Here is a 106637-nt window from a genome sequence, read left to right on the forward strand (position 1 = left end):
GTCATAAATGGGAACTACATCATCAATAGTGAGACGATAATCAACTTCAAATAAACAGAATTGAGACAAAGCAAAGACTTTGAAGTTCCGAAACACAGACTGAGAAAATGCGACGCAAAACGTTGGACCCGGGCAACGATACTATATAATATAGTGATTAAAACGACTGACAAACCACTGAGCAAGAAGTTTCTGACGCAAGTGTACATGACCTTTATTCACAGACGACACAATGAACTTGACAGCTGCAGCTGGAGAGTCTTGTTCAATTATGGAAACTGTAATCCCCTCGAAGAATTTGTGCTAGATGATAAATGAAAGAGTTAAACACCCAAGGGCGAGACACTAAAATCTCTCCTACTACTACTACTACTACTACTACTACTACTACTACTACTACTACTACTACTACTACTACTACTACTACTACTACTACTACTACTACTACTACTACTACTACTACTACTACTACTACTACTACTACTACTACTACTACTACTACTACTACTACTACTACTACTACTACTACTACTACTGTTTCAACACTTTAATTCCAAATATGAAATAAAGGCACGGTTGGCAACAAATACAAACAAAACAAGAAGAGTTATTTGTTTGGTTATTCTGTGAAGTGCTGTACGACGAAATTGTTGAAGGCATTCTTTGACCCGGTTGCTGCTTTCTCCTGCAATCTGGTGAACGATACTTTGTTTCGTACACAGTCTCCTTCGATTTGACTCATCCACGTTTTCCGTTGCCCCCCAGGAGCGCGTCTAGCATGGACGTATTGATCGGGCGGGTCCCAATCGAACGCACTGCGGGCTAATCTTCCTGGTTCCATTCTCTGGATGTGTCCGTACCATTTTATCCGTTTGAGCATGATCATCGTGGATAGTTGGGGCATTCGTGATCTTGACATAATTTCTTCGTTCGTTGCTTTCTCCAGATATGACACACGTAGAATTCTCCGAAGACAACCACAGTGGAAACTCTCAAGTTTTCTCTCCATTAATTTCGAAAGAGTCCAAGTCTCTGAGCTGTACAGCACGGCTGATAAAACGAGTGCTTTGTACAAATTGCACTTGAGGTGCACGCTGAGCTGTTTGCTCCTCCAGAGATTTTGGAAGTTAGCAAACCGTTGTCTACCTTCTGCAAGTTTGCAATTGACTTCCTGCAGGTCTCCATGCTTGAGGCTGACATATGATCCGAGATATTTGAACGCTTCTATGTTTTCAAACTCGTTTCCGAGAACATCTTGTACTTTGCAGGAAAACACGCGTGTGGCAACTGCTTTAGGTTTGCCACAGTATCTCTACCACTACTACTACTACTACTACTACTACTACTACTACTACTACTACTACTACTACTACTACTACTACTACTACTACTACTACTACTACTACTACTACTACTACTACTACTACTACTACTACTACTACTACTACTACTACTACTACTACTACTACTACTACTACTACTACTACTACTACTACTACTACTACTACTACTACTACTACTACTACTACTACTACTACTACTACTACTACTACTACTACTACTACTACTACTACTACTACTACTACTACTACTACTACTACTACTACTACTACTACTACTTCTACTTCTACTACTACTACTACTACTACTACTACTACTACTACTACTACTACTACTACTACTACTACTTTTTTCTAGCAGCTGTTTGTTTCAGTTTCCGTAATTGCGAGATCAAATTTTTCGTTTTTTCGTTGAGCCTTTTTTGATAGTGAAGATAGAAAGCGGCCTGTCATAATGACTCTGTCTATTTTCTTGCTATTTGATTGAATTGTCGATATACACAAATGCATTTTTCAGATCTACCATCCACTCTCGTTGATTGCGGAGAGAGCATCCTGCCGTTGCTTCAATCTCTGGACTGTAAGTTGATGAGATGGACGCATCATCCTGTCGAGTAAAGTTGATTGCAGCTTTTATATCAATCTCCCCTGTACGGCTTTTTATAATGGGTCGGAAATTTAAAAAGATGGTCAGAAGGATGCTAATATAGATATTCATATCGACTAAAACTAAACCTTCGAGGATGCAAAGGGTTTTTTTGTACAATCCCCATACTTTTCGTTTATAGTATGACAGAAAATGACTCCGTAGGTTAATTTGTTGATTTTAATTCTCCTAATTTGAGGTAAATAAAATTTTGCTTGCAAATTGATAAATCACCTCGCAAGTGGTCTGAGGAAACCGATGAGCCTGATCAATCAATTCCTCTCAGTCGTGTGTCTCTTTGTTTGCGCTTGATCTATATTATTATTTTGTCTGCCTGTGTGACTCCCATCGCATCGCCTTAGAGAATTTTTTTAGGACTGTTTGATTCACTCAGAATCTCAGTAATAGTAAGAATTATGCTTCACAAGCCCTTTGCAGTACCTATAAAAAAGTAAAAAAAAAAAGAAAATAAATTTGAGTGATATGTCGGTAAACCTCTGAAGATCAAATGCTCGAGCTTCGTCTGTTTCATCTTCTTCAGATGTATCCAAGCAATGACGTTAAATGCAGCCAAAAGGGATTGATTTACTGCTGTCTTCTAAAAACATGCAGTCTCTATGTGTGCTCTCTTGAATAGTCTCTCGACAAAAACTCTGCTGGTTAATTTTTTGCAGGTACAAGACAACCATTACGTCTTCATTGTTATTGGCAGTGTGGCACCTGATTTTCTATCAGCAGTTGATTTCAGTTTCCACTATTGCAATATCAACGTTACTGTTCTTTGGTTTGGTCTTCATTACATCAAGTATTCAAAACGGCATGCCATTGTCTGGTTTCAAAATATTCACTCAAATTGTTGTGTACATTTCCGAAGGTTATATTCTATTCAGATCTACCGTCCAACCCCTGTGTTTGAGGAGAAAGAGTGTTGATGTTTTTTGTTCTCTTGATTGTTACTTGATGGGGTGGACCCTTCAGCTAGTAAGTGAATGGTTTTGGTATTAAGGAGTTGGTAGTCCTCTGAAAAACAAATTTGAGAGTTCTGTCTATTTTGTCTTCTTCAGATGTAGCCGTGCAATGACGGTAATTGCAGCCAATAAAGATTGATTTACTTCTGTTTTCACCATTCGCCATGTGTGCTCCCAAATATGGTTTATCTTCAAAAATTCGGCTGCTTCCTTTGCTCAGGTACATGTCCATTCGCTCTCCATTGTTGTCAAAATTGTGGCCATTGATTTGCTAGTTGCTGTTGATATCAGTTCCGCAATTGCAAGATCAGGTTTATTGCACTTCGGTTTAGCCACGATGACAGCGAAAAAGAAAGTGTCATATCATAAAGACTTTTTCTAATTGCAAGCGGTTTGATCTAAATGCCTACATTGGCGAAGGTGATTCTTAATTCTACCGTCCGCAATGGTTGTTTGAGGAGAGCACCTCCTGTCGGAGCTTAAGTCGCTGGCCTTTTAGTTGATGAGATCGACCCTTAAGCCAGTAGGGTGATTTTTTTACAGTTTCAACATCCTTCTCCCATGCTTAGCATTTTTTATGTTCTCAATCAGTTGGGTTTTGGATCCAATGCTAATATAGATTTTTCTTAAAAGCGGCAAAGCGACTTTTTTTTATTTTTTTTATTTCACCAAAAAAATTTTCCTACGACAATTTGATGTCACAATTACAACTTCAAGTGAGTGAAAGTGAGTTTTTTTCATTTGCAAGATTAAGTTTTTAGTCACAAGTGAGTTACCTTACTCTCAAAAATGACTTCCTCATCCTGAAGTTGACTTGTCGGATCTTTTGCGTCTGTGCCTCCAGCATAGTGGGCGCATATTTTTTGCAACCCCACCCTGAAAAAAGTGCCATGTTCTCACATAATGAAATACGAAGTAGCACCACGTGGTATGTAACGGGGGCACAAGCGCAAACAAAATCCGGCTGTTCTTTACTTTAATTCAGAGAGACAAGGTCAAATGAGTGTATGTCACTCCAACTGAGGACTTTAGAGAACCTTTTAGAAACAGCAATAAATCAAACATATTCTTATAAAAAAATATTCCAGGATCTTAAAATTTCTGTTTTGGGTATATTTTTTATGGTTTGGGACTGCTGGTTTGGAATGAGGCAATTCGCCAGATCCGTTGTGAATTAAAACAAAGTTTCAAGTATTCCAAGGGATATATTTGAAAGATTGCTGTCATTTTCGTTTATAGTGTGAGAGAAAGTGACTCTATTTGGGATTTCTTAATCGTAAATATTTCAGCTGCCTTATTTCGTGATTGCTATTTGACAAATTTTTTTTTTGCAAAAAGGCACGAAAATCCGATGGTTTCGATTCAAAATTTTCTCTGTCGTGATTCTTCATTTTTGTGCTTGAAAAAATTTTCTAATTCTTCCTGCCTTTTCTACTCAGATTACATCGGATAACATCAATTTTGGTTTTTATAGGATTGTTTACACCACGCGAATTTTTTGCCAGTGTAAGAATTTTGTTTTCCATACGAACTGAAAAAATTGAATATTCTTATTTATTATTATTTCGACTTCATGAAAAAAAAGGTGAGTTCTAGTTCCTTGAGTTAAGACATGAAATTAGCACAACATTTTTCACCCAGACATAGAAAAATCAATAGTCTGTGCTGAAAATATTTGTCTGTTTCTGCAGAACGTTGATCAGAGAGCCCGTTCGATATAAAAAATTTGTCTCGGCTCTTCATACCAAATAAATGGCACTTTGACCGTGGTTCAGGCACCATCACCCTTAATTTCAACAAAATTCTGTCGAATCAATTGAATAGTGAATGTTGATGATGTTGATGTAGGGAAATAGATCCCTGAATGTCAAGAAATACAGGGAAGGGAGAAACTTACAACGCGAAATGTCATTCTTCCAATCTTTACAGCCGGATGTCCACTTCAAGACACTGTTTTTGAAACTCTCAATGGACCTAATGTCATTTTTTGTAGATAACAGCATTCTGACGCATACATCAGGGCTGGACAACCTTCTGCACGATACAAATGGGTCAAGTTTTCTACTGGTAACGACAGCAGTGTTACGTTTAATTAGGTACCAGATTTTAAACAATTTGGATTAAGATACACTCGCACTCTCTTCCAAGTTCTTTTTGGGGTTTAAAACGGGACCTAGGTCATTTGCCTTGTTCTTAAAAGGGTTCCATAGCCAGATGTGTGAGAAAAAAACATTGTTTCCAATACCTACCGTACAAGAACTCCTTTATTGGAAAGATGAACAGTTTGGAACACTCCAATGATACAATTTATTCTGATCAGTCTGCAGTTTTGTAAGATGTTCTGTATTACTTCTGAAAAAATTACAAATCATCAGCAAATAAATGAGCCAAAGAGTAGAACATTGATATATATATATATATATATATATATATATATATATATATATATATAAATTAAGATTAGCCACAGAACGGATCCTTGGGGTATGCCTGGAGAAACTAGCCGCCTAAAAGAAACAGCAGAGTTTTTTTGTATACTTTGTGTTCTATTGATTAAGAAATTAGGAATGGCTGAAAGAGGGCTTTTGATAGATTAGATAGACCTAGTTGCAGGAACTTATAAAAAGCATAGAATTTTTAATCTTAACCAACGTCTATGTAAAATCAAATAAATCAAGAAAAGCAAAATAGTCAGGCAACCGAGGTTCTGGAAATGTGTAAAATACTGGGGGTAAGTTAGTGCAGAGCTGATAGGAGAGGCAAAAAGCCAAGCTGCTCGATGCAAACAAACAAATTATGGTCACGGAATTTAGTTTTTTCATCAAGTTTTCGAGCACTTAGGAAACAACATTCAAGAGGGACACTGGTCGATAGTTCGACACTTCAGTTCTGTTCCCATCTTCAATAATTACAGACGCCACTGCTTGTTTCAATGCACGTGGAAAAACTTTAAAGGCTTAAAATTGTCAAAGATAACTTCCAGGGATTGCGCCAGAGGTTTTGTAGTCTTCTAAAAAGCATTTGAGGGTGAAGAACTGGATCCTCTGCTCTTGGTAATGTAAAGGGTCGACAACTCCTGCTCTATGTCATCTAATGATATTTCAGGTTTTAAGGTCCCAAAATGATAGTCCCAGCTTCTATGGAGATCTTTGAAATTCGAGTCATTAACAACAGAAACAAAATAGCGATCCGTACTATATTTGTTTATAGCTTGACAGAAAATGACTCTGTGTATGGGTTTTCTCGGTCATAATTATCTTAGGGCAACAGTTGATGATTTTATTTCTCATTATTTGAGGTAATCCAAAATTTGAACAAAGACTGACAAATCATTTGGCAATTGGATTAATCAATTCCTCTGTAGTTTGTTTCTCCGTTTGCGCTGGATCTAACTTACAATTTTGCCAGCCTTTACGATTCCTATTGCTTTAGAGCATTTTCTGTATTTCAGGATTGTTGGCATCACTCTGCACCTTCGTGGTTGCATTGTAAAAATTGTGCTCTGCATGCCGTAAGAGCTCAGTAAAACAAAGAACAAAGAAATTTTGTATGCTGAGTCGGAAATTCTCTGAAGAACAAAACCCGTAGCTTTGTCTTCTTTATATATAGCCATGCATTGCTTGTAAGGGCAGCCGATAAGGATTGATTTGCTGTGGTTTTCTAAAAACATGCACATGCAGTCGACATGTGTGCTCCCGTCTCCTTTGTTGCGAAAAGTGTTGCAACTGATTGACTAGTAGCTGTCGCTTTCAGTTTCCGCAATTGCCAGATAAAATTTGCCCTTTTTGGTTAACCTTTTAAGATAGTGAAGACAGAAAGCGACTTGTCATAAAAACTCGCGACGTATCTAATTCCATGCAATTTTCGACATACAAGAATGCAGTTCGCAGATCTACCATCCATTTTTGTTGTTTATGGAGAGAACGTCCCGCCATTTCTTCACTCTTTGGAATTTTAGTTGGTGAGAGGGACCCCTAATCCAGTAAGGGCAATTTTTGCAGCTTCAAGAATCTTCTCCGTTGCTTGTCTTTTTACTATATTATCATTGAAGTGGGTTTTTGATCCAATACTAGTATAGATCTTTTTTGAAAGCGGCAAAGCGACATCTGAGGCTATTATTGGCCTCTTCTTGTTTCTTCATATAGACAAAAAAATTTTCGTTAAAACCACATGACGTCACGACTTCGATTTCAAATTTGTTTGTTCATTCGTTCAAGCAACTTTAACTGAATTGCGTGCGAAGATGTTCTGTAGCGGGGAACACAAACGGAAAAAGAATCTGACCTGACTCTTCTTTACATCAGTTCAGAGAGATGAAGTCAAATGAGTGCGTACCACTCTAACTGGAGTGTATTTATGGTAACCTAATAGAATCAGCAATAAATTTAAACTCTTCTTAAAGTACATTATTTCATCATTTTAAAAAAATTTTTACTATCTTTTTGAAACTGCAGATGTTAATTATACTGCGGCTATTTGCTGGCAAAATTCCAGCTATGTTAACGATTAAAAAATAATCTTGAGTACCCCTCAAAATTTTGTTGTAATATTCTTGTCGCTTTCGTTTATAGTGTGAGAGAAAGTCACTCTGTTTGGTTTTTCTTGATCGTAATTATCTTTGCAGACTCATTTTGTGACTGTAGGTTGACAATTTTTTTGCAATTACACAAAGGGATTTGAATACTATGATTCATCACTTAGTCTCAGCCCTGCTTCTTCCTGATTTGAGCTAAAAATAAATTACAGATAATTAGTAAGAGATATTAAACTCAATTAGAGATATTCGTCATTGTAAGAATTGTGCATTCCATAAGAAATGAAAAAAATTTATATTTTTAAGACGTCGTGACAAATAAATCAAAAAGGTTTTTGCTCCCAGAGTAAGGACATAGGATTGCAACAATATCGTTCAGACGGACATAGAAAAAACCGTGAACAGGGGTCGGTGTCTGACCAGTTTGTTAAAATTTTTATCACATGATGTTGACTAGTCTGTTTCTGCAGAATGTTTCTTAGGATTACCTCAAATCTATTGAAGAGTGATGTTGCTGTGGATCAATAGATCCTTGCATTTTTTTAAACTACTTCAAACTATCTTTTTTCGTTCAATCGTTTATGAATTTTTTTGTTCATTCGCTCATGCAAGTTTATGGATAGAACATCCGCCATTTCTTCACTATTTGGAATTTTAGATGAAGAGATAGAACCCTAATCCAGTACGGTGAATTTTTTTGCAGCTTCAAGAATCTTCTCCGCTGGTTGGCTTTTTATTATATTATCATTGAACTGGGTTTTTAATCCGATACTGGTATAGATCTTTTTTGAAAGCAAAGGCAAAGCGACATCTGAGGCTATTGTTGGCCTCTTCTTATTTTTTCATATAGACAAAACAATTTTCGTTAAAACCACATGACGTCACAACCACGACTTCAAATTTTTGTGTTCATTCGTTCATGCAACTTTAACTGCATTGCGTGCGAAGGTGCTCTGTAGCGGGGAACACAAACATAAAATGAATCTGACCTGACTCTTCTTTACTTCATTTCAGAGAGATGAAGTCGAATGAGTGCGTGTCACTCAAACTGAAGTGTTTTTAAGGTAAACTAATAGAATCAGCAATAAGTCAAAATTCTTCTTAAAATACATTATTGCATCATTTTAAAAAGTTTTTTTTCTGTCTTTTTGAATCTGCAGATCTTAAATCTACTGCGGTTGTTTGCTGGCATAATGCAAGCTATGTTAACGATTAAAAATTAATCTTGAGTACGCCTAAGGATTTTGTTGTAATATTCTTGTCGCTTTCGTTTATAGTGTGTGAGAGATTGATTTTGTTTGGGTTTTCTTGATCGTAATTATCTTTGCAGACTAATTATCTGACTGTAGGTTGACAATTTTTTTGCAATTACACAACGGGATTTGAATACTCTGATTCATCACTTAGTCTCAGTCCTGTTTCTTCCTGATTTGAGCTAAAAATAAATTACAGATAATTAGTAAGAGATATTAAATTAAATCAGAGATATTCGTCATTGTAATAATGGTGCTTTCCATAAGAAATGAGAGACAATCATATTTTAAATAGGTCGTGACAAATAAGTCAAAGGGGTTCTTGCTCCCTGAGTTAGGACATAGGATTGGAACAATATCGTTCAGACGGACATAGAAAAATCCGTGAACAGGGGTTGTGTACAAACGGAAAAAAAAGCCGACTGTTCTTTACATCAATTCAGAGAGATAAAGTGGAATGAGTGTGTGTAACTCAATCTGAAAAGTTTTTAGGTGAACTTGATAGAATCAGCAATAAGTAAAACATTTTCTTAAAATACATCAATTCAGGATCTTGAATGTAAGTCTTTACTGGGTCTGTTTCTTTTACAATTTTTTGGGACAGTGTTTATTCAAGCTACTCTGTTTATTCAAGGACAGTGTTTATTCAAGCTACACTGTTTATTCAAGCAATTTGCCAGCTATGTTTTCGATTAAAATAAAACTTTGAGTATGGCTAGGAATTTTGCAGTAAAATCGTTGTCGTTTTTGTTTTTAGGGTGAGAGAATTTGACTTCATTTGGGTTTTATATTAAATCTCTCTGCGGAATAATTTAGTGACTGAATTTCTACAAATCTTATTGAAAGCAAAACGAGGGATCCGATGACTTTGATTCAATACTCATTCTTAGTCGTGTTTCTTCTTTGTTTGCGCTTGAAAGTTACAATTTTTTCTGTCTTTGCTAACCAGATTTTATCGAATAACAGCAATTTTTGATTTTTTAGGATTGTTTACTTCACTCGATATATTGCCATTGTAAGAATTGTGCCTTTCATACGGACTGAAGATAATAATGGTTCTTATTAATTGTTATTAGAACCTGGTAACATATAAGTCAAGGGTTGTTTTGGTTCGTTGAATTAAGACATAAGATTGGCACGATATCTTCCACATATACATAGAAAAATCAATGAACAGGGTCCGATGTCTGTCCAGTATGTTAAAAAGTTTTTCCACATGATGTTGATTAGAGTGCTCTTCAATTTCATGCTGCAGAAAGATTTCGTTTGTTTCAGCAAAATACTTTTTCGAAAGGCCGTTTGATACAAGAAACTTTATCTTTAAGCTTTATAGCGAATTAAAGGCAGTTTGAATTTGATTCAACATCTTTATCTTTAATTTCAATAGACTTCCGTCAAATCAATTGAGACATTGTTGATGATGTTGCCGTAGAGCAGTAGATCCCGGAGTATCATGAATTTTAGGGTAGGGGGAAAATTAAAACGGGGAATGTCAGTCTTTTAGTCGTTACAGCGGGATGTCCACTTCAAGATTTTTTTGCTGAAGAAAGATTTCATTTGTTTCTTCAGAATAATTTTTCGAAAGCCCTTTTGATACAAGAAATTTTATCGTTAAGCTTTATAGCGGATTAAAGGCAGTTTGACTCTGTTTCAACACCTTTAACCTTAATTTCAATAGACCTCAGTCAAATCAATTGAAAGGACATTGTTGGTGATGTTGCCGTAGAGCAGTAGATGTTACGGCGGGATGTCCACTTCAAAATTTTTTTGTTGAAGTTCTCAATGAACCTAATGTCGCTCTTGTCTAGATCCCAGCATTTTGAAGCGCACATCAATTTTGGGCATTTTTCTGCACAGTAGAGTTGGATCCAGGTTTCTACCAGTAACGAGAGAGCAGTGTTACGTTTTATTTGGAACCACGCATTAAATAGATTGGATATAAGTGTACTCGTGTACTCGTAATAGAGTACCAGCTCAGTTTCTGGTCTAAAACCCGACCTAGATCGTTAGTCTTATTCTGAAAGCAATTCCTTTTTCAGAAGCGTGAGAACAAAGTCTTTTTTAAATATCTACCGAACAAGAACTCTGCGACAGAACACTTCTTTATTTGAAAAGCAAACAATCTGCAACGCTCCAATATTACAAGCTATCCAAATCAGTTTGCGGATTAGTAAACTCTTTTGTATTACTTCAATGAAGAGATTTCAAATCATCAGCAAAAAAACGCCATTGAGCAGAACACTGTCAACGGAAGATCGTTGATATATATCAAAAATATGATTGTATCCTTCGAATTGCCTGGAAAACTTAGCTGCGTCCCAGAAACAGTAGAGTTTACTCGTACACTTTGAGTTAATTCGATAACTGCAAAATGGCTGAAAGTGAGCTTCGGATAAAACTAGTTGCAGGAACTTTATTAAAAGAACAGAATATTTAATCTTATCAAACGACTTTGAAAAGTCAAATGAAACTAGAAAACTAGAATCATCAGCCACTCTAATAAACGTTTGAGAGACTGTAGATAAGTTGCAGTAAAACTGATCAGAGAGGCAAAAAGCCAAACATCTTGTTGTAAACAAACGGAATTACGGCCTCGGCAAAGCAATTGAACATCAACTTCTCAAACATTTTGGAAACGACATTCAGGAGGGCCACTGGCTGATAAATCGACTATTAAGAACTATTCCAATAATTTGGACACTAAATTTTGGACACTACTGCATGTTTCCAAGCACTCGGAGAGGCTTCCAAACGCTTAAAGTTGTCAATGAGAATTTTCGGCTATTGTGCCAGAGGTTTTTCAGTCTTCCCAAAAGATTTGAGGGCAGAGAAAAGGGCGCTCTGCTCTTTGTACTGTTCAGAAATGACATTTCACGCTCTATGTTTTTTAATGAAAACTCAAGTTTTAGGGTCCAAGCTATTATGGATATGATCGAAGTCCGGGACAGTAAAAAAGAATCGAATTAGCGGTTGAAATGTAAGCTCAACAGGTTTTCCGTCTGGTCCCGTTACACCCATTTGATTACAGTAGGAAATTTTTTGAAAATTTTGAGGTACTTAAAGATGCGATTTCTGTTGTGTGTAGAGTTAATCTCCGATTCGTATTCTGCTCGGTCTATTTCTTGCATCTCAGCATTCTTCTTTTCAAGCTCTGATACCCTTCTTACGTCAGATCATTGCTTTCGCTCCGATTTTTTTCTAACCGTGTTGAGTTATAGATTTATGCTTCTTGATGAGATCAGAAATCCAGTTACACCAGGTTTCCATGATTTTATCAATCTTGCTATAACAAAACTGCAAAAAAGTAATAAAACCAGATCTTCTTCAACGCGTCAAGGTCACAGTTACAATACCGCTAGCAGATTTCTTGCCCTTAACTTTGTTTACAGTTAGAGAAAGCAACTTCAACGAGGAGATGAAAGTGATCAGAAAAGCCAGATATACTGTAGTCATCCTCATCTCTGACGGAAGTTAAAAATAACACATCTCTGTTTGAGAAATTAAGATACAAGCAAGAGGAAGCCGTGGTTTGGTTATCCATCACTTGCTTCAGTTTGAGAATTGACGCATGTCCGATGAGATATTCTTCGTGATCAAACTGTGATGCGTATTTTTCCCACACAGCACTAGGCAAGTTTAAATCACAATTGAGCAAAAAGTTCTCACCACACTTTTCTTTCAAAAAACAGAATAAATCTGAAACCACTTCCATTGTTAAGTAATAACAGCTTGCAGTGGGACGTTAGTAGAGCAGCGCTAAAAACATTAGTAGGAATAGTTTGCATACGCAGAGCGTAATTTGTAGAGATTCGGTCAGCTCAAAACAGTCCAATTTGCTTTACGCCAAATTGTTCCGAAGAGCAATCAGCAACTTCCATATTTTGACTTACTTTGCGGTCGGTTTATTTGCCCTAAAAGTAATGTAAAAAAATAGGAAAGAGCCCATTGCTGTTGATATCATCTGTGAGCCAAGTTTTATCAGTTAGCAGAATGTCAAAGCTACGGCGCTGGACATAACAAACTTCATTCTTTTCTGAAGATTGAAAAGACTCTGCATATTTTATAAAAGACTTTTCCAAGATTGATCTAGTCATGAAATTCTAATTTCATTGCAATCTCTCACATGTTGTTTTCTTTTTTGTCGATGAATAACGAGCTGACTTACGCGACAGCTGACAAAGTAAACATGATCGTCTTTTTCACGTGCTCTTTAGGTCATCTGTATTATCAAATGGCGCGTTGGCTTCGAAAAATCATGAGACATGCTGACTGCTTTAAATTTTGGTTGGGCAATTTTGAGATTTTTCAGACAATTAGAGACTTCGGTTTTATAATTTTTTTCTGAAGAAGTTTAAGTGGTCTAGGTCCGGAAATATTATCCACTGGAGCGAGGTCAAGCATGATTGCACTGGCCACAACATTTTTCCAGCTTTTTTATTGATCAAACTAAATCTTTGAATATGCCTAGGACTTTTGAAGTAAAATCTTTGTCGTTTTTGTCTTTAGTGTGAGAGAATTTCACTTTGTTTGGGTTTTTTATCGTAATTCTGTTTGCTGACTAATTTAGGGATTGAATTTTTACAAATCTTATCGAAAGCACACCGAGAGATCCGATGACTTTGATTCATTACTCATTCTTAGTCGTGTTTCTTTTTTGTTTGCGCTTGAAAGAATTGCAATTTTTCCTGTCTTTGCTAACCAGATTGCATCGGATAATAGCAATTTTTGATTTTTTAGGATTGTATACTCCACTCGATATTTTGCCATTGTAAGAATTGTGCCTTCCATACGGACCGAAGATATTAATGCTTCTTTTTAATTATTATCAGGAGCTCATAACATAAAAGTCAATGGTAGTTTTGGTTCACTGAATTAAGACATAGGATTGGCACGACATCTTCCAGATAGACATAGAAAGATCAATGAAAAGGGTCCGATGTCTGTCCAATATGTTAAGAAGTTTTTCCACATGATGTTGATTAGAGTTCTCTACAATTTCATGCTGCAGAAAGATTTCGTTTGTTTCGGCAAAATACTTTTTCGCACGCCCGTTTGATACAAGAAACTTTATCTTTAAGCTTTATACCGGATTAAAGGCAGTTTAACTCTGGTTCAACACCTTTACCCTTAATTTCAATAAACTTCCGTTAAATCAATTGAACAGACATTGTTGATGATGTTGCTCTAGAGCAGTATGTTAAAAAGTTTTTCCACATGATGTTGATTAGAGTGCTCTTCAATTTCATGCTGCAGAAAGATTTCGTTTGTTTCGGCAAATTACTTTTTCGAACGCCCGTTTGATACTAGAAACTTTATCTTTAAGCTTTATACCGGATTAAAGGCAGTTTGACTCTGGTTACACAGCTTTATCCTTAATTTCAATAAAGTTCCGTCAAATCAATTTAACAGACTTTGACAGAAAGTATGTTAAGATGTTTTTCCAAATGATGTTGATTAGAGTGCTCTTCATTTTCATGCTGCAGAGAGATATCGTTTGTTTCGGCAAAATACTTTTTGGAACGACCGTTTGATACAAGAAACTTTATCTTTAAGATTTATACCGGATAAAAGATAGTTCAACTCTTGTTCAACATCTTTACACCTATTTTCCATAAAATTCCGTCAACTCAATTGAACAGACATTGTTGATGATGTTGCCGTAGAGCAGTAGATCCCGGAGTATCTTGAAATACCGGGTAGGGGGAAAAGTACAAAAAGTGAATGTCAGTCTTTTAGTTGATACAGCGGGATGTTCACTTCAAGATTTCTTTGCCGCAGAAAAATTTTGTTTGGTGTAATTTTTCGAAAGCCCGTTTGATACAAGAAATTTTATCGTTAAGCTTTATACCGGATTAAAGGCAGTTTGATTCTGGCTCAACACCTTTGCCCTTAATTTCAATAAACTTCCGTCAAATCAATTGAACAGAGATTGTTGATGATGTTTCCGTCGAACAGTATGTTAAGAAACTTTTTCCACATGATGTTGACTAGAGTGCTCTTCTATTTCATGCTGCAGAAAAAATTTGTTCGTTTCGGCAAAATACTTTGTCGAACGCCCGTTTGATACAGGAAATTTTATCTTTAAGCTTTATAATACCGGATAAAAGGCAGTTTGACTCTGGTTCAACACCTTTACCCTTAATTTCAATAAACTTCCGTCAAATCAATTGAACAGACATTGACAGCAATTATGCTAAGAAATTTTTCCACTTGATGTTGATTAGAGTGCTCTTCATTTTCATGCTGCCGAAAGATATGGGTTGTTTTGGCAAAATACTTTTTCGGACGCCCGTTTGATACAAGAAACTTAATCTTTAAAGTTTATACCGGATTAAAGATCGTTTGACTCTGGTTAAACAGCTTTATCCTTAATTTCAATAAACTTCCGTCAAATCAATTTAACAGACATTGACAGAAAGTATGTTAAGATGTTTTTCCAAATGATGTTGATTAGAGTGCTCTTCATTTTCATGCTGAAGAAAGATTTCGTTTGTTTCGGCAAATTACTTTTTAGAACACCCGTTTGATACTTTACCCTTCAACAGACTTCAGTCAAGTCAATTAAACAGACATTGTTGATGATGTTGCCGTAGAACAGTAGATCCCGGAGTATCTTCAATTAAAGGGTAGGGGAAAATTACAACGGGAAATGTCAGTCTTGTAGTCGTTACAACGGGATGTCCACTTAAAGATTTTTTTGTTGAAGTTCTCAATGGACCTAATGTCACTCTTGTCTAGATCCCAGCATTTTGAAGCAGACATCAGTTTTTGGCATATTTATGCACTGTAGATTTGGATCCAGGTTTCTACCAGTAACGAGAGAGCAGTATTACGTTTTATTTGGAACCACGCATTAAACAGATTGGAAATAAGAGTACTTGTAATAGAGTACCGGCTCAGTTTCTGGTTCAAGACCCGACCTAGATCGTTAGCCTTATTCTGAAAACGATTCCTTTTTCAGAAGCTTGAGAACAAAATCTTTTTTTCAATATCTGCCGAACAAGAATTCTGTGACAGAACACCTCTTTATTTGAATAGCAAAGAATTTGCAACGCTCCAATAATACAAGCTATCCGGATCAGTTTGCAGTTTAGTAAAGTCTTCTGTTTTACTTGTGTGAAGAAGTTTCAAATCATCAGCAAATAAAAGCGCCATTGAGCAAAACACTGTTGACGGAAAATCGTTGATATATATCCAAAATATGATTGTATCCCTCGAATTGCCTGGAAAACTTAGCTGCGTACCAGAAACAACAGTGTTTACTCGTACACTTTGAGTTCGATTAAATAGATAACTGCAAAATGGCTGAAAGTGAGTTTCGAATAAAACTAGTTGCAGTAACTTCTTTAGTTTGCAGTAACTTCTTTAACTTCTCAAACACTTTGGAAACGACATTCAGGAGGGCCACTGGCTGACAATTCGACTATTCAGTACTATTCCAATCTTTTGGACACTAAGTTTTCGACACTACTGCATGTTTGCAAGCACTCGGAAAGGTTTCCAAACTCTTAATGTTGTCAAAGAGAAAGTTTGGCTATTGCTCCAGAGGTTTTTCAGTCTTCGCAAAACATTTGAGGGCAGAGAAACGCGCGCTCTGCTCGTTGTACTGTTCAGAGTTGACATTTCACGCTCTATGTCTTCTATTGAACACTAAAGCTTTATGGTTCAATCTATTATGGATACAATCGAAGTCCGGGACAGTAAAAAAAGAATCGAAATAGCGGTTGAAATGTAAGCTCAACAGGTTTTCCGTCTGGGCCCGTTACACCCATTTGATTACAGCAGGAAAGTTTTTGAAAATTTTGAGGTACTTAAAGATGCGATTTCTGTTGTGTGTAGAGTACATCTCCGATTCGTATTCTGCTCGATCTATTTCTTGCATCTCAGCATTCTTCTTTTCAAGCTCTGATACCCTTCTTACGTCAGATCATTGCTTTCGCTCCGATTTTTTTCTAACCGTGTTGAGTTATAGATTTATGCTTCTTGATGAGATCAGAAATCCAGTTACACCAGGTTTCCATGATTTTATCAATCTTGCTATAACAAAACCGCAAAAAAGTAATAAAACCAGATCTTCTTCAACGCGTCAAAGTCACAGTTACAATACCGCTAGCAGATTTCTTGCCCTTAACTTTGTTTACAGTTAGAGAAAGCAACTTCAACGAGGAGATGAAATTGATAAGAAAAGCCAGATATACTGTAGTCATCCTCATCTCTGACGGAAGTTAAAAATAACACATCTCTGTTTGAGAAATTAAGATACAAGCAAGAGGAAGCCGTTTTTTGGTTATCCATCACTTGCTTCAGTTTGAGAATTGACGCATGTCCGATGAGATATTCTTCGTGATCAAACTGTGATGCGTATTTTTCCCCACACAGCACTAGGCAAGTTTAAATCACAAGCGAGCAAAAAGTTCTCACCACACTTTTTCAAAAAACAGAATAAATCTGAAACCACTTCCATTGTTAAGTAATAACAGCTTGCAGTGGGACGTTAGTAGAGCAGCGCTAAAAACATTAGTAGGAATAGTTTGCATACGCAGAGCGTAATTTGTAGAGATTCGGTCAGCTCAAAACAGTCCAATTTGCTTTACGCCAAATTGTTCCGAAGAGCAATCAGCAACTTCCATATTTTGACTTACTTTGCGGTCGGTTTATTTGCCCTAAAAGTAATGTAAAAAAATAGGAAAGAGCCCATTGCTGTTGATATCATCTGTGAGCCAAGTTTTATGGTAGGAATGGTTTGCAAGAGATTTGGTCAGCTCACAACAGTCAAATTTGCTGCACGCCAAATTGTTGTCAAGAGCAATTAGCAACTTCCATATTTTGACTTATTTTGTGGTCGGTTTATTTGCTGTAAAATTAATGAAATTAATAAGAAAGAGCTCATGCTGCTGATATCATCTGTGAGCCAAGTTTCAGCAATTAGCAGAATGTCAAAGCTACGGCGCTGGACATAACAAACTTGATTCGTTTCTGAAGATTGATAGGACTCTGGGTATTTTATAAAAGAACTTTCAAAGACTGATCTAGTCATGAAACTTTGATATCGTTGCAATCTCTCACATGTTGTTTTCTTTTTTGTCGATGAATAACGAGCTGACTTAAGCGACCCCTGGCAAAGTAATCATAATCGTCTTTTTCACGTGCTGTTTAGGTCCTCTGTATTATCAAATGGCGAGTTGGCTTCAAAAATTTGTGAGACATGCTGACTACTTTAAATATTGGTTGGGCAAACTTGAGATTTTTAAGACAATAGGAGACTTCGGATTTATGATCTTTTTTCAGAACAAATTTGAGTGGTCTAGGTCCGGAAATTTTATCCGCTGGAGCGAGGTCAAGCATGATTGCACTGGTCACAAAAACTTTTGAGCACTATATCCATCATAAGACAAGATTTTGAAAAAAAAATTGACGCCAACTCTATCACCTGCCTCCGCTTTGATGCTTTACGGAACACGGAAAAGAAATATATTGCTCTCAAACCTCTTTGTTTAATTGTTCTCTATATTTTTGTGATCAACAAGTGCACACAAGATTGCTTTTGTATCGGGTACTTGAATAGTGAGTAGCTTGTTGGAATCTTGATTGAGTTTGTCGGGGAAGTCTTCTTAAAGATTTTGTTAAGTTTATCGTCAAAAGCTTTTTGCAGGATTTTTTTTACTTGAGTCAATTTCTTATTGAAAATTTTTTGGCAGCTGGTCAAACGAATTGCGGTTTTTTGAAATCTTCATCTCAATTTTGCTCACTTTGGACTAGATCTCGTCGTCACAGCCAAGGTTTCCTTCTCTGAGATGCTGCTTATCAACCTCTTCACAATTATTACACAGCCACATAAGACCAGTCCCCTTTTTCGTCACGTTCAAAATAATACCAGGCACGCAGAGCAAGTTTCCAGATAAAACGAATTATCAAACAAAGACTAGAACCTTTATATTCCTTCTTGCGAGCAAAACTGGGAAAATTTTTGAACTGGTTTATAGTTTTACCAGATTGATCAAGAATTTATTTAATGCTTTAAACAAAGTACGTCCTCGCCAGTTGAAGACCTATTAGTTGCATTGTGTGAAACACTCACTTTGTTTGATGCTTGTTCTTTTGGCTTCTCTTTGTCCCGCTGCTCCTCAGATATTTTGTTTGCTTTTTTCCGAAGCCTTTTCTCTGCAAATTTTTGGTTCAAATTGATCAAGTTTGTTCTTTTTCTTCCACACAATCGGCAAAAGTTTAGATTCAAGTTTTGTCAAAGAAGGGGCATCACTGAGACCTCTCACAAGCTGGGGGTTCTTTTTGTTCCCATGAGATATTAGCTGGGTGAAGGCGTCAAAAGTAAAGATTTAAGTACTCCTCAGTTGATCCAAAACTTAAAGCGCAACCAATTGTTTGACGTACACGATGGCTCCAATCCGTTCTAGATTCTCTTGAGCAATATCCAGCAATTCAGTAAGGGTACAAAGACAATAAACGTTACATTGATGGTGATTGATTGACGGAATTACCTATAATATAGTACCAAACCACAATTCGTGTCCTTCTCTCCGGGTGCCTGGCAAACTCCCACTATATTTATCGGAACTAATGAAACGGAACACGATGATTACAATGTCTCACTATTTTTTACAAATTAATTGTTACTAAATTTTGCTCTAAATTTGAAAAACGTTCGTTCTTGCATCCCGTTGCTGTTGAGTGGAATAAAATGTTTTTTGTTAAATCTCATATCATCTGAAACTTTATTCGCTCGAAAAACCTTTTGTTTTTATTATCCTGCACAGTTGAGTTTTTAAATGGTGCTTAAACCAAAAAAAATTATCACACAAACTGTACAGAAACAATTTTAGGTTTGATGCATAATAACCCATCCTCCGATGAAATTGCCCTTTGTGTAAATCAAAGTTGTCTTTCCAATTATATGCTCCAAATCTAAATTATTGTCACTCCCCATTAAAGGTCAATTAAAAGAACCACTACACTGAAAGTGCATTTGGTCAACTTGGGGGCAGCAAGTCAACTCATATATACATTTATAAATTGATCACAGTACACAAAAAAAAGACATCAAAAGCGAGAGAGACGAACAGCAGAATTACGAACAACAAGAAATGAGAATCAGAAATCATTATATAAAATGTGATTTTGGATCAATATTTGAAGTAATTTTATAGACATCATATGTTGGCATTAACGCGGAAAATTGCCCTGCAAGCTCGGAAAACACTTGATAATCAGAAAGAGGAGAATTCCGAATACAAAAGCCGAAACGCGCGACATATATCTTCTTGGGGCGAATCAAGACTCTTTTCAACCTGCTGTCGAACGTATACGAACAATTCTGAATAGCACAGAACCAATCAACTCTTACAAAACTGAATTAGCACTTCCTTGAACTCAACTACAACCAAGAAAACAAATGCACATGCAGAATTCAATGCAGATGTGGAACTGTATTTCCATGAGTAAAATCGGTCAATCTTAAACTGGACCAACAAACTAGGTGGAAAACCATTGCAGCTTGTTTTAAATCCTTCGCAACTACTAAATCTAGGACACCAGCCGACCCTACTCTACGGTGGTTCCTATTGAGGCTTCTACTGTAGAGCACCGGCGCATGTAGCGTGCGCCGCGGAGGCAGTATGGAGCTACGCAAAAGCGCGAAACCTAATTTTGATCCGGCTTCTCAAGGAGATTGATCATCGAACATCGAGGACAATTTACTTGCACCCTAAATAGACAAAAAAACCGAGATCAACTCCTTCAGAGGTGCTACCCTAGCAGACCTGACCAGAACCCTTCCACAATATAGAAAAAAATACACACTTACAAACTGCTACATTTAAAGATCATAACGCCAACGCAATAGGCTGTTCAAATAACTCGAGACACCTAAAAAAGACAATTAATCAACTTATTAATCCAAGTTATGCTCTATATAAAATAATCCATAGTTTTATTCAATCAACCATTCAATTTGTGTCCACCTACTTTAATCTCCAAAATTAATCACCTTTGTAGAGTGGGTATACATTTATTTTTCAATGACAGCCATATGTTTGTTATTTGACCCTTATGTTTGAATTCATCACTCGTTATAAAATTTGTTTTGAGACTACAACCAATCTCCCCTTAGTTATACCCTAATGCCCGAGCAGTCAAACGGCTCAAAATGTACAAACTGTCTAAGAGGTGGAGGTGTCTGGCGTTGAAAATGCGCCACTTAACGGTATGTTGTCTGAAGCGGACTCCTAGGGAAACATCATGAGAACTTTCGCTGATAAACTGCGAAGAGAAAGCAACTGTATTCACCTCAGAGACAACAACTCAGCAAATTCAGCTAATGACAGCCTGACATTACAAGCTTATATGGAACCCTCTTCTGAACCTAGCAGCTATTGCCTTAACTTGGCGCAACGCAGGAAGGAGCTCATGGAGAAAATCTACCAGCAAGTTGTTCATTGGAAATCAATTGTTTTACGCTGCCACGAAACTGGACAGGCTTTGAACTCACAGAAACTTTGAAAGAAAAGCATGTGTACCTTCAATTAATTCTAACAGAAGCTGGCAACGCTAACTAAAAAACATTTTCAGGACGATTAGAAAAATGGATATAGTGGGACAACGACTACCTTTTTCTCGAAGAAAAATCTATCCAAGAAAGTAGAAATAGAGCAAAAAATATCTGTTAATGACAAAATGACAAAATTGACAAAACACATGTCAATATGAAAAATTTCCAATGGTGTTGGAAGTCTTACTGAAGAAATAAAATCATGTTTTTTTCACTAAAAGATAAAAATCACAGGAAAACTGTACTTGATGTCTTGCGTCAGAAATATCCAGAACCACGGAAAGCAAACTTGAGTTACCTAGTTAGCAAGGAGAAGATAAATTTTTGCCATCCATTTGTCAATATTGAAAAAAATTCTTCACAGCCTCCTCTACATTTTTCAATGCAACCTCGACTGTTCTATGCAAAGCCATAGCTAAACCAGCGTTTCGCATAGCAAATTTTCACTTAACGTTCATTTCTCCGTAAAATTCATGTCGGTTGCTAGCTCTTGATAAACGCCACTGTGAACTACCTATTAGAAATGGTGAAGTTCTAAGGCGAGTTACAGTAAAAACTTTTGTTAAGTTTATTAAACTAGATCCAAAGATATTAGGTGCCAATCGACAAACAATTTGGTGACAAAAGGGAGAATTTGGACACGCCAATTAATCGTTACACTTGTCATAAAAGAACAAGTTCCGAAGCAATCATGCTTACCGACACTCAAAATGCGTTCAAACGTCTCATCCATGACATGGATTTGAAACATCAATTTAATGACCTTTCCTCTATTCTTCTGTACGTCACGCATATCATGAATTATGAAATATGTTTAGTAACAAACAAACAATACCCTCTCAGGCAGGTACAACTTAAGGTGATCCCCATCACATGTCAGTGTATGGGATTACATAACCCCCTTAACTAACACATTATTGATTACTGCTTCTCAGATCAAAAGTGGTACGCAGACGACAAAAACGACGATGATAACTTGAAAAATTTTTTTACTCGTTGAAAAAACATGATTCTGTTTTCGGTCATACTAAAATTAACCAAAAATCTATGAAAGAGCAAGGTTGAATGTTTTAATTACGAAGAGGAATTGATTGACAGATGTAGAGTTTGAGTTAGTAGTATAGGTTCCGAAAATGCAAAAAAAAACTGTAGAGGGTGTACTAATACAGAAGTATTTATAGCAAGCAAAAAGGATTATCGAATTGGTTTAACGCTGTGCCATTGAAGTTATAAAGGATTGATTTAACAAAAATTGTGTTTCGTGGTGCTGTTGACCTTTACTTTGCTTGGTATTCATCAACGATTCCTTATATATGCGCAAATAAAATAAATTTTACTGTGGCGCATGCCCTCCATTGCCCAAAAAGCAGGATACATGCACATAAGACACAATCAACTGTGCGATTCCTTTGCGAATTTGTTAAGTCTTGTCTGTCATGATGTTTAGACTAAGACTCCTATTCAGCCGTTGCAAAGGGGAACCTTTACTCTGAAATCAACAAACGATGTTGATAAAAATAACATATCGAGACCAATGGAATTGGTTAATCTAAGTTTAAAAAATACTAGAAATCTTTATCCCGTTAGCCAAAAGTTGTCCCAAGAACAGTAGCGAATCCTACAAGTATCAGGAATCTGTTAAAAAGAACAAAGATGAACGCGGAATAAATAACAATAAGAAAACCCCGTATTGTGCGCTTGTCATTAAGTGCATGAGTGGTGGTGGCCCTTCTTCTTCAAAAGCGCTGGATTAACTGGCATCGAAACTCTCTGCGTATAAAAAGATCGTTATGCTGACAAGTCATATCTAGGGACAAAATTAGCTTCGCTCTAATAAGGAGCACCTTCCTCGGCATTCGAGATTCTAAGACATTTAGGTGACACTAGACTCATGATGTTTCAGAAAGACTTGTTGTTGAAGAAGGGAGGTTGTTGGCTGTTCCGGGGCCCTCCCAATAATACATCATCATCAAGCATTTGAATTTTTAATTCTATCAGTAAAATGAAATTTTTACACACAAACATCAGATGAGAAACATATAAATCAAAAGATAGACAACTATTGAAACCAATGAATTTTTAAAATTAGATGAGTCGAATTAACAACCTATCTTCTTCAACAACAGGTCTTTCTGAAACATCATGAGTCTTGCGTCACCTAAGTGTCTTAGAATCTCGATTGCCGAGGAAGGTGCTCCTTATGAAAACGAAGCTAGCTTTTTCCCTAGATTTGACTTGTCAGCATAACTGTCTTTTTTTACGCAGAGAGCTTCGATGCCTGTTAATTCAGCGCTTTTGAAGATGAAGGGCCACCACCACTAATGCACGTAAAGAGAAGCGCACAATACGTGGTTTTCTCATTGTTATTTATTCCTCGTTCATCTTTGTTCTTTTTCGCAGATTCGTGATACTTGTAGGATTCGCTACTGTTTTTGGGTCAACTTTTGGCTAAAGAGATAAAGATTTCTAGTATTTTTTAAACTTAGCTTAACCAATTCCTTAGGTCTCGATATGTTGTTTTTTATCAACATCGTTTGTTGGTTTCAGAGTAAAGGTTTCCCTTTGCAACGGCTGAATAGGAGTCTTGGTCTGAACATCATGACAGACATGACTTATCAGATTCGCAAATGAATCGCAAAGTTCATTGTGTCTTATGTGCATGCATCCTGCTTTTTGGGCAATGAAGGGCATACGCCACACTAAAGTTTACTTTACTTGCGCATACGGAAGGAATCGTTAATGAATACCAAGCATAGTAAAGGTCAACAGCGGCACGAAACACGATTTTTGTTAATTCATTCCTATATAACTTCAATGGCACAGCGTTCAGCCAATTTGATAATCCTTTTCACTAGCTAATTAAAGTAAGCGAATCTTGTTCTGATTCACCTCGCGCCTGATTGTTGTATTTTTCCATTACATATTACGTTTTTTCTGCATTTTATTGCATATCATTTGCTGCTGCTTTAATTGCGCCAAGAACGGATAGGAAGGAAGGATTCGAAAAATGAAGTAACCGTTTTTATTCTTTTAAACAGTGTTCTGGTGTGATGATGTTTAGGCCATCATCCCTAATCGGAAACGAAAAGGTATTCCGGTATTTTTGATTGTCAGCGAATTTCTTTAGTAGACTGTTATAGTTCATTGTTGATTGATTTTCCATAATTTTTTCAATGTATTCAGTAATAGGGTTCGTACCAGCGAAAACAGAAAAATTTTGGCAAATGCATGAAGTGAACGATATATAAACATTTAGAGTTGAAGGAGTGCGCATGAAAGGCCAGCTTTTTCAACAGTGACTTCTGTATTAGTAAATCCTCTACAATTGTTTTTGCATTATGGGAACCTATAATACTACCTAAAACCTTAAAAAATAATACTAACTAAAACCTGTCAATCGATTCCTCTTCGTCATTAAAACAATCAACCTTGCTCTTTCAATGATGTTGGTTAATTTTTTTAACGGAAAACAGGATAATGTTTTTTCAACGAATAAAAAATTTTTTCAAGTTATCATCGTCTTTTTGTGGTCTGCGTACCACTTTTGAACTGTGAAGCAGTAATCAATAATGTGTTAGTTAAGGGGGTTATGTAATTCCATACATTGACATATGATGGTGATCGCCTTAAGTCTTAAGTTGTTGCCTGAGATAGTATTTTTTGTTTGTTACTAAACAATTTTCATGATTCATGATATGAGTGACGTAAAGGTTAATAGAGGAAAGGTCATAAAATTGATGCTTCAAATGCATGTCATGGATGAGACGTTTGAACGCATTTTGAGTGTCGGTAAGCATGATTGCTTCGGAACTTGTTCTTTTATAGCAAGTGTAACGAATAAATGGCGTGTCCAAATTCTCCCTTTTGTCACCAAATTGTTTGTCGATTGCCACCTAATATCTTTGGATCTAGTTTAATAAACTTAAGAAAAGTTTTTCCTGGACGTTAAGTGAAAATTTTGCTATGCGAATCGCTGGTTTAGCTAAGGCTTTGCTCTAGTTCTACGTTCTTGGATAAATCGTGCTTCGAGAAAAAAAAGTAGTCGACGTACCACTATATCCATTTTTCTAAAGGTCTTGCAATTGTTTTGAAGATTGCATTGCCAGCCTCTGTTAGAACTATTTAAAGGGACACATACTTTTTTTTCAAAGTTTCTATGAGTTCAAAGCCTGTCCAGTTTCGTGGCAGCGTCAAAAACGACTGATTTCCAATGAACAACTTGTTGGTAGATTTTCTCCATGAGCTCCTTCCTGCGTTGCGCCAAGTTAAGGCAATATCTGCTAGGTTCAGAACAGGGTTCGATAAAAGCTTGTAGTGTCTGGCTGTCATTAGCTGCATTGCTTGGAGTTGTTGTCACTGAGGTGTTTACAGTTGCTTTCTCTTGGCAGCTGAACAGCGGAAGTTCTCGTGATGTTTCCCTAAGAGTCCGCAGTTCCCTAGTTTGAACATTTTGAGCAGTTTGACTGCTGGCATTAGGATATATATAGAGGGAGGTGGTTAGTAGTCTCAAAACATTAGTTTCTTGAACGAATGATGAATTCAAACTTAAGTTTCAAATAACAAACAATTGGCTACCATTGAAAAAGAAACGTATGCCATCCCTACAGAGGCGATTAGTTGAGAGATTAAAATAGGTGGACAGGAATTGAATGCTTGGTTGAATTAAACTACTGATTGTTCTTTATAGAGCATAATTTATATTAGTAATTTGATTATTTATAACACGATTAGTTGTTGAGCCAATTTTTTGGAGTATTATTATTATTTTTATTATTATTATTATTATTATTATTATTATTATTATTATTATTATTATTTTTATTATTACTATTATTATTATTATTATTATTATTATTATTATTATTATTATTATTATTATTATTATTATTATTATTATTATTATTATTATTATTATTATTATTATTATTAGTATTATTATTATTATTGTTACTATTATTATTATTATCATTATTATTATTATTATTATTCTTATTATTATAGGATTACGCACCATTTATAAACTCCAAACTGCTTTCCAAATCAAATTTTAAATCAAAAAGTTTTCAGTTTTCTGCGATAATCGAATACATGGGGTATTAGTTTCATCTCCCAAACCAACTTATTTCATTCAAAATGAAAAGTAAAACTGAAAAATCTTCGCCCAAATGCAGTTTTGACATAAGGAACCTTCAAATTGCACGCATATTGGCATGTAGTCACCTTATCAATTCGGAAAACTAATGCAACAGGAAACACCGGAATTTTCCACGGGTGTTCAATTAAATGGTGACCAAAAAGTAGAAATTTGTAGAGGATACGTTGTTTCATGGGTAGCCAATCAAGCTCTTTGAAATAGTTTGCTGTTGGTGAACGAGGTGATAGCCCCTAAAAATGAGACGACATGCTGAGATCATTATACGCTGTAATTTCTGTATAAAATAGACAGGTAGTCCATAGTACAGTGAGTTGCAGTAATTTAGTCGCGAAAGAGTCATTACCCGAACTAAATCGATCAAAAACTTTCTGTTGACTGTATCTTTGATGGAAAAATTTTTTCGCAGGAAATAAAACATCTACGGCACACAGAACTAACTTGTTTCGTAAATGAAAGTCTGGAATCTAAGTTGAAGCCCAACAAAGTAACATTTTTAGTAAAGTTGGCATCTGTTGGAAATTCAATATCGCTATATAAACAATTCTTTCTACTGATAAACATGTATTCAGTTTTATTCGAGAATAATTGAGCTTAGCACCACTGAACCACTTTTGAAGAGTCGCAAGTATCAAATCGAAAGCCCCCAGATTTATCGAAGCTCGGCAAACAAAATATATAACAGTACCATCTGCATAAAAATGATAATTGACATCAAGACGTTCAAACAGAACTTCCAGAGTGAAAAAATAGCATGAAAAAAGAACGGGACCTAGAACAGATTCTTGAGGAACACCCTTTTTTATAGTTCCTGGCATCCAATTTTTACCATCAATCAACACTTTTTGAGATCTACTACTCAGATAACTATTTAAAGATAACTATTATTTAAAGCACTTTGTCTTTGAAACCCAATTTCAAGACATGAAAGAAATAATTCATGATTGAGTGTCCAAGGCAGCTGATAGAACAAGTCCAATATAAAAAGCGCTTTTTGTCCTATCTAAATTGAGGAGCAAATTATTTGTCACCTTAACCATCGCTGTCTCTGTAGAAAAAACTTCGTATGAGCACTTTGGTATTTGCTAAAGAGACTATTATTTTCGAGGTGTTCACGTATTTGCATGGAAGCCGCCCGTTCAAATAGTTTTGAAATGTAACTTAGGTTTGAGATAGGTTGATAATTTGAAAAATCTTCATTGTCAGAATTTGCTTTCTTCAAGTGGGGCTTCACAATGGCCATTTTGAAGGAATAGTGGAAACATCCCGCCTTCAGCGGATTCAGAATTTTCAAGAGGTTGAGAAAATAATAATCTGGAGATGACTTTAGAAGATGTGTCGGAATGATGTCCAGTGGAGATGTACTGATTGACGACGCCGCAATCCAATCTCTAAACTGACTCATCGACAACTCTGTGAACGAATTGATTGAGTTAAATTGAGTTTTCAGAGTTTCAGGACCTATCGCAGTGGGAATCGATGCAACAATCTTTTCCACTTTAGATATAAAGAACTCGTTAAAGTCGTTTGCAAGCTGTTTTTGGTTTTCATGTTTCGGGAGCTGTTCTACATCTTGACCAAGAAGCAATTTTAATGTGGCAACCTTTTTACCGCTACCATTTTCCATCAGCGCATTCTCAATGTAAAATCTACGCTTCTCCAAGAACTTTACAAAATACAAGTGGTTAAAATTTTCATATTCCGATTCCAGTACAGATGTTTTCGACTTTCTGTATTTACTCTTTGCTTTTCTCTTTCGTTTCAATCTCAAAAGCTTGTCGTCAAAGAATGGGCATTGGTATTTAGTAAATGTTTTTAATTTGAGTGGTCGAACGGAATCCAAAATATTCTCAAACTTTAGATACATATCCCATGCTTCATCACTACTTGAGGCAACACCAAACTTATGGGCGTAAAATGGAATGCGGATGAAACTCGTCAATAATTGTTTATGAAGTGTCTCCAGTTATTTGAAAATCCCTTTGCGTTGGCGTCATGATCTTTAAATATAGCTTTTTGTTAGTGTGTATTTTTTCTATATTGTTGAAGGGTTCTGGTCAGGTCAGCTAGGGTAGAACTTCTGAAGGAGTTGATCCTGGTGTTTATCTCATTAGGGTGCAGATAAATTGGCCGCGATGTTCGATGATCAATCTCCTTGAGAAGCCGGAGCAAAATTAGGTTTTGCGCGTTTGCTAGCTCCATACTGCCTCCGCTCTACAGTAGAAGCCTCAATAGGAACCGCCGTAGAGTAGGGTCGGCTGGTGTCCTAGATTTAGTAGTTGGGAAGGATTTAAAACAAGCTGCAATGGTTTCTCACCTAGTTTGTGGGTCCAGTTTAAGATTGACCGATTTTACGCATGGGATAACAGTTGCACATCTGCATAGAATTCTGCATGTGCATTTGTTTTCTTGGTTGTAGTTGAGTTCATAGAAGTGCTAATATAGTTTTGTCAGAGTTGATTGGTTCATTGCAATAGAGATTTATTGTAGTCGCTGGACACTAGGTTTAGAAGGGTCTTGGGTCGCCCGAAAAAGTTAGCTTTCAAGAGTCCCGGCTTATGTTTTCGGAATGGATGAACTTCAATGATTACTTTGTGAGTGTGTTTAATGAAGGCCATTCCACGACCAAAACCTGCTCCTCGAGGAGTGAACGAGTGAACTAAACACTTTAAAAATATCGAAGACCTCAATTGAAATTGTCTTGAGCAGTCGGAAAGAAAACAAAGCCAGAGGCCATGACGCAATTGGGAACTTGATTTTGAGAGACTGCGCCAAATCTCTATCCAGCTCTCTGAAGCTTGTCTTTAAGACATGTTGCAACAAGGCACCTATCCAGATGAATGGAAGATTAGCAAGGTGACCCCCTGTTTTTAAAGATGGTGACAAAACTGACGTCTCATGTTACCGTCCCATCAGCCTACTGTGTTCTATCTCAAAAGTTTTTGAAAAACTAATCTTTGATTCACTCTATCTCTTTTTAAAAGATAATCTCCATTCCAGTCAATTTGGGTTCAGAAAACATCGATCTACAGTACTTCAAGTTCTGATTTTCCTCGATAGAATTTACAAAACGATGGATTCAGAAACTGAAAAATATTTGGCAGTCCTATATCTTGATTTCTCAAAGGCCTTCGATAAAATCTGTCTTGAAAGTCTCCACGAAAAGCTTGCTCGTCTTGTTGTTGGGGGAAACTTTCTTAAGCTACTTCACTCTTATCTCACAAACAGGCGACAATTCGTACAGATTAACACAGCTATGTCCTCTCTAAAAGCAATTTCTAGTGGTGTTGGTGTACCGCAAGGTTCAGTGTTGGGACCACTTCTTTTTCTGATTTTTATCAACGACTTGCCGAATTGTGTCACACATTCGTGTTACGGCTTTGCAGATGACTTTAAGGTGGTAATTACAAACCAACACGACCTTGAGAAAAAATGAGACGGACTACGTAACTGGTCTTTACAAAACAGAATGATACTGAATGCAAAGAAGAGCTCATTGCTCTTGCTCAAAGGGGACCTGAAAACCGATATATTCGGATATGAGTGACCAATCGTAAAAGAGCAGAGAGATCTTGGTGTGTTAGTGCGCAGTGACTTAACGTGGTCGAGCAACGTTGACTTAAGAACCAGCAAAGCCCTGAGAGCATGGTATCAAATCAAAAGAAATGTGAGCAAGAATCTCACGCTGCAAGCTAAGTTGAACGCCTACAGCGGATACGTCGTCCCGATTCTAGTAAATAGTTCTCATGTCCCTCATTTGACCACTGTGTGCCTCCGAAAAGTGGAAAAAATTCAAAGACTGTCACAAAGTGGTTCATTGGAGTAAATGTTGACTATAAAACACGACTAATCAAATGTTTACTACCCTTATCAATGTAAATTGAACTTCATGATGTTTTGTTTATGCGCGATCTGTTAAGAAACAAGTATGACTACACTACCACTGACGAAATGAATCTCAAAGAAAATAAAAGAACAAGACAAGATGCACGAAATGAACTCGAAATCCCTAAAGTGAACAGAAACAAGTGTAGTGAAAATTTCTTCCATCGAACTGCGAAGTTAGTCAACATCCTCTCGAGAAAATTGGGATCTTTGGAGGACTTAACCAAGCCAAAATTGAGTTATTTGTACCGAAACTTCTTCCTGGAACAGTACAACGGGTTGAGTACATGCAGCTGGAGGATTCTGTGCAGCTGTTGTAGCTGCAACCCTGACTCAAAACTCTGAAACTGTTATATTTTTATTTCGAGGCAACGAACTGATGAACTGAAGGGTGAAAGCCCTTGGCTGTGCCCTGAAGTCTCGACTATATTTGGGCATAATCCAGAAGTCTCAACTACTAATACTACTACTACTATTCTCCCCTTCCTGATTGTCGAGCGTTTTCCGAGCTTACTGGGTAGTTTTCCGCGTATTTTTTGTTCGTAATTCTGCTCTTCGTCTCTCGCTTTTGATGCTCTAATTTTTTCTTCTGTGATCGATTTATAAATGTATACATGAGTTGACTTGCTGCCCCCGAGGGGGAGCAAGGGGAGGGGCTCTTTTAATTGACTTAAACGGCGATGGACTATAACCGAATTTTGGTGCTTATAATTGGAAAGACAACCTTGTTTTACAATAGGGTAATTTCATTGGTGGATGGGTTATTCTACAACAAACTTAAAATTGTTTCTGTACAACTTGTATGATATTGTTTCATTTTTAATGTGTTTTGAGTCTTTTTCTTTGGATCAGATAATGACAAATGATACAAATTTCCTCTTAGACTTACATTTTTCAGAATTTGAATGGCGTGGCTGTTACTCCTGTCATCTTTCTAAGTAATTCGTGGGATGGACCTCAAATCCAGTAGACATATTTTTGCCCTAGTGTTGGAAATTCGTTTGAAATGACCTGCGATGTTGAAGTTCCTTTAGACTTCTGTCATAAACACACATTCACTGGTCAACAAGAGCAACTGTTTTTTCCAGCGCAGTGTAAAATGAACGGTATATCGCGCTCAGTAGAGAATTGTTCGAATCATTCTCGAATCAACAATGACTATACGAGAGGTCATCAATCAGATGCAGATAAGAATTCTAGTCGGACAAACACGAAAAGTCGCAAAGGTGACCGAAATAAAGAAGATGAATATCAACGTGCAAAACGGGAGGTTTGATAATTACTTATCCTTGCATTAGGATACGTCTTAAGAATTAACGGGTTGAGTATTTTCTGATGTTTCAGCTGATGAAAAACCCCAATTTTGTTCGTTTTGAGAATGGCTGGTCAGAGCATATAAGTCGCAGTGGGAAGCACTACTATTTTCACTTCCAGACAAAGAAAACTGTCTGGGAAAAGCCGGCTGAGGTAACATTCAATTTTGGTTTCAATTCGTTGGGATTTTTGAAACATAATTTGAATAATTGTGATATTTGAGTTGCTTAGCGTTTTTCTCTGATTGAATTGTCTGGTCGCCTGACTGATTTTAAGTGCATGATTTCCTCCATGTCTATAATTGGTTTATTCACACGAGGTAAACCTAGAAAACTATTTCAAACAAAAAAATATTTAAAAATGCGTATATTAAACCAATTTTTGCGTGCTTTCTGGAAATACGAATGCTAAAAATAACTCGTTATTGCTTTAATTCAACTATTGGGTTCCTAATAAGTTGAGCTATAATGGATGCAAATCATTGGGAAATAATAGGCAAATGGCAAAAAACGTTCAAAAATCTTAGTTCACAAGGCTGCTCGGCCACTTTTGCTTTGCTAAAAGTTTGTTTTTCTTCCTCAGCTGATCTTTATATATAATCATTTTATTGATAGATTTAATCAATACGAGATGCTTTATGAAGACTCAGTGCTGGGAGGGCCCCGGACCAGCCAATATTCAGCCAGTGTTGGGGATGGGCATTTCTTAATTTACCTTTTTTTTGCTTTGCCAAAAAGTCCGCTGAATTGAAAAGATCACAAGCAGATGTTGCTTTAATGTTCATATTAGAGTTTTTGTTTCCTTTATTTGGACAATAAAGAATTCTTCTATGATTAATTTTTCAGTTATCAGTAACGCACTACGTTTATCGGAATGATTCGTAATGTTTAATTGCTTTCAAACGAAGTTTGTAGCAATTATATTAGACCTGTCGGTCTTTTTTTCCGCGATTTTTCGCTTGACCGATTTTTCGTCTGACGCTTTTGACTTTTCGTTCTCAAAAACGGGATAAACAGGTAGTGCCCAGCGGGCATTAAGTGCTCTTAGAGCTTTCAGCTCAAACTGTTTTGGAGGCGTATACTCATGGTGGAAGGGCGCTGTTGCCCCCCCCATTGCCCCCCACCGTGCTGTTGCCCCCACCCACTGTTGGCCTCCAAACTCCTCCCTCCCCATCAGCCCCCCGGTGCACCCCCCCCCCCCCCCTCCCGTGGCTAATTTCGAACAACCGATCGCTAAAAACACGCAATTTTATACTAGTTTTCATATTTTTTTTCAAGCTTTTTGAAAAATTTTGTCATTTTTGAGTTCTTTCAGCCTTAGCTGTCAAGGAACCTCCTCTAGGGTTTTTTAATAGTTTGTTGCATAGTTTCTAGTGGTAGTGGAATGGTTTCAACATTTCAACATCCCGAATTTTTTTTGACAAAACATGCAAATTTTTTCAATTTTTTTGATATTTATTTTTCATTATTCACGTCTTTCCAGACTCAGAGTCCGGAAAACGCCCTTAAGGTTTTGATAATAAGTTACTGAAAAAATTTTATTTCCATTGGAGTAGCTTTCATTTTAATATGGCAAACTTTAGCGATGAAACTTGCATGTTGTCAAGTTTTTTGAAAATTTTTGTCGGTTTTTAGGTTTCTCCAGCCTCAACAGCCACATAACCTGCTCTAGGGTTTGATTTTAGGTTACTGCTTAGCTTCAAGATTTTAATGGAATGTTCAAGATTTAAATATCCGCAATTTTTATAAAATATTTGCAATTTCTTCAAGTTTTTTTTAATCTCTTGAAGTTTTTATCACTTTTCCCGTCACCAGGGTCCTCGGGACCTGCTCCAAGGTTTGATGATATGTCGTAGCATAGTCTATAGAGTTAATGGAATGGTTATCAATATTTTAGTTACTGGAGCTTTTGCAATTTTCTAAAATTTATTTTCAATTTTTCGGAAAATTATTATCATGTTTCTAGTTTATGGATCTTTATGAGCCAGTGAAACTATCTGAAGCTTGAAATAGAGATACTGAGACAATAAAATGGTTTTAAAGATTTTAATATCTTGAATTTTAAAATTTGCGGTTGTTTTCAAAATTTTTGATTATTTTTGATCATTACGAGTTTAACGATCATTACTGGCCAATGAAGCTTTTCAAGTCTTGCAAATGGGTTACTTGACATTACTCCAGAGACAAAAGATAGTTTTGAACATTCTCAATGCAAAATCTGGAAGCTTTTATTTTAAATTTTGCAAATTTTTAAAATATCAGTTTATTTGCTTTATTTACTGAAAAGGCTAGAAAACTAAAAGCTGGAGAGTCGAATCAAGCTGAAGCTAGCCTCATTAAATTGTGGCTAGCTGCAAACGAAGCCAAGCGCTCGCCGATCGTTTGAGAGCAATTCGCCTGACGTTAAACGGTTATGTTTTTTATTATTTTTTATTAATAAATGCACTCGAACGAAGTTTAAAGCAATTATTGTAGTCTGGATACAAATTCAAAAGTTTGGAGCAATTATTGTAGTCCGGTGTTTATCTTTTTTTTATGCTAAATTTTTATGCTTGACCGTTCTGACTTGTTGAGTGCTTTTTATGTCCTTGACGTCTTCATTTTTGTGTGATCTAAATTTTGCTCTCATTCACATGATTAATGAGATGAACTCAGGTGGCGGTATTTTTCTACTATAAAGAAAATGGAATGTGCGCCAAAAATTTGTTTCATTTTCCCTCTTGGTATTTGATAGTGCTCTGTTATAAACTCATATGAAGCCGCTTAGTGAAGTAATTGCTCCACCTACAAACCAGCTAGCCCTCACCCCGGCTTAAAGCCTCTACAAACTAATCGAGTTTAATTGCTCTCAAAAGAAGTTTGTAGAAACAATCATTAGTCCTGTGGCGTTATGGGATTTCTCGCTTGACCAATTTTTCGTCTAACCCTTTTGACTTTTCATCATCAAAAACGGGATAAACAGGTAGCGCCCGAAGGGCCCTTAGCCTACCAGTCTTCGAAGTACGCTATTCACCAATCTATTTAGGAGACATAGCTTCAAGGTGTGAAGGGTAGTAGTAGTAGTTATGAGCTTGAGCCCCCAATTCCCCTACTTAACCCCTCCCACGCACTGCCATCCCAGACCCCCGGCTCACCCACGCTCACTTCAGTAAGCTAAAGCTAGCCTCCGTAAACTGTCTATTGACGAAGCTAACCGTTCGCCAGTCCTTTGAGAGCAATTCCCCGCCGTTACTTGGTTAATTGCTCTCAAACGAAGTTTGTAGCAATTATATTAGTCCTGTGGTCTGTTTTATGCAATTTTTTGCTTGACCGATTTTTCATCTGACCCATTTGACTTTTCGTCCTCGAAAATGGTATAAACAGGTAGCGCCCCCACACAAATACATTCGGGTCACCCTCCCCCTAATGCTAGCATCGCTAAGCCCCAGCTGTATACTACCGAATTGACTGTCCCTTTTAACTTTTAATACTACCGAATGATCGTCTGTCCCTTTTAACTTTTCGTCCTCAAAACGGCATAACATGTAGAATGCTGAGGGCATTAAAAGGCTGTGTAGCTCTCTGGGAGTCTTACGCCTTACTAGTTGCTAATTATGCGATTCATCGAAGCGAGACTTTCATGGGGCGAAGGGCGTCTCTTGATCTTAAAAACTTGACCCCTCAGTCACCCCCTCCCCCGTCCACCCTCCTCCAAATGGAGATTTGGAGCCCCCTCGTTCAGCTCGCCCAACTCTACCACCTAACTCATAGCGTGATCCCTAAAACCCAGCTGGCAACTACCGAAGCCAGCCGATCGTTTGAGAGCATTTCGTCCGACGTTAGTCGGCTTTGTTTTTTTTTGCCTCGGACGACGAAGTTTGAAGCCACTATTGAAGTCAATGTTCATATGCAAACTTTTGCCACGGCCATTTTTATAGAATATTCTTTTTCTTGGTTTACTCAGTTTTTCGGGTGACTCGCCGTACTACGAGAAAAATTTTATCACAAGTGCTTCAAAGTTGGTTTCATTTTATCGTTTCAAATTGTGGTCTAAAGAAAAGTTGATTCCTGGTATTAACTACTACCAGTATTGAATCAAGCTACAGTTGACGCGAGCCTTCGCCCTTCGTTTGATTGCAATTCGTCCGACATTTAGTCTGTTTGTTTCCAGCTGTTTAATTTTTTAACCAATTTTAAGGTGATTCACATTCTTAGAATAAATATATAATTATGAAAATCTGGTGATTTGGCAGCCGAGTGAAAACGATTTAATTGTGTAATTTCGATGCTCTGAGCAGTTTTGAATTTTCTATTGTTTATTTGGCGGTAGAAGTTGAACAAAGTGCTTGTTAAAAATATGTCCGCATGCCCTTTCAGCTGCCAATTTAAAACAATTTGTCAGTTTGTTAGCATGTGACTTCCAATTGATCGGATTATTGAGAGCTGCTGTTTAGAGAAATTGCAGCAAATTTAAAGGACAGTTGACTATTGAATTTTAATAGTTGTTCAGTATTTGCTCGATTGTCAGGTTTCTTTTTATAAATTACTCTAAAAAAGTTTTTGAGATTGTTTTTAGTTCTGCTGGTCTTTCTAATGCAGTTTTTTGTAGTACCAATTTTACGGCTGGCATTTTTTTGCAAGACTAATTTTCGGCAAAAATTTTCAAGTGACTTTTTTTACGCCTGGACTCTGTTTTGCGTGTTGAAATGCCCCAGCTGGTCTAGCCAAGCCAACCGCCTGCCGGTCGTTAAAGAGCAATTCGCCCGACGTTAGACGGTTACGTTTTTTAATTGGTCTCGGACGACAAAGTTTTAAGCCACTATTGGAGCCTTGTGTTCGTACTTGTATGAAATTTTTCTGTTGATATTTTTGTTCTAGAATATTCTTTAGCTTGAGTGATTTGGTATTTCGAGTGACTCGCAGTACTTAACTGGAAAAGTGTAATCATAACTGCTCCGAATTTGGTTTCATTTTGTTCCAAATCCTAATATAAAAAGCTTTAAGTCATGTTACTAGCCGTTACCATCAGTGGATCAGGCTATACTTGAAGCGAGCCCTCGCCGTTCGTTAGCTTGCAATTCGTGCGACATTAGTCGGTGTGTTTCCAACCCCCAAACCCCCTTCAACTTGGTGATTTGGACGCGCTCTCGTCCAGCGCTCCCAAAACTCTACCCCCATCGCTTGGCGCCCCCTCCCCGTCGCTTAACCCCCACTCCGCTCCCCCACTGCTAATGTTAGTATCCCGAAGCCTCAGCTGGGTACTACCGATGCCAACCGCTTGCCGGTCTATTGAGAGCAATTAGGCAGACGTTAGTTGGTTATGTTTGATTGTTTTGTTCCTCTTAGTTTTTTAATGCATTTTTGTAGTACCAATTTTTCGACTTACCACTGGTTCCGTCTGGACACTTAAGTGATTTCTTCAAGCTAAATTTTGTAATTTTTCTTGTTAAATTGCTCTCTTTTATTGATCTCCACTGAATTTCTTAGGGAAAATGAGCCATCTGTTTAAGGCAAATTTTAAAACATTTTGCAGTTAAGCTGATGGTGAAATTGATGCGAGAAAAGTTTTGTCATCAGCGTTTTTCTACAAGAAACCTTGTTGTATGAGTGCTGTCTCTTTTAGAGCCGTAGAGGAGTTATGATTTTTTTAAAAGAGGAGGAACGCTGATTATTATGGAGCCTCGAAGACGAATAGTGGTTGCCTATTTTTTGTAAGTTGGTCGCTTCTTTCTAATATCCGACGTCAGCCTCTCAACGATTTCTATTTAGGCCGTCTTCTTTTTTAAAAAAAAACTCGTTTAACCATTCGATGACTTTTCTCATTTTACATAAGTTGTCACGTTTTTCACATTTGATTTGGGTCTTACCTCACTCACTGTTTCAATTGAAGGGAATTTGGAAGTTCTCTGAGCAAATTCTATGCACGAATACGTTCAAGGTCATCAAGCGAAATCTGAGAAATAGGATGAACCAATAAAGCCGTCCACTAAGACATAATGTTTAATGGTTTGACTTAGTGCGCGACGTCGTCGAAGTTCCGTAGAGTATACTGCTAACTGGTGTTGTTAATGCTTTCCTACCATTTCGAGGCCCTTTTTATCGAATATAGTGAAACTGCGAACCAAATTAGAACACTTTGTCACTGAAAAATAGGCTGTCATCAATTGTCCCCTTTCTGTTAATGTTGCATGCCACAATGTTGGTCTGTGGGGTCAACGGCGGCTTTTTTCGGCAATTTTAACTGTTCATGGTTTTGCTCATCTGCCGGACTTTGAATAATCAAAGTTATTGTTCACAATAGGTTTATCGAAAAAGTTTTGTTTAAATTGTGTTTTCTCGGCCAAAGTGGTTGTTCTCAGATATTTTAACTATTTATATCAAGTTGGGAGTCTTTTTGAGCATTGTAGGCATTTTTTGGCGTGTATATTAAGCATTGGTTTTTTAAGCAGCTATATTTTTGCTTTCTGCTCTTTGGACGCTTTTCCGCTGATTTTTTGCTACGGAGATTTTCCTCTTCGCAGATATTTCTCTTAACCTTTTGATTCGAATACTATGAATTTCGTGTTTTTTTTTCAGGAAATTTAGTTATTTTACTTCATTTTGGGTCTGTTTTTTCTAATAAGGATATTTTCTGCCTATTTGTTGCGTTATTTGCTTCTATGGGTATTTTTTGGTTTGGTTCAATTGTTTGGTTAGAACTATTTTATGGGTTTTAATATTGAATAACAAACACTTATTTTTTAATACGTTTAATTTTTGATCTTAGACTTTTTGGTGGTCCCATCAATATAGCCTTTTTTGAAAATTGATTTAATGTCTAAATTATTTCTAAAGTTCTTGACGTATTTCAGTTTTTTCTCATTCAGTTGTTATTTTACAGCCATTCTATCCTTTCTATATGCAGATATCTGAAACGTCATTATATACTGAAATGTTGCATGCTGTAGTGTTGTACATAATTTTTACAACACCTTGACACGAATAATGTAAAAAATAACCATTTCTGATGTTTGTTATGTCCGTTTGTTTTTTGCTGTTCTCTGAGGGTTTTTGGTTTTCAAAGAAATTATATCTGAAGATTCCTCATTGAACCTGTCAAAGCTACCAAGTGTTCAACAATAGTTGGTTGTTAGACTTTTTTGTCGATGACTTAACTGGATTAGGCAACGTATCGAGCCAAGCTACCCATTTAATAGCCGCCATAGGCTTCTTAACGGCTATTATTTAGGCGCTCTCCTTTTTCACAATCCAAAGAATATGGATTCCATTGGTACTCTTTTTTCTATCCAAAGTGCTTGGCTTGTATTGCTCTGGATCTGTTCACATTTTTTGGCCTTTTCGCGTCACTGAGAAGTCGAATTAGAGCGGTGATTTTAGTCACGCTGTAGTGATAAAGGGAGCAAAAAATTGATTCGGTTTGAGGCGTGATTTTTTTCAACCAACTTTTAAAATGGAGTAAGAAATTGGAGATTGCACAAATTTTTGTTTTTCTCGTGCGTCAATTTGACTTCTTTTTCCAGGGTTTTTCACTTGCGTGCTTTTTAATATGATACATGTTTTATAAAGGCGCCTTATTGCAATTGCTTGATTTCCTCAATGGGCAGTTAATGCTTGTCATCACTGCGACGCAATAAGTAGTCATAAAATATTGGATATTTGATTTTTGCGTCGTTTATTATTATTATTCATTTAACGCTTAGTGTCATTGGTGACAGTTCTGATTGGTTGCTAGTTTGATTTAACAACTAGTGGCTCTCATGACTTTGACATTACTTTTTCTCAAAAATTTTTGGTGAATTTTTGAGCTTTGCTACTGCCTGTCTCACCTATTTTCTCTTTACTTAATCTCCTGAAAAAAGACAGGTGCACGCAGATTGGGATTATGTTAATCAGTTTTGTTGTTTCTGTTCAAAGCTATTTTTTTAATATGATTTTGACAATTATGTTTTTCAAGGAATTTGATAGAATTTTTGGGTCTTGCAAGTTTTTATTGGCCACTTTGTTGACTTATCGCGGTCACTTTAATGGCAGTTCTCACTTTCAAAAAAATAAAAGTTGATTCTTTAGTCTTGCATTTTTGTTGTTTTTTTTCTCGTGATCGTATAGATTTGTCTCAATAATAACAGTTTTCTTACGCCTTCTACTTTGTTTTTCTTTGGGTCAACTGATTAGCTCCAATTTTTATCGTTATTTTCATTAACTGAGAGACCGTTTGTTTTCGAATTAATGAGAAGAATTTGTGAATCTTGACCTCCATTTGAATTTGTAAATATGTCCATTTTTCTTCCATCTGAAAGTAGAACTACCTGAAGGCATTTTATGACTTCTAAGGTTCTAATTATGCTGGTTTTAAGGATTTTGGCATGTGTTTTGGCACTCTGAGGGCTTTTTTAATATAGCCTGCTTTTGCTTTGTTTTTTATTAATTCTCAGAGGGTTGTGGTATTCTGTACTCAATCTAAGGTTGTGTAGAGTCAATATTTTAAAACTTTGATGTTAATATTAGTTATTCTTAAAACACTTGATCTTAGAAACAGAAATTTTCAATTTTTATTTTAGTGCTTTTTTGCCCGTATGGTGCCAGGGCCTTTTTGACTACTGTCTTAGTTTTATTTTGGTGTAAAAAATGTCAGGTCATAAGTAAGTTCAATTCTTTGGATTGTAGTTCAGCACTTGTACTGCTGTTTTTTTGTAAAATTTGTTAACATATTTTTCAATGACTTTCTTTCAAGACGGGATAAACAGGTGAGGCTCAGTGGGCATCAAGTTTCATCAGAAGCCCATAGCTAGCTGTAGTAGTCTTTCGAGCACTAGTAGTGCAGCTTCTGGGTGGGCCTTATTTTAAAGTTGAAAGGACATTTTTCTAGTTTTTTGTTTGATCAGTCTTAAGTTGACGTTTGTATAAGGCGGTAAAGACCATTGTGTTGGTTGTAATGTTTGCTTATGCAAACATAAACACGCAAAATGATACTAATTTTTACAATTTTTCGAGTTTTGAGAAAGTTTCTTTGAGTTTTTTCAGCCTAGGGGCAATGGAACCGTCTTTAGGGTTTGTTAATAGGTTTTTGCATTGTTGGTAGGGGCAACGGAATGGTTTCAATGTTTTATTATTACGAATTTTAGCAAGATTTTAATTCAATTTTTTTTAAGAAAAAAAATCTTTTCCATTTTCAGAGTTTCGATTTTTTCAGGCCAATGAAAATTTTAGATGTTGCAGATGGGTTACTAGAAAGTTTCGTAAGACAAAAATGGATTTGAAGCTATTAATATTGCAAAATTTGGAAACGTTAGTATGCAGTTTTCTATTTTTTGAAGTGTTTGTCATATTTCTCGAGTTTTTCTGTATTGGTGGCCAATAAACCATTTTCGTGGCTTGCGCGTGTGTTAATGGCTACATATATTTGGATCAAATTTGACCTTCTGGGTAAAAGCTCCAACAGTTATAAGAATGATTTTTTTAGTTTGATTATTTTAGTTTCTCCAATTTACCGACTGTTTTTTGGCTGTTTTTGTTCAATTGATCTGTTGGTCAGATACAGTAGCTCTAAGTTTTTATTAATCTTTGGATTGTATTTCAGGACTTGTCCTGCTGTTTTTTTATTTCGCTTTACCGATTGATCAGGTTTTTCGTTTCACATTTAAACTCAGACGATTTTTAAACATTCTCAAAATCAGCTGAGCTAATCTTTTCTCTATGAAACCTGAGGTATAAGACTTGTTTGATAAATGTTTTTGGATTGTTATTTTTCTGTTTGATTTGATTGCATTATAAGATATCACTTTTTTCATTTAAGATGTCTCAGCCGAAGCCGACGAACAACTTGGTGCGAGTGGAGGGGGAGTGGTCAGAACATATCAGCAGCTCCGGGAACCACTACTATTACAACAGTCGCACAAAGGAGTCTGTCTGGGAAAAGCCGAAAGATCTTTTCAGGTAAGGACTTTACATAAATCCCATTTAATTGAGTTCGAGGTCGGTTATTTGACATAACACCAATGCCAGTTTTCTCAGAGTTATTTTGCCCAATAAATATTTTTTTAATTGCTCTTGAACGAAGTTCGTAGCAATTATTGTAAACGTGTTGGTCTTTTTTTATGCAAATTGTTCGCTTGACAATTTTGCGCTTTTCTTCTAGAACATTCTTTGACTTCTCAAGTGACATTTTCACGCTTTCTTTCTTCATTTTTGAGTGATCTCTTTCGCTCGATTTATGTTAAATTTTGATTCAATAATCTCATTTTGAAAGAAGCAGTAGATATGGGAAGCATATTTCAGGATCAAGTAACAATTATCTGGATTATTTTAGTGTAGAGAAAAACTTTATGTGCACCATCTAAACTTCATTTAAATATTATCAGAAATGTGAAATTAGAGGAAAAGGATAATGCGTATGAGAAGCTGATGTGTGATCAATTATAATAAATAAGTTGAGAAGTTTTTGAACACTGGTTTAAATTAGTTTAGGGTACATTTTGGTTATGTTGACACTGGATGAAGTGTCCTGACACCGAAAAATCATTCATTTATCAACTCTGAGCTGCTGTTTAGTGAGACGAATTCGAAGACCACGCCATCCCGAGTAACTGGAGCGAGAGTGGCAAATTTGAAGGGTGAGTCTAGTCTATTGAAAGGGTTCTGAGTCCAGGTAGACTGTAGCGAGATAAAAAAGTCCCTAACTTTTTTTTGTTGAACACAATTAGAATGTGCATCTCTTGAGTAGCCTGATAGTGGGAAATAATCGAAATATAAAGGGGGATCATTAACTGATCTCGATCAAAGTTTGTAGCAATTAAGATTTTTGGCGGGGTGGGTTTTCCGTCGAATTGACTTTGGTGAATTCGCGCTTGACTTCTTATTTTTGCGTGATCATGCAAATGAACTCATTTGGCGATAATTTACTGCTAAAAAATTGCTTGAAAAGCGCGCCTAAACTGGTCTCAATTTCCAGATCTTACTAGCGGCCTGTAATAGCCGCTAATAACAGCATTGTAAGACCGCTACATAAGTTATTGTCTGAAACACTCTTAAACTTACTCGCCTGCACCGGCTCTTGTTGATGGAGGGCAATTCGTCCGACATTTAAAAAAATCAGTTGGGGTCATTTCGTTCTATCCTTGTTCTCATTGAAATGGATCCTTATTTGAATTGAAAGAGCGAGTATTCCCTCACGTTTTTTTAATTAAAGCTGCCTTTTTATTCCACGCAATCAACTTAAATTAGAACTACAGGAAAGGGGCGGGTGAAACGGAAATTTGACGTTATTTAATTGTTTTTAAACGAAGTTTTTTAATTCTCTCAAACAATGTTTTAATAATTCTGATGGTATTTTTAATGCGATGTTTCGCTTGATCGTTTTTTTCTTCTGACCTATGTGAATTGGCTTTAAGTGAACAGTTAGTTCAAGATGCTGTGACGTAAATTTATTTTGGAACAGCTCGTAAAGCTAAACTTTCACTCCGAACCCCACCCCCCCCCCTCACACACACACACACACACACACACACACACACATACCAGTTAAGCGAGATCGCACCCAGTAAAGCTCGAGCTGAAACAATATCAAAAAGTTTATTGATTTTTGTATATAATTGACATACTCTACTTCACATTAATTATGTATTTCGTTCAGATGAAGTTGGCGCATCGCCTCAAAAGTGTGCAACCCGGACTTCCAAATCAAGCGAGGTATCAGAATCGAATGATTCGACAACTGATGCGTCTCCTGACAACCTTAAAAGAATCAATTCCTCCATGAGCAGTGAGTTATTTTACAATACATAATTTGCGACAACTTTTTGTCGAAAATAATTCTTCCGGTTCTTGCCGGGAATAAAATATAGCTTTATTAATGTAAGGTTTTACTCAACTACAACGTATTTTCCATGTAACTCAATTTTTCAAGGCAGAAAGATTCTTTGCGAATAGGCGAAGAGACGTTAATAAGTTGCGCAGTGTTCTGTTTGAAGTTCTTTTCGAGAAATCTTTTTTTAGCTTCCATTATATGCATATTTTGTCAATCCCTTCTGGTTTATGGCTCAACAGTATTTTTTTAATAGCCGCACAGCGATAGCTGGGGCTATTATTGGCCTTCTCTTGGTTTTTTTACGACTCGAAGAGGAGTATTGGTTTTCTTAAGGTTTTTTTTTTACCGGAAGTACTATTCGTTCAGACGATGTATTGACCTAAAAGCAAAAGTGAGTGAAATTGCCTTGTGAACTAATTTTTTCTGAGCGAGAGAAGTTTTTTGATGCGCTGCGTTTAGTGAATGACTCTTTGACTTTGAAAAGTAGTTTTTGACTGAATGGCACATATAGATATCCGTTTTTAGGCGTTTTTTCGTTCAAGTGGCCCAGTTTTTTTGCTTTTAATTTGGTTTTTTGTAGTAATGATTTTTATTCGATGCTGTATTGAATTGTAAACTTCGGAAATTAATACCACAGTGTTTTGGAGAGCCTGAAAATGCGTTTGAAGTTCAAAATTGGCACATATTTCTTGATTTTTTAGTTAGTTTTTGACTTTTTTTTCTAGTAATTTCTTCAATTTTGGATCTTTCAGCTGTGTTTTTGTCAAAAATCAGTTAACGTAACAACTTCCCTTTGATAATTCATATACTCAACGCCTCTTTCTACCTGGATGTAATTTTGTTTTTATAATATTGTACATATGCTAATCCGCTTTTGTTAGTTTTTTCCCAATTTTTCTGTTTTTTTTTGTAATTTGGCTTTAATTAGTAGAAATAGTCTTTTTGTGCAAAATGGGAGACTTTAATTTCGTTTCAATAAAAATCATTTTTTGGCTTTAAGTTTTTGAAAAAGAGTTACTTTTTTTCATAAATGCAGTCTCAAAAATTTATTGAATATTTTACTCTGCAAAATGTTTTTATATTTTGTTTGTTTGAATTCTGCTTTTTCTTTATTGTGTTTTGTTCAGGGGATGTATCTTTGTCTCGTTGTCTTTTCAACGTCTCGAATGCTGAACAATGAAATGTATTCGCTTTTCTTGATTTTTTGTAACAATAACTTTTCTTACCTTCAAAAATCAAGAATTAGTCTTTTTGTTACGTTTTTCCTTACATTGTGTTCATATTCATCACATTCTTCTTTGTATCATTCTGGCTTTGTCCAAGCACTTACATTTATATTCGTTATATCGATTTTTTCAGTTGTTAAAATTTGAATCATTTCAGCTTTTTCTTAGATTTTTCTCATTTCGTTGGTCTGCAAATGTTTTCATTCAACTTAGGGCAGTACTGAGAGTTTGCCAAAAAAAACCTTTTCCAAACTTTCCACTGATTACTATTTATTGCTTTTTTCTTCCGGCCTTGGTATTACTTTAAAACGATTTTTGGCCTTTGATTATTATTTTTTCGCTTGTCTTTTCTATGATTAATTTAATTTTTGATTCAGTAAGAAATCATGTTGTCTAGAATATATACATAAAGGAAGCAGTATATGTTGTTTTTGTCCTTATTGCAGTGTTTAGAGATCTAATTGAGGTGGTTTTTTGTTTTTTAAATTTGACCATTCTTTTTTGAAAAATTCAGCCTAGTTTCTAAGATTGTTTTCTGCCGTTTACTTTCGCGATGTTTTTGATAAAAGAATCATGAATTATTTGAGGACAATTGATAGCACTGTCAGCATTTTCGGCCGGTCGTAATTTGACCATCCTCATTATTTTGGACTTCTTTAACGTTACCAAACGTTTTCACTAATATAAAATTTTGCTGCATTTTGTCTCTCGTGGTGACAGTTGGTTAAATTTCAACAATTGTGAGATCAGACCTGAGGAGGTTATTAATTAATGATTTAATATAAAAGGTTATGGTTTCAGCTGCAATTAGGGTTTTCTGCGAACTTTTGATGCTTCGAGTCGCTTCCGGAATTCTTCCGGCTATGTTTTTTTATTTCGTCATGATTTTTGTTACGACCATATGACGTCACAGCCACTTTTTGTTCATTCGTTCATGCAATTTCAACTGAATTGCATGCGTGACGTCATTTTTCGCTCTTAGTGGAGCGAGTTTTTTTGTTAATTCGCGTGATTAAATTTTTGTTCACACTTGACTTACCTCACTCTCAAAAATGACTTCCTCACTTTGAAATTGACTTTTATTTACTTTAATTCAAAGAGATAAGGTCAAATGGGTGTGTTTCACTATAAATGAAGGTTATTTGAGACCAGCTAATAGAGGCAGCAATAACTTATACAGATGTTTAATAAAAATATAACAGATCAGCCTTCAATGAAAAGACGAATTTTTTTGGTCTGTCTTTTTTACTGTTTTTTTTTAGACTGCCGATCTACGAATCTATTGCGGCTATTTTCTGGCAATCTGCCAGCTGTGTTATTTCTTTAAAGTTATTGTTATTGATCTAAGATCTAACACGATACAGCAAAACTGACCGATTGCTAATGATACAAGGTCCAACCTCCTTCATCTTTATCTGTTCATAGGTTTTATTTTCTTGGCGTTTTTTTTTGTTTTCGTTACTTGAGATTATTGGGGCCCCTGTTTTGATCACCTATTGGTTGCTTATTTTGAATTAGTTAAGACGCTCAACAAATGTTCATTGGTTTTTTCTAAGTATGACTGTTGCAATCCCTTAATTGGTTGCGAAACTGAATTGATTTTGTTCTCTCGGGGTAAAAATGAAGCGTTAAGGTTTCACGCAGCTGTCACAGAGTCCACTGACTTTACCCGCCTTTTGGAATTTCTCACCAAATACATTACTGGTTGTTCTTAGAAAAAATCTCAAATTGGGGACGAAATTTTCTCAATGGAAAGTAGAAAGATTTTTAACGTTCTTTTGGACTCAAAAAATTAGGGAGTCACCGAAGTCTGTTGGGAGGAAGTTTAGGAAAGTAGCAAGTTTTGCATCCTCTAGATCAGATAGTTTCTCTTTTTTTGAAAGATTGAGCCATCTAACCATAGTAGCAACTAATTCGAAACATTATGTGCACCAAAAATTCATATTTTATACTTTTCAAAAACTTTTGGATGACATTTTTTTTCCAACCATAGACTACTGGAATAGAAGCAAATGGCGTTAGTAAAATGCTGCCCGTTTCTCGTGTTTTAGCGAATTTCCCATGAGACGTCTTTTCGATACTTTTTGCAATTATTTCACAATTCAATGTTCGAGAGACTATTATTTTTTGTAATTAAAGTATCCCAAAATTACACTTAAATAGCAAAAAAAAGTTGTTATATTGGTATAGATTTAAGCAAAAATAAAAATTTTTTAGATTTTCAGACCATCAATGATTGATATGTTCCATAAATACTAATTAAGATTGTCAAGGCTCAACCAAAAACAACTTGAAGAATTTGAAACCTTGACCTTTTCACTTGTTTCCACAAATTTTTTAAGATGTTTTTAAAGCAATTTCGTTCACACATAATCAGTTTAAAATTGCCGTTTTCTTTTTACGGAATTATAATATCTAAAGTGCCCATTGTTCATTAAACAATTTCTTTTGTTTCCGAGGTAAACAAAAGCAAACGAGGCAGAAGAAACAAAACAGATTTTTTGAACTTTTTCATAAGTTGCTTTTTGTTTGCTCATAGTAATATGAAACCTCTTCCTATCCCGAATATATAAATAAAGAATTAGTTATTTAATCTGCTAAAACTGGTTGTCACATGCCAAAATATTAGTTAAATAGGTTGTTAAATATTGAAATTTTGGATATTTTCTAAGAAATATTAACCGTTCCCTCTGTTAGGTATCAAAGATAGGTGGTTTTTTTTCAAAGCATTTGATTTTGAATTCATTATCCTCAAAATTTTGTAATAAGGAAGATTACTGCGGATACTCTGGACGCAAAAACTAAATTTTTAAATCTTTTGTTCAAGTTCTTTCACAATTACTTACACAATTTCTATTACGTTTTCTCCAATTGAAACATCAGTTTTCTTATCTTGTCCACCTATCTTGGGGTATTGTTCACTCATTGTGCATCAATTGGTTGTCACCTTTTCCGTTGTGAGAATTACCGAACGACTTTGGCAACTTTTCTTAAAAAATCACCTGCTGCCGGGGCGTAAAAGTTATATACCCGCGAAGCTTTGGTTGGGGTACCAGAAAAGATCAATTTTTAAATATCACATGACAACTGTAAGACTTGACTAAAATGCAGTGCATAACTGAATTTAATTTGGCATTGTAGTCTCTGATTGAAGGCTTTATGGGCACCATTAATTGCTCTCAAACAAACGTTGTAGCGGTTATTTTGGTCTTGTTGGCCAATTTTAATGCGATTTTTTGCGTGATAATTTTTTCCGGCATTTACCCTCAAAAATAAGATGAAGTGGTAAAGCCCGTGGGCATTTAATTGCAGTGGAGCTCTTAGAGGTTTCTAGGTAAAGGGTTCACAAAAATGACGAAGTTTAATTGCATGATTTGAGGGTCAATTTTGTTTTGAGGTATGTTTCACGACTTTGTTGATTTGAATTTAACTCATACAATTATTCAATCACGCATTAACATGAGTTTTCGTTATGACTTTGTCTTATTGTTTTTGCTTATGATAAGCAAAAACGTAAATTCTGAAAAATGTTTTAGAAGAGATGCTCAAAATGATGGTGCAGCAGGCTAATGAAAATCGCAGCTCTGCCTTAACTAATTCTCAGTGTTATGGAAGCGACGCATCCCAGGTGCCGGTGGGGCACAGGAAAAGACCTCACAGGTCAAACTCGAATGAGCAGTCACCATCCCCCAATAGTGGCAAAGCGGCCAATAGCAACGGCACTTCAGATCCACGGTTACATTCAAATAATTTAGCCCCATTGACATCTACAGCTGGTTCTGAAGTGGAATATAACAGTAGTCAGTATGATACGAAGTACAGTGCAAGACTGCAACAGTCCAGAAGTTGCAATGACGCTTCGAGTGTCGCGAGTTCCTTGCTGCCTAATGGTGCTAACCATAATTCCGCATCCTCATTTGATGTACGCCCTTGTGACAAAGAACCCGATAGTGTAAAAGCCGCCCCAGGGTCCGAAACTGTGGCTGATAGTAGTAATAGTGCCCTAAATAGATCAGTGTCCCTTCCGGAATCAGAATTTTTCACAAGTCCCAGCAGATCTGCGACTGAAGATTGGGCATTCATTTCCAACTGCAACACCAGGTATGAACAATGGAAAAAGAAAAACTGCGGGAGAACCCCGCAACCTCCCCGCGGTAAATTTTCCGCATCCATAATTGATATTTTCATCCTTATAATGGTATCTGCTCTCTATAAATTATAGTGGATAGTCATTATAGATGATACTAGCCATTAACAGCGCAAGAGAAGGCATTAGTTTGTGCACTCATTAGTTTGTTATGAAAAAGTTGTGGTAACTTCCAATCATAGCTGCGTCATCCTTTAAGTCGCTATTATTGTGCTTCTGTTTCTGTTTAATTGCTCTTGAACGAAGTTCATAGCAATTATTGTAAACGTGTGTCTTTTTTATGCAAAATTTTCGCTTGACAATTTTGACTTTTCGAGTGACTTTTACGCCCTTGACTTCTTGCGTTTCGCGTGATATAAAATTATCTCTCAATCACAATTTCACGCAGCTGAACTCAATTGGCGGCAATTTAATACTGAAAGTCAAATGAAAAGTGCGCCGAAACTGGTGCCATTTTTCACTTTATATCTTAATAGTAGTATGTTAACCTCTAATGTGGTTATTTGAAGCCCACAATTGAACTTCTTAGTCCCATTTAGACTTCCCCCTCTGACTGAAGCAGGCTGCAATTGATTAGAGCTCCCAGTAGTCGTTCGAGAGCAATTCGTCCGACATTTAGTCGGTAATGTTTTTACTGCAGCAAAATTTTGTTTCCTTTTACCAAATTTTGCCGCCTTTTCGATATTCTAAAATAAAAAGGGGAGCCCAGGTGTAGATGCCCGTAACGTAAACTTAGCTTCATAGCCTTGGTGTGATATCGAGGCCATTATTGGTCGCATCTTCGTTTTTAATAGCCGAAAAGCGATAGCTGGGGCAATTATTGGCCTTTTCTTGTTTTTTTAGGACTCGAAGAAGAGTATTGGTTTTTTCAGTTTTTTTTTAACCGGAAGTACTATTTGTTCAAACAGTTTTTAATACCGAAAAGCGAAAGTGAGTCAAATTGTTGTATGAACTAATTTTTTTCTGAGCGAGAGAAGTTTTTTGATCATGCGCGGCGTTCAGTGATCGATTTTTCGACTTCGAAAAGTGTTTGAGAGAATGAAGCCTATAAATAACCGTTTTTATGTCCATTTGGCTCAATTTGTTTCCTTGTATATTGGTTTTATAAATTGTTTATGACCAATGCTGCATTTATTTGTAGCTCTCTGAGATTGATACCACAAGTTTTTGAGAGCCTAATAGTGCGTTAAATAGCGCAAAATAGGCACATATTTCCCTATTTTTATTTAGTTTTGAACTGATTTCCATTGATTTCTTTTTTTGGATCTTTGAAAAGAACGTGTTCTAGAAAATAAATATGTTTGGTGACGTCCTTTGTTTCTTGACAATTCATACATTATGTACATCTCTTTAGCTTAGTCATTTTGTTTTATAGATTTTACGAATCCAATTTTTGTCCAATTTTTCTGTTTTTTTTTAGTTTATTTGGTTTGAATTACTAAAAGTCTTTCTGTGCACCGGCAAGGATTGTAATTTTATGTTATGGTTAATTGGTTTAATTTTTGGCGTTGAATTTGAAATTCAGTGAACAATTTAAACGCAGTTTTAACAAAATTTTGATTTTTTTACAAAATGTTTCAGCGCTTCCAATCTTTAAACCGTTTCATTTTTTTTAAAATTTAGACAAGAGGGTGGACGTGTAATCTTCTGAGCCATGAATGCTAATTAAATTGTCCTATTTTTCAAACTTCATTTCCCTATTTGATTTTTTGGCTTATGGTTAATTAGTTTAATTTTTGGCGTTAAATTTGAAATTCAGTGAACAATTTAAACGCATTTTTAACAATATTTTGATGATTTTTTTACAAAAAATTTCAGCGCTTCTAATCTTTGAAACGTTTCAATTGTTATATAGACAAGAGGGTGGGCTTGTAATTTTCTGAGCCATAAATGCTAATTAAATTTTTCTGTTTTTCTAACTTTAATTCCCTATTTGATTTTTTGGTTTTCAAAATTTACAAAGTAGTCGTTTTGTTTCTTTCTGTTTTTCGCAATGTTTTTGTATTATCCATACTCCAGCGTGTTTCATACTAGCATTCTCCTCAGATCTAGAATTTTGTCCCGAATCTTTTATTTGTTAGAAAATGTTAATATCTTCCTTTTTCGGATAGATTTTAAAGAACTTTTTGTTTGTTTGCAGTTGATTTCATATACAATATTGTACTTAGACTTTGCTGGAATCTGTTTTAGAAACTTTAACTTATATTTATTTTTCGGGGGCTAAGTTCTGATTAAACGATTTTTTGCTTTTGAGTAGAACTCTGCTTCTTTCGTTTAAAGATTATTCAATTTTTGCAATAGTTTTAATTAATTTTGCCTAATTCATTTTGTCTGCTATCTACAACAAGAGAAAATTATATATTATTTTTTCCTTTATTCTTAAGTGCTGTGACGCCAAAAGAAAATGTTAAGGTTTTCTTGAAAATGTTAGGGCCTCTTATGTTCTCTGACGAATGCATTTTCTAAGAATGATACCTGCCTTGTGCTTTGGACCGTGCCGGTTTGGTTGCAGAGTTAATTGTGGAGCTCTGATTTTTTCAAAAAATTTACCATTAGTTGTGTCGTGGCCATTTTAGTCCGGGCAGTTTTTTGAGCCTATATTTTTCCATCCTAAGAATTTTGGCCATGTTTCAGCGTTTCCAGATATGTTTCTAGTAACATGAAAGTTTGCGGTCAAGATATCACACTGAGTGGCTTCTGTCAAAATTATGTCTTGATTAAAATTTTTGAGTATTTTTGGATCTGTAATTGATGTTTTTTGTTAGCTTGTTTCAATAATGTCAATGCTCCAATCTTCACGTTATTATTTCGTCGTCAAGATTTCGGTTACGACCGTATGACGGCACAAACAGTTCAAATCTCCTTTTTGATCTTTCTTTCATGCAATCTCAACTGGATTGCTTGCGTGACGTCATTCACACCATTAATGGAGAGTTTTTTCTCCGTTCGCGTGATTAACTTCTCGGTCATACGTGGCTTACTCACTCTCAAAAATGACTTTTTTGACTTTTGAGAGATTTTGACTTTTGAAACGGCTTTTTTGACTTTTGAGAGCTGAAATGGACTTTTTTCTTTAATTCAAAGAGATAAGCTCAAGTGAGCGCGTGAAACGCTATTTGAGATCAGCTATTAGAAGCTGCAATAAGTTTAACAGATACTTAATCAAAATGTATCTCAGCATTTAATAAAGTTTTTTTGTACTGGTTCTTTTACATAGAGACTGCAGACTTCTTGAAAGTACAGATCTACAAAGCTAATATGGCTTTTTTCTGGGACTTTAAAGATCTGATAACACATTTTCAATTTTTGATTTTTATGAGAAGTCAGATTGTGGGTTTTTTGTTAATTCTGTTTAGGAAAGAGCGAAGCAGCGAGCCGTTGAAAGATTGAATCTTTTTCCTACGAATTTCAAAGGCCAATACGCAGCTAATGGTTTTCGACTTTTATGCTACTTGTTTTATAAAAAAAATACTTGTCATTTTTTGAGTTTTTCAACTTGTGTTAATCTTTTCGTTGCCTTAGCTTTTATTTGCATCAATGATAGTTTCGTCGGGCTTTCTAGTGAGGCTTGAAAAACCTATTGAATCTTTTGAATTGAAATCTTCTGGTCGGTATGACACACTATGTAATTTCGTGAATTACTATTGAATTTATAGTAGCCGTGAAGCAATATCTGGGGCTACTATCTTGGTTTTTCTTGTTAGTCGCCCTAATCTTCTCAGCCGGCTCCTATAGCATCCCTACTTCTAATTGCTCTCGAACAAAGTTTTGAGCCATTATTGTAAGCGTTAGCCTTATGCAAAATTTTCTTTGAACGTTTTCTTCTAGAACTTTATTTCGGTTTCATTTCTTGAGCGGTTCCTTGATTTTTTTGCTTTACCTAAATTGCTTGCATTGAGAAATGAAGTCTGCCTTGCAAACATACGTGCTATTTTAAGGTAAGAGATTATCAGGGTCTAATCGTCGAGTGGTATGTGTTTTAGTCTAGGACGCAGGAGGTCGCGGGTTTGAATCCTTTCCTAGTCGGAATTTTTTACCCATAAAGAAAAGTTTTCTTCGGCCCCCTCGGATTTAAATTGCCCCGTCTGTCGTTTGAGAGCAGTTTGTCTCCGACGTTCGTCGGTTTATGTTTTTTACTTTGTAGAATAAAAATTTGTTTCGCTTTACCTTAAGTCACAGCTTGTTCAACAGTTTGCGTGAAATGTTTTTGATTTCTTAGGCTAGTTTTATTATTCGTTTATTCTGCTCAAAATGTTTTTAAACAGCAGTTTCTCAGCAAAACAATGTAAACTGATCGGAAGCATAAAAACGAATTCAGGAATAGAGTGTATAACCCATATAGCCCAATTTTAGATTTCGCTACTTGAACCTGGCTCTTATAAGGTTAAGTTATCATCTCTTGTACTTACTGGTGTTGATGCTATACCGTGTAACTCCTCATTGAGAAACACGAGTATGTCTAACTACGGAATGACATCAAAATGGTCCGCACTTTAAAATTTTTTTGTACAAAAATTTATTTTAGTTTATTTGTTCGGAGAGGTGAAGTGTTTTTGTTCATCAGAGAACAGAGTTGCTTTCGTGATATCAATTTTCGAAAGAGCATGTGAAGAAAATGTAAGAATTGTCTTAGTGGGGTGCTATTTGTGCTGCTTTTACAAAAGAGGTATGTTGCTTTAACCTGATTATCGATCAAGATGGTTGCATAACATTAGTTATCAATGTGTTGGCAGTATGGGAGAACTTAAAAAGATTTTAAGCTGTTGCTTGACTCTTAGATGCAATTTTAGGCGTTTTGTCATTTTCCATATCAGACTTTTTTTGCCACTCTCCTTTTTCGAGTTTGTATCATCTACTAACAGATGTGGGAATCAATTGTGGCTATTTTCTGGCAATCTGTACCGTACGTTTTATGATTCGAACAGGAGTATTGATTTTTTTGCGGTTTTTTTTACCGGAAGGACTTTTTGTTCAAGTGGTTTTGTGACCTTAAGGCGAATTAGTTTTCTTGTTAATAGCCGCCCTCATCTTCTCAGCCGGCTATTATAGCGCTCCTATTTTTTTTACTTCGTCGAACAAAAAATGTTTCGCTTTACCTCATTTTGCCGCTTTTTCAACATTTTGAGTGAAATCTTTTTGACTTCTCTAGGCTAGTTTCTCTCCTCTCATTATGCTAAAAGTGATTTTGAACATCAGTTGCTCAGCGAAGCAGTTCATAATGAACAGAGTCAGTATAAAAAATTGAAGTCAGAAATAGAAACGGGATAAACCCATAAAGCCCAATTTTAGATGCCCGCTATTTGAACGTCGTTCCTATAAGTCTTAGTTACCATCTCTAATGCTTATTGGTATTGATAGCAGCCCCTGTAGCCTCTCTCTAGGAAACAGAAGTATGTTCAACTACGAAATGCCATCAAAATAAATCGGACTTAAAAATGTTTTCGTACAAAAACCCTTTTCAATATCTTCTATTCTTTCAATCCCAATCAGGATTATTGGAATCAACGGCGGCTATTTTCCGGCAATCTGCCGGGTATGTTTAATTTTGTTGTTTCTGTGCGAGATAAGTTTTTTGTTCATGCACTGCGTTTAGTGAATTTTTTTTGATCGAAGCTGCATCATTATTTAAGCATCTGGAATTGATTATTCCATGTCTCTGAGAACCAAATTAGTGTTTCAAGGGCAAAATTGCCTCATATTTCTCAATTTTCAAAAAATAAATTTTGGCTTAGTTTTTGGATCTTTCATTTTTGTTTCAGTTTTTGGATCTTTGAGCGAACTATTTATGTAATGAGTGCAAATGGCAACTTCCTTAAGAATTAATGCACTGATAGCGTCTGTTTATGACTTGAAACGTTATTGCTTTGATAAAATATTACGAATCCTAATGAAATTTTGAAGATTTCTCCATTTTTTTTGTATTTTGTACTCTACGAAAAAGTATTTTTATATTTTTATACTCTAAAGGTTTGGTTGACTAGAATAAGGCTGTCTGTCTCTGCACCGCCAGGGAATTAAGTTTCGTGCTATTGATTATTCAATTGTGTGTTGATGTTAGGTGTTTGAATTTCATTGCTTATTTCTTGAATGATTGCGTTTTTAACATTATTTTGAACTTATCTTGACTAAATGTTTCTGTAGTTCGATTCCTCGAATTATGTGTTCACTCGTTAAATTTAAATGGAGGATGGCTATGTTAATTTACTGACCCTCCAACGCTAAACAACACATGGTAATTTTTTTCGAATTCTATTTTAATTTGTATTTGAATGATGACATAAAAATGTGAAGATGGCTACTTCTTCTGTTAGGATTTTACTATGCGTCCATAACCTCCACATTCTACCATTTGAGAGCTCTTGTTTCTCGCAAATATCTATTCTGAGCTCTGCCCTAACCCATATTGGTTTGTTTTGCATTTATGAGTCAATGAAAAACAATTAATGATTTCAGCCGTCTTCAGCAGATTGTTTTTAATAGCCGCACAGCGATAGCTGGGGCGATTATTGGCCTTCTCTTGGTTTTTTACAATTCAAAAAATTTGAATTGTATTGGGGCGCTGTCTGTTTTTTTAAGATCTGTTCACACATTTTCATGATTTTTGAAGTCAAATTGGAGTATTGATTTTGGTCACGCCGAAACAGGAAGTGGAGCGAAAAAGCGAGTGGTTTTGCGGCGTGAAATTTTTTCGCTCTAAATTTAAAGTAGAGTGAGAAAACGGTGTTTTGAACAAAAATTCGCTTTCTAGCTAGTGGTTTTTTGTTCACATGCGGCAATTTCAATATGATTTTTACAGTTTTTTCGATTTTTTGGATCGGATTTTTTTTTCTAAATGGTTTTCCCAAACCATTCATCCGTTCTTGGTCTAGTTTTCTGTCAGTCAATGAAAATTGTTTGATTTGTACGTCAGGACTTGTCCTGCTATGTTTTTACAATTCAAAGAATTTGAATTGTATTGGGGCGCTGTCTTTTTTTTTAAGATCTGTTCACACATTTTCATGATTTTTGAAGTCAAATTGGAGTAGTGATTTTGGTCACGCCGAAACAGGAAATGGAGCGAAAAAGCGAGTGGTTTTGCGGCGTGAATTTTTTTCGCTCTAATTTTAAAGTAGAGTGAGAAAACGGTGTTTGAACAAAAATTCGGTTTCTCGGTAGTGGTTTTTTGTTCACATGCGGCAATTTCACTCTGATTTTTACTGTTTTTTTCGATTTTTTGGATCGGATTGTTTTCTAAATGGTTTTCCCAATCCATTCACAGCTCATTCAAGGCCTAGTTTTTTGTTTGAATTAAATTTTCATTTCTCGCTAGTGGTTTTTTGTTCACATGCGGCGTTTTGACATTGATTTTCTGTTTATTTCTTAATTTTTTGTTCTGATTTTTTTTAAATGGTTTTCTCAATTCACTCATAGTCCATTCTAGGTCTAGTTTTTCTGTTTAGTCAATGAAAATTCTTTGAATTGTACGTCAGGACTTGTCCTGCTATGTTTTTTATTTCGTCGTCATGATTTTTGTTACGACCATATGACGTCACAGCCACTTTTTGTTCATTCGTTCATGCAATTTCAACTGAATTGCATGCGTGACGTCATTTTTCGCTCTTAGTGGAGCGAGTTTTTTTGTTAATTCGCGTGATTAAATTTTTGTTCACACTTGACTTACCTCACTCTCAAAAATGACTTCCTCACTTTGAAATTGACTTTTATTTACTTTAATTCAAAGAGATAAGGTCAAATGGGTTTGTGTCACTCTAAATGAAGGTTATTTGAGACCAGCTAATAGAGGCAGCAATAACTTTTACAGATTTTTAATCAAAATATAACAGATCAGCCTTCAATGAAAAGACAAATTTTTTTGGTCTGTCTTTTTTACTGTTTTTTTTAGACTGCCGATCTATGAATCCATTGCGGCTATTTTCTGGCGCTCTGCCAGCTATGTTATTTTAAACGCAGGATACTTCAAAATGCAAAGACTTCATTGAGAGTCAGTGACTAAAAATTAAGCACTCAATTTCCTCCGATTTCCTGAAATGTGAGTCATGAACAAAGTTTAAGGTATTGTATGCTTTTTAATCAGTATAACGCTACCAAGTTTAGCAAAAAGTTCAACTTATTTACAAAGAAACTCATATAATGCACAAAAAAGTTTTACAGAATTGACAATTTTTTTACATCAAATACATCAAGAAAACTTGAAGTCACGCCAAAATAGGTTTCCATAATTAAATAATAATGATAATAATTTTGGTTCCTGTGTAATAGCAGCGGAACAGCATTAGGCCACAGTGTCCTGTTCTCAGCTGCCCTTTTTCTTATTATTCCCGACATTTCAGACTGTTCTATTTATGAGCAGTATTACTCTTTTTTGGTGACTATGGCCACTTTTTTTGCGTCTGAAACTTTCATCTGGTACCATCATTGCAGCCAACATTGGTGATTATTAAATGATGATTCGCCGTTATTCTGAGTACTATAGAACATCTTATTGGTACTTCGGACAAACAAATTAGCTGGCCTGTTGAACATGCATCATCACTTCAAATCCTTAAGATCTTGTGACCTAAAAGTGAAAGAAAATATTTTACCATTCTTTGTACTATTCTAGGTGGATAATATTCCGGAGGATCTTTGTGAATTTGGGTCTCCTGTACATTTTTCGGGGAATATGTCTGTATGTGACTACGCTCCCCAACCCCAGGTGACGCCTAGACAAAAAAAATTTTTTCCGGAGACTTAAGGTTTGGTTTATTTTGTTTTCTTTTATAATTCAGGACAGTTTCCAAGAATGTTATATGCCTTCTGTTTTCCCAATTCTTCTTTTGGGTTGAAGAGTTAAGAATTTTGAATAACGGTTATTCCTTGTCAACCATTAACCGGGGATTATCTGTTTTTGCCCCTCTTATAAGTTTTAGCTATTCATTAGAAGAAATGTTTCTAATAATACATAACTTCGCTGTTTCAAAATGTGTTTTAATTGTTTTTCTCTCCAAATTGCAATTAAAGATCTAGATCCGAGCTGCTTTTTGCCTGATTTGTGAACGGCCTCGCAGTTATTCATGATTGCAGTTATTTATATTTGCAGTGAACGGCCTCGCAGTTAAAAAAGGGTGATCTCGGCTGCAGTAATGGTTTTGTTTTTGAAGGTCCGGCGCTTCGAGTCTTTTGAATTCTTACGGCTGTTTTTTTCTCGTCGTCAAGATTTTTGTTATTAACATATGACGTCACGATCATTTCAAATCTGCTTTTTGTTACACGTTTTTTTTTTTTACCTTACTTTCAAGAACTTTCTTCACATGTTTCTCTATGTTAATTCAAGAAGAAAAGTTCAGCTGAGTGTGTCACTCTGAATGAAGGTTATTGGAGAGCAGCCAGTAGGGGCAGCATATAGTTAAGTTCTTAATCAGATTCTTAATCAAAATATAACATTTTAGCTCTAAATTTTAAAAGGAGACATTTCACCTCTACAGAGCTGTTGAGGCTTTTTGGGTTTTTAGGTGCTGTTTTTAGGTTAGACCTGTTTGTTGTTCAGTTTGATGTCTTATCACATAGTATGAATAATGGCAGTTCATACCGGATTTCTAACTGGATATAAGGAAGCCTAGTTTTCAGTTGACTGTTTTTTTGTTTTTATTTATATTATGTAATTTTTATTATTTTCTATATATACTCATAATTTTGGGGGGTTCTTCTTGTTTTATCATTGCGTCTTTGCATTTACTTTTGTTAATTACAGGTCTCATTGTGATTTTAATAAGGTAAAAAACCTTTTTAATGTATACAGTTTATTGTTAATATAATTACGACTTTTGGCAATGTATTTCAAAAAGTTTTTATTTCTAATAGCCGCCGTCAGCCTCTCAAAGGGTTATTATTTTTTTAAATTCGCTTTACCTTTTGATCACGTTTTTCGTTTTACAGAAGTCACGATTGTCACGTTTGACTTCTGACTTACCTCACTCACTGTTTCAACTGCATGGATTTTAAATTCTTTTACGCATTGAATTACGCAATGTAGTGAATACGGTCAATGTCAAACGAGCAAAATCAAAAGAAACGGGATAAAACGATAAAGTGGGGTCTTTAAGTCATAGTGCATTAGGTTATCAAAGTTCAATAGAGCGATTGCTAGCTGATATTAGTATTAAGCTTAATACACTTCAGTTTAGAAGCTGAAGTAAGTATAGGTTTAGAATCTAACTGAAACTGCGCATTGGATTAGAACAATTTTTGAAACTTAGGAAAAAAATTTGTCGTAATCTCAAACGAAATTTGATCTTTTAAATTTTGTCTGTTTGCCGCTGATAGTTCTTATGCTTAGACCCCATTTGTTTCCTCACCGTTTTTCCTTTTTTTAATTAATTACTACGGCTGTTGGTATGTTTTTCACTCTGTCACCTAGTGTAATTAATAAAGGAATTAATGTGCTTTTTCAGTCAAATAGTATCGTGTTTAAGGGTTTTAGTATGTAGCAAGCTGTTTTCATTACTTTTCGTCAAAAAATGGGAAAGGAATTTCGTTTGTTTTTCTGATGTTTTTGTCTTTTCAGTCATTTGCTTTGTTGACCATCAAAGGCTAGTTTTTGAAAAATGGTTTTTTGTCACGTATTCAAGTTATTTAATTTTTGGATTGCAGTTGGGGACTTGTCCTGCCTTGTTTTTTTTTAATTCGTGAATTTGAATTGTATTGGGTTGCTGTATTTTTTCAAGATATGTTCACTCATTGCCATGATTTGTGAACTCAAATTCAAGTGCTGATTTTGATCAAACTGAACCTAGAAAGTGGAATGAAAAAGTGAGTGGATTTGTGGCGTAAAATTTTTCACTCTAGTTTTCACTCACCTTCATGCTTTTGATTTTTTTTCACATGCGGCAATGACTTTGATTTATAGTTGTTTTTTTAATGATCGAATTTTTTCTAAATGATTTTTCCAATCCATTTGTATTCAATTACAGCTCTGTTTTGTTTAGTCGGTGAGAATTCTTTCAATTGTCGTCCAGGACTTGTCCCGCCATGTTTTTCTAAATCGTAGTCGTTATTTTGGTAAAGAGCATTCGATTACGCACCAAGTAGTCAAATGCGACTTCTCTAGGCAACGTTAACCACTCTGCCGTTGAATTTGATTGCCTGACGTTCCTTGTTACTGCTTTTGTGTATGTTTTTGGTCAATGGTTTGATAAATTTTTGATCATACATGAATGACCCACACTGTATTCACTTATTAAATCTTAATTCGGAATGTAAACTCTGAATCGAATAAACGTAGCGCAAGCTTGATGATTATATATGACTATCTTACTTGAAAGACATCATTCCTTGAATATAAATTTGAAAATCGGGATAAATTGAAGCCAGAGTAATATTTTCAGCAGCAGCAGTTTTCTTTTGTCTGGGTGATTTTGTTAACTAAGGGGTGTCAGCGGTCCATTTCGGGGCTATTGTCTGGCAAAATGTCGGCTATGTTTTAACTAGTTTAAAATACCAGTTCTAATGCTTATTGAAATTATACGAATTCATCGGCACATTAAGAAGCAGGAAGGACCAAATACAATCAGAGTAACGCTTCTTTTTGATATTTTTGCTAAGAGAACATTGTTTTTCATTTTTTTTTTCATTTTTTTTTGTTGATTTAAATGCCTAAGGGGACCAAGAGAATCAAGAGAAGGTATGTTGTTTTCTAGTGCTCTTACTGTAAATGATATCAGTTACATTGCTGAAAGGTATCTATGAACTATATTTTTGCGTTTGAAGTTACTTATTTTGTCCATGCTACAATCTGCAAGAAGTTACTTTAAGGATTTGGTCATTTGTGCTTGAAGGTATGCTAGTGGTAGCAGTAAAAAAGACGGGCGAGCGGACAATGCAAAGAGCGTGAGCTCTAAGAGATCCAAAACCTCCAATATAGAAAATAGCCTGCAGACAATGGTGAACATCGAAGCTGGCGCTTCTCCTAGAAAGCGACCTAGAATGGGATCAGCAACCTCAATCGAACCAACGCCTATGAAAACGGCAAATGGCGACGGAGATAAAACTCCGACAAAAGATGAAAGGAATGATATCATTGAATCGCCGGATGGAAAAGCATCGCCAGGCGTTTCAGATGATGGCATAGACCCCAATGCCTCACCAGCGGATTCCTCAGCTGACCTGCCTGAATCACCTAGGAGGGAGGAACTCCCGCCCTCTACCTTCTTCTACGACCCAGAACTCGTCATGCATATTTGTGAATGGCCGACCGCCTCCCTAGAAGCCCAAGTGAGTTGAACGGCATTCTATAGTTTCAAAATTTGAAACTAAAATTTTGTTGCATTTTGTGATTCATATCGCTTGTCGACTGAAGCTCGTGCGTGACGTCATTTGCTCGCATTGAAGTGAGTACTTGTCTGTTTTGAGCCTAAATGATTACACTTAAATCCCTTTTGCTTATTTAAACAAGAGCGTACTTAAACACTCTTGGTAAAGGTTCGTGGAAGGCAAGTCCATCGAATTGTTTACGTCTGCGACAATCTCTTTTTAAGACTGCATGTCTACAAATCCAGTCAACAATATTGACTGCTTCTGCCAGTTTCGTCTCTTTCCTTAACTCGAGGAGTTGATCTAGTTGTAATTGATGAAACATGTATTTTGAATGAATCGTAGCTCTAAGATTGAGCAAAGCTGTTTTGTGGTAATCTTGGTTTTTGCAATTCAAAGAATTTGAACTGTATTGGGGCGCTGTCTTTTTACAGCCGGAAGGGGAATCGTCTTGATCTATTTTCAACTCGAAGAGCCCCTGTTGTTTTTTAATAGCCGCACAGCGATAGCTGGGGTTATTATTGGCCTTCTCTTGGTTTTTTACAATTCAAAGAACTTGAATTGTATTGGGGCGCTGTCTTTTTTTGAGATCTGTTCACACATTTTCATGATTTTTGAAGTCAAATTGGAGTAGTGATTTTGGTCACGCCGAAACAGGAAGTGGAGCGAAAAAGCGAGTGGTTTTGCGGCGTGAAATTTTTTCGCTCTAAATTTAAAGTAGAGTAAGAAAACGGTGTTTGATCAAAAATTCGCTTTCTCGCTAGTGGTTTTTTGTTCACATGCGGCAATTTCACTTTGATCTTAACGTTTTTTTTTTCGTTTTGGATCAAATTATTTTCTAAATGGTTTGCCCGATCCAATCGTAATTCATTCTAGGCCTAGTTTTTTGTTTGAACCAAATTTCCATTTCTAGCTAGTGGTTTTTTGTTCACATGCGGCATTTTAACATTGATTTGGTTTTTTTTATTTTTTTATTTGATTTTTTTTAGAAATGGTTTTTCCAATTCACTCATAGTCCGTCCTAGGTCTAGTTGTTTGTTTAGTCAATGAAAATTCTTTGAATTGTACGTCAGGACTTGTCCTGCTATGTTTTATTTCGTCGTCAATATGTTTGTTACGACCATATGACGTCTCAACCACTTCGAATCTGCTTTTTGTTTATTCGTTCATGCAATTTCAACTGAGGTGCGTGCGTGCTTCATTTTTCGCTCTTAGTGGAGCGAGTTTTTTTGTTCATTTGCGCCATTGAATTTTTGGTCACACTTGACTTACTCACTCACGAAAATGACTTCCTTTCTTTGAAATTGACTTTTATTTACTTTAATTCAATGAGATAAAGTCAAATGGGTGTGTGTCACTCGAATTGAAGGTTATTAGAGAGCAGCTAATAGAGGCAGCAATAACATACAGATTCGTAATCAAAATATAACATTTCAGCCTTCGATGAAAAGACTAATTTTTTTGGTCTGTCCTTTTTACTGTTTTTTAGACTGCAGATCTACAAAGCTGTTGCGGCTATTTTCTTGCAATCTGCCAGCTATTTTTGTTTTTTACGACTCGAAGACAGTAGTGTTGGCGGAGCGTTTTTTTATTGGTAATTTTGTTGGAGTGTATTTAAAACCTGAAATGAAAAGCGTGAGAATAATATGCTTAGGTCCAACTGGTGAACAAAATTGTTGTTAAAATTTTTGTTTTTTCCGCATTTTTGAGGCAGCGAGAAAAGTAGGTTGAGAAGGTAAGCGAGCGAGAATTTTCAGTCCAAGTGCGAAGATTTTTCGAAGTATTTTTTAATCCTGGATCTTTGTTACCAAAATGGTTAAACTATGCTGTATCCTAGACCTTTTGACCACTTTGGTTTCCTATTAGGTGTTTTCTGATGCATTTTCTCCTTTATAATTGTTAGCGTATTTTTTTAACAGTGTGCCTATTCTGTTCCTAGAGTGAGAAATCTAGGTGTAAACAATTTTACGAAGTGAGGGAGCGGATTTGTAAGCGAGCAAATTTTCTTGTTTGTGAAGCTTTTTAAAGTTGTTTCTTGTTTTAAGTTTTTGTTTTCCAAAAGTTTTTTGTAGCTGTATGCTGTGCGTAGCTATATTGCGGTGTTCGTGGTTTTTTTTGTTTTGTCTGACGCTATTTTTTCGTTTACATATATATATATATATACAGCAAAGCTGAAAAGTCATATTACCAGAATAACCGAGCAAAAGTTCTTTGGTCATTTAGGTGATCAAATTTTGATCATAATTGACTTACTTCGCTCAATAAAAATACTTTCGCACTTTAAGTCTTAATTTTTTTGAATTAGTTTAGGGTCAAAGAAACTCATATGTGCAGTAAATGTCCCTAATAAAAAGGTTTTTGTGGAATGACTCCTAGCAAGCTTTAGTAATTTATCGATAAATGTTTTCTTAGAGCTTTTTGGGCGGCGGCGATAACTTTTTCAACTTATATTATGTGTCGGTTTCTATCTCTATTTTAAGGCAGGTAATTCTATTTCACAGCTATTCCGATAATCTGCTTTTGTTATAAACTACAGATATAATAACGGCTAAGATGTTTTGATTGGGTTTTGAAGCTTTGTTATTGAGCGAGACTTCTATGCTAATTGAGAGGTTTTTCACCTATTTTACCGGTTTTTTAAGCTATTTTTGGCTAAGTGCAATTGTGTTTATTAATAAATGAATTGAAGCCTACCGCTCATAGATTTTACCAATACAAATTGAGTGACGGTTTATTTCGTTATAAAGCAGTTCTGTTATGTGATGAGATGAAAAATTTGTTAAAATTTTTATTTGCAATTGTTTTTATGAAAATGCAATAGAATTTACCTGATTTCCTTAGGTCAATTCACTTTTAGGTTATTGTTCTTTTATGAATTTTGGTTATTATTTTTTATGAATTAATCTAATTAATATCTGGAAGAGCAGAGAAATGAGTGGTTTTCTCGTTCATACCTTTTCTTGAATAAAGCGAGATATGTTGGTGCAAAAATTTTTTGCGGGTTGAGCAGTTTTTTTTTGTTAAAGAATGTTAAAGTCAACGCCTCTTGCACACACTAAAGTTGTGATTTATTTGCTGTTGAATTAAAAGAGCAGCGAGAAGAGGTGTTTTTATTCATGAGAGAAAACGGGTGTTTTAACCTAGTATGAGAGAACGCTTGAACATTTCAAGCTGTTGCTTTTCTTTTAGAGGCAATTTTAGGTTTTTGTCGTTTTCCATTTTGGTTTCTTTTTTTTGCCGTTTTTCCTTTTTCGAGTTTTCACCATCTATTATAGCCAGCTTATTATAGCGGTTCTATTATAGCGCTACTATTACAGCGCTTCATTTTTTCAATTCAAATAATTTGAATTGTATTGATGCGCTGTCTTTTCTTAAAGATCTGTTCACGCTTTTCTCACCTTTTTCACGTCAGTGAGAAGTCAAATTAGAGTGGTGATTTTGATCACACTAAAATAGTAAAGGGGGTGAAAAATCGAGATGGTTTAAGGCGTGACTTTTTTCAAAGTAAATTTAGAGTGGTGTGAGAAATTGGTGTTTGAACAGTTTTGCGGTTTTTGAAATGGATTCTTTTTTCAGGTGCGTCAATTTGACTTCTGTTTTCAGACTTTCCTCTCCTTGAGTGCTTTTAAGAGGGTACATATGTGTTCTAATTATGCCTATTTGCTTTTGCTTGAATTCATTAAGGGGCAGCTAAAACTGTTTATGACTTTGTCACTATTTGATATAATTTTTTAAAATTATCTGTTGTCTTATCTCTTAGTATCATCAGTGACAATTCTGATTGGTTGCTATTGAGGAATAAAAGAATCTAATTAATGGATCGAGTTAATAGTTAGTGGTTTTTTTTTACTTTGACACTACTTTTTGTCAAAAATTGTGATTGATTTATCGAGTTTTGCAAGTATTTATTGTACTTTTTGATGTCTTATCATTTAATCTGAAATCAGATCTCACTGGTTGCTTAAAAGGCTTCAATTAAAGCAGTTCATTTCAGATCATAGCTTGTTTTTTGTGACTTATACGCTTGTTCGTTTTTTGAAAAAAAAAACACTTTTTTATTTTAGTTTTTTGTGCTTATTGGTGTTTTATCACTTAATCTCAATGACAGGTCTCAACTGCGGTTTTGAGGTATCAAATAATTGATGTAATTGTATTTCTCTGTAGTGGTTGCGTTCTGTGACTCTTATTTTAAGTGTTTTCAAAAAGTTTCAGCGAGTTCTATTGCAATTTTTGGTTATTTGTCTTATTATTTAGTATTATTAGTGAGAGGGCACTGACATTTAATGATCGGTTGCTAACGAGAAATAGAGCAATATAGTTGGCAGTTTGAGTTCATTTTTAGGTTATTATTCTTTTATGAATTTTGGTTAATGTTTTTTTATGAATTAATCAAATTAATATTCCAAAGAGCAGAGAAATTAGTGGTTTTCTCGTTCATACCTTTTTTGAATCAAAGCGAGATAGTTGGTGCAAAAAGTTTTTGCGGGTTGAGCAGTTTTTTTGTAAAGGCTAGGTGTTTTTTCTTTTATTTTTTGTGTTGTCTAATTTGTTATTGTAGACTGAAGTTACAATATTTAGGTTGTTTTTAAGGCTTTTTGAAGCTCTTTAGTAACAACTTGTACGATAATTTCGAGGTTTCTCAACAGTTATGCCTTTTTCTAAAACTATTTTAGTGATTTTGGTATGCTTGTATTATTTTAATACTTTTATTGGCAGCTCATTTGAAGCCTAATTTTTTCTATTACGAATTGAATCGATTGTTTGCTACAAACTAATTTTGTTCTATGAAATGTGAAAAAAAATGAAATTTGAAAAAAAAATTGCAGTTGGATTTTTTTATCAAAAGTTTATGAAATCTTTGTGAGCTGACTACGGGTTGTCTAGGATTGCACGAGCAAATTCTATATCTCGATTGCTTAAAACAATTTGTTTTTGTGCTATATGAAATGTAATCGAAATTTACTCATTTTTTAAAATTGTTTTATGGTAATTTTTGATGCATTCTGCCAGAAGATATTAGTTATTTGAAAGGCATCTTTTTCAACAAAGGTGATTGCGAGCTGTTACCGGAATTTTTTAGTTTGTCGTCCCGATTTATTAATAAACAAGAATGTTAAAGTCAACGCCTCTTGCACAAACTAAAGTTGATTTATTTGCTGTTGAATTAAAAGAGCAGAGAGAAGAGGTGTTTTTGTTCATGACAGAAAACAGGTGCTTTAAACTAGTATGGGAGAACGCTTGAACATTTTAAGCTGTTGCTTTTCTTTTCGAGGCAATTTTAGGTTTTTCTCGTTTTCCATTTTAGTCCCCTTTTTGCCGTTTCTCGTTTTTAGGGTTTTCACCATCTATTATGGCCAGCTTATTATAGCGCTACTTTTACAGCGCTTCTATTTTTACAATTCAAAGAATTTGAATTGTATTGATGCGCTGTCTATTTTTTAAAGATCTGTTCACGCTTTTCTGGCCTTTTTCACGTCAGTGAGAAATCAAATTAGAGTGGTGATTTTGATCACACTAAAATAGTAAAGGGTTTGAAAAATCGAGATGGTTTAAGGCGTGACTTTTTTCAAAATAAATTTAGAGTGGTGTGAGAAATTGGTGTTTGAACAATTTTGCGGTTTTTGAGATGGATTTTTGTTCAGGTGCGTCAATTTGACTCCTGTTTTCAGACTTTCTTCTCCTTGAGTGCTTTTAAGACGGTACATATGTGTTCAAATTCTGCCTATTTGCCTTTGCTTGAATTCATTAAGGGGCAGCTAAAATTATTTATGACTTTGTCACTTTTTGATATAGTTTTTTTAAATTATCTGTTGTCTTATCTCTTAGTATCATCAGTGACAATTTTCGAGTTCTGCTAGTATTTATTGTACTTTTTGATGTCTTATCATTGAATCTGAAATCAGGTCTCACTGGTTGCTTAAAAGGCTTCAATTAAAGCAGCTCATTTCAGCTCATAGCTTTTGTTTTTTTTGACTTCTACGCTTGTTCGTTTTTTGAAAAAAAACACTTTTTTATAGTTTTTTATGCTTATTGGTGTTTTATCACTTAATCTCAATGGTAACAGGTCTCAACTGCGGTTTTGAGGTATCAAATAATTGATGTAATTGTATTTCTCAATAGTGGTTGCGTTCTGTGACTTTTATACTAAGTGTTTTCAACAAGTTTCAGCGAGTTCTATTGCGATTTTTGGTTATTTTTGTCTAAGTATTTGATATTTATAGTGAGAGGGCTCATCGACATTGAATGACCGGTTGCTAACGAGAAATAGAAAAATATAGTTGGCAGTTTTAATTCATAGCAGTGGATTTTTGATGTTGATCGCGTCTTTTCATAAAAAATGAAATAAGTTGAAAACTTGCTTTACCTTAGTTCACAGCTTGTTCAACATTTTACGTGAAATCTTTTTGACTTCTCTAGGCTAGTTTCACTCTTATCTCACTCTTCTCTCATTTCACTCTCTCAAAAGTGTTTCTAGACAGCGATTGCTCAGCAAAGCAATTCAAAATGAACAGAGTCAGTATCGGAAAACGAAATAAGATTTAAGCCAATTCTAGATGCCCGTTATTCGAACTTTGTCCTTAGTTACCATTTCTAGTGCTTATTGGTACTGGTACCTTCCCCTGTGTCGTCTCTCTACAAAACAGGAGTATGTTCAGCTCCAAAATGACATCAAAATTGCACTTTAAAGTTTTTTGTGTACAAAAATCAATTTTTTCATTAATTTTTTTTCTTTCAATCCCAATCTTGGTTATGGGGATCAACGGCGGCTATTTTCCGGCATTCTTTCGAGTATGTTTTTTTTGAACTTTCGCTTTCTTTAGTAGCTATTTCAAGTTTTGGGAATCAATGGCGGCTATTTTCCGACAATCTGTCGTTTATGTTCATTTATGTTAGAATTTGTTATTTTTGTCTGGCCAACATTTTTTCGTCAATGTTTAAATGTTATTTTACCCCGCAGTGATATAAATAAACGATTGCGTATGCTTTTTAACTCTACAGAATGTGAGTTGGTTTTTCAAGTCTTTACCGACTCTGGCGCGAGTTTTCGCAAAGAATTCATTATAATTTTGATTATTTGACAATTTTTCAATTTCTTTTCCCGAAAGTAGCTTTATGGTCTCTGAGGATGTATTGTAATTAGGGTTTATATATCATGTTGCTATTTGTTTGATGATATTGACATCATTTTGCCGTCATTACCCCCCCCCCCCCTCTCTCTCTCTCTATAACTAGCTAGTTTTAAGGTGTTTTGCGTGATTCCGTAAGTTACCTCAATCAACAAATGAATTCTGCTCTTTGAAAGTTAAATTTAATATAATTTAGTTGCGATCAGAGGAACTCGATGAATTTAATTGACTTTAGTTGAAGTCGAAAGAACTTTCGTTTAATTAAATTCCATAATAAAATAAATTTTGCAGACTGAAATTAAGGAAGCCATAAAATTTTGTGGGTTGAAATTTTTCGACTGCTTTACTCTTTCTTAGGTGCCCCTGAAACTTTTAATGCTTGCGTTTTTTGTTAATAGGAAGATGTTTAACATGCCAAAAACGGTTTTCAAGACAGAAACCTGAAGAATATTAGCAAGGTTTCGACAATTTTTGCTTAAGTTTACTTTTTTAATAGTCGCGAAGCGATGGCGGCTATTATTGTGGACATCGTATTGTTTTAATTCATCGTCTCCATCAATGATTCATACGACCTGACTTCTTGGAATTGACTTTTTCAATGACTTGAACAACATTTTACGTGAAATCTTTTTGACTTCTCTAGGCTAGTTTCACTCTTATCTCACTCTTCTCTCATTTCACTCTCTCAAAAGTGTTTCTAGACAGCGATTGCTCAGCAAAGCAATTCAAAATGAACAGAGTCAGTATCGAAAAACGAAATAAGATTTAAGCCAATTTTAGATGCCCGTTATTCGAACTTTGTCCTTAGTTACCATTTCTAGTGCTTATTGGTACTGGTACCTTCCCCTGTGTCGTCTCTCTACAAAACAAGTATTTTCAGCTCCAAATTGACATCAAAATTGCACTTTAGAGTTTTTTGTGTACAAAAATCAATTTTTTCATTAATTTTTTTTCTTTCAATCCCATTCTTGGTTATGGGGATCAATGGCGGCTATTTTCCGGCAATCTTTCGGGTATGTTTTGTTTTTTTTTTGAATTTTCGCTTTCTTTAGTAGCTATTTCAAGTTTTGGGAATCAATGGCGGCTATTTTCCGGCAATCTGTCGTTTATGTTCATTTATGTTAGAATTTGTTATTTTTGTCTGGCCAACATTTTTTCGTCAATGTTTAAATGTTATCTTACCCCGCAGTGATATAAATAAACGATTGCATATGCTTTTAAACTCTACAGAATGTGAGTTGGTTTTTCAAGTCTTTACCGACTCTGGCGCAAGTTTTCGCAAAGAATTCGATATAATTTTGATTATTTGACAATTTTTCAATTTCTTTTCCCGAAAGTAGCTTTATGGTCTCTGAGGATGTATTGTAATTAGGGTTTATATATCATGTTGCTATTTGTTTGATGATATTGACATCATTTTGGCGTCATTACCCCTCCCCCCTCTCTCTCTATAACTAGCTAGTTTTAAGGTGATTTGCGTGATTACGTAAGTTACCTCAATCAACAAATGAATTCTGCTCTTTGAGTTAGATTTAATATAATTTAGTTGCGATCAAAGGAACTCGATGAATTCAATTGACTTTAGTTGAAGTCGAAAGAACTCTTTCGTTTAATAAAATTCCATAATAAAATAAATTTTGCAGACTGAAATTAAGGAAGCCATAAAATTTTGTGGGTTGCAATTTTTCGACTGCTTTACTCTTTCTTAGGTGCCCCTGAAACTTTTAATGCTTGCGTTTTTTGTTAATAGGAAGATGTTTAACATGCCAAAAACGGTTTTCAAGACAGAAACCTGAAGAATATTAGCAAGGTTTCGACAATTTTTGCTTAAGTTTACTTTTTTAATAGTCGCGAAGCGATGGCGGCTATTATTGTGGACATCGTATTGTTTTAATTCATCGTCTCCATCAATGATTCTTACGACCTGACTTCTTGGAATTGACTTTTTCAATGACTTCAGTGACTTCTACTGTTTTGCAGTTAAAATTTGTGTGCGTGATGTCATTTCCTCTTTTAGGCCAGTTGCGTGACTTACCTCACTGAGAAAAATGACTTCTGAACTCACTTTTGGAACTTTAAATTTTTTGAACATTTACTAATTAAAGGTCAATATTGTGCATCTAAGTAGTGTCAAACTTATTTGCCCTAATTCCTGAGTAACAGGGTCTTGAGTTTTAATATCGAATATTAATTTTGAAAAAGCTCCATTAGGGCTTTTTCCTGGTAGAGCAAATTTGTCTCATAAAAATGACAGTCCGAATCTAACCCAAAAAGTCCAGTGGTCTATTAAAAAGCTGGTGGTCGATCTGTCAATCTTATTTCTTTAGTTGTTTCAATTCATGGTAGGCTACAAGCGTCTATCGCGGCTATTTTCCGGCAATCTGCCGGCTATGTTTCCTTATAAACCGTATTTGTCATAAAATTGACAGTCCAAATCTAACCCAAAAAGTCTAGTGGTCTATTAAAGGACTGGAAGTCGATCTGTCTATCTTATTTCTTCAGTTATTTCAATTCATGGAAGGCCATAAGCTTCTATCGCGGCTATTTTCCGGCAATCTGCCGGCTATGTTTACTTAAGTTATGTCTTTGACTCTTCCACTTTCATGTCAGTGTACCTGCCGGTTTCTGTTGACCTGCAGCTTAGTTGTTTCGTGTGTTTTATCAGGAAATAATTTGTTATAAGGATATAGATATCGGGAAAATAAATTAAATTAGCAATGATTTTTTGAAAATTTCTCATTTTTGTGTTTTTGAGTTCCGGAGGCCGGTACAGTTGTTGTAGCTTGAACTTGACTGGTTGCGTAGATTATCGTAGCTGAATAGTTTTCAGGACACCGAGACTTTTTGGTAAGTTTCAAAGATGGTCTAGTTTACAAGTTTTTTTCTGTTTTGCCTCTCTTTGTCTCTTAGCGACTGGTCTAATTATCCCTCATTGACAGATTCAATGGCGTCATTTTCTGACGGTGAAAAATAAATTGTTTTTTTTTAATAGACGCGAAGTGATAGCGGACGCTATTATTGGCCTTTTTTTTCGTTTCGTCAAGATTTTTGTTACGACCATATGACAATCACTTCAAATCCGCTTTTTCTTCATTTGTTCATGCAATTTCAACTGAATTGCGTGTGTTACGTCATTTTGCACTCTTATTAGAGAGAGTTTTTTGTTCATTTAGGTGATTAAGTTTTTGCTCACGCGTGACTTACATCGCTCTCAAAAATCGGCTTCCTCACTCTGAAATTGACTTTTCTGTACTGCAGTTCAAAGAGATAAGGTCAAGTGAGTGCGTGTCACTCTAATTGAAGGGAATTTGAGGGCAGCTAATGGAAGCAGCAATAAGCTAAACAGATTCCTAATGAAAATGTAAAATTTCAGCGTAAAAGAAAAAGTTTCTTTTTTGGTATTTTTTTTACTATCTCTTAGACTGATCTACGAAACTGTTGCGGTTATTTTCTGGCAATCTGAACCCTAATAAAATGTAACATTTATGCTATTATTCTTTTTGAAGTTGCTTTTACTGTGCTGTCTCATAGACTGATTAGTGACAGGTCTAATTGGCCCAATTTGTTATCAAGACTGATTTCGCCCGTTTCGCTCATTGTTCTCTTTCGCTTAGTCCCATTGGAGACAGATCTCATCGACATTCTAATCAAACAAAATTGAGTTCTCCTTAGTTGCAGCTGGTGGTTAATAGTTTTATTTACTTGGTGACCATTTGTTTTCAAAACCAAAAGGATTTTTGTGTTTCGGTAATTAATAGCCGCCCTCATCTTCTCAGCCGGCTATTATAGCGCTCCTATTTTTTACAATCCAAGAATTGGATTGTATTGGTGCTCTGTCTTTTTTTTTAATAGCCGCCCTCATCTTCTCAGCCGGCTATTATAGCGCTCCTATTTTTTTTACAATTCAAAGAATTTGAATTGTATTGGGGCGCTGTCTTTTTTTTAAGGTCTGTTCACACATTTTCATGATTTTTGAAGTCAAATTGGAGTAGTGATTTTGGTCACGCCGAAACAGGTAATGGAGCGAAAAAGCGAGTGGTTTTGCGGCGTGAAATTTTTTTGCTCTAATTTTAAAGTAGAGTGAGAATACGGTGTTTGAACAAAAATTCGCTTTATCGGTAGTGGTTTTTTGTTCACATGCGGCAATTTCACTTTGATTTTTACTGTTTTTTCGATTTTTTGGATCGGATTTTTTTCTAAAAGGTTTTTCCAAACCATTCATAGTCCGTTATAGGTCTAGTTTTCTGTTTAGTCAATGAAAATTCTTTGAATTGTACGTCAGGACTTGTCCTGCTATGTTTTTTACTTCGTCGAATAAAAAAATGTTTCGCTTTACCTCATTTTGCCGCTTTTTCAACATTTTGCGTGAAATCTTTTTGACTTCTCTAGGCTAGTTTCTCTCTTCTCTCATTCTGCTAAAAGTGATTTTGAACAGCAGTTGCTCAGCAAAGCAATTCAAAATGAACAGAGTCAGTATAAAAAATTGAAATCAGAAGTAGAAACGGGATAAACCCATAAAGCCCAATTTTAGATGCCCGCTATTTGAACGTCGTTCCTATAAGTCTTAGTTACAATCTCTAATGCTTATTGGTATTGATAGCAGCCCCTGTAGCCTCTCTCTAAAAAACAGAAGTACGTTATGTTCAACTACGAAATGCCATCAAAATAAATCGGACTTAAAAAATGTTTTTGTGCAAAAATCTTTTTTTTTCAATATCTTCTGTTATTTCAATCCCAATCATGCTTATTGGAATCAACGGCGGCTATTTTCCGGCAATCTGCCGGGTATGTTTATTTTTGTAAGATGTTTTCACACCTGTTATCATGACTTTGAGCTTTCAAAACGGGATAAACAGGTAAAGCTCAGCGGGCGTCAAGTTTCATTAGGGGCCCGCGTTTAGTAGTCCCTCAAGTAATCAGATTGGTGAAGCTACTGGGAAGGCCGTAGTTCAAGGTTAAAAGGTCATTTTTGGGAGTTTTTGAGCCTAAAGTAATGAAATTTTTAGCACTTTTTCGTCATTTTTTGGATTTTTTGTTAGACCAGTCTGAAATTGAGGTTTGTTAAAGTTGATAAAGGTCCTTTGCAAGACTTAATTGCTTTTTATGGCCACTTTAAGCGCTATATCTATTGCTACTCCAAACATAAACACGGTAATTTATATCAATTTTTTCAAATTGTTGGAACATTTTTGCCATTTTTTGAGTTGTTTCAGACTTTGATGTCAAAAAAGCTCCTCCGGGGTTTAATAATAGGTTATTGCATAGTTTCTAGTGGTAATGAAGTGGTTTTAAACATTTTAACTTCATGAATTTTACCATATTTTTTTAATCAAACTTGGTTTTGTTTTCAAATTTTCTTGCTTTTTTCAAACATTTATTGTCATTATTCAAGTTTTCCAGCCCCAGGGGTCAAGAAACCTCATCTAGGGTTTGCTAACAGTTCAGTGAAAATATTTTTTGGCCATGGAATGGTATTAAACATTTTAATATCTTTTACCAATTTTTTGATAAAGTTGCAATTTTTTTCTTTAAATTTTTAAAATTTTATTCAGTGGCCAGGGAGCCTCCTATAGGGTTTGCTAGTATGTTACTACATAGTTTTTAGGGGCAATAAAATAGTTTCCAATTTTTTAATTTTGCAATTCTAGGGAATTTTTTAAATAAAGCTTGCACTTTAAAAATTTTTGATTGTTTTCAAATTTTTCGATTATTTTTTGTCATTTATGAGTTTAACTATCTTTACTGGCCAACGAATATTTTTTAACAAAACTGTAGACGGTTTAGAAAAAAAAAATCCAGAGTCAAAAAATGTTTTGACCTTCTTTTTATAGCCCTATATTTGGAAATTTTCTTTAAATTTTCTCAGTTTCTTGATGCATTTGTCATATTTGTCCAGTTTATCTACTTTTAGTGGCAGATTCATCTCTTTCAAGGTTTTTGCGTGAGTTAATGAGTATTTTGAAATGAGTCATATCTGGCCTTTAAGTTAAAAGTTTCAAGGCTTTTAGCAATGATCGTTTTTTTTTGGTTAGTTTGATTGATTCTTTTAGGTTCTCAACTTTTGAGATTTTGTCTTTTTGGCTGGGATTGTTCAATTGATCTGCTGGTCTGTTTCATTAGGTCTGTCTTTCATTCAATTACTTGGATTGTATTTCAGGACTTGTCCTGCTATGTTTTTTATTTCGTCGAACAAAAAAAATGTTTCGCTTCAGCTCATTTTGCCGCTTTTTCAACATTTTGCGTGAAATCTTTTTGACTTCTTTAGGCTAGTTTCTCTCTTCTCTCATTATGCTAAAAGTGATTTTGAACATCAGTTGCTCACCGAAGCAATTTAAAAATGAACAGAGTCAGTATAAAAAATTGAAGTCAGAAATAGAAACGGGATAAACCCATAAAGCCCAATTTTAGATACCCGCTATTTGAACGTCGTTCCTATAAGTATTAGTTACCTCTCTCTAATGCTTATTGGTATTGATAATAGCCCCTGTAGCCTCTCTCTAAGAAACAGAAGTATGTTCAACTACGAAATGCCATCAAAATAAATCGGACACAAAAAATGTTTCTGTACAAATTTTTTTTCAATATCTTTCAATCCCAATCATGCTTATTGCAATCAACGGCGGCTATTTTCCGGCAATCTGCCGTGTATGTTTTCGGTTTTCATCGTTGTCCTGTTACTTTTTCTCAGTAATTACAGATCTCAGGCTTTACAGATAGGCACCGCTGAATCCTTTTCAACGTTTCAGCTAGTATTTATTGCCATTGACTGAGATCCTTTGCTTTTCAATGAAATTTGGTGAATTTTTTGCCTGCGTTTTTTCGAGTTCTGTATCGTGTTCACTTGGTTATAGTTATAAAAGTTGTTATTTGGTCTTGTTTGAATATTTCAAACCTTACCTGTTGTAGTTAATGACTTTCATGTATCTTATTTTCGAAGACGTAATTGAAATTCTTATCCAAATTTCATGTTCTTTTTATAAAGTTAGTTTATGCTCTGTAAAGTCGCGTATTGCGAGCGTGGCCACTTTTGTTTAAATTTGCAATGGATGATTTAAAAGCCAATAGAGTCATACTACTATTGATGGTTATATAATAAGGAAATTTCAATGGGTAAATCTATATTAGTTACAGACATCACAGCAATTTGTTGGTAAACCGGTTTATTTTTTTTAATCTTCAAAATTGTAAATTTATAGTTATAACCACAAAAAAAAAACGTTTGGTTAAATATTTACATTTTCAAAATCGCCTCGTAAATATATGAATAGGTTGATCTTTATACTTCAGTAGAAAAAACTCCTAAAGCCTCTTACTTGTCTATCTTTTGGAACACGTTTGACCATTTCGCTGCTTTTAATGGTATTTAAAATTTAATGATATTTTGAGACTACCATTCTACGAAGCTATTGCAGCTGTTTTCTGGCAATCTGTCACGTCTGTCTTTTACTTTTTTTCTATATTTTCTATGCTAATAGCTATCTTTTACTTTATAACTTCCAAACGAAGTTTTAGCAACGATTGTAGGCATGTCTCTTTTTGCAAAATTAGATCTGGTTTTCAGTTGCTCTCGGACAAAGAATGTTGGAGTTGGCAAAATTTTTGCTTGCGTGATTTGATTTTTCGAGTGATTTCGCCGCTTAACTTTTGGGTGAGCTAAGTTGCTCCCATTCGCATTTGTAAGCAGCTGAACAATTGGCGACAAGTTTAATTCTTAAAAACTAACAAGGAGGCTCGGTAATGTGCGATTGCACATAAGGTTCCGACCCCGCTCAACTACAATTTTTGGCTGAGCGGGGTCGGAAAAATGATGCATTAGATTGATGAGATATGCCAATATTAAGAAAGCGCATCAAGATGAACAGCAAAATCAAACAACAACAAACATTAATTACATCAAAACTTTGTCCGTTTTAAAAAACAAAACTTAATATCAAAGTCAGAATACTGTCAGATAAAACTGAACTTAAACAAAAATAACTTGTAATTCCCCAGAAAAGATTTGGGAACAATCCATAAAAAAGGCTTGATAACAATTAGACAATAAAGAACAAAAACAGTGAAGTTGAAAAATTTGCTTAGTTTTTTAAAACAGTTAATTTATAAGTAATGAAAACCAAAAGAAATCAACTAAAATATCCCATAGGTTTACGATTACCAATGCTTCTATAGAAGGGAATTAAGAACTTTCGGTATTTATTTTTTATGCGGTTTTAAAAAGAACAGCAAATAGACAACAAACAAAAAATCAATCAAAATAAAACTTTCCAGAAAACGCTTTCGAAGCCGTAAAGCCTTACTTTGGCCCTCAAAGTATGTTCGATTGTACATTCTTCGAACACGATAATGTATTATGTGACCTCTCATTAATGAAACTAGGTAACAAGTAGACAAAAAAGAAAAAAAGGCAAAATTAAGTAAGCTCTTCCAAAGGAAGCTCTTGAGACCTGTAATTATCCAGAATATGTCTTACGTCTGCAATAAGAACGTCAAATATGACAAAAATCAAAAATTAATTTTCTTTTTGTTAAAAACCTGGGTCAAAGGCAATAAAATCATAACGAATCCTTTAAAAACATTAGATATTGTGACACCAAGCTCTTTTGACACCTTCTCATGAAACCAATAATGTCATATTTGGCCTGTAATTAACGAGAAGAGGTAACAAAAAGACAATATGGAACAAAATTGCGAAGTTAAAATCCAAAGTTTTTTTGGAAAACAATTGTTTTCAAAATCATGAAAGCCATCAGCTATCTAGTAATATCTGGAAATCGGCTCATCTATTCTTCCAGTGAAACCGGGTCATTGTACTGGAAATTTCATATCAAAAAGACAAAAAAAAACGACAGAAAATTTTTCTAGAAATGGTGTCGAACGAGTTAAAACCATAATATTTATCTTCAAAGATTTTGATATGTTAAATTATGCCTTATTTTGAGCGCCAATAATGTGATATATGAACTGTCAATAACGTTAAAATGTGACAAAAATAGAAAACGTGAAAAATGGCAAAAACCCAAAAATTAAAAAAAGAATCTGAAATCTAGTAGTATCAAAGCCAGAAAACCATAACTTAAGGCGTAAAACCGCAACAGATATTTAAATTTAAATCAGTAGAATGAAGAAGCATTCTTTCTTTGGTGACACTAAGCTACAGGTTGACAAAATGAAGAAAAAAATAGGCAATGTTCAATAAGCCATTAATTATTTAAAAATCAATTATTTTCAAAAGTCAAAACGACCATAAGCTTTCAAGTAAAAAACCTAGATGCAATCATTTGGAGCTGCAAAGAAAGCCAATTGGATCTATCACCAGTAATTTTTGATTTCAATTGTTCTGTTCTTTTATTAATACAAAAAAAAAGATCGAATTTTTTTAAAAAAAGAAGAACGACTGATTGCAATCCGATTTTTTATGGGTCCAATATTGGTCCAAAACTAGCCCTGCTAATGCTTTTCGTCCATTAGGAGCACTTAATTTTTTGAATGTTAGAGATATAGATAATTTGTTAGTTAAAAAACCGAAAAAATGCTGCGTTTTTGATAATAAACGAGTAAAGTTAGCAAAAAACGGCAAAGTTTTTATTACAGAGCACTCTCAACGGAAGTTGAAGTAGAATTAGACCCCTTTTTGAGTCTACAGAGACTATGTTAGTGGTGTTCGGGTTTGTAGTTCCTGCAAATTTAAAGTGCTTTAATAGAACTTATTTTTCGCGGTTTTTGATGAAATTCTTGAATTTTGAAATATTTAGCCAGAATTTTAGACAAAAAAAATAAATAAAAATAGTCGACAACATTTTCTTGTCTTTACAAATAAATTCAACAACACTTTCTTAAAAAAATTTAACAAGTTTTAGCCAAATTGACAAAATTTTAGTCAAAAATTCCGGAAAATGTGAATAAAATTAACGGAAATGACTCTTCTCAAAAGTTTAAACCTCGATAACTCCCTGTAAAAAACGAAAATCAAAAAAATCTTTTTAATTCCATGTTCTACGCTGGACGAGTTTTCTAATGATACCAGTCTCAACTCTCTACGATGAATATATCGATCGGCCAAAATTGTCTGAACAAAAAAAACCCATTTGAGTTTATAGTTCCTCCCCCATCAAGAGGGGTCGGAACAATGAAATGCCCGGCAATCAATGTGTTATGAGGAGTAATTTTGACGTTGGCAAAGATAGCAAAATAGGGTTGGACTTAAAGTCTGGCAGCCAAGTTGGAAATTATAACTGTTGCGTGGATGTCAGTTTTGAGGTGTTTGCTCTTTAGGTTCTGAAGAATATGCAGGACGAGTCCAAGCACGCTCTGCAAACCTTCCAAACGGCAGTAGATCTCAAGTTCTTGCGATCAGTGGTGAGGGCAAATGAGATACAGGCCACCTTACAACAAGCCAGGTTGGTGTCAGCCAAGAAAGGTTTTTTCAGTCTGGGCAGAACATTCCCAGACAAACACTTTTTAAATTGTAATCGGATTAAGCTCTCTGAATTAAACTTTTTAGTTAGAACTGATATTGATTCACTTCAAATCAAATACTAATGCTTATCTGAAACAAAACTAATTGAACCCTCGGAAAAATTTCAGAAAACTTGAGTCATAGTGCGTATATTAGTGCAGGTTTTTCGCTTAGTGCTAATTAGATCACCCGGAGCTCTAATCAGGTGCATAGCATGTTTGCTTATTGATCAGTTGGCTCTTAAATCGGTTATTGTTGGGTACTGTTGTCTGCGAATGTCGGATTTTGATTTGAGAGAAAAATGGTAGCCGTTGTGTGTTCAGTTTCAGTTTGCCAGATTTGGTCAAATTGTGTATGAAGTTGATTGTAAGTTATTCAAGAACAATAAAACTGTGATGGTTTTTTTGCAGGATTCATTTCATTCGAGAGCAGATTCAGGAACTTGAAAACACAAGTGTAAACTTGGGTGCTGGTACCTCTATCGAATCGAACTCTTCAACGAGTGGCGGAACAGGCACCAGTTCATCTTCCTCTGGCTCTGGCACAACATCCAGCAGCTTATCGGGTTGCACAGCAGCTGGTGGAAGTGGGACAATTAGCAACAATTCAAGTAGCATTCCGACAATTTCTGCTCCAGGCCATACTGGTGCTGCTTCTGCTGGATCAGGTAAATCAACTGGTATCAAATTTGATTTTAGCTTGTCAACAGACGTCTGTGATATATTTTGGACAAAGATTTTTCATTCCTGTCCGTTTTGGCGCTCTTCTTGTGGTCTGTTGCTTATTAATAGCCGCCCTCATCTTCTCAGCCGGCTATTATAGCGCTCCTATTTTTTTTTACAATTCAAAGAATTTGAATTGTATTGGGGCGCTGTCTTTTTTTTTAAAGATCTGTTCACATATTTTCATGATTTTCTGTTCACACATTTTCTGTTCACACATTTTCGTTCACAAAATTTCACGCCGTGGTTTTGCGGCGTGAAATTTTTTCGCTCTAAATTTAAAGTAGAGTGAGAGAACGCTGTTTGAACAAAAATTCGCTTTCTCGCAAGTGGTTTTTTGTTCACATGCGGCAATTTCACTTTGATTTTTACAGTTTTTTCGATTTTTTGTATCGGATTTTTTTTGAAATGGTTTTCCCAATCCGTTCATAGTCCGTTCTTGGTCTAGTTTTCTGTTTAGTCAATGAAAATTCTTTGAATTGTGTGTCAGGACTTGTCCTGCTATGTTTTTTTACTTCGTCGAATAAAAAAATGTATCGCTTTACCTCATTTTGCCGCCTTTTCAACATTTTGCGTGAAATCTTTTTGACTTCTCTAGGCTAGTTTCTCTCTTCTCTCGTCCTGCTAAAAGTGATTTTGAACATCAGTTGCTCAGCAAAGCAATTCAAAATGAACACAGTTAGTACAAAAATGGATGTCAGAAATAGAAACGGGATAAACCCATAAAGCCCAATTTTAGATGCCCGCTATTTGAACGTCGTTCCTATAAGTCTTATTTACCATCTGTAATGCTTATTGTTATTGATGGTAGCCCCTGTAGCCGCTCTCTCTAAAACAGAAGTATGTTCAACCACGAAATGCCATCAAAATAAATCGGACTTAAAAAATGTTTTTGTAAAAAAATCTTTTTTTTTTTTCAATATCTTCTGTTATTTCAATCCCAATCATGCTTATTGGAATCAACGGCGGCTATTTTCCGGCAATCTGCCGGGTATGTTTCCCTAGAAGAGCTGCTAATGGTTGATTTACGACTTCATGCTTGTGTGCTATGCTGTTACTAAGTATTTTTGCATGTAGTTTTGTGTTTTTCGTGCCTTAGTGCTTCTAATTTTCAAAAAATTCTGTATTTTGCTAAATTTCTAATTTCAATTTTTTTAAGATGTCAAGTATTTTTAGAAAATTTTTTCAAATTCTTCAGATTTTCTCTTTCTTTTTGCTTATATAGGATTAGTGCGTTGTTGTATATCGTAGTGTTATCTTGCTGGAGAACTGTTGTGAAGTCCTTAGTTAATTCTTGTCTGAATGGTATTTCAGGACTTGTCCTGCTATATTTCCTTTTACTTTTCGATCACGTTTTTTGCTTTACATGCCACGACTTTCAGTTTGGTTTCTAACTTACATCTCTGTTTCAACAGAATGGTTTGCGATTGCTTTCACTCATTGAATTTCCAATTGTATTGAATTCAAACAAGGCGTGCTTCAAGGGGGTCAACGGAGGCTATGTTGAGTTGTTGCTTATTTTGAAGGTCCTAATTGCGCTCTAACAAATTTCTCACTATTATATTAGTCCTGCGATCTTTTTTATGCAATTTTTTGCTTGGCTGACTTTTGTTCTGGTGCATTTAACTTTTCGTCTTTACAAACGGGGTAGATAGTTTAAGCCTGGAAGGCCTTAAGTGGCTGAGCTGCTCTTTGGCAGCCTCAGCCATAGTACTAAGTATGCGATTCTTCGAAACTGTTTTGAGGAGACATAACTTCATGTTATGAAGGAGGGTTTTTTTATCTTGAACCTTTCTATTTAGTTTTTTTAGTTTGGAGCTATATTTGTTCATCGGCGTTAGTATATTTTGGTCAGACGTGACTTCTCTTTTAAAAATACTTCCTCACTCTGAAACTGACTTTTCTTTTTTAATAGCCGCACAGCGATAGCTGGTGCTATTATTTCGCTTCTCTTGGCTTTTTTACGACTCGAAGAGGAGTATTGGTTTTCTTAAGGTTTTTTTTTTACCGGAAGTACTATTTGTTCAGGCGGCGTTTTGACCTAATAGTGGAAGTGAATAAATTACCGTGTGAACTAACTTTTTCTGAGCGAGAAATGTTTTTTGTTCATGCGCTGCGTTCAGTAAATGACTTTATGACTTTGAATAGAGTTTTTGAGAGATTGGTGCATATAGATAAGTTTTTAGCCGTGTTTTCGTCCATTTGGCCCAATTTTTTTTTAATTGTAACTTGTTTTTTTAAATAAATTCTGATTGATGCGGCATGAATGTGCAACCATCTGAAATCGATACCACAATGTTTCCGAGAGCTTAATAATGCGTTTCAAATGCAAAATTGGCTCATATTTCTCAATTTTTTTTGTCAATTTTTGACTTTTCAATAATTTCATTTTTGGCTCTTTGAGCGGAGCTTTTTCTACCAAATTAATAAAAATTTCGAAGCCTTCTTGATAATTCCTGACTTGGATGCCTCTCTTGACGTGAGGTATTTTTGTTTTATAAAATAGAAAACATAATAATCCGAGTTTTGCGGGTTTTTTTGTACTTTGAATTTATTTACTATAAGAATAACTTTTGGTGCACCTCTGGTATTTTTGGTTGCGTTTTGTTGCTAATTGAATTGCTTTTGGTGATAACTTTTTAAAATTCAGTGAAAAGTTTTAACATATTTTGTTAATTGAAAGATTATTGTTTTTTATCGTAAAACAGTGTTTCTATTGAGAGAATTTTAGGAAATTCATAAATTTTGTATCAATTTTTGGTCGTTTCTTGCAGTAATCAAATTTTTCTTCCAAAATAAAGTTTTGGGAGCCTAAAATGGTTTGATTTTTAGTGGTCGCGTACTTTGATGTTTTCAATTGCGTACAAAAAAGATTTGGCTGGTTTTATATACAGTAGTAGTGTAATATATTTGTTCAGTTGGGTTTATGGGCTTTCTTCATTTTCTGACTGATTTTTTAAGTATTCATTTTACTAGGAGCCAGTTTAAAAGGCAATTCGTTTAAGAAGACGATTCTTCGAGTCGTTTCTGGAATTCTTCCGGCTGTTTTTTATTTCGTCAAGATTTTTGTTACGACCATATGACGTCACAACCACTTCAAATCTGCTTTTTGTTAATCCGTTCATGCAAATTTACCTAAGTGCGTGCGCGACGTCATTTTTCGCTTGTAGTGGAGCGAGTTTTTTTTTGTTCATTTAAGTGATTAAATTTTTGGTCACACTTGACTTAACTCACTCTCAAAAATGACTTCCTCACTTTGAAATTGACTTTTGTTTACTTTAATTCAAAGAGATACGGTCAAATGGGTATGTGTTACTATAAATGAAGGTTATTTGATAGCAGCTAATAAAGGCAGCAAAAACTTAAGCCGATTTTTGATAAAAACATAACATATCAGCTTTCAATGAAAAAGACGATTTTATCTGTCTTTCTGTTTTTTGTGACTGCAGATCTACAAAGCTATTGCGGCTATTTTCTGGCAATCTGCCAGCTATGTTTTAAATTTAAAGAGATAAGTTCAAGTGAGTGTGTCACTCCAATTGAGGGTTATTTGAGAGCAGCTAATAGGAGCCGTAATAATTTAGACCTCCTAATCAAAATGTTAAAAAATATAACATCTCAGCATATCATCAAAAGAAATTTTGTTTTGTTCAGTTTCATTTCTTTTTGAGACTGGAGATCTACGATGATTTTGTGGCTATTTTCGTGCAATATTTTTGGTATATAATAATTAGGATTTGCTGGTAGTATTCGAGATCGAAAGGATTTTTTTCTCATAACAAGTCCTCCCTATTCAAACTACAAACAACAAGTAACCTACCTTCCCCTCACCCTCAGAGACCTATCCAAAATCTTATTTATAGCTTATTTCTTTTTTCTCTGATATGTCTGATTTGGTTAAGATTAGTTTAGACATTAAATTGTACATCGAGTCGTTTCCGGTTTTTCATCGGCGGCTTGTATTTTATGCAATTTTCCGCTTGATTGATTTTCGTCTCAAGCCTCTAACTTCTCGTCCTCCAAAACGAGCTAAACATGTAAAGCCCGGATGTCATTAAGTGGCTGAATAGCTCTCTTAGAGCTCTACGCGTCGCTAGTATTTAAGTATAGATTCCTCTAATTTCTCGAGGATTTATAATTTCTAAGTGTGAACGGCAGTTCTTAAGAGTTTGAATCCACTATGTTGCCCAATGACACCATCTCATTATTGACGGGTCTTTTGAGTGATATTTTATTCTCTTCAACCGTTTCTTTTTTATTTAACACTTTTCATGACTTGTTTTCAGATACTGTTATTTTTTTGGAAATTACCCACTGTACTTCTTAATTGCTCTCAAACAAAGTTTGTAGCAATTATATTAGTCTTGTTGGTCTTTTTATGCGATTTTTCGCTTGACTTTTTTTATCGTTTAACCCATTTGACTTTCTGTCCTCAAAAATGGTATCAAAAGGTAGCGCCCAGCGGGCATTAAGTGCTCTTAGAGCCTTTCAGCTCACTACCCTCTAAGTATGCCAATCACAGAAACCGTTTTGGAGACCTTTACTTTTGGTGTGAAGGGCGGTTCTTAGAGGTTGACACCCCACTCACATACACGCGCACACCTCACCCCCTACAGCAGCCCCCTCTTCACTTCAACCCCAATCCTCACCTCTGCACATCGTTCAGGTCGTAAGGGGCCCTTGCAGCCGAAACCCCCTCCCACCGTTGCCCCCCCTCACTGTTGCCCCCATCAGCCGCCCGCTGCGTTCCCACCGATGCGCTCAACTCACGCCCCTGCAATTAAGCTAGCTTCACTAAACGGTGGCTAGCTACTGACGAAGGCAATTGCTCGCCGGTCGTTTGAAAGCAATTCGTGCTGTTGAGCAAATTGTGCTGTTTTCGGATGTTGCCTGCTTTTGTAATTCATTGATCTAACACGTCATCTCATTGCTAAGATGTCTAATCGAGGTTGACCCCCCACTCACACACACACACACACACACACACACACACACACACACACACACACACACACACAGAAGACCCCTCGCGCCCTACAGCAGCCCCCCTTTTCACTTCACCCCCAATCCCCACCGCTGCACATCGTTCAGGTCGTAAGGGGCCCTCGCAGCCAAAACCCTTTCCCACCGTTGCCCCCCTCCCCCCTCACTTGCCCCCATCAGCCGCCCGGTGCATCCCCCCACCCAATGCGCTCAACTCACGCCCCTTAAATTAAGCTAGCTGGCTTTACTAAACGGTGGCTAGCTACTGAAGAAGCCAACCGCTCGCCGGTAGTTTGAGAGCAATTCGTGTGATTCGATCAAATTGTGCTGTTTTCCGATTTTGCCTGCTTTTGTAATTTATTGATCTAACACGTCATCTCATTGCTAACATGTCTAATCGACTCTGCATTGAGTGTCCAATCGAGGCTGACCCCCCACTCACACACACGCGCGCACGCACAGATACTCACACACACGCGCACCCCACCTCCTACAACAGCCCCCTTTTCACTTCACCCACAATCCCCACCCCTGTACATCTTTCAGGTCGTAAGAGGCCCTTGCAGCCGAAACCCTTTTCCACCGTTGCCCCCCCCTCACTGTTGCCCCCATCAGCCGCCCGGTGCGTCCCCATCGATGCGCTCAACTCACGCCCCTGCAATTAAGCTAGCTTCACTAAACGGTGGCTAGCTACTGACGAAGCCAATTGCTCGCCGGTCGTTTGAAAGCAATTCGTGCTGTTGAGCAAATTGTGCTGTTTTCGGGTGTTGCCTGCTTTTGTAATTTATTGATCTAACACGTTATCTCATTGCTAAAACGTCTAGTCGACTCTGCAGTGATTGTCTAATCGAATCTCATTTTTTCTTTTTGACTCTATGGTTTCTCGTATCCTATGGTATTGGCGTCTTTGACACCGCTTGTTATCAGAAAACTGACTTTTTTGATCTTGCCAATTTTTGTTGTTTTTGCCATGACATGTCTTATCGGTTCTCCAATCGAATGTTCTTATTTGAACTCTGATGAAGCATAATCAATCTCATTGATTGTCCAGTTTGTTAATGATGTTTAATTGCTCTCAAACGAAGTTTGTAGCAATTATATTAGTCCTGTCGGTCTTTTTATGCGATTTTTCGTTTCACCGATTTTTCGTCTGACGCTTTTGACTTTTCGTCCTCAAAACGGGATAATTAGGTAGCGCCCGGCGGGCATTAAGTGCTCTTAGAGCCTTTCAGCTCTGTTTCAGCTCAAACTGCTTTGGAGACTTATTTTTATGGTGTGAAGGGCGGTTCTTAGAGGTTGAAGACACCCCAACTGTTGACACCCCCTACCGGGCTGTTGCCCCCCACCACTCTGCTGCCCAACCCCCCCTCCCTTTCCGTCTGCCCCCAGGTGCACCCCAAATCCCCCCGTGGATACTGACGAACCACCGATTTTAGAGGTTGAAGACCCCCCCCCCCCCCCCACTGCCCCACTGTTGACCCCCCTCCCCCCCCAACTATTAAAACCACACTGCGATGTTGCCCCAACCCCTATCAGCACCCCGGTGACCCCCCCGTAGCTAGCTACCAAGGAACAACAGTTCGCTAAAAACACGCAAGTTTATACTAATTTTCACAATTTTTTTCAAGCCTTAAAAATTTTTTTATCATTTTTTGAGTTTTAACAGCCCTAGATGTCAAGGAACCCACTCTAGGGTATGATAATAGGTTACTGCAGAGTTTCTAGTGTTAAAAGAATGGTTTCAATATTTCACCATTGCGAATTTTGGCTTTTTTTGACAAGGTTTTTGAAAATTTTTGTCGTTTTTTTAGGTTTATCCAGCCTCAAGAACCGAGGAGCCTCCTCTAGGGTTTGTTAATAGGTTACTGTATAGTTTCTAGATGTAATGAAATTTTTTGGACATTTGCTGTCATTCAAGTTTTTTAAGCCCCGGGATTCAGAAAACCTCCTTAAGGGTACGATAATAGGTTGCTGCATAGTTTCTTATGATAATAGAATGGTATTCAACGTTTTAACATCACGAATTTTAGCAGTTGTTTGATAAAACTTGATTTTTTTTCAAATTTTTCAAAATTTGTTGTCATTATTGAAGTTTTTCCAGTCCCAGGAAGCAGGCAACCTCCTATGGGCTTTGATGATACGTTACTGAAAAATTTTTATTGGCCATAGAATAGTTTTCAACTTTTTAAAATCACATTTTTTATGGATTTTTTTTTTTACAAAACTTGCAATTTTTTTTGAGTTTTTTAAAATTTTGTCATTTTATAGGTTTATCTAGCCTCAAGATCCAAGGAACCTCCTCTAGTGTTTTATAATAAGTTACTGCATGGTTCTTAGCTGCAATGGAGTGTTTTTAAAGAATTTAACATTACTAGTTTTTGCATTTTTTGAAAAATTTTTTGGCAAAATTCATGTTTTTTGAAATTCTCTTTTTAAGGTTTTTCCAGCCTCAAGAGGCAAGAAACCTCCTCTAGGCTTTGGTTATAGGTTACTGCATAGTTTTCAGATGCAATGTTTTCTTTTTCAAGATTTTAATATCTCGAATTCAAGCAATTTTTTAAGAATCCTATGCAATTTATTAAGTTTTTTGAATATTTTTGATTTTTCATTTTTTCCTCCGCCAGGGACCTCCTTCAAGGTTTGATATTAAGCTGTTGCTTAGTTTCCATAGTTATTGGAATGGTTATCATTATGTTAATGACTCGAATTTTAGCTTTTTTTTTATATAATTTAATTAAAAATTTTTTTGAAAATTTATTATGTTCCGAGCGTATGGATCTTTATGGGCCAGCGAAACTGTTTAAGGCTTGAAATAGGGATACTGGATAGTCTCCTGAGACAATGGAATGGTGTTCTGAAAATAATAATTTCACGAGTTTTAGCAAGATTTTGTTAAAAATTTGCTGTTGTTTTTAAAAATTTTTGAATATTTTTGTCCTTTTCTGAGTTCAACTATCATAACTGGCCAACAAAGCTTTTTAAGTCTTGTAGATGGGTTTCATTACAAAAGCCATAGTCGAAAATTGTTTTTGAACATTTTCTTCACTGCGATATGTGGAAACTTTTCTTCTGAATTTTGCACTTTAGTTTTTTTTCTATATGACTTAGTTACTAACAAGGCTAGAAAACTTGAAGTTGTAGTTTCAAATCGCATCATGGAATAAATTCCTAGTTCTCTCTCTCTCTGTGTGTGTGTGTGTTGGTTGGTGTTTCTTTCCTTCTCTTTCTCCTTCACGTTTTATCTCGCACTCTCTCTCTCTCAACTCTTTTGTTGATGCAGCACTTCAGCGGCTGTTATGTGGCGTGAGGTCATTGACTATTACCCTAACCTCACGCCCCTTCAATCAAGGCAAAGCTAACCTCACTAAACAGTGGCTAGGTGCTGACGAAGCCATTCGCTCGACGGTCGTTTGAGAGCAATTCGCCCGACGTTAGTCGTTTATGTTTTTGGCTTTGACGGTCTAGTTTTGAAAGTTTTTTTGAGAATGCCCCCAAATGCACTCGTAGTCGATAGATAACACTGTTTTTTCAGCCGTTAATGCAGGAGGGACAACCTCTCACCAGAAGCAGATAGTGACTAGTAGTGGTGCGATATATGTATCGAAGCCGCCCTCTGACCCAATGACCTTGATAAATTCGAACACAATGACCTCCAGTCACCTAGCTGCCTCTTCTGCCTCCGCTCTCACCATCGCAACTGCACATCCTGTTGAACCCAACACGTGACAAATTACGGTTGGTCACGTGCAGCAGAAAACTCTTAAAGTGTCAATATTTCTCAATTGGGAGCGAAACTTGCTAATCTCCAAATGTGAAGTAAAATGAGACGAACAATCCTCAATTTTATGCTGTTAATAAACTTATTTTAAATCAAACTCTCAAACTTATTCTCGACAGTTCATCCCAAAAACTGGGCCCATTTGTGTTGATGAAGAGAGGTGGTAAAATTCTGAGTATTCTCTGTCTGTGGTACTGTTGCAGAAACGCTCCCCCAATTAAAGCTGAATCAATTTCTCCAATATACTAATTTTATCCTTCCAAATCCATCTCGTTTTGAATGTTATATGTTCTATTTTGTCCAATAGTTATTTGCAGCGCTAATCGTGTACATCAATCAATGTAATCAACTGAAAAATTTGAGAGTGTCAACAGTTTAATGGACCTACTGTCCCCCAGCCACCCCTCTCCCTGGATCCCGCGAAGAATATTTCACTCGGGCTAAACATTGACTCTCAAGTCATTAATGGGCGATAAAGGTTTGCTAATCATTGTTTCTTCCAGAAGGAACAATGGTTAGCAATTCCTTCCAGAAGGAACAATGGAAGGAACATATCCTGAAGTCTTGCGCCTTAGTGCGCTGAAGACTTCAGGAGCTTTTCACCCCTAATGGCACGTGATACATACACAAATAGTAATATGCTACATAAAATATGCTGCAATGTGGGGGCGTAAGTGGCACTGGGGGCTGAAGCAGAAGAGAATCGGGTTTATTAAGCTGTTCTGTTCAATTCCTTTCTTAGTGGATGTACCGTAGCGAGCGCTCTCGTTGGTGACATGCGTTGTGACTCAATAATCCTTTCCTCAATTTTATTGGTTTTGTTTCATAGCTTGTATAGAAATGTTTAATTCAACGATTTTCACCTTTGCTTCTTTTCAGACTGAATATCAAGTAATTTGAGGATCAATTTTAAAATTAATAGTTTGAAAAAGAGGTTAGGCTATTTTTCCCCAAAATTTTGAGCTATTTGAATTTTCTTTTTCTTGGGATTTTTTTGGTGTGTGACAACCCGGTGCATCTTGTGACTCCGCCTGAAAGTGACAACAGTCCACTCGTGTTCTGATAGAACTGCGTCTAACGTTCATCAGATATGTTTATAGCTTCGAAACTGTAACTAACGGGTGGCTCATTGCAGCACTCATGGTTTTTTTTACGAATCTAAGGTGAGTATTGGTTTCAATTGTTTTTATAGCTGCGAAGCTGTAAGCTGAGCGGAGCTGTATTGCGGTGCTCTTGGTTTTTTTTACAACTCGAGGAGTATTGGTTTTCTTAAGGTTTTTTAAACGGAAGTACTTCGTTCAGACGGCGTTTTCACCTAAAAGTGAAAGCGTAAAGTTGCCGTGTGAATTAATTTTTTCTGAGTAAGAGTGTTTTGATCATGTGATTCGATCATTGAATGACTTTGAAAAGTTTTTTTGAAAGAATGCGGCATATAGATAACCATTTTTAGCCGTTTTTCGTCTAATTGGCCCAGTTTTTCTTTTAGTTTAGTTTTTTGTAGGAATAATTTTCAATGGAAGATGTATTAGTATGTGAACCTCTGAAATTCATACCGCAGTGTTTTTGAGAGGCTAATAATGCATTTTAAATTCTAAATGAGCACATATTTCCCATTTTTAGAATTCATTTTAGGCTTTTTTAATTAATTTCTTTATTTTTGGATCTTAAAGCGGATTTTTTCAAAAATCAGTGCATATGACAATATAATTTTGATATTTCATGCATTGAATGCCTCTTTATGATGCGAGGTGTTGTTTTTATAAAATTGCAGATTTGCTTGCCCGATTTTGGCCGTTTTTGGTCAAATTTCTGCTTTTTGAATTTAATTACTAGAAAACTTTTTGTGCACTGTCAGGCATCTTAATTTTCTTTTACTAATAATTGACTGATTGTGTTGCGTTCAGTATTTAAAATTCTGCAAAAATTTTTCATGCGTTTATGATTTTTTTTGACATTTTAATTGCAAAATATTTATCTGTTTTAATCTTTGAATTACGTTTCTACATTTTAATCAATAGAGGAGGACAGCTATATAATTTTATGTTAAATCAGGAAATGTAATTGTTTGCCCTATTATTTTTTTAGCTTGTTTCTTTTCTGCAAAAATCAAGAACTAGTTTTTTTGTTTTTAATGTGTTTTTGTTTCTGTCCGTATTCTCCGCCTTCTAACATGTATCAATCTATCATTTTCCTGAGCCCTAGAGTTCTAATCAGCACTGCGTTTATCAGTTGTTAAAAAATAATGATTTAAGCTTTTTTATTAGTTTTTTATTGAACATAGTGCGACGCTTAGAATTTGCCTGAAATGCCAATTAAACATTCATAATTGCTTTCTACAAAAATTATTGTGCTCTTAGTTTTGTTTTTAAACGGTATTTTTTAGTTGGAAATATATCTCGTTTTTTGTGTCTTTTTGTTGAATAATTTGAATGTTTTTCAACTATTTTTTCTCTCAGCAATTTGACAAAAGATTGAGCAATTTCACAATTTTTTTTTCTCATCTTTTCTCATTTTCTTTTCTAAAATAGAGATTTTTGTGAGCTTATTAAGGCTTGGCTAATATTTTGTCTTCGGAAATCTAGTTTGCATTGCATGAAATGACCGTTTTCATTTGTGTTTGTACTTGTACTACATGAAAAAATTCGAACTTTTTCTGTGACTTAAGACTGTTGTTTTCTCTGAAGTGATGCGTTCTGCAAGGTGATATTAGCCCTCTAAAAAGCGAGTTCTTTTGGGGGAGACGACTTTGAGTCGTTTGCGGAATTCTTCCGGCTATGTTTTTTTTCGTTTCGTCGTCTGACGCTCTTATTCATTTTACATTTGTTCACACAGCAAGCTGAAAAGGTCAATTTTTCTGGATGACGTCATCCTCTCACGTCATTCTCTATCGCTTTAGCCAACGTTTTTAGATCATTTGCGTGATAAGCTTTTGATCATCGTCGACTTACCTCTCTCAATAAAAATGACTTGCACTTTAAAACTGAAGTTTAATTTGAATTCGTAGAAGGTCAAAGGAACACATGTGTGATGAAAGTCCTTAAAGAACAGGCTTCTGCGCAATGAATTTTAACAAGCTTTTTTAATTTGTCGCTGAATGTTACATACCTTTTTGAGCGGCGTCGATAAATTTTTCAAATTATATCTGTGTCTGGTTCTGTCTCTATTATACGGCACGCAAGTCTAATCATTCCAGGCTACTCCGGCAATCTGCCGGCAAAGTTTTTACAATCAAAACAGTTTGCATTGTACAGTGCTCTGTCGTTTTGCAATCCAATCTGAAAGATTTGGGTCACTGCGGATTTTTATTACGGCTCGAAGAGTAGTAATGGTCTTCCGTTTGTGTTGCTCTTGAACGGAGTTTGAAGCAATTATTGTAAATTTGTGTGCCATTAATCCAAAACACTGCTTGACCAGTTTTGTGCTTTTGTAATAGAACATTTTTTCACACTCTTGATTTTTTCACGCTGGTCTTAAGTTTTGCTTGATCTGAATTCACCTGTCGAATTGTTTTCCACCCATTGTTATCTAGGCTTCACACGTCCCCCCTTCCCACCAGATTAAATTGCCCTCGCCTGTCATTCGAAAGCAATTCGTCCGAAAGCAGTCGGTTTGTTTAATTAAAGCTAAGTTTGCAGCGATATGTCATGCTATTTCTTTTTAATTCAATTTGCGTACGACCGACTCTTCATATGATAGTTCTTTTTGTCTGATTATTCAACCAAAAATGGAATAGACAATTAAAATCCTCGGTCGCTGAGGAGTTCTCTTAGAGCATGCACCCGAATGCGGTGTAATGAGTTAAGCTAGCTTCTCCAAGCTGAATCTAGACTCTGACGAAGCCAACTGCTTGCCAATCGTTTGAGAGCAATTGGCTCGACGTTAGTTGAATGTATTTTAATATAGGTACGGGATATCGGTTTTAATCGTTGATTTCTCTTCTAATAGGATATAAAGTCAAATGCTGCACGCGAAAACAAAAGGTCAAAAACAGAGAAGATAGATTTCTTTTTGCTTAAGTCTGAATGGACGAGAACAGTAGGTGGGGAAAATTTCAAAGCTTTTCAAAGTTTGACGTCTTACTCTTTCAATCAAAGTGGTATTTTCACCAAATACAACAACTAGTGCGTTTGAGAGAGTTATTGACTATATTAGTGTCGTTTAGGAGTTCAGACACAATTTTGAGCTTTTAATTTGAAACGGTGCTTTATGTCTTTTTAAAGTTAAAGTTAACGGGTAGTTTCTAGATTTTTCCTAGCAATGAGTCTTTGCAGTAGTTCTGATGAGCTTTTGATTTGATAAGCTTTATTTTTCAGTTTATTTTGCTGAAGAAAACGGTTTAAATTAAAGTCAAATTTGTCCTGATGTCTGTTTAATAGCCGCACAGCGATAGCTGGGGCTATTAATGGCCTTCTCTTGATTTTTTACAATTCAAAGAATTTGAATTGTATTGGGGCGCTGTCTTTTTTTTTAAAGATCTGTTCACAAATTTTCATGATTTTTGAAGTCAATTTGGAGTAGTGATTTTGGTCACGCCGAAAAAGGAAGTGGGGGAAAAGCGAGTGGTTTTGCGGCCTGAAATTTTTTAACTCCAACTTTAATTAGAGTGAGAAAACGGTGTTTGAACAGAAATTCGCCTTCTCGCTAGTGAATTTTTTGCTCACATACGGCAATTTCACTTTGATTTTTACTTTTTAATAGCCGCACAGCGATAGCTGGGGCTATTATTGGCCTTCTCTTGGTTTTTTACAATTCAAAGAATTTGAATTGTATTGGGGCGCTGTCTTTTTTTTTAAGATCTGTTCACACATTTTCATGATTTTTCAAGTCAAATTGGAGTAGTGATTTTGGTCACGCCGAAACAGGAAATGGAGCGAAAAAGCGAGGGGTTTTGCGGCGTGAATTTATTCGCTCTAAATTTGAAGTAGAGTGAGAAAACGGGGTTTGAACAAAAATTCGCTTTCTCGCAAGTGGTTTTTTTATTCACATGCGGCAATTTCACTTTGATTTTTACGGTTTTTTCGATTTTTTGGATCGGATTTTTTTCTAAATGGTTTTCCCAATCTATTCATAGTCCGTTCTTGGTCTAGTTTTTTGTTTAGTCAATGAAAATTCTTTGAATTCTACGTCTGGACTTGTCCTGCTATGTTTTTTTCTTTCGTCGTCATGATTTTTGTTACGACCATATGACGTCACAGCCACTTTTTGTTCATTCTTTTATACAATTTCAACTGAATTGCATGTGTGACGTCATTTTTCGCTCTTAGTGGAGCGAGTTTTTTTGTTCCTGTGCGTTATTAAATTTTTGGTCACACTTGACTTACCTCACTCTCAAAAATGACTTCCTCACTTTGAAATTGACTTTAATTTACTTTAATTTAAAGAGATAAGGTCAAATGAGTGTGTGTCAATCTTAATGAAGGCTATTTGAGATCAGCTAATAGAGGCTGCAATAACTTATACAGATTTTTAATCAAAATATAACAGATCAGCCTTCAACGAAAAGACGAATTTTTTTGGTCTCTCTTTTTAACTGTTTTTTAGACTACCGATCGAATCTATTGCGGCTATTTTCTGGCAATCTGCCAGCTATGTTTTTGTTTTGTTGTTTTGAAGTTTTTGTTTATTATAATGGGTATTGAGTGTAATTTTTGGTACAATTATTTATTAATAGCCGCACAGCGATAGCTGGGGCTATTATTGGCCTTCTCGTGGTTTTTTATTATTTCGTCGTCATGATTTTTGTTACGACCATATGACGTCACAGCCACTTTTTGTTCATTCGTTCGTGCAATTTCAACTGAATTGCATATGTAACGTCATTTTTTCGCTCTTAGTGGATCGAGTTTTTTTGTTCATGCGAGTGATTAAATTTTGGTCACACTTGACATCCTCACTCTCAAAAATGACTTCCTCATTTTGAAATTGACTTTTATTTACTTTAATTCAAAGAGATAAGGTCAAATGGGTGTGTGTCACTCTAAATGAAGGTTACTTGAGATCAGCTAATAGAGGCAGCAATAACTTATACAGATTTTTAATCAAAATATAACAGATCAGCCTTCATTGAAAAGACGAATTTTTTTGGTCTGTCTTTTTCACTGTTTTTTTAGACTGCCGATCTACGAAGCTTTTGCGGCTATTTTCTGGCAATCTGTCAGCTATGTTTTGACAATCTTTTATCCACTGTGATACTAGATGAGGCAGTTTGAAGTTTGATAGGTGGGCTTAAACTGAAATGTTTGAACTTTGTGTTGTGCTGTACTGATAATTTCTTGTTGAGTTTCTGGGTTTCTGTTTAGTGCGTCCTTTTTCTTGTTCCTTTTGCTTGATTGAACAAAGAAAATCAGTACAGTGATCGCGAGAACCATTCTTGGATTATCGCAATTTCTAGTGAATTTTATAGAGCGAATAGTTTAAATAGTTTGAATAGTTTGCTCATAGTTTGAATTTTCTGTTCTCTATTTTTTCCTTGATCTCAGAGCTTTTTGGTATATAACATTTCTTATTGTATTTTATGTTCATAACTTCGTTCTTTTTTATCGCATTAGAAAGTCAAGTTGGAGCAGTAGTTTAAAAACTTTTATTGCGGAATAATAAACGGAGGGCAAAGTGACGGTTTCTCGAACATAAAGTGCTTTAAAATAATTGAAACTTTATTGAGGGAAAGTTGGCGCAAAATTTTGGTTTGACTGAAAATTTTTCTCGCTCGGCTATTTAATTTATTCCCATTATTTTTTTCTTGTTGAATTATGACAATTATCAACAATACCGTTGAAAAATGATACATTCTTTTATTGTACATTGTTTTAATAATTTGGTCTTTCAATTAGAAACTGGTTGTTTTTTAAGATTCGTTCTTTTTTTGACGGTATAAATTAGTTTTGTCCGTAATTATTTTATGTTCGCGTGACAAATTAGGTCTCTGACTAAGGACAGGTTAGATCTGCTCCCAAACGACTTAGTGCTCCCTTGTTAAACCCAAAAAATTTTAAAACGTTCACTGCATTTCTTGTTTTGTCACTTCTTGTTTTGGCTGTTCCTTCATTTGCTCTCATTCATAGAGCCTCTCAATAGTTTTCTAACGGGGCTAAATGTGTCTACTAAATATATCATGTTATAATTTTTTAATTGCGATATTGGCGCTAATTTTCAATGTTAGTTGATTATAGTTGCGAAACTGTAAGCTGAGCGCAGCTATAATGCCGTGTTCTTGTTTTTTTTTGTTTTGTCGTCTGAAGCTCTTCTTATGGGTCAAAAAGAGTATTGGTTTCATGCAAGTTTGTTATTTAACTGAAGCAAGTAAGCTTATGACTTAAATTTTATTTTCTGCCTTCGAACATTTACCTCTGGTTTTGAATGTTGACTTCTGTGTTTGAACTTTTGAATTTAACAGGAGCTAAGTTTGTAATGTATAGTATTTAAGAACTGCTGATAATATGCAAGGTGAAAAGGTCCATTTGAGAATTTCTTCCTTTTTAAATTCATTTTACGTGTCTTAACTACAAAACAACCACCTCCCTACCCTACACCCGGTCACCTATTCCCCAATAACTAAGCTACCTACTCTACCCAAACCCACATCAATCCCCTACACATACATAAACCCTCTTCACCTACCCATACCTACCTATCACCTAACTCTTTGGGCACCTATTCTACAGGCAATGTCTTCGTTTTACATTTCTTTAAACAGCAAAGAAGAAAAGGTCAAATTTTCTGAATTACTTCAACCTCTTGTTAACAGTGACTTCGCTGTTCGCGCGTAACGTCTTTTCTTACTCTAGCCCAAGTTGTGAGGCCACTTGCGTGATTAGATCATAAGGTACTTACCTCACTCAATAAAATAAGCTGTGCACTTCAAAACTAGTTAAACTTGAATTAGTTTAAGGTCATGTGTGTGATAAAGGTACGTAATCGAATGGCTTCTGTGGAGTTAATTTCAACAAGCAATAGTTGTTTTTAGCTGATTGTTTTTCCATCGACCGGCGTGGTTTTACTTTTCCCCTTAAATCTTTATCTGTTTAGATCTGAATTATACGGCACGCAAGTCCTTTCTGCAGCTATTCTGGCAATGTCTTGGCTATGAATCTTTTACTTTTCTGTGAGCACGTTTTTTATCTAAGCATGTTTGTAAGAGACATCGGGGATTCAGCTGACAATTTTCAATCGATAGTTAATAATTTTGACTGTGTACTTTGTGTTAACTTTAAACACTTGATTTTGTCACTTGGTTACTTTCCGTATGTATTGTTTTCTATTCATTGTCATTAATTCTTTTTAATGACAGGTCTTATTGTCACAGGTTTTAAAGACAGGCTTCCAAATTAGACGTATTTTGGTTAATTTTGTGGTTTCTGGTTAGAGTTAATATTGCATATTTGTCATACATAAAATTTCAAAAATCAGTGAGTTTTCTAATTTTGCTAGTGTTTTTCGTTCATTTTGCTTATAATGACGTCCCATCGTCTTTAAACTATGTTATATTACGTTTATTTATTCACTTTTATGCTCTATTTTTTGACATTTAAGTGTGTTATGGTTACAGTACAGTTATTGTAATATATGTTCTATTGTCGTTGTTGTACATAATCATTTATTTGGTGCAGTAAAATTATTATACGATGTACTAATTTATTGATCATACTTAATCCTGGGGGGCATGTGTTAAAGTCAAGTTTAGTTCACTTATTACTTCATGTGATTGTCTGTTACCATAATTCCCGCATCGGGAAAAACTATTGTTCATGCCTGTTGTGATTTCTGAGGACCCACTTTATACTCAGTTTCATTCTCTTAGTTTTGCACCTCGAGTGCAGTTGCTCATATTAATTTATTTCTTGTCAGTCGTTTTCACTAGCTGAGTAAAATAGACAAGTAATTGACAAGCGATTTGCTAAGCGAATTCAGTTATAAACTGTGTTAAGTGCACTAGCCGCACAAGTAAGCAAAACAAAATTACAATTTCTAACGTGATTCGCAGCTCAAGATCAAGTACACATTACTGATTGTGTACGACATGGCGCAGTCAGCAACGCAAAAACGAACCCCACTTGGCATTGAACCTTTCTGGGAAAAACCGAGTTCTGATCCTCCATTGAAGTGGGAGAAATTGTGGATGCAGGCAAAGTTGGCTCTTCTTGCGAAGGAAAACATTACATTAAACATTTTGCTTGAACCAAAACCCGAAAATGTTCATCTATCGTTAGAACCAATTTACGAGAACACAATAACAGTTTCTTCAGCTCAATCGGAACGAGAAAGGTTAGCAAGAAACGCGCAACTGAAAATGAATTGGGAAAATCGATGTCAGAAACAAATAGAGATAGAAATTATGTGTGGAGACAAGCCATGGACACAGGCAGACCGAAAAACTGTATCAATGCTATACCTTAGTTTGGGCGCCGAAGGAAGACGGATCATATGTAGCAGAAACCCGCATCTCAAAATGTACACATTGACAACGGTAGAGCTTTGGAATAACATGGAATCCACATTCATCCGTCAGCGTAACATTACCTTTGATAGGTACATGCTTCTCACGACCAAACAGTCGAAATGAGAATCTATCGAACACTTCTTTGGCAAATTGAAGGAATTGTGGGAGAATTGCGTCTTTGGAGATCAAGAGGATACATTGATCAGAGATCTTTTATTGCGAATATGCAAGATCCGGAACTACAGAGAGAATTACATAGAGAAACTCTTGAGGCGCCCCAAGCGTTACGCTTGGCCATAAACATGGAACTCGGACAACGAAATCAACTACAGATTTCTTATACACAACCCGTTTCGCATGTCAATGCAATAATTCGACAACGACCTTTTCGCCAACCAAATCAACGACCAACTACTTCAACCCCTACTTGACAGCTGAATCAATTATGCCGCAATTGTGGTCAGACTTGGTCAGCAAATCACAAGGATAGTTTTATTGCGAAAAACAAGACGTGCAATAATTGTTGTTTACAAAATCATTTCTCACGAGTATGCCGAAAGCCGAAGTCTGCCACAAATAAGCCCACTCGTGCTAATGGTAACTCAATTGAGGAAACTACAACTGACCAGTCCGTGAATGCGATTCAAAATACTGATTACAATCCTCAAGGCGCATCTGACTATTATAGTTCAGAAGATAATATGGTGGCTAGCATTGCTAGCAACACAATCCAAATCGATCCCAAGAATACCACTTTACAGATCGGTAATACTCAAGTCGGACTTCTCGTTGTCTCCAGCAGTGTGTGTAGTATTTTGAATGAATCCGTCGCTACGGAAGTGGTCAACAACTCTACTCTTGCACGATGGCTGACGACAGCACCCGCTCAAGAACTTAAGACATTTGCTAATGAACCAATGCCTGTTATTGGAATGATGCAAGCACTGATTGACTGTAATGGGTGGCGGATTGAGGATGCCGAATTTGTGGTGGTTAAAGACGGACTGAAACCACTGATTGGCAGAGACTTGTTTGAAGCTCTTGGAATTTCAATCATCCAAACTCTCAGTTCAAAGGAAGGTAGTATGGTCAACACAATCACAACTCAGTGCCCATTCAAAACTCGCATAGCAAATCAATTTCCTCATTTTATTTCTCGTCTTGGCAGATCAAAAATCCACATTGTCAAATCTAAGTTTCACAAAAATTTTAAACCCAAACATCAAAAGGGTAGAAGAGTACCTATTAATTTACAAGACCGAGTCAATAGTGAAATTAAATTTCTTGAAGAAGGACACATAGAAAAACTTAATAATTGCTCTGATCAATATTTTATTTCGCCTCTTGTAATTACAATTAAAAGAGACCAAACAATTAAACTAGCATTGGATTCTAAAATTCTTAATAAATCTATACATAAAAATAATTATCAAATGCCGAATATTAAAACACTTATGGATTCTATATCACAAATCATAACAGATTATAAAACAGAACCAGCGGATAAAGTCTATTTCTCTACTATAGATCTTAAGTACGCATATAGTCAACTGAATCTTCATCTGGAGACAGCTAAGCATTGTAAATTTCAGATTGTGTGTGGTGATATGACTGGCACGTACCGTTTTAAAACAGGGTTTTATGGACTTACTGATATGCCAGCCGAGTTTCAGAAGGCGATGGACTATACGTTAATCGGCCTTAAAAACACATTTTGTTTTTAGTCGACATATTGATTGTCAGTAAAGGTTCAGAAGAAGATCATTTTAAACTCGTACTAGATTGCCTTCAGAAACTGGATGCGGATAACCTTCGGATCAATCTTCCAAAATGTCATTTTGCGAAGCAAGAAATTTCCTGGTTGGACTATAACATTACCCAATCAGGGACATGATCACTCGAAACTAAAACCTCGGCATTTTGTCACTACAACCACCTAAACTTAAAAATTACGTTCATTCTTAGGTTCGGTTCATTATATTAGTAAATTTATCCCCAACCTGGCCCATCTTTGTCATCCTCTCCGACCTCTTCTTCGTAAATCTACAAAATACATCTGGACTGACGAACACACTAAACATTTTAATGCTAAAAAAAACGCGAATCGCGCATCACACAGAAAACATTCATTATAATCCGCAACTCGAAACACGTATAAAATGCGATGCCTCTCGCTCTGGTCTTGGAGCAGCCTTAGAACAATTGACAGTCAACGGTTGGAAACCATTTTCTTTCGCATCTAGATTTTTACACAGTAATGAAGAACGTTATGGTATAAACGAACTTGAGCTTCTTGGAGTGGTTTGGTCTATAGAATATTTTAAAAATTAACTTAATGGCAAAGAATTTTCTATCATAACTGATCATCGAGCACTCCTTTCAATTTTAATAGAACACAGATCAAACAAAAGCTATAACAGTCGTTTATCACGATAGGTTGATAGACTTTCACTTATCAATTTAAAATAGAACATTTGCCAGGCGCAAAGATGGAACTAGTTGATTATATATCCCGCAAACCTTATCAACCAGCAAAAAGAATTTCTAAATATAATGAGGAATTTTTAGTTGCGACGTTATCGCGTATACACACTGATGCAAAATTACTCCAACAAAAACGCAATATTTCTGCTTTTACACTTAATAAACTTTATTGCGAAAATAAATTTGAAGTACAAAATTCTTACAAGCAACATACTGAATAAATATTAAATGTAAATTTCGCTGAGCCAAAGTTACAATCAAAAGATAATATGTCACTCGCTCTGCAAAGTCATAGTTCAAAATCATCATTAAAACAAACTAAGAATTTTGTTAGTGATCCCGCACAGCGCGTCCACTTAACAAACAATAATTCAGCACTCGCTCTGCCAATGCATCGTTCTACTCAGCTTTCCATTAAAACTAAAAATTCAGATAGTGAACAAGCACTGCGCGTATGCTTAACTCAAAATAAAGCATCCCTCGCCAAGCAAATACCTAATCAAAATTCCAACCACATTAATTGTCTAAAAGTTAATAGCACATACGATCCGCGAGTGCATTTACCTCAAAATCCATTAGCACCTGCCCAACAATTTCTTAATCTGAAATCTAATAATTCCAATTACATTCTTTCTGATCATGATCTCGCTTCCCAAGTACACTTTACTCAAAATAAATTAACACTCGCTGGGCATAATCTCCATTTAAATAACCAACCGTACATTTCGCATACCTCAAATACCCTATTTGCAACTCGCACTAACAACCACTCATTTAATTCTAAACTCGCGTCGCATAGTACAAATACTCTAAATACACCATTACAAATTGAGCCTCAAATACCACTATTTGAGACACATAATACCAGAAAGGCGCCACACGCTTACCAAAATTAACAACAATTCACTGAATTAAGCCACTTTAACTTGTCAATCAAGAATAAGCCTCAAATATCTTCCTTAATTAGCACTCAAAAGTCACACACCTTAAATAATTCACGTGCCCAATTGGTAAACAACAAAAAGTCGCTTTTTGCCCAAACTCAATCTGAAAATCAGTTGTCTTCTCTTTTCTCAATTAATTCAGTTCAAAACTCAAAAACATCACCAACAATGAGCCCACAAGTATCATCAATGGAAGGCAAATCAGCCACAACTAGATCAAGCCGAACTTCGCCTCGCGTTTCCTTCACGGACAACCCAACTCCGAGCACGCAGCGCCAATCCTCATCTCACTCTAACATCAGCACTCCGCTCACCGATAGCCCTCAGGTTCTCTCCTTCGACAAAGTGGTTGGCAAAATGTTCAATAAAGGACTCATCGCATCTCTAACAAGTAAAGATGCAGTACTTAAAGAAATCAGAGACTGCATAATCCATTCCGATGAAGAACGCTTGAGAGACCTAAATCCCTATCTTCACAGCTACTGGCGGGATCTCCATGTAAGCAGTGGTTGTGTGTGTATGGATGAGAAGGTGGCCATACCAAACGACCTTAAGGATGCGCTTGTCGAGGACCTCCATACCAGTCACCCGGGTAGCTGGGGGATGATATGTATGGCCCAGCATCGCTGGTGGCCATACATGAACCGCGATTTCTTGGTCTGAGCAAAAAAGTGCAAGTCTTGCACTCTTGCACTGCCATCGGTAAGAATTGAACATCTATCATCCCTCCAAAGCAATTCCAAGCACATAGACCATTTATAATTCCCAATCAAGAAATACAAATAGATTTTGCACTACCTACAAATAATGAAAAAGATCATGAAATTTGCATTTTAACATGTATTGATAGATTTTCAAAATACCATTCTGCAGAAATTTTTGATAATGCGAATGCTTCTAATGTTATAAAGTTTTTAGATAATTATATACATATCCACGGAGTTCCTCGTTCATTACGAATAGAACAAGCTCGTTGCATTTTTGGTAATCAAGTATAAAATTTTTGTATGAAAAATAATATCACTCTCATACCAGCTCCGGCAAACGACCATAGAGCAATAGGTTTAGTAGAAAGATTAATTAGTACAATTAAACAACGTTTGGCAGGTAAAAAAGAGGCAAACAAAGAATTAAATTCGTTCACCCTTAAAGCAGCATTAAAATCAACCTTACACCAGCTCCGCATATGTAAACATAAAACAACTAAGCTTTCGCCAATCGAATCACACTTTGGACGAAAAGGAAATACCCCGCTTAGCAATATAAGTACTCAATCACGTCATTCTGATTTAAGTTATTAAAAAATTGTACATCATTATTTAGACGAAGAGACGGTCACACCTAATGAGTTGCTACCAGAGGAACATTGGAGGAACTATCGTAGCGACGATGAGATCGAAAAGAACATGTGCAAGGCTGTAAGAGACGCTTCTACTCGCGAGCTACTTGCCAATGACAGTGAATCCCGTTTCTTGAGCACAACAAAAGCACATCGTCCAATACCCCTCAAGGAACACGCAGTGCAAATCAATATTGTTCGGAAGAAAAACCCGCATAGACGATCGAAAAAGAACCACGACGGTCTTTATGAGGTATTAGCTCCAGGGTCAGTAGTGCAGAAAACTGACCAATACACATCTGTAATTCGTGAGCCTGGGAAGCTGGAAGTGACCGTCAGGAACAGTGACATCGCAAAATTTGGCACACGCGATCAACGAAAAACCAAATTAATGGACTATGTCAATCGTAGAGGGCCACGTGTGCACGAAAAATCAACAGAGGCTAAAATTTTGAGCCATATAAAAGAGTCTACGCGTATTCAAAAAGGCGATCGAAAGATGAAGCATCGTAAATTGGAGACGGGAAGTGGAGTCTCTTCCAATAGATCAAACATTGCTCATGCAATGCGGGTTCGTATGCCCAAAGTACAAGAAAATTTTGCACCCCCAGAGACACCCTCTCAACAGGAAGTTAATTCTGAGCCGCAAATTATTACTTCTGAGGTAATAATTGCACCACCCCCAACAGGTCAACGAGCAGAGTTAACCATACCCGCTACTGCAGCACCAGTCGAAGCTTTGCAGCAAGTTCCGTCACGGGCAACTTAAAGAACACGCAAGAGTCCAAAATATTATGGGTATGACAATTAAGATTCCTCTGGCGAGTCAACTAATTTCTTGCCCACCAAATTTTCTCCAACCCCGCAGAAAGCGACGTGCAGGTGATACAGCGTCTGTACAGCCGCCAGTCTTTCAGACGATTGTGGATACCGCGACTCGAGTGTAACCTATTCGAAATCCATTCCCCTCACCAATCATTGGAAAGGTATCTCCAACTGGTCCACGCATTCGGCCAGCAGACCAGAGTCCTTCTCATGAGTTAATAATTGATGAGGAAGATATGCAGTCAAAACTCAGAATGTTTTAAAACTCGATATTTTATTACTTATGACTAGCTATGATAACCAGTAAATATATTGTTGATAATTATGTAACCAGTGAAAAAATATTAATTTTTTATCAATATTGTTTGTAATATTTCATGTTATACAATTTTAATTTTCATCAAAAAGGGAGACATTTTGTACATAATCATGTATTTGGTGCAGTAAAATTATTATACGATGTACTAATTTATTGATCATACTTAATCCGGGGGGCATGTGTTAAAGTCAAGTTTAGTTCACTTATTATTTCATGCGATTGTCTGTAACCATAATTCCCGCATCGGAAAAACTATTGTTCATGCTTGTGATTTCTGAGGACCCACTTTATACTCAGTTTTATTCTCTTAGTTTTGCACCTCGAGTACAGTTGCTCAATTTAATTTATTTCTTGTCAGTCGTATTCACTAGCTGAGTAAAATAGACAAGTAATTGACAAGCAATTCGCTAAGCGAATTCATTTATAAACTGTGTTATGTGCACTCGCCGCACAAGTAAGCAAAACAAAATTACGAATATGATTCGCAGCTCAAGATCAAGTACACATTACCGATTGTGTACGACAGTCGTAATAAACAGCGTAGTTTTGATGTAAACTACTGTCTAAATTTGTTTGCTTTGATCACTGTTGACCAGAAGTGAAAAACGCAACAGTAAATATTACAAAATTTTCGTTTAAAATTATTATAAATTATTCTCAATTTGTTTTTTTCAAACCATCTAATCGGTTTCTCACTTTTGAGAAATAATTTTTCACTCTCTACTTTGGGAATAAGCAAGAACACTCTTACATTAGCAATCATCCAAATACACAAATCCTAATTATTCTTTTTTGAACAAAATTAGAGATCCTTTTTTACAATAAAAAGGTCGTGTTCTCGCTCAATACCTTTCTTCGACTAAGCGCACGTCAAATTAGTACAAAAATTTGTACGTTAAATTAGGTCACTGCTTTCTTCACTATACGGAATGTCAGACTTTTTTCGGTTCTGAGATCACAAAGTTTTTGTTTTTCAAGAATCTTGAAGTTTTGCTAATTGCACATCTTGATGTGTGACTGCTGGTTTTGAGACGGGATAAGCTGTTAGTTAATACATGAGAACGTTAATTCTCGGTGCGTTTAGGTTTTTTTTTGGCAGATAAGTTTTTAAAGGTTGTATAATTTTCCTTAACTTAAATTTTTAAATATTTCAAATTTTCTCATAATGCACAAAGTTTCTCAAGAAACTAGAGGTTCATTTGCAGTTCTGCTATTTGTACGTTTTGTTCAGTAAATGACAAATTTGATTACTAAACTTTGAAAAAATTATTGGACTGGTGGTGAGAAAAGTATTGAATACAGTTGGACATTTTGTTTAACTGTTCTTTATGTTGTTTTAATCTTACATTCTGTTTTTAACTGCTCTCAGACGAAGTTCTTAGCAATTATAACAGTTCTGCGCTCTTTTAATGTAATTTTTAGCTTGATCGTTTTTTTGTTTGAACCCTTTGACTTTCGTCCTCAAAAATGACATGAAATGGTAACGCACGGAGGGCATTAAGTTCTCATGGAACTTTTCGACTCAATAAGCTCTAAGTATGCGATTTACCGAAACTGTTTTGGTGTCAAAGGCGATTCTCTAAGTTTAACCTCCCACCTACAATTAGTTTTCTATTAACCACAAAGTGTGCTGGAGTGGCTTGGACAGCTGGAAAGCATAAATTGGAGGCATAAGGAAATAATGGTCAGTCAAAATTTAGGAGCGAAACAGGTTATCATTTTTTCACATTTTTGTCCAAATTTTGAGCTTTTTGTCGAATCGGTTTTTGCTTGAGATCTCATAGTTGATAACTGTCTTTTGCAAGGAAAAACGTATTTTTGTGTATCTTTGGCAATGTTCTTATTAAATTTTATTAAATTTTGCAAATCTAGGAATTCTGATATTTGGTTGGAATTTTGAGAAACAAAAAATTTAAAAGTTCGTGAGCTAGAAACAAAACTGTCTCTTTTAGAAACAAACCTATGTGAGGTGTACTTTTTCTTTAGACATCTGTAGCCGATTAAATTCGACTGCCCGGAGTAATTAAATAGTATCATTGCAAAGCTCTGAGAGAAGATTTCAGCTCTGCAGTTCAAGTTGCAACTTTTGCTCACTCCTGAAGAGAGCATGATTCGAGTTATTATAATTTTCTTGTTTTCAGGCAGACTAAATTTATGACAATGCATTATCATAACTATTGCATTTTCCAAGAAATACAGTAATTCATGTGAGGGATTTTAGTGCACGGGTAACGGCGCTAGGATAATAGATCGAAAGATAACAGATCGAAAGCGAAAATTGAGAAAATAGGTTGAAAATTAAATTATTCAATTTGCGTATTGGCCAATCAGATTTAAGCGCTCATTTATACGGCATATAATATGTTCAGTTGTGATAGTTTGCTCGGTTGCGATAGGTTCATATCAAGTCTCACGAAGCATGGCCAGGTGTGCTAATTATATGGCAACTTGCAAATAATGCCTAATTTCAGCCAATAAGAATAGAGACTAATTTTCGATCTATTGTCCAAATTTTTCTGTTTTCGATCTGTTGTCCTTTTGATCTATTGCCCGGTCATCGCGTGTAACCATGTTTTCCCCGGGGCAACAATTGAAAATCTCCCCCCTGCGTGGGTGTGTGAGAGTTTGCCGTGTATTTGTTTGCATGTGTTCGTGTTTGTGGACATGTATGTGCGAGCATGAAAGCTTCTGTTGTAAGAAAGGTGTGTGTCTGCGTGTGGGTATATGTGATTGCGTTGGCGAGTTGTGGATCACACAAACACATAAATATACTAGTAAATATTTTGTTATTTTGCTAACGAATTCTGCCTCTTTTGAGTTATTTGCGGAAAAAAATATATGTGTTCGGTTTTTCTTAAATCTTTGAGTCGATGAGTTTACATTGCAGCGAAAAGGCAGATGTGAAATGACTTTGGCTGATATTGAGCTCACGGAATTTGGTTACTTTCAATGATCACTAGACTTGTGTTTGAATGTAAGCCAATTCCGCGAAGCTATTTCCCTTGTATTCACAACAAATGGAATTTATATACACGCTCGGACAAATTTGACCGAACGAATTCTGATCTGCCTTTTCGATGTAATGTAATTTAAAAAAGCACCTCAACGGCTAAGAAAGGAAGCTTAAA

The 106637-nt window shown here is 35.8% G+C and overlaps 1 protein-coding gene across 1 annotated transcript; it reads left to right on the top strand.

Annotated features, from left to right (window-relative positions):
• The first annotated feature begins 31218 nt into the window (after positions 1–31218).
• Positions 31219–88595, top strand: LOC142344386 (uncharacterized). Its single transcript, XM_075395994.1, has 10 exons — positions 31219–31610; positions 31685–31807; positions 41426–41565; positions 42181–42242; positions 43262–43390; positions 48198–48762; positions 60622–61057; positions 78496–78620; positions 79090–79346; positions 87917–88595. The coding sequence occupies exons 1-10, from the start codon at positions 31347–31349 to the stop codon at positions 88108–88110; spliced, it is 2295 nt and encodes a 764-aa protein (XP_075252109.1). The 5' UTR covers positions 31219–31346; the 3' UTR covers positions 88111–88595.
• The last annotated feature ends 18042 nt before the right edge of the window (positions 88596–106637 follow it).

This window comes from Convolutriloba macropyga, chromosome 8 (assembly GCF_964194025.1).
Source record: "Convolutriloba macropyga chromosome 8, txConMacr16.3, whole genome shotgun sequence".
Lineage (NCBI taxonomy): Eukaryota > Metazoa > Xenacoelomorpha > Acoela > Convolutidae > Convolutriloba > Convolutriloba macropyga.

What these genes read in the sequence shown, in the direction of transcription:
- LOC142344386 (XM_075395994.1), top strand. Translation starts at nt 31,347, where the DNA reads ATGACCTGCGATGTTGAAGTTCCTTTAGACTTCTGTCATAAACACACA. An exon ending in TCTGGGAAAAGCCGGCTGAG is followed by an intron (nt 31,808 to 41,425) that starts GTAACATTCAAT and finishes TTTTCATTTAAG; the next exon opens with ATGTCTCAGCCGAAGCCGAC. An exon ending in GAGAGTGGCAAATTTGAAGG is followed by an intron (nt 42,243 to 43,261) that starts GTGAGTCTAGTC and finishes TATTTCGTTCAG; the next exon opens with ATGAAGTTGGCGCATCGCCT.